At 56.7% G+C, this 140467-nt stretch overlaps 3 protein-coding genes and 1 pseudogene across 12 annotated transcripts in view; 2 read left to right on the top strand and 2 right to left on the bottom strand.

The window, feature by feature from the left end:
- MED9 (mediator complex subunit 9) overlaps positions 1–12820 on the top strand; it is a 16595-nt gene extending 3775 nt beyond the window's left edge. Inside the window, exons 2-3 of one of the 2 annotated variants that reach the window (XR_013815105.1) lie at positions 11118–12227; positions 12335–12820. Coding sequence is in view for 1 of the 2 variants with exons in the window: in XM_079798494.1 (XP_079654620.1) it covers positions 11118–11334 (217 nt within the window). In the remaining variant the exon portion in view is untranslated. Of the gene's footprint in view, positions 1–11117 lie in introns of both variants that reach the window. The other variant, XM_079798494.1, reaches the window with a different exon arrangement.
- A 148-nt stretch (positions 12821–12968) lies between these two features.
- RASD1 (ras related dexamethasone induced 1) lies at positions 12969–15919 on the bottom strand. 2 transcript variants are annotated; one of them, XM_079798492.1, is made up of 2 exons: positions 15504–15919; positions 12969–15251 (listed from the first exon to the last, which is right to left on the bottom strand). In XM_079798492.1, the coding sequence occupies exons 1-2, from the start codon at positions 15787–15789 to the stop codon at positions 14719–14721; spliced, it is 819 nt and encodes a 272-aa protein (XP_079654618.1). In that variant the 5' UTR covers positions 15790–15919; the 3' UTR covers positions 12969–14718. The 2 variants fall into 2 exon arrangements, with proteins under 2 accessions (XP_079654618.1, XP_079654619.1); XM_079798493.1 differs by having other exon boundaries at positions 12969–15177.
- A 3175-nt stretch (positions 15920–19094) lies between these two features.
- On the bottom strand, positions 19095–89483 carry PEMT (phosphatidylethanolamine N-methyltransferase). 7 transcript variants are annotated; one of them, XM_079797402.1, is made up of 8 exons: positions 88377–89483; positions 87752–87808; positions 71084–71191; positions 31783–31898; positions 23830–23975; positions 22203–22314; positions 21115–21189; positions 19095–20563 (listed from the first exon to the last, which is right to left on the bottom strand). In XM_079797402.1, the coding sequence occupies exons 3-8, from the start codon at positions 71174–71176 to the stop codon at positions 20506–20508; spliced, it is 600 nt and encodes a 199-aa protein (XP_079653528.1). In that variant the 5' UTR covers positions 71177–71191; positions 87752–87808; positions 88377–89483; the 3' UTR covers positions 19095–20505. The 7 variants fall into 7 exon arrangements, with proteins under 7 accessions (XP_079653528.1, XP_079653527.1, XP_079653530.1 ...); XM_079797401.1 differs by lacking the exon at positions 88377–89483 and adding an exon at positions 88206–88288; XM_079797404.1 differs by lacking the exon at positions 88377–89483 and adding an exon at positions 88073–88089.
- On the top strand, positions 45956–47744 carry LOC307114705 (cleavage and polyadenylation specificity factor subunit 5-like; annotated as a pseudogene). The gene has a single exon. The product of its transcript is annotated as a cleavage and polyadenylation specificity factor subunit 5-like (transcript).
- Positions 89484–140467: the final 50984 nt, after the last annotated feature.

Genomic DNA, 140467 nt, shown 5'->3' with positions numbered 1-140467 from the left:
GAGAAACATGTAAAATGAAAAAGGATCCCTTCCCCTAAGTTTCCTCACCACTGTTAACTGCTGTGTTAATGCAGTAATATCCTTCCAGGAAGTATATATGCACGTCTTTTTAGAAATGTTTGCAAAGTAAGATCATATTGTACTTGGCTTTTTTCACTTATTAGTCTGTTTTAGACACTTCTGTACTCATACATGAAAGTCTTCCTCAATAAGGTGGCCATATCATAAATTATGTAATGTCTTCTGTTTGTGGACTTTTTGTTGTTAATCCTCACCTGCGGATATTTTTCCCATTGACTTTTTAGAGAGAGAGAGATACATCAGTGTGAGAGAGACATCTATTAGTTGCCTCCCACATGTGCCCTGACCGGGAGGGGAGGGGGCAGGATCTAACCTGTAATCCAGGTTCATGCCCTTGACCAGGAATCGAACCCGCAATCCTTTGGTGGGAGGGCCATGCTCTGACCACTGAGCCACTGGCCAGGGCTATCACCATTAACTTTTATATATATTTTTTATTGATTTATTAAAAAAATATTTTATTGATTTTTTTTTTTTTACAGAGAGAAAGGGAGAGGGATAGAAGGTTAGAAACATCGATGATAGAGAAACATCGATCAGCTGCCTCCTGCACACCCCCTACTGGGGATGTCCCCGCAACCAAGGTACATGCCCTTGACCGGAATCGAACCCGGGACCCTTGAGTCCGCAGACCGATGCTCTATCCACTGAGCCAAATCGGTTAGGGCTATTTTTATTGATTTCAAAGAGGAAGGAAGAGGGAAAGAGAGAGATAGAAACATCAATGATGAGAGAGAATCATTGATCGGTTGCCTCCTGCACACCCCTCACCAGAGATCGAGCCTGCAACCCGGGCATGTACCCTGACCGGGAATTGAACCGTGACCTCCTGGTTCATAGGCCCATGCTCAACCACTGAGCCATGCCATTACATTTTAATCTTGGCTAATCTGATTGGTCAGAAATGATACATTATATCAATCTATGTCTTTTATGATATGAGGTAAAGCATCTTTTCATATGCAACTTTATATGTCATTTCTCATTTTTTCCCTATAAACTTCCCATTTTTCTATTAGGTCATTTCTCTTTTTATGGACTCTTTGTATATTAAGGAAAGTATGCCCTTTGTCAAGTAGTTTAAATCTTTTCTTCTGACTTGGGGTTTGCTTGTTGTTCGGAAGCTTCTCAATTTATATAGGGCAGGTTTGTTAAGAATTTCCTTTATGGCTTCTGAGTTTTGGTCTAGGTCTTCTAACCTTAGTTTCGGATCTATAATCACTTCTTAATTCGTCTCTTTGTCTTTATCCTCTCTTCTTTCCAGTTCATGCTGTGTGTGTTAACAGGAGGAACTAGGGCTCTTTCCAAATTGTTTTTGCCAACTTTTAGCCCTCCATCCAGAGATCTCTGCACACCATCTTCAAATCTTCTGCCTGATCTCTGCAACAGCCCAGATTTGGGTGGGTGGAGTCTTCCTGGCTTGTGTGTACTCCAGACCCTCTGCGGGCGTGCCTTCCTGTCCTCTGTTTGACCAGAGAAATGCCACATATTGTCAAGGACTGGCTCAGAGGCTACCTCTTCCTGCTGCATAAGCTCCTGGCTCCTCATGCTCCTGGCGGAGGTGCACCCTGCCTGGTGTTAGCAGTCCCACAGCCATAGCTTCCATCCTTTCTAGCATCTTCCCTAGTTAAATGAGCAGCTAAAACTATGCATTTGTGTTATTTTCAAAGATTGAGCAAAGGGAAAAGGAAAAATTTCATTTTTATGCCTGTAAGAAATTTTATAGGTCCCAGCTATTTGAGATTTTTCTGGTATGCATAGAAACCACATTACAGAAGTACATCCTAATATATCAAAACCCAGGGTCCATAACATCCAAAACAACTGAAGGTTCGACTGACGGGAAGTCAGTGCTGGGTTGCCCCGCCTCTCTGATCAGGCCCGTTGATAGGCCCAGAGATGATGACTGGCATAGAAACCGACCAGTCAGAACCAAATCTGGGTGAAGTGTGAGGAGCCAATGGCTGCCTAGAAGGCAGAGCTTTTGACGCTGACTTGACTGGCATAGAAACCAACCAATCAGAACCTAATCTGGCTAAACTGCGAAGGCAGAACCTAAGGTGGGGGCTGAGGAGGGGTTTTAAGGGCAACATCTGTTTGGTCTAAGGTGTAAGAAAGCGGTTCAATTTTTTAATGACCCGTGTGGCAGTATAGTGCATATGGCTGGCTATTAGTCCAAATATAGGGATTATGTATTTTTGTCTGCCAAGAGCATCTCCTCCTGATGAAAAAAGCTCCCCCCTCCCCGCCCATTTAAGCAATCCTATCCTATATAATCTATCTATACTACTAAAAGGGTAATATGCTAATTAGACCAGGTCAACTGGCCATCTTCCAGATGTCTGACTTCCTTCTGGACAAAGCAATGGTGGTGGGGGCTGAGGCAGAGGCCATTAGGGGCAATCAGGCCGGCAGGGGAAAGCAGTTGGGAGCAACCAGGCCAGCAGGGGAGGGCTGTTGGGGGCAAGATCAGGCTGGCAGGGGAGGGCAGTTAGGGGTGATCAGGCAGGTAGAGGCAGTTGAGGGCGAGATCAGGCTGGCAGGGGAGAGCAGTTGAGGGCAAGATCAGGCTGGCAGGGGAGGGCAGTTGGGGGCGATCAGGCAGGCAGGCAGAGGCAGTTAGGGGTGATCAGGCAGGCAGAGGGGTTAGGGGTGATCAGGCAGACAGGCAGAGGCAGGTAGGGGCGGTCAGGCAGGCAGGTGAGTGGTTAGGAGCCAGAGGTCCCAGATTGCAAGGGGTCCCCGATTGGAGAGGGTTCAGGCTGGGCTGAGGGAACGCTCTCCTCCCCCCCCCCCCCCCCGTGCACAAATTTCGTGCACTGGGCCACTAGTCTATATATATAAAAGCCTAAGTGACCAAGCGACCGAGCAACCGAATGACTAAACGACTGAACGACTGGTCGACCAGTCGCTATGATGAGCACTGACCACCAGGGGGCAGATTCTGAATGCAGGAGCTGCCCCCTGGTGGTCAGTGTGCTCCCCACAGCAGGAGCGCTGCTCAGCTGACCACCGGGCGCCAGATGCCGCTGGGCTCACAGCTGGTAAGCGCAGCTGCAGTGGCGCGAGCTTCTCCCGCCTCCACGGCGGTGCTACCAAGTGGTGGTGGCGGCGGCAGGTGCAGTGGGGCTGGGATGAGCAGGAGCGATGCAGTGCCTGGCCTGGGCCCGGGCTCCTTCCCGGCCGCCTGCCGCTTCACACTACTACATCCCCTGAGGGGTCCTGGTTTGCAAGAGGGCGCAGGCCAGGCTGAGAGACGCCACTGTGCATGAATCCATGCACCAGGCCTCTAGTATATAATAAAGGAGGAATGAAAGAGGCCTGTTGGACCAGGGAAAGTTATAACTTGTTTCCTTCAAACTTGCCAAATCTAATCTAGTCTGGAATGAAGTGTCCCTGCCTAGGAATTCTGAATTGCAGTTGTCACTGCCTTGCATGATGGTCTTGGTCACCTAGTAAATGTATTCTGTCAACACGGGTCCTTAAACATTTTTAATTTGAGTTTTTAGTTGTTGAATGTTTTTAGGTTGCTGTGGCCCGGTGAATGAATTCGTGCACATTGAAAGAAAATTAATTAGAAGAAATATTTTAATATCGCTACTTGCCCTTTCTCTATAATGGAAGTGTTAACCAAATTCATGATCGACAATGACAGATCAAAACATATGTGTGCAATTGACGCCAGCGAGAACTTTATATGTATCACGCATGCGCAAGTCAACTTAGCCTTTTATAGATATAGAACAAACTTGCTTCATTAGACCTGCTCTCTCTCTCTCTTTAAAAAAAAAATATTTTATTGATTTTATAGAGGAAGGGAGAGAGAGGTAGAAACATCAATGATGAGAGAGAATCATTGATCGGCTGCCTCCTACTGGGGATCGAACCTGCAACCCAGACATGTGCCCTTGGCCGGAATTGAACCTGGGACCCTTCAGTCCGCAGGCCGACGCTCTATTCATTGAGCCAAACCAGCTAGGGCTAGACATGCTTTCTGATTTAGCTAAACTTTTTCCAGCCCAGCGAAGCACCCCAACTTCTCTTTCAGGTAATTGTCAGCAACACAGCAGTAAATATCAACACGAAGCAGATTATAATTGTAGATCACGCATGGAGAACAAAGGGTAAAATATTTAACTGCAGCAGTGTTTGACTATATTCTGCGCAGTGAGAAAACCTGAAGTCATTTTCAAGGTCCACCATTTCTTACTCCTTTTCAGTCAGGTCAAGTTTCTAAGCTTTCTAAGTATCTGTTTTCCAGCTAATGAAAAGAAAATAGGATTCCACTTGAGTCTCCTATCTACCTATTCCAGGACTTCTGTGAGGATCAAATGAGATGAGGCATGGGAAAACGCTTCACAGACATTTGGTTAAAGTGTGAAATGTTTGTACCTGGCTATAAGGCAAGTCATGTTCCTGGGCTGAAGAAACTCCAAGGAGGCTAGTCGTCGCTAGGGAGAGGAAGCTGGGCATTGCTACATGACGTCATTACCCAGTGCCCACAGCCACCGTTTCTGGGCTGGGCTGGGCTGTGGGCTGCATTTTGCGCCATGGGGTCTTGGCAGCGTTGGTGGGGTGTCGCTCTGGAGTGGTGGCGAGGCCTGTGTCCCACTTGGGAGAAGCCGAGTGTTGCTTTGTGGGTGTCAGGTCACAGTGCAATTTCTCTGTAAATGGCCAGTGCGCATCACGGCAGCTTCTGGGTTGACTGTCTGCCCCTTGATGGTCAGTGCACATCATAGCGACTGGTTGGACAGTCAGATACTTAGCATATTAGCCTTTTATATATATACTAGAGGCCCGGTGCACGAAATTCGTGCATGGGGGGTGTGTCCCTTAGTCCAGCCTGCACCCTCTCCAATCTGGGACCCCTCGAGGGATGTCCGACTGCCCAGGATTGGGCCTAAATGGGCAGTCGGACATCCCTCTCACAATCCAGGACTGCTGGCTCCCAACTGCTCGCCTGTCTGCCTTCCTGATTGCCCCTAACTGCTTCTGCCTGCCAGCCTGATCACCCCCTAACCACTCTCCTGCCAGCCTGATTACCCCTAACTGCCCTCTCCTGCAGTCCCGGTCACCCCCAACTTCCCTCCTCTGCCGGCCCAGTCACCCCTAACTGCCCTCCCCTGCAGGCTTGATTGCCCCCAACTACCCTCCCTTGCAGGCCTGATCCCTCCCAACTGCCCTCCCCTGCTGGCCTGATTGCCCACAACTGCCCTCCCTTGCAGGCCTTGTCCCTCCCAACTGCCCTCCCCTGCTGGCCTGATCGCCCACAACTGCCCTCCCTTGTCGACCTGGTCCCTCCCAACTGCCCTCCCCTGCTGGCCATCTTGTGGTGGCCATCTTGTGTCCACATGGGGCAGCCATCTTTGACCACATGGGGGCAGCCATCTTGTGTGTTGGAGTGATGGTCAATTTGCATATTACTCTTTTATTAGATAGGATAGAGGCCTGGTGCACGGGTGGGGGCCAGCTGGTTTGCCCTGAAGGGTGTCCCGGATCAGGGTGGGGGTTCCCTTGGGGCGTGGGGCGGCCTAGGCGAGGGGCCTGTGGTGGTTTGCAGGCCGGTCACACTCCCTGGCGACCCAAGCGGAGGCCCTGGTATCTGGGATTTATTTATCTTCTGTAATTGAAACTTTGTAGCCTTGAGTGGAGGCCTGGGCTGGCCAGGGTGTGCAGAAAGCTTGGCTTCCTCCATTGCCGGGAAAACCCAAGCCTCCTGCTCACTCCATGGCTGCAGCCATGTTGGTTGGGTTAATTTGCATACTTGCTCCTGATTGGCTGGTGGGCGTGGCTGTGGGTGTAGTGGAGTGATGGTTGATTTGCATATTACTCTGTTATTAGATAGGATAGATGTTTTTAGGTTGCTGGGTAAGTAGAGGGGAGCCATCATCTTTGATGCCGCAGAGGTAGTTCAAGTGATGAGCACACTGCTTCGTCCTTTAACCTTAGGGTGGAGCCATGTTGCTTAAAACAAGTTCATTTGCTGTGGAGGCAGGTTAGCAGGAGGACCTCAGAGCCCTGGGAGACTTCTGTCTGGGAGTGGGGTATTACCAGCCTCTTCTTCCCACACAAGTGTCTGCTTTGATCTGACCAGCCTTCTGTGCCAGCGGAGCCCTGTCTGGGTTGCGCAGGAAGCAGCCTCCACATTGGCGAGTGAAGAGGTCTATGAAATGACCCACTGGCTCCCAGGGCTTGTCTCTGCTCGTTTTACTTCAGCCTCCCTCTCTGCCCTTCACTTTCTCCTCCTTCCACCGAGTCCCAGTGAAAAGAATGAGCACCGAAGAGGGGACATTCCTAGACTGTCTGGGGGATTCTTTCTGGGCCTGCTCATAAGCCTATGCTCTTCTCTGTCACCTCGCCAGCCCCTCCAGCCTGACCGAGCAGCACCTGCTGGAACACAGGCTCCCTGAGTTAGTCGCTAGTGCAGCGGCTGATGCCCTGGCAGACTGTTTACCCTGTGTCTTGGGAACAGGGGTGCTCCGAGGTGGAGGCTCCTTGTGGTGGGCCTGGGTAGCCCTCGTCGAGGTGAACCTGTCTGGCAGGTATTGTCTGGAAGGGGGAACCATCTGAAGTTGTTAGCGCAGACTTAAGTTTGTAAAGGTTGGTGGGGCAGAGGGTGTCAGGAGGAGGAGAAGACCTGAGTGACAGTACGAGGAGGAGGAGGCGGGGGGGAGGGTTAGGGGGCGGTAGGAGGTGGAGTTGGCAGGACTGGCGCTGGGTGAACATCGGGCACACGAAGCTTCACCATAGCGTGTGGAGGGGGCTCCCTTTGTCAGAGTTGGGGCGTGCTAAGGAGGCCCTGAGTACACTTTGGACCTTTGCAGGTCTCCAAGGAGAAAGACGTAACTGTGGGAACAAGGAAGCTGACCTTCAGGAAGGAGGGCGGGGCCAGCAGGCGGGAGGTGGGGGGTGGGGGTGGGAGCTCAGCAGCTGAGGGGGTGGGAGCAGATGGACACACTCTTCGCTGTTTTGTTTAGAGCAGTGTTTTTTCCAGACTTCTTTTAACAGCAGAGCCTCTTATTATTCCTCCTTAGAAGTATGTTTTTCACATGTAAGTCAGTGAGTAGATAAAAGCAAGGGTATGAGTGAGGTCCCCTTACGTGCTAGCAGAACTGGAGCTGAGAAATACAACTGGCCACGAGGAAGTGATAGCTGCTGTCCAGGAGTGCAGAGCCAGTGGTGCCCATGGACTCCAGGAGTGTGCCGTCTTTCTGGAGGGCATTTGGTAACCTGTCAAAATTTTTAATATATATAACCTTTGACCCAGAAATCACACTTCTGGGAACTTATCAAAGTACTTGCACAAGTACATACAGATAATAGGTATAAAATGGTCGTTGTCACTCTGCAAACATCCAAACACCCATCAACAGCCAAATCATTTAGCTGTCTAATTGTATATGTGTCCACATGAAAAGACATCCAGGATGCATTGTTCAGGGGGAAAAGCAAGAATAAGACCATGTGCCCTGCTGGTGTGGCTCAGAGGTTGAGTGTTGACCTATGAACCAGGAGGTCCTGGTTTGATTCCCGGTCAGGGCACCTGCCTGGGTTGCAGGCTCGATCCCCAGTAGAGGGCGTGCAGGAGGCAGCCAATCAGTGATTCTCTCTCATCATTGATGTTTCTATCTCTCCTCCCTTCCTCTCTGAAATCAATAAAAATATATTTTAAAAAAAGAATAAGACCATGTGTGTAGTATGGTCAAAACAAATAAAAAGTAAGTGTGTATTTGTGTGTGGCTGTATATTTTGAAGCAATCTGGAATAGCATATGCCACAACTAACAGAGGTGATCTCTGGGACATGGCATTAGAGGAACTTTTCTAAGCCTGGGTGTCTGTCGTTTTAACTTTCCCCTTCAAACACCTATTACTGTCATAAACAACAACAACAAAAGCAAACACTGGTTTAGAAAGATGCCAGCACTGAAGTTAGTGTGGGAGGAGGAGAGGATGAGAAGGCCTGGTCCCAGGATCGGGCAGCTAGGCCACTGGGCACGAGGCTGAGGGGATGAAGTTTTGAGGAGAAAGAAGTAGGAAGCAGTCAGATGTCACCTAGAGGTCACGAGGTGGTGCTAGGTTTGGGAGGAGGTTGCTTTAGTGATCTGGGTTCCTTGAACTTCTAAGCTACCAGTGGGCACACTTTTGCTCAGTTGCCAGTTTGTATTTTCAAGCCCCAAAGCACCTCGGCTAAAAACCAAAGCTGTGCCCTACTTACTAGCACCTGTACTAGCCATCCATCGTGCCCACCTCACCACCTGCTCCTGTGGTGCTTGCCCCACGTCTGGTGACACAAACACCGTGTCTGTGTCTACTGCTGGGATCATGCTAAGTATCACCCAGGTGTGCACAAAAGACTCAGGAAGTGGCCTGTCAGTCAAGGTATAGCAGTAATATTTTTGTCCATTTTAAAAATATTTTTAAGAGAGGGAGAAACATCGATCGGCTGCCTCCTGCACGTCCCCTACCGGGGATCGAGCCCGCCACCCAGGCATGTGCCCTGACTGGGAATTGAACCGTGACCTCTTGGTGCATGGGACGACACTCAACCAACTGAGCCACACCATCCAGGGCATTTGTCCACCTTAAAACTACAGTGGGTGGGACCAAAGTGCCTAACCTTGCTCTTCGTATGATTTTTGTGTTTCTCAGCCTGGCCTAGGCTCCTTTTCCTCCTAAAGTTAGATGATGACTAACGCTGAACACAAAGGCAGGCCGTTCGGGCTTTCTGCTCCTGTTCTCGCAGCGTGGGGCCCGATGCTTTTCTTTCGGCGTGAGTCTTTCACCGCCGCCCTGGCCTCGCAGGCTCCCTCCTGGTTTGAGCCAGTTCCTGAATAGAGTGTTTTTCTCCCGAGGGTTCCATGCTGTTTACCTCCACAACTAGGGCAGGCCCAGGAGCCCGCAGAGGGGAGGCCGTGCTGTGGGCGGCGTGGCCTCAGCTCTGCTCCCAGCTGGGCTTTGGTTGTTGACTTTAACAGCAGAAAGTCTCACAGTTGTGGAGGCCAGGAATCTGAAGTCGAGGTGTGGGTAGGGTGGTTCTTTCTTCTGAGGCCTCTGTGCTTGGCTTGCAGATGCTGTCTTCTCCCTGTCCTCACGTGGTCTTTCCTCTGTGTGTCCAGGTGGCTTTTCATGTGGCTCCTTTACTAGCTAAAGCAGCGGTCGCCAACCGCTGGTCCAGAGGTCCAAAAGGTTGGCGACAGCTGATCTAAAGGAAGTCTCCTGTACTGACAGTTCACCAAGTAAAGAATGGGGAGCCCTGGAGATTTTTTTTCAGAAATGAGCATCTTAAACATGGTCTACTTTTTATTTTCCGAATTGAAAATTCTTTGGGGCCAGGTAATGTTTGCTTCCAGAACTGGATTGTCATAACTTCCTTCCAGATTTTCATTTTATGTATTTTTGTTTGTTTTTACTATGTCCTTTCAGATTCATGTGAGGTTAATCAGTTTTCTTTCTTTTTTTTTTTTTTTTAATATATTTTATTGATTTTTTACAGAGAGGAAGGGAGAGGGATAGAGAGTTAGAAACATCGATGATAGAGAAACATCGATCAGCTGCCTCCTGCACACTCCCCACTGGGTATGTGCCCGCAACCAAGGTACATGCCCTTGACCAGAATCAAACCTGGGACCCTTGAGTCCGCAGGCCAACACTCTATCCACTGAGCCAAACCAGTTAGGGCTTGGCTCAGCTTTAAAAAAAAACACAACACACAAAAAGAACACAAAACTTTTTTTTTTTTTTTAAGATGTGCCTCAGTGGTTGAGCATCGACCTATGAACCGGGAGATCACGGTTCGATTCCTAACCAGGGCACATACCCAGGTTTCAGGCTCAATCCCCAATAGGGGATGTGTAGGCGGCAGCTGATTGATGTTTCTCTCTCTCTCTCCTTCCCCCCTCTCTCCCTCTCCCTTTCTCTCTCAAATCAATAATAATAATAATAATAATAATAATAATAATAATAAAAACACTAAGAAAATAATAATAAAGCCTGGCTGGCATGGCTCAGTGGTTGAGCACTGACCTATGAACCAGGAGGTCTTCCCATTCAGGGCACAGAGAGGGAGAGAGAGATAGAGACATCAGTGATGAGAGAGAATCATTGGTTGGCTGCCTCCTGCATGCCCCACACTGGGGATCGAGCCCACAACCTGGGCATGTGCCCTTGACCAGAATCGAAACCAGGACCCTTCAGTCTGCATGCTGACACTATCCACTGAGCCAAACTGGCTAGGGCAAAAAAAATATGTATATAATGTATAGGAGCAACTATTAGGCTGTTTCTTTGATCTTAGGTAAAGGTTTTGTTCTTGTTTTGTTTTTACGTTAGTGGAGACAGGGAGCCTGGATTTCTGGGCAGCTGCTAATAGCTGTGAGATGAAGTGGAGGCTCCTGCCTTTAAAATGAGCTTGACTTGAAGGCACAGAGTTTACATAACTGTGGTAGAGAGCTGTACCTCTGAAACATTTCCAATAGTTTCTAACTAATTTAAATGCTGTAAATAGCTCTGTGGGAATTAGTCTTTATGTTAATAGATTTAAGCTTCCAACCGTCAGCTAAAAGTGGCTGACAGTCTCCCGATTGGCCTGGAAATGGCTGAAATGAGAAGAAATGTCGTATTTCAGCAAATTTTGCTTGCAGTGCGTCACCTGATATTGGTAATGGTTTGTTCATTTGTTCAGCAGACACGTACAAACTTATGTGGCAAGCATTCGTTCTTTCAACAGATGCTACTTGAGTGCCCAAGTGCCCAGGGACTGGCCCTGGCACGGGGTGCAGCTGGGCATGAGGTGGACAGTCCGGCCCTCTTGGCGAACAGACATTCAGCCTCTAATTCTGCCCACGTGCTGTGGGAGGGCTTTTCCTGAGCAGCGTCACAGGCCCTGCCCTCTGGCCACAGCCAGTAAGGGGCCAGGCAGAAACCAGGCATTCCAAAAGGCGATGGAGGACAGCAGGCCTGTGGGGCGCAGGGGAGGGGAGCCGGGGTGTCTCAGCCTTAGCGGCGAGTGCTAATGCTTACCCTCTGACCCTGCAGCATGGACAAGGACAGCCCGGACATCCACCATGACCTCAACGCCCTCAAGACCAAGTTCCAGGAGACGCGCAAGGTCATCAGCACCATGCCCGGCATCCACCTGAGCCCTGAGCAGCAGCAGCAACAGCTGCACAGCCTCCGCGAGCAAGTCAGGACCAAGAACGAACTTCTGCAGAAGTACAAGAGCCTCTGCATGTTTGAGATCCCCAAGGAGTAGACGAGCCGGCTTTCAGGGTGCCCGAGAGAGCACGGAAGAGCACGTGGCCCGCGTGGTTCCTTGAGAAGAGTGGTTCCTTGGACCCCAGCTCTGAACTTTATAGCCGACTAGGGTGGAGGCTGTTGTGCTTCCTCAGCTGAACTTGACGTTGACTGTGGCGGGGCGGCGGGGCTGGGGCTTCCTTCTCTATGTCCATGTGTCGCGATGCACAGTGGCTGGAGTGCCTGCTGGTGGGAAGAAGAGTGCTCTGGGGAGGGGCCATCTCCGCTTTGCTGCCGGCCTCCCTCCCCTCCCCCCGACAGGAGCAGTGTGTGCCAGGGACACATCGCTCTGTTAGCAACAGGCTCTGAAGCCTTTGCACGAAGCTCACTGGGCAGGTGAGGCCGGGCTCGTGCGGCTTGGGCTTCACGTGGTGAAGGAAGGCTGGGAGAAAGCAGTTTTGAAGACATTTTCTCCTGAAACTGTTTCCTTTATGTTTGAGCCAGTGAGTGTAACTGTCCGTGGGGGGTCGGCCCCCTGCTGGGTGGCCCCCCCTGCTGGGTGGCCCCTTGTCCAGGTTCCCTGCCACCTCCATGCTCTTTTCACTTTCAGCTCTTGCTCCCCGTGTCTCCTGTCACCTGCAGGCATCTCGTTTAGCCATTTAGTGCCCAAGAGTGGCCAAGCCACCAGACCTGGGGCTGGGGGAGTGTCACTTCTGCACAGGCGCAGGTGGGCTTCTGGGCCACAGCCGGCCTCCCAGCATCTCAGGTTCCGTGGTCTTGGTGAAAGGTGTGTTTCTCTCTGGCCGCGCTAAAGAGCCAGCCACGAACACCACTGCTCTGCAGACAGGCTCGTGATGTCCTTTTGTTCAGGAGGGCGGCTCTAGGTGGCAGTTGTGACCGTGCCTTGGCCAGGTACAGTTCTGTAAGGGGAGGGGGGGCGGGTGCTCGAGCTACACCCAAAGTTAAGCAGCCAAGTTCTGGTTCATAAAATGTTTACAAACACCCCTAATTTCCTGCAGGTGGGATGTTTTATTTTCGTGCTTGTCCCTGGCCTCTGAAAGGATAAGGTGAGACTAGTAACCAAATATTTAAATCTGGAAATGAGTGCGTAACCTATGCTGACCCGTTCTGGGGCTTACCAGCTGCCTGCGGCTGACCTGGGTGGCGGGTGCTGACGGTGGAGATATTTTTAGCAGGGGTTCATTCAGTGGACCTGCAGCCACCTGTCACAGAGGGCGGGGTCCGGGAGCTCGGGTCTGTGGGTGGGTATCCGGTTTCTGTGGCTTTGGACAGAGGAGCAGGCTCTGCATTGTTAGACGTCTACCTCGGGACTGTTGTTTAACTGAATCAGTTATTTTCCCGAGCTTTCAGAGTAGTGGGGGGCCAGTTTTAAGGCTCTGACCAGATACCATGAAACATGAAGCACCTGGGAAGCAGGGCCCGGGCTTCCTGCCGGGCTGGGATGTCGTGGTCTTCAGGAGCGTCATTAAAAGGACTTGGCTCTGCTCTCGGGCGTCTTGGTTTTGTGCTGAGAAGTTCCGACAAGATGTCTCCTGGGAGCTGGGTATGTTCAGCCTCCACTCCGCACCCTCCCCGCACACACCTGGTTAACGATTGAGTGTGGCAGCAGCACCTCCTGGGAGCCCACGTCTGTCCAGGCTCCATTGGCCTGGAGGGTCATCCTGCCCGCCATGACGGGCCCCCGGCCATCCCTCATTCCATAAGTGGGTTCAGTCCTGGTAGGGAGCAGCCCTCACCAGAGCGAGGTTGCCGTCCCTCCCCCGGGACAATATTGAACGCCCCTCAGGCCTGAGCACCCCCTTGAAGCCAATTATTTGGATTATTGGGTGGCAGGCACTTTTTATTTCTTTAAAGATTTTTAAAAATTAGAGGGAGAAACATGGATGTTCCGCTCTCAGCCCTCACATGGATTGGCCTCCTGCATGTCCCCCCCCCCCCCTGGGATCAAGCCTGCAACCTGGGTATGTGCCCCGACTGCAGATTGAAGCAGGAACTTTTTGGTGCACAGGATGGGACGACACCCAACCAGCAGCCACAGCGGCTTAAACATCACACTTAATTCTCACAGCAGCTCCACGCAAAGGGCGCTGTCTGTATTTTCCTGGCAAAGAATTCGGGGCTTGGCAGGTGTCGCTGCCCCAGGCGCGCACAATTACGAGTGGTCCTGAGCTGGGAGTGGCCGCCCTCCACTCCCGAGAAAAGGCTTCTCTGCAGAGAAGCGCGCTAGACCTCTGCCCAGAGCAGAAAGTGCTTCCTGGAGCTGGAGGGCCCGGGGGCTGGGTGACCCAGCTGTCCCCAGACAGCCACCTGGGAGTGGGAGAGGAGCCACGGCCAGGCTCTGCTTCCTTACGGTGAAAGCCGGGCCAAGGGACACTTCCAGACCTCGGAGCGTTTCAGATGTGCTGACCTCTGTCACCCTGGGCCTGCACTGAGTATTGGACAGAACAGCTGGGCACAGTCCCAGGGGCCCTTTGTGGCTGGGTCGAGGGGAAGCTAAGCAGGTAAATGGCTGGAAAGATGCATCTCTAGAGGGGACTCTGAAATCCTTTCTTTTTGGCCTCGATTTCAAAGGACCCATTCCCCAAATAGAAGGGCTTCCGCCCAGCCATCGGAGCTTTCTTGGAGCCTCTTCCCCAGGAGAGCTGAAGCTGTGCTCGGAACGCTGGCGCATTTTCCAGGTCTGGGAAGGCGAGCCTAAGCCACGACGTAGAAACCCACCCTCCCTCCAACCCTGCCCCTCCGGCCATTTCTAAAAGCAAAGAAAGCACGGTTTTCATTTTAAATTATTTTATAGTAAAACAACCAGTACAATAACTGAGACGGTCTTACACAGTATAAACACTGGATAAGGTTTTGTTCATGTTCACCAAGTTTTTCCTTTGTGCAGTTTCACACACACATGTAAACAAGACACTTGGCTGATCTGACCCTTAGTTTCAGGAGGGCAAAAGCGTTTGCCAGCTGCCATGGCAACCCAGAATCACAGACAAGTTAATGCCGAGGTCCCCCTTTACCCTGTGGCGGGCAGGACGGGCTTCTGGGAGCCCAGCGGGGGCTGATTCACTTCCACACACACCCGTCCCAATTACTCCGTCTCTGAGAAACCGGCAAGTTCACCCTCTGCTGGGCCTGTGCCCACCAAGTCAGGGCGCGGGGGTTGGGGCGGTGGCAGGTGCCAGTGGGCACTCAGACGTGGGGGAGGGGGTCCACCTGTGACCCAGTTCGCTTTCCTTCCAAAGCAGATGACCAGCCCTCCTCCGTTTTCACCTCGCAGCTGGGCCCGGCTCTGGGGAGGGAAGACGCCAGGACACTTGAAGCGCAGGGCCGGCCCGGACGGAGGGTCTTCCTTAGGTACTGCGGTCGGCGCGGGGAGCAGGGAGCCCTAGCTGATCACGCAGCGCTCCCTGTCCTTGGCCTGGCCGCCCGCCTTCTCGCGCACGCACAGGAGGTCGCTGTGCACGCTGGGCCGGCGCGCGAAGGGCGCCACGACGCCCAGGGCACCCCCCGGGCCCCCGGGGCGCAGCTGCTTCCTGCCCCGCAGCGCCTGGTGCAGCGCCTCGCAGTGCTGCGCGGACACCCTGCGGTGCAGGCCCGGGCTCATCTCCCCGGGCAGCCCGGCCATGGCGAAGAGCGCCCGGAACATGGGGTCCAGGCTGCTGTTCTTTTTGGCGGAGACCTCGAAGTAGGCGCAGCGCTGGGGGCCGTCGCCCAGCAGCTGCCGGACCTCGGCCGGCTCCACCTCGCGGTGGAGGTCCCGGTCGCCCTTGTTGCCGCAGAGTACCAGGGGCACGTCGGCCCTCCCCTTGGGCTTGTTCTTGAGGCAGGACTTGGTGTCCAGGATCTGCTGCTTGAGCCGCTGCGCCTCCTCGAAGGATTCGCGGTTGTCCAGGCTGAACACGAGAATGAAAACGTCTCCTGGGGGGCAGAGCAGGAGAGGAGGTGACGGGGCTGCCGGGGGGGGGGGGGGGGGGGGGGGCACCTTAAAGTGGGCTTGGCTTTGGGGTCCCCGGCCGCCAGGCGCTCAGACCTCTCCACACGCAAACCCGCAAACTTGGCACCTGCGTCCTCGCCAGTGCTCTCGGGCCAGGGGTCTCCAATCCCCCCTCCCGGGGCACAGCTGCAACAACCCCCCTCAGCCCCGCGGCCCGGCCCGGCCCCCCCGCTCACCGGTGAGGATGGAGAGGCGCCGCATGGCGGGGAACGGGTGGTTGCCGGACGTGTCGAGGATGTCGAGCTGGTAGAGCTCGCCGCGGATGGAGTAGAACTTGCGGTGGAAGTCCTCGACGGTGGGCGTGTAGGCGTCCTCGAAGCGGCCCGTGAGGAATCGCGACACGATGGCCGTCTTGCCCACCTTGGACGAGCCGAGTATGACCAGGCGGGAGCAGTTCCTGGCCGGGATCCTCAGCTCCGAGCTGCTCGGGCACATCTTCTTGATCATCGCGGTCAGTTTCATTGGGCGGAGGGGCTGCGGGCGGGCCAGGGCCAGAGGAGCGCAGGGCTGGGGTTCTGCTTGGGCTGGGGTTCTGCTTGGGCTGCGGCTGAGTCCGGGCCGGGCTCCGCTGGCAGCGCCTGAGCCTCTGGGCGAGTCCCTCCGCTTCCCCGCCCGCCCCGCCTTTAAGTGCAGCCCGCCGGCGCCCGCCCCGCCTCCGTGCGTCACGCCCCGCGCCCCCTCCCTCCCGTGACCTCCCCGCCGCTGCCCGCTCCGCCCCGCTGGGGGCGCTCACCAGCAGAGCCCGGGACCTGCTCAGTTACCTGCGCTTTATCGGGTTTGCGCCGGCCGTGCCCTAACCCTGACTCCGGGAAGGGACCCTCCACCGCGCACACACACACGTTCTTTGGCCTCAGTCTTCCAGAGAACAACAGCGCCAGGGCAGGTTCTTCCCGGGCCCGGCTCTCAGACCTGAAAGCAGCCACAGGCCGGCCCCTTGCCGCCCCGGGCCGCTGCTTGTCCCGGGGCCCTCGCCTTGGCCACCAGAGGGCACCACACGGCCGGAGGGGGGACGGAGCTGCAAGATTGGGGTCTGGGGAGTTGGTCACCCCTGGGGAAGCCAGGCCGCACTCAGAAGAGCCGCCCCGCGCCGCGCCTGCTGCAGTCCTCGGCTGCTGCTTTCTTCCGACGAGAGATCTCTGGGCCTGGCGTTTTCAGCTGGGCTGCCCCCATCCCCGTCTGCACCCAGAAGGCCCAGGAACCTGCTGGTCCTTGGTCAGCACCCTCTCCCTCCTCTGCAGCATCTTGTGCCTTTCCAGTCCCCCGGGCGAACGTTTCCATTTTATAGTTGGGAGCGGGGTCTCCAAGCAACAGAGTGAGCCAAGGAGGGTCCTAGCTCCCAGCACAGCCTCTGGGCCTGGGGTTCCTCGTCTGGAAGATGGTCGTTCTGGTTGATTGTGGAAACAGCTTAGAAGACAGGACTGGTCATTACAGCAGTGCTAAGTGACCCATGAGGTGGCGGGGCGGGGCGGGGCGGGGTGAGGAGCAGATGAGGGGAAGCAGATTGGCCCGTAAGCAGGGAGGCTGATGCGTTCACAGGCTGAGAGCCGGGCACAGCCAGCACTCCTCTGGCGCCGGGGAGGCTGTGCTGTCTTGCTTTGACCTGGTCGGATTTGGAGGAGTCCAAGGAGGGAGCCATTAGCTGGTGCCACCCCACCCACGTGGGTGAGGGTGCCAGCCCACACCCCTCAGCTGTTTGCAAGCCTGGCGAACCTCAGCTGCCTGGGAAGGGGTGCTCAATGGTCATCCCTTCCAGACCTTTTGACATGGGTCCCGGCAAAATCCCACCCTCCACGGGGGTGCCGGTCCTGGGAGGGCCACTTCAGTGAGCCGAGGCCCAGGGTGGCGGGCCAGGGTTTGAGCCCAGCTCTCCCTCAGAGATGCAGCGGGCTGGGACCCAGCTGGACTTCTCAGAGGAGGACTCCTGGTCCCTTCTGGGCATGTCACCCTGCCCCACAGATGCCAGGCTGGAAGGCTTCTTCTCCCAAGGCTGCTGAGGTCATTAAGCCCCGTTAATGCCCAAAGCCCGTGAGCCTGACCACCCACGTGTCCGGCCGGGGCCCTCATGCCCGCAGGGAGCAAGCAGAGGGGACATTTGTTAGCTTGGGCGGCTTCATTCCTACCTGTCTCTCTTTTTAAAGACATCTCTTTATTAAAAAATACCTGCTCATGTCTTTAAAATACCTAGTTTCAGAAAGGAATGCAGTGAAAGGAATTGGAAGCAAGAGCCCTCCTGCCCCACCCCATCGGGAGGGAGGCGAACTCCCTGGAGGCTGCCCACCTCCCAGCTGCAAAGGGAAGCCCTGCCGTGGGCGGACGAGCCTCACTGAGCCCCACGGTCAGCCCAGCCCAGCCGGGGCCGCTGCCTGCCCACAGGGCTGCTGCCTGGCCGCTGCCCCACCCCGCCCCGCCCCACGTCCTGCGGCAGAGCACTGGGCTACGTTGTCAGGTTCGTCATGGTTACAGGTGGTTTTGTTTTCTGTGTGGCAACAAACAGCATTTGAGGCTGAACCTGCCTGTAAATGTAATTTACTTGCAGTCTAGCAATTTTCCTGCTAAGAGTGGAATGGGAACTTTTTAAAATATTTGATCAGCCCTAGCTGGTGTGGCTCAGTGGATAGAGCGTTGACCTGTGGACTGAAGGGTCCCGGGTTTGATTCCAGTCAAGGGCACATGCCCAGGTTGCGGGCTTGATCCCCAGTGGGGGCGTGCAGGAGGCAGCCAATTGGTGATTCTCTCTCATTGTTGATGTTTCTCTCTCTCTCTCTCTCTCCCTCTCTGAAATCAATAAAAATATATTTAAAAAAATAAAAATATTTGACCAAATGTTGGGGGGGAGGGACGCGGGGCACAGCTGGCCTCCAAGGCAGGCCATGTCTGCCACAGCCTGTGGGAGGCCTAGAGGTTGTAGAAGGTTCTTGAAAGCTGTGTGTAAGGAGCTGGTCAGGCAGGGCCCCGGGGGGAGGGGGCGGCGTGCGGGGACCTCTGGCGAGCACATGTCCACGCCCCGCCAGTGCTGGCCTGAGCCCGTTCTCAGCAGCCTCACCGAGGAATCTGAGCGGCCTGGAGAGGAAAAGGCCCGAACCACCAGCCCCGAGGGAAACACGCCGAGGACCTGAACTCTCCGGCGCCTGGCAGCGGGGCTGCAGGGCCTCCCAGGGACGCACCTCGGGGAAAGGCGGGCCTGGCTGCCGGCAGCACCGTGTTCCTGCCGCCACCCTTCGGCGGGCCGGGCGGCACCTTCCCTGATGGAAGCCGTGCAGCCTCATTTGCTTCTTTAGTGACCAACCAGACCAGCTCCATGGCAACCAACCGTAACAGTGCAATTTGGCCCCATCAGACTGTGACTTTGGATCTGCGATGAGGGAAAGCGCTGAGCTTCGGAGATGGCTTCAGTGGTTTGCGTGCCCTCAGACCCAGCAGCAGGAGGACGGGACTGCTGTGGTTCGCGTTTCTTTTGGCCCGTTTCACTCGAATAAAGCTTCTCCCTTCACCGCACCCCACACTGGGGACTCCGGTTAGCACTGGTTGGTCTCCCTGACCTTTTGTTGACAGAACAGGTCTGGCTTTCCCTCTGACGGGCTCCCTCTGCCAGCAGTCTCCTCCTCAGCCCCCAGCTCCTCCCTGCCCTGGCCCTTCCAGCAGAGCCAGCCGCCGCCCCCCCCCCGCCCCCCGCCGGAGGGTCAGGCTACCTGGAGCTGCTCCGGCCGGCAAAGGAAGGCCTCAGGCCCTCCTCACAGGCTGAGTGCAGCGCGGCTAGTGGGGGGTGAGCTCCCTGTTCGGAGGGTGCACACAGGCGGGGAGGGGAGCACTGGGGGTCAGACCAGATGCCTCTGTGGCTGGTGACCTTCCACGCCGAGGCTCCAACGGGAGGGGGCGAGACCGGCCTGGCCTTGGAGGGGCTGCCAATCTACGGGCTGTGCCAGGCTCCCTCCACAGGCCCCAGGTGATCACGCGGCCCACGCCTTGTGGCTACACAAGGTCCGAGGGGGCCTAGCAGTGTTAGCGGTAACTGGAGATGCCTACTCCTGCCGGAGGAGTCGGGGGCGAGAGGGCATCTGCCGGGAGTCCTCCCTGATAGCACCGGGAGCTCCCATTTCTCTCCAGCTCCTCACCTCAGAGGGAGAGGGAGGCCGGGGCTCAGGCTGGGACAGACCTGGGTTCTGGCCAGTTCACATGTGAACACTCATGTGTCCCCAGGGACAAGTCACCCAGCTCTCTGAGCCCCGTGTCCTCTGCTGCTAAAAGGGGTGACCCCCACCTGTGTGGGCCTCACCAGACAGCCGTGCAGGGCAGGCCGGAGCAGGCGCACCCTCCAGCACTGCCTGCACATTCGGGGGTCAGCCCGACAGGAGTTGGCCAGTGCCTTCCCCTGGCCTGCTACCTGCCACCTCCAGGCGCAGGCGCATTTCCATCCAGAGACAGTGGCTGCTGGGCCAGAGGGTTGCAGGCAGTCCTCCAGCGAGAGGGATCAGGCGCCCGCGGGTGGGGGAGGAGGCCACACATTTGAACTTTCCTAATAACCTTCAGATCACCCCACGAAGGTGATCTGTCTCTAGGGCCAGCTGGTCCGGCTGGGTCTGGCAGCCTGGGATAGAGAAAACCAGCATCACAGCCCAGCCAACCCCTGGCCTGACCCTAGAGACAGACCCTCACTAGCTGGTCCTTGGAGCCCGATGCTCAGGGCCCTGGCATCGCCACACCCACTGCTCACAGCTCCCTTCCTCCAATTCGCCCTCCACGCCAGCGCGCCCGAGGCCTGGCCCTGGCCACCACGGCTGACATGGGCTCCCACTTCCACCGGTGCTTTCTGGGCACTTTTTACTTCCGCGTGTTTTACTCTGATCATTTCCCCTGGATGGCAGCGCCCAGGGAGGTGGAGGGGGGGGTGTCGGGCGGCTGGCCAGTTTGATCACACCTCCCCCCCAAGGCTGGACTGGCTCCCTGAAGGGAAGGAGAAGAAGAGGGAGCCCTGGGGTCAGGGGCCTTTATTGGGGAGTTAAAACATGGTGGGCAGGAGGGAGGGCTTGGGGCCACATGGTAGCAGGTCCGAGGTCCCACGGCAGCGGTTTCCAAGGCACTGGAGGGGCCCCCACCGGCAGGCACGAGCATCAGCGGCATGTTCGCCGCCTTGACGTGGCCCCGGGGAGGCCGGCGGGAGGTGAGATGCCGGGCAGCCCGTCAGCGGCTCTTGCGGGACTGGGAGGCTTTCTGCCGGTAGATCTCCGCGGTGAAGGGCCTGCAGGGCAGGACAGCCTCTGGTCAGCTGGTCTTGGGGCTGATGCCAACACCCGGCCCTGCCCCCCGACAGCACGGACAGAGTGAAGGTGCCCCTGTGGGACCAGGAGGGCCAGCGGCTGCCTGTCACTGCTGGTCCGGGCCCTCAGCCCCACGGTGACTTCTCTGAGCTTCCCGCCTGCCGCTGTGTCAGTGCCGGCCACGGCCCAGCTGACCTGGCCGGTCCTGGGCACGGGAACGGTGGGCACGGGAACGGTGGGCACGGGAACGGTGGCCATGGGAACGGTGGGCACGGGAACGGTGGGCACGGGAACGGTGGCCATGGGAACGGTGGGCACGGGAACGGTGGCCATGGGAACGGTGGGCACGGGAACGGTGGGCACGGGAACGGTGGCCATGGGAACGGTGGGCACGGGAACGGTGGCCATGGGAACGGTGGCCATGGGAACGGTGGCCATGGGAACAGCTCTGAAGGGGAGGCAAGGCCACCTCGTCCCTCACAGTGATGGCAGACAGTAGCCCGTCCCACAGACCCTGGCAGCGCCTACTCACTCCTCGTACAGGGTGGCGGCCGCATAGACGAGGGCCACCACCCCAGTCAGCAGCAGGCCGGCGGGGCTGGCGTGCCTGTGGACAAGATGCAGGCAGTCAGTGGGCAGCCTGGCACTGGGTGCCCCTCCCTGCCAGGCTGGGTCCTGCAGCCAATGTGTGGAGCCGTGGCCTCTTTCCAGTGTCTGGCTTCCTCTCTTGGACCAGGGCGCCCGCCGTCCAGGTCCTGACCCGTTGGCCAGAGTGCTGCCGCCCAGGCTGGCTCAGGTCCAAGTCAGGCAAGAGGGGCCGGGGCTGTCTGGTCTGGGAGTAGAGCCGGGGTGTGCATGGGGGTCCCAGCCAGAAGCCCCCTAGCTCCTTGTCACTCAAAGCCCAGTGCTCGTGGGGTGGGGCATAGGAAGGAACATCTCAATCCTGACATTTCACCCTTCGTGTCTCTGGGAGCACAAGGCAAGCGGTCTTCAATGGGTAAATAAAAGCAGGCGCTTCCTACAGACAACGGACAGACAAGAACTACTCCGGGGGCGGGGCCTGAGCCCGGAGCCTGCAGCCGCCCCTGCGCAGCTCCGGCCTTGACCTTGGCTGGCTGAGGCAGGAGGCAGGGTCCTGGGGCACACTCCTCCCCTGGGATGGGCCTCCCTCCTGAGGGAAGAGCTCTGCGTGCTGGGCACAGGCACAGACCAGCGCCCAGAGCCAGAGGCCACTGCCCGTCTGTCCCGGCCACCCGGGGGGACCCGCACTGCACGGGGCTGGCGGGCTGTAGTCCACGGGCAAGACTGGCTTGTACATCGTTAAGTGGTTTAAAAAAGAATCAAAAGAATAATATTTCGTGACGCCTGGACAGTGTATGAAATTCAAACGTCAGCGTCCATGCTGACACGGTCACTGTTCCCTCACGGTCTCAGGGCTGCGCTCTACGGCAGACCCTCTCGCAGGCTTGGGGTCTGCAAGCCTCACTGCCACCCGGTTCGGGACGTGAGCCGGCCCTGTTCTAGGTGCTGTTTGTGTCACAGGGACAAGGCACACCATCTGCCTGCGCCTGGCCTTCCCGTGGAGACAGCCGGCAGGGCGGGCGGCAGGAACCCACTCACATGACGGCCCAGCCCAGGTAGTTGGCTGTGCTGCCCCAGTACATGGGGTTGTCCAGGATGTTAAACGGGAACTTGGTCACTCTGGCCTCCTTGAGGATCCCAAAGTAATCACCTGTGGACAAGGTGGGGCAGGACAAAGGGTCACCTCCTGGCCAGACAGACCATCACTAAGAGGGGCCGGGAGTCCCAGGCTGGCAGGGGCAGGCCCGACAGCACACCAGGCCGGCCACGCGACCCTCGAGGGCATGGGCACCGCCCCGGAGCCATGGCCTCCTCCCCACAGAATCCCTTGGCCCTTCATCCAGGCAGAAGCAGGACAGCCCCGGCGGGAGGAACCGGCGGGAGGAACCGGCAGGAGTGGGTCACCCGTTGTCGGGGACAAAGGAGCGGCAGGGAGGGCGGGGGCCTTTCTTCCCGGGAGCAGGAAGCGGGCCGGTGGCCTGAGGCGGTGGCACAGCACTGGTCTGGGGCTGACTCAGCGAGTGCGTGCCCCACTTCCCAAGCAATTCCAGGCCGTTCCCCCTGGGGTCCCCCTCCCACCCTGACGCCCCTCCAGCCAGTCTCACCATGTGGCCCTGAATCGGAGGGGCCACCCAGCCGCTTTCTGTCAGAGCCCACTCCCCGCAGCACCACGGAGGCTACTCACCCTGGTCTAGGGTGAGCCAGCCAGCACGGTGCCCTCCGCCCTCCTGCGGCCCCGCCCTGGCCCTGCCGGGGCCACACCTTGGTCGCCTTCTCCTTAGCCCTGGGTCTCGGCCCCACCAGTCCAACCTCCTCATTTCTGAGAGGACCTTCCCAGCCCCTCCCACAGGTCCTGCCCCCTGGGAGTGCAGCTCAGTGCCTGCGTGGCATTTGTGGACGGAGAGATGTGGCCCCGCCCAACCTCTACCCTGGCCCCACTGGCCCCTGCGTACGAGCCACCTGCCTTCCCACCCGCACCTGCCAGACCAGGCTCCTGACTCCCTTCCCCCAGGCTCCCTGCTGCACACGCTCTTCTAGTCCCAGGCTCCCTGCAGCTCCTGCCTGGGCAGGGGCACTGCCTGGCCACAGCTCCAGCCAGGCCTTGCCGCGGGCAGAAGGACGGCCACTCCACATGGGCCGAGAGCACACGCCCCTGAGCGCTGGGGCCCTGCTGCACCCCGCAGAGCCCAGGCCGAAGCACCGCACAGAGATGCCCAGACAGCGAGGCGCACCGGACCCACCCAGGCCCTGGACGACACAGGCCTAGTCCCAGCTGGCCAGGGGCTGGGGCGGGGGAGGGCCCAAGAACCTCTGACCCAGCCCATCAGGGTGCCAGGCACCTCTGGGTGCCACGTGCTTGCTGGGAGGGGCTCCCTCTGAGGGCAGCAGCTGCTTCTGCGTCTTTCCCTGACCCCAAGGTCACCCATGCCCTGGCGGCCCTCCCCTGTGGCTCTCCTTCCTGGGAGTCACTGACGTCAGGAGGCCTTCCTGCCCGAGTCCCCGTCCCCGGAGCCCCTCGCACTCCAGCCCGGCTCCTGGTCCAGCTCAGCAGGCCAACACCCTGCCTGGCCTGGCAGCCACGCAGCTGGACGAGACCTGAGGGCCCAGCTCCTGGAGGGGGAGGTGCCCGCCCCGGCTCCTCCCTGGGCCCTGGACGGGGCCTTACCCAGGAAGGTCCCGGTGAAGCCCAGGGCAGAGAAGCTGGAGAGCACCAGCACGCTGCCGGCGCCCAGCAGCACGAGGCCGGCCTGGTAGGCCGTGGGGGTGTCCAGGCTGTCCATCCGGGGCTGGTTCCGCATGGCCTGAGTGAACCTGCGAGGGGTGGGGGGGAGATAAGGGGACACTGCGTGAAGACGAGGCTGCCACTCCTTCCCACCCGGTCCCCCAAGTGGCCCCCAGAGTAGTCAGTCCAAGGGTCTCAGACTCAGTGCTGCTGGGGGCAGGCAGGTGCAGCGGCTGCTGGTGGGGTGCGGGCACCGGGGACAGGGCAGGGGGTGGGGGCCGTGCTGAAGCACCATCTCCCGGCTGCCTTGAGGGAAGCGGTGGGGGTGGGGCTCAGACCTGCGGGAGTTTTTGGTTTTTCGGGAGTCAGAAATCCTGACTGGATGGGAAGTATCCTCATTTTAAAAAATTACAAACAGGCAATTAATGAAAACTATTTTGGATTCTGTGCGTCTCAGCAGGCCAGATTCAGCCCGAAGACCAGCACTTTGCAAACTCTGATCTTGTCCAGCTGGCAACGGTGCTGTGGAGAGTGAGCCAGGAGGTTAACGATGCGCGCCCCAGGCTGTGTGCGGGCATCCACTGCCCTGTGGGCTCGGCCCCTGTGCACCTTCCTTCCACACCTGCAGGGCCCAGCAGGTTCCCTCTGGGGCCGAGCCGTGGGAGGCCTTGCAAACACGTGCCACACACATCCCCTTCCCACTGCCCCTCAGTCACAAGAAACAAGACCTCCACCTCACAGGAGGCAGCTGCTTGCACCCACTTTGTACCAGGTACTCGGGGCAGGGCAGTTCACTATCCACTCACCCATCCTCCCATCTGTGTATCCTCTATCACCACCCATTGGTCTACCCTCATCTACCCACCCATCCATGCATCCATCCATCTCTCCTCCATCAACCCATCCATCTATCCTCTATCCATCCATCTATCCTCTATCCATCCATCCACCCATCTATCCTCTATCCACCCATCCACCCATCTATCCTCTATCCATCCGTCCACCCATCTATCCTCCATCCATCCATCCATCCATCTATCCATCCACCCATCTATCCTCCATCCATCCATCCATCCATCCACCCATCTATCCATCCATCCACCCATCTATCCATCCATCCACCCATCTATCCATCCATCCACCCATCTATCCATCCATCCATCCACCCATCTATCCATCCATCCATCCATCTATCCATCCGTCCACCCATCTATCCTCCATCCATCCATCCACCCATCTATCCTCCATCCATCCATCCATCCATCGATCCATCCATCCACCCATCTATCCTCTATCCATCCATCCATCCACCCATCTATCCTCTATCCATCCATCCATCCACCCATCTATCCTCCATCCATCCATCCATCCATCGATCCATCCATCCACCCATCTATCCTCTATCCATCCATCCATCCACCCATCTATCCTCTATCCATCCGTCCACCCATCTATCCTCCATCCATCCATCCATCCATCCACCCATCTATCCTCTATCCATCCATCCATCCATCCATCCATCCATCCATCCATCCATCTATCCTCTATCCATCCGTCCACCCATCTATCCTCCATCCATCCATCCACCCATCTATCCTCTATCCATCCATCCATCCATCCATCCATCTATCCATCCATCACAAAGTCCCTCTGTTTGCCAGGCTTTTGCAAGCAGAACAAACTCATCATTTTCGTTCACCCCACTTGTAAGTTCTGCCATCCTTATGCTAAGCTAAAAACTGCCTTCCAGGGACTCTTCCCTCCAGCTTCTCCCAGCTTAGAGAGCAGAGGCTGCTTGTCCTTCCCCGAGCATCTCCTGGCACCTGGTACACTCCAGGCAGAGGGTTTAGGGCACCTGCCTGGACAGGAGGACAAGCAACACCCTCACCTTCTCCTCCCACTCCCCCAGAGCGGAGAAAGGTCTGTGAACAAACAGCAAACAGGACACCATGCGCAGAAGCCTGCATGATGACCTGTCAAACAGGCACACGTGTCAGGGCACTCCTGGCCACTGGTCACGCTGCCCACACCCCAGCTCTCCGCCCACCACTGCCCTCGCTCAGCTCCAGCTACCAGGGCTCAGGGTCACCCTGCAGTGACAGGTTGATACTCTGCGACTGCTCAGGGTCACACACACCCGTGTTGTACCAGGTCACCATGCCTGCCCTACCCCCCTGTGCCCTCACTTGGCTTTCTGGTAAACCTGCAGCCAAGCACACCTTCTCCCCTGCAGACAGCAGCTGAGGCCATGGAGCAGGCAGCTCGGGCACTAGCCTCAGCAACCTCCCTGCCTCTCCTGTCTGCACATGGTGGAGGGGGGGCGTGGAGAGGGTGTGGGCAAGGCTGATGCCCGACTCAGGGCTGGCTCATCTGCCCGCCCCTGGACCCTTGGCCAGCCCTGCACGAAGGACCGCGCCACAGAAAGAGTGAGAGCAAGAGAGAGAGAGAGAGAGAGAGAGAGAGAGAGAGGCAACGCTCGCCTCCAATATCTCAAGGGCCGGGGTTAACCCCTCTGCCGCCAGCCCCCACTGGCACCTACTCCTCCCTGCCTGGGCTGACTCCCAGGCTGCCAACCTAGGGCAATGAGGCCTGCTGGGTCAGCAGCCCGGCACAGCCACCAGCCTCGAGTCCTCGGGGCACCCACGGCCACCTGATACAGCTGAGGGCTCCTGGCACACGGCGGGATGGGGTTCCAGACAGAGCTGGGCACCCTGGGCCTCGGTGCTTGCCTCCGTATGACGGTGACAGTAACCCCGCCCTTGTCCCCATGCAAAGCTGCTGCCAGGCAGCTGCGCACCTGCTGGCGAGCACAGGGCTGTGGACAGTGGGTGAGCCAAGGTGACACAGTGGGATGGACCGGCACGGACAGGGTCCAGAGGCCACAGGGAGGCTTAGCTGAGACGTGACAGAAGAAATTCGCCACGGGGAGGGATGGGTGCAGAGAACATTCCAGAAAAAACCCAGCCAGGCCAGTGGGGAAGCCTCCTACGTGGCAGGGGAGAGTGGGAGGCCAGCTACAGTCCAGCATGGACCAGATCCGGAGCCCAGGGCACAGCCTGCCCCTGCTCCTGCCCCTCTACCAGGGCTCATCTGCACCACCAGGCAGCGGCACACTCCTGCCAGCGGGCAGCGGGCACACTCCAGCCAGTGCGGGCAGCGGGCACACTCCTGCCAGTGCGGGCAGCGGCACACTCCTGCCAGTGTGGGCAGCGGGCACACTCCTGTCAGTGCGGGCAGCGGCACACTCCTGCCAGTGCGGGCAGCGGCACACTCCTGCCAGTGCGGGCAGCGGGCACACTCCTGTCAGTGCGGGCAGCGGGCACACTCCTGCCAGTGTGGGCAGCGGGCACACTCCTGTCAGTGCGGGCAGCGGCACACTCCTGCCAGTGCGGGCAGCGGGCACACTCCTGTCAGTGCGGGCAGCGGGCACACTCCTGTCAGTGCGGGCAGCCGGCACACTCCTGCCAGTGCGAGCAGCCGGCACACTCCTGCCAGTGCGGGCAGCGGGCACACCCCTGTCAGTGCGGGCAGCGGGCACACCCCTGTCAGTGCGGGCAGCGGCACACTCCTGCCAGTGCGAGCAGCCGGCACACTCCTGCCAGTGCGGGCAGCGGGCACACCCCTGTCAGTGCGGGCAGCGGGCACACCCCTGTCAGTGCGGGCAGCGGCACACTCCTGCCAGTGCGGGCAGCGGGCACACTCCTGCCAGTGCGGGCAGCGGGCACACCCCTGTCAGTGCGGGCAGCGGGCACACCCCTGTCAGTGCGGGCAGCGGCACACTCCTGCCAGTGCGAGCAGCGGGCACATTCCTGCCAGTGCGAGCAGCCGGCACACTCCTGCCAGTGCGAGCAGCCGGCACACTCCTGCCAGTGCGGGCAACCTGCACACTCCTGCCAGTGCGGGAAGCGGGCACACTCCTGCCAGTGCGGGCAGAGGGCACACTCCCGCCAGTGCGGGCAGCGGCACACTCCCGTCAGTGCGGGCAGCGGGCACACTCCCGCCAGTGCGGGCAGCGGGCACACTCCCGTCAGTGCGGGCAGCGGGCACACTCCCGCCAGTGCGGGCAGCGGCACACTCCCGTCAGTGCGGGCAGCGGGCACACTCCCGTCAGTGCGGGCAGCGGGCACACTCCCGTCAGTGCGGGCAGCGGCACACTCCCGTCAGTGCGGGCAGCGGCACACTCCCGTCAGTGCGGGCAGCGGGCACACTCCCGCCAGTGCGGGCAGCGGGCACACTGGCACACTCCCATCAGTGCGGGCAGCGGGCACACTCCTGTCAGTGCGGGCAGCGGGCACACTCCTGTCAGTGCGGGCAGCGGGCACACTCCCGTCAGTGCGGGCAGCGGGCACACTCCTGCCAGTGCGGGCAGCGGGCACACTCCCGTCAGTGCGGGCAGCGGGCACACTCCTGTCAGTGCGGGCAGCGGGCACACTCCTGTCAGTGCGGGCAGCGGGCACACTCCTGTCAGTGCGGGCAGCGGGCACACTCCCGCCAGTGCGGGCAGCGGGCACACTCCCGTCAGTGCGGGCAGCGGGCACACTCCCGCCAGTGCGGGCAGCGGGCACACTCCCGCCAGTGCGGGCAGCGGGCACACTCCTGTCAGTGCGGGCAGCGGGCACACTCCTGCCAGTGCGGGCAGCGGGCACACTCCCGTCAGTGCGGGCAGCGGGCACACTCCTGTCAGTGCGGGCAGCGGGCACACTCCTGTCAGTGCGGGCAGCGGCACACTCCCGTCAGTGCGGGCAGCGGGCACACTCCCGCCAGTGCGGGCAGCGGGCACACTCCTGTCAGTGCGGGCAGCGGGTCGGCAGGGGGCCTCTCAGGGGCCCAGCCCGGGGAAAGCCGCCGCTGGGCCGTAGGCGGAGGGGCCTGACCCAGGGCAGGTCCGGCCGCCGTGAGGGGCAGGTGGTGCCAAAGCAGCCGCAGGGCTGCCCCAGGCGTGGCCCGGGGCCTCGGACCGCCTGCGCGCCGCTCCATCCATGGCCAGCGCCCTCTCACTGGGCTCTCGGAGGAGCGGGGCCAGGCTGGGCGCCGCAGGACAGGGACTCACACGGGCGGGCGGCGCTTTCCTGAATGTCCCCCAGGGCGCGCGCAGTCTCATTCATTGTCTCGGGTTCCATTCTCCAAACGGAAATGGGGCTGTGGTCACCAACGTGACTTCGGGCTGTCTGCGCTCTGCGCCCCTGGGACCCCGGAACCAGGGTGGAGGCAGGAGGAGGGGCGCTGCCTGCTGAGTCCTGGCGGCGCCAGCCTCCCTCTCAGCGCCTCCCTTCCCGCTGCCCACCGCCCTCCAGACCCCACCGGCCGGCCTCTCGCATGCAAACTCCCAAGGGCCCCGCCTGCGGGCTGACTGCGCCCACCCCGGCCTCCTGCGCCCTCGGCCAGAGCTCCTTCCACGCAGGCCCGAGGCCTAAGCTCCCCTGGCTCAGGCCGCCCCGACCCCGTGCCATCTGCGAGAGCGTGGGCGGAGCGGGCAGGGCGCGGGCGGTTCCGACGCCGTGAGGTTCCGTCAGCGGACCCGAGTGCATTGAAAAGGACAATACGGGGGGAGGGGCCGCTCTCGGGGCGTCTGCAGGTCAGAGAGGGAAGCCCAATGTCCCCGCGGGCATCGGGGAGCGCAGGCAGACGGAGGGAGGCGGGGGGCTTAGCCACGAGGACAGCCCCACAGCCCATGCTCCCGGGCACGCTCACGCCTGCGGGGACCTCCGCTGCTGGCTCCCCGGCGACCACCTCCCGGGAGTGGGTCAGCCCGGCCTCCTGAGGCAGTGACTGCACCCAGACCCCGGGAGCCGGCCCTCCTGAGGCAGTGACTGCTCTCAGACCCCGGGAGCCGGGCCTCCTGAGGCAGTGACTGCACCCAGACCCCGGGAGCCGGGCCTCCTGAGGCAGTGACTGCACCCAGACCCCGGGAGCCGGGCCTCCTGAGGCAGTGACTGCACCCAGACCCCGGGAGCTGGGCCTCCTGAGGCAGTGACTGCTCTCAGACCCCGGGAGCCGGCCCTCCTGAGGCAGTGACTGCTCTCAGACCCCGGGAGCTGGGCCTCCTGAGGCAGTGACTGCACCCAGACCCCGGGAGCCGGCCCTCCTGAGGCAGTGACTGCTCTCAGACCCCGGGAGCCGGGCCTCCTGAGGCAGTGACTGCACCCAGACCCCGGGAGCCGGGCCTCCTGAGGCAGTGACTGCACCCAGACCCCGGGAGCTGGGCCTCCTGAGGCAGTGACTGCACCCAGACCCCGGGAGCCGGGCCTCCTGAGGCAGTGACTGCACCCAGACCCCGGGAGCCGGGCCTCCTGAGGCAGTGACTGCACCCAGACCCCGGGAGCCGGGCCTCCTGAGGCAGTGACTGCTCTCAGACCCCGGGAGCCGGGCCTCCTGAGGCAGTGACTGCACCCAGACCCCGGGAGCCGGGCCTCCTGAGGCAGTGACTGCTCTCAGACCCCGGGAGCCGGGCCTCCTGAGGCAGTGACTGCACCCAGACCCCGGGAGCCGGGCCTCCTGAGGCAGTGACTGCTCTCAGACCCCGGGAGCCGGGCCTCCTGAGGCAGTGACTGCTCTCAGACCCCGGGAGCCGGGCCTCCTGAGGCAGTGACTGCACCCAGACCCCGGGAGCCGGCCCTCCTGAGGCAGTGACTGCTCTCAGACCCCGGGAGCGGGTCAGCCCGGCCTCCTGAGGCAGTGACTGCACCCAGACCCCGGGAGCCGGCCTTCCTGAGGCAGTGACTGCTCTCAGACCCCGGGAGCCGGCCTTCCTGAGGCAGTGACTGCTCTCAGACCCCGGGAGCCGGGCCTCCTGAGGCAGTGACTGCTCTCAGACCCCGGGAGCTGGGCCTCCTGAGGCAGTGACTGCTCTCAGACCCCGGGAGCCGGCCAGCCTCGGCACAGGCACGTGCTCCCAAGCCCCTGCACACAGAGGGGTGCAGGGCTGCCCCAACCCCCATCCCCGCTCCTCCTGAATGGTGCTTGCAGCCCACAGCACGGGAGCTGCCTGCCCTGGCCCCCCGTCCCCCCATACTGCAGACCCATTTCCACAGCAACAACAGGAACTGCGGGTGCAGAGGTGAGGGCGCCCCTCACCGCAGCCCCCACCTCGCTCACAGCAGCAGGACGCAATCAGCCGGAGCTGGCAGCAGCCCGGGGCCCACACAGGCGGCCGGACAGACAGCGCTGGCTCCCCACACAGTGGGATCTTGTTCGGCCTTAAAAAGGAGGCAAGTTCTATTTGCAATACTTTCCCAGTGCTCTTCTTTATTTCCCCGGCTGTGCCGAGCTGTCACTGCCCTGCCACTGAGGGTGGGTGCACGGGACGGGTGGTCTGATACACGTGTGTCCTGTGAAATGACCGCCCTCACGCTACCCTTCTGCCGCTCGCACGTGCGCACCGCTCCATGCCCGCTCCGTGCCCGCAGGCCGCCGGCCCGCACAGTCTGGCCCCAGGTGGGGCTGGAGCTCTCAGTGCCAATTCTCACCCTTAGAGCATCGCCCGCACCACGTTCACTCCATCGCAAACCCAGGAAGTGAGGACAGGCTCCCGGGCAGGCCTGCTGGCCGGGGCCGCATCTGACGCCTCGCTCCCGGGCTGGCCCTCCACGGCCCGCCCCCAGGCGCCGCCTGCACCCGGCAGCAGCGTCCACTCCCACATCCCGGCGCCTCATCGCGTGGAGCAAGCTCACCCGCCCTGGCCTCTTCCCGCCGGAGGGAACATCCGGTCCCTGCAGCAGCTCTGTGCAGAGGCCAGGGGTGCGAGCCTGAGCCCCGGGCAGATCACCAGGACCCCCAGCTGACAGGAGTCCAATGGCCCAGATGGGGGTGGCTGCTGGGTGCCAGGCTGAGAGGGCAGCGTCCCTCTGCGCTCAGACACAGCCCCGCCCCCCCCCCCGCCCGCCCAGCCGGGCTTACCAGTGCGAGCGCAGGGCGTTCAGGACCAGGATGACCCCGCCCAGCACGTAGCAGGCCACGTAGGGGGAGCCCAGGGCTCCGCTCAGCTTCCGGGTTCTCTGTTCCCATCTCGCCACCTGAATGGGGAAAGAGAAGCGAGTGAGAGGTGCTGGGAGGGCCCCGGGTGCGGGAGGAGGCAGCAGCCTCTGCTCCGGGCCAGGGGTGCCCGCACGTCCCCAGTCCTGTCTGGGGGACCACACAGTCGGCCCCAGCAGCCTCTGCCACCAACACGCCGGCTCCTCCAGAAGCAGAGGGACCTCCAGGCCAGCGCCGGGCCCAGCTCCCGACGCTGCGTGGGCGAGGGGGCAGGAGAGGAGCCGCTGAGAACAGATGAGGGTCCCCCAAAGGAAGCAGGCCCAGCCCCCGCAGGCCCCCCTCCCACGCAGGGCTAAGGGGCGACCCAGACCCTCACCCCTGCTTCCCCAGCACCTCCAGGCACAGACTTTTATTTATTTATTTATTTTTGTTAATTCTCAACCAAGGGTATTTTTTCCATTGATTTTGTTTTAGAGAGAGTGGAAGGGATGGGAGGAGGAGAAAGAGAAACATCGATGTGAGAGAGACACATCCATTGTTACCTCCCAAACTTGCCCGACTGTAGCTGGGGATCGAACCTGCAACCCAAGTACATGCCCTTGACAAGAAATCGAACCCAAGACCCTTTGGTGCATGACTGGCCCTCTAACCACTGAGCGACCATTTTTAAACCAATCACATCTACAGTCAACCTTCAACAGCAGGCAGGGAAGCAGAGGGAGCGGGCAGCTCTGCAGGCCCCGCGCCCGCGTCCAGCACCGCCGCGCCCAGAGGCACACTGGGCTCCAGCAGGGAGCGGCGGGCAGTCCAGTGGGAAGTGCAGGAGGAGCGGCTGAGAGAGGACTGGGAGACAAGGCCGCACTCTGATTATGGGCCGGGGGCGGGGGGGACAGCCGCCTGGAGCTTCCGTAAACATGGTCACACACAGAGTCTCGAAGGCCGCCAGGGCTCCTGGTTCTGGGACGCTGTAGGAGGACCGGACCCCGGGCTCGCTCTCCACGGAGGCCTCAGCACCGATGCTGCCTGCTGCCTGCTCGGGGCTGGGCTGCCCGTGTGGACCGACCCTTCGGGGCAACTGATCAGCGGGGAGAGTGACTGGCAGCTCCAGGCCGCAGGGAGTTGGCCCGGAGGCGGCTCCCAGGCCTGTCCTCAGACCTCCTGAGGAGTAGCAAGCGCAGAGGGGCCTGCAGGCTGCGGTTTCCAGGGAGAAGTGGGTGAGGGGCTCCTGGCTTCCCCTCGGCATGCCTCTGCTGTGGACACGGCTGCCCAGTTCCCCTGCGGACAGCCTCTGCTCCGGCCCAGGCAGGGCCCTGCCGCCCGAGAGCCCCGGCCCTGCACGTGGAGCACGGGTCCCGGACCACAGACTTCATATTACGGCCTTTACAAGTTTTTTGAAATAACATTTCAAAGTGGTGTTTAGTTGTGCAAGCATCACTGCGGTCTAGTTCCAGACCGTTCCATCAGCCCACAGACAGGCCGTTAGCACCTCTGCACCTCCCGCCTCTCTTCTCCTTCTGCCTATTCTGGAAGTTTCATATAAACAGAATCACACAAGATGTAACATTCGACTCTGGTTTCTTTTACGAGCCATTCTGGTTTAGGTTCATCCACGCTGCAGCATGCGTCAGCACGCCATTCCTTTTGATGACGGAGTCCTACTCCATCGTGTAAATGCTGCCTTCCGGTCTGACCCGCTCGGCAGGGCACAGGCATTGGGTGTGTCCTCCTTTCGGCTGAGACAACGGTGCGCCATCAACACCCAGGTGCAACGTTTTGTGCCGATGTGTTTCCATTTCTCTTGGGTGCACATCTCGGAGTGGATTGCTGGTGACATGGTAAATCTATTTCTAACTTATTGCAGAACTGCCAAGCCGGTTCCCACCTCAGACGCACCATTTTACACTCCCATCAGCAGTGTGTAAGCATTCCAATTTCCCCATGTCCTTGTCAACACTTGTTACTTCCATTTTTAATTGGAACCATTCTAGTGGGTGTAAAGTGGCAATCACGGTGGCTTTGCTTTGCATTTCCCTGCTAAGATGACATTGAACATCTTTTCATACACCTATTGGCCATTTATAGATCTTTGAAGAAAAGTCTATTCAGGTCCTTTGCCCGTTTTTTAAATTGGGTTGATTGTCTTTTTGTTCTTGAGCTGTTCAAGTTACTGAAACAGATAGTAGATCTTTATCAGATTCACGCATCGTTCACAAATATTCCCCCTATTCTGCGGGAGTCTTTGCCTTTTTTTTTTATTTTGATGGGCCTCCAGGCCTGCTGGTGTGTGCTTGGCACTGTGGCTAAGAACGTTCCCATCAGCCTGCACAGAAACTCCATGCCCACTGCCACCATTCTCCACCCCTCCCACCTCTAGTCTACCCAGGCTCCACAATGAGTACCCTGCCAGGTCTGCCTTCAGGGACCAGAGTCCACCAGGATAGCACGTGGCGCGGAGTTTCCACCTGTGTGCCTGTCGCTGTGGCACACGGGCCGGCCGAGCGGATCTGCATTCGATCAGGAGGTATCTGGGGTGGTCAAATGCAAGACAGTTTGTGCGGCCTCTGCAGGTCCCTGGAAGACAGCCACCCCCAGGGCGCTGGCCCAAGAAGAGGAGGCCCTTTCAGAGCGACTGCCCATCAGAAAAGACAAGCAAGTACACCAATGGGTCAAAGAAGAAATAAAATAGTACCTTGAGACAAAGGACAATGGGAATAAAACATACCAAAATTTATGGGACGCAGCAAAAGCAGTTATAAGAGGGAAGTGCAGCCCTGGCCAGTGTGGCTCAGGCCCGCACACCGAAGGGTCTCGGATTTGATTCCCAGTCAAGGCACATGCTTGGGTTGCAGGTTCATTTCCCGCCCTGGTTGGGGTGTATGCTGGAGGCAACCAATGCATGTGTCTCTCTCACACGGATGTTTCTCTCTCTCTCCCTTTCCTTCCCTTTCATGTTCTCTAAAAATCAATGGAAAAAATATCCTCAGGTGAGGATTAACAAAAAGAAAAGAAAAAAAGAGGGAAGTTCATAGCAATATAGACCTACCTTAAGAAAGAAGAAAAATCTGAAATAACCTAACTTTTACCTCAAGGAACTAGAAAAAGAAGAACAAATAAAGTCCAAAGTTAGTAGAAGGAAGGAAATAACAAGGTCAGAGCAAAAATAAATTTAATATTGTTTCATAATGATATATAATCTTTTGGGACAAGTATGTTTGACAACTTTAAAAAAACTTTTTTTAAACATGGGAATGGCTTTGGGTTGTTCCAATGGGCCCCTGGAATACGTCAGAGGACTTGTTCCCTCACCATACAAAGGAGAAATTTTAAACGAATTAGACCTATTTGATATGCTTAGTTACACAGGGCCCAGCAAGTGTGGCTCAGCAGGTGAGCGCAGGCCTGTGCACCAGGGGATCCCCAGCTCTATTCCTGGTCGAGGCACATTCACCCATCCAGCCCTCAGCCCTCAGCCATCCATCCATCCACCCATCCACCCACCCATCCACCCATGCTTATACCCACCCACCCATCCATCCTTTCACCCACCCACCCATCCATCCTTTCACCCACCCACCCACCCACCCACCCACCCACCCATCCTCCCATCCATCCATCCATCCATCCATCCATCCTCACACCCACCCACCCATCCATCCTTTCACCCACCCACCCATCCATCCTCCCATCCATCCATCCATCCTCACACCCACCCACCCATCCTCACACCCACCTATCTATCCATCCATCCTCACACCCACCCATCCATCCTCACATCCATCCATCCATCCTCACACCCATCCATCCATCCATCCACCCATCCATCCTCACACCCACCCATCCATCCTCCCATCCATCCATCATCCTCACATCCATCCACCCATCCACCCATCCACCCATCCATCCATCCATACACCCATCCATCCTCCCATCCATCCATCCATCCATCCATCCATCTTCACACCCATCCATCCATCCATTCATCCATCCATCCTCACACCCACCCACCCACCCATCCATCCATCCTTACACCCACCCATCCAGCCCCGCCACTGCACGACCTGTGACCCCACGTCGTCCCCGAGGGGATGGAACAAATGATAACAGGACACATCAGTCGCTAACCAGTGCTGAGGCGGCACGGCCATCGCTGCACACGCACTGTGTTAGGGAGGAGGAAGGTCTCAGATCTGCCTCAGCCCCACCGTAGACTGAAGAAGAGAAATAGAACCCATGTAAGTACAACCAAGTTGGGAGTGGAATCAATGAAGCAGAAAATACAAAACAATAGGGCAAAAATCAATGAAACCAAGAGCTGTTTCTCTGAGAAGATGAATAAAATCTCTGAAAATACTGATCAAGAAAAAGACACAAATTCTCAGTACAAGAATGACAGATGCCACTACAAGGTCTGTAGGCCTGAGCGTAACCAGGGCACATGCGTGAGCCCGGCACGCGGTCCGGCCGGAGCTCGCTGGCCCTCACTCAGCACATCAGGGAGAAACAATACCAATTGGGGACCACTTCGCCCAAAAGCTGAGTCAAGGGAACACTACCAACACACCCAATGAAGCCAGATTAACTGATACCAAAACCAAAGGCCTCACATGAAAACTAAAGATAACTATTCCTTCTGAACATAAACGCCAAAATTCTAGACAAAACATTAGCAAGATAGGTAATGGAATCCAACAACCCTATATAATAAAAGGCTAATATGCAAATTGTCCCCTTGACAGGGAGTTCAACCAGGAGTTCGACCAGGGGGCGGGGCCTGCCGGCCAACCACCTGCGTCCCCTCCCCCTGGCTGGCCCAGCCCAATTGGCCACAATTGGGGTGGGCCAGCTGGACCCCACCCGTGCATGAATCTGTGCACCGGGCCTCCAGTATATTAAAAAGGTGACCTGGTATATCACGACCAAGTGTGTTTTATCCCGGGAGTGAAAAGGTGGTAACATTTAAAAACCAATCAAGGTAATTCACCATATAAATAAACTAAAGAAAAACATTGCCATCACCTGAATAGACACAAAAGAACAATTGACAAAATCCAACATACATTCCTGAAAAAAACACAGCACATCAGGAATACAAGGGACCCTCCCCCTTACAGGAAACCCTCCCCCTACGGGGAAACCCTCCCCGAGGCGCCTCCATGCCACACCTCCCCTGCTCCTGGCACTGAGGCCCCGGCGAGCTCAGTAAGTGAGGAACAGAGGGGGAGAGGTCACAGGGAAGAAGTAAAATGTCTCTGAGCACAGACGCATGTTCTCCCATGTAGAAAACCTGATGCCATCTACAAGCGCACGTGAGGCTGGTCCGCGGGAGCCGGGCGTTGCTGAGACAATGTGGTCCCTAATGAAGGCCCGGATGTGTGCCACGGCTCTGAAGGCTCCATGCAGACAGTCCTCAACTAGCAATGGTGCAGCTTCCGAGTTTCCGACTGCACGATGGCGAGAAGGTGGCTGCATTCAGTCGAAACCGCTTGGAATTTTGCATTTTGGTCTGTTTCTGGGCTGGCGCTGTGCTTCGATATCTCGATGCCACGTGGCGCTGGGCCGCAGCTCCGTCAACACGCAAACCCTGCAGTGCAGTATCACATTCATCTCCAACTCAGGGTACTTTCAGCCTGTGGTGGGGCACGGAGATGTAACCCAATCATAGGTCAAGGAGCATCTGTTTTACGAAGATGTCAAGTCTCCCTGGTCGCCTACAGATCTAATACAATCCAACGAAATCCCAACGGGCTTTTGGTTGCAAATGACAACCTGATTCTAAAATCCATGTGGAAACGCGAAGAACTTAGAATAAAAGCTCCCTGAGAACGAAAACTGGGCTCACACAACCAGACTCCGCTGTGCTCGGAGGCAGCAGTCGGCCAGGCGGTGCAGAGCTGGTGCGGGACGACAGACGGGCATTGGAACAGAGCCGGCCCAGGGGCACACCCGGGTCATAAGTCAACTGATTCGTGACAAACTACAAAGGCAATCAGTGGAGAAAAGAGAGTTTTTAAACAAGTGTCACTGGATATCATATGCAAAAAAAGTGAATTTCAATCCATAACTCAGACCATCTACAAAAATGAACTCAAATGGATTATAAATTTAAATATAAAACCTAAAGCTATAAAACTCTTAGAGGGGAACATACTAGAAAACCTTTATAACCTTAAGTTATACAATGATTTCGTAGATGCAGCACAAAAAGCACGATTCACACCAGGAAACAACTGAAAAGTTGCACCCTGAGAGTCGGGGTGCTTGCGCGAGGCTCATGTTTGCACACACCCCCCCCCCCCCCTCCATAGGTCCTGGCTGGTCACGCCCCATGGGTCCTTGCAGGATCGCTGGAGTGGCTGTGGGCCCTGCAATTCCCTCCGGCAGATGCCTGCGGCCTCTGGACACAGGCTCCTCACCGGAGGGCGGGCTCCTGTTCCCGTCCCTGCCATTGAGTCAGCACGCTCTGGGGAGAGCAGTGTGTGCCCGCGGCACAGAAGACTTGCAGGGGACACAGTGAGTAAGCGGGCGTCTCCCCCCGCGGAGGCGACACCGACCCCCCCACCTGACCCAGGAGCGCCTTCTCGACCTCTCTGCGCCCACAGACTCCCCAACAAGGGCCTGGCGGTGGGCAGCCCATATCAGCCACACCTTGCCACGGCTTCGCTGGCCAGTGGGGGTCCATCTCAGGAGCTGGGAGGCTGAGCGAGGATGGCAAACCCGACTCACCTTCCCACACCCTCTCCCCTACCCAGACCCCGTCCTTGGCTCCACCCAACCCCCTAAGCCAAGTCCAAAGGCCTCCTCCACCCGCCTGGGGTGGCTGGAGAGGATCCATGTCTCCAGTGCCAAAGCCACCAGGCAGACCCGGACCTTCCCCCACCCCCACCCCCGACCTTCCCCGCCGGACCTTCCCCCCCCCCCCGACCTTCCCCCCCACTTCCCCTCCGGACCTCCCCGCCGGGGGCAGGAGCCTGGGGCGTGCACTCTGCTGGCACCCCGCTCAAGGTGGGAAGTGGGGGGTGGGGAGGCGGGGTACAGGCTGGGAAGGAGTCTACCGCAGCGTGGCTCCTGCAGGCTTAGGCAGCGCCTGGCCTGGAGCAGCCCTGCCCGGACAAGGGCCCCTCAGGCCCACCCCAACCCGTGGGGCATCTGCCCACAGCTAGACCAGGGGCCCGCAGGCCAGGGCAGACCAGAGTGGACTGGAAGAGGTTCAGGCTGGACAACGGCCACACCTTTGACTCCTTTCTCTATATCCACCTCAGATTCAAACCTCGCTCAAGTACTACGTACGAAGACGGCCATGTCTGCGTGCTGGGCCAACTCTGCCTGGGGAAGAAGGAAGGAACAACAACAAAACTAACAACCGACTCAAATGGGCAAGGAGTGGCTCCAGGTCCTTGCCCATTTGAGTCGATGACCAGCCAGATACAGAACAGACCAGAGCGGATACAGAACAGACCAGAGCGGATACAGAACAGACCAGAGCGGATACAGAACAGACCGGAGCAGATACAGAACAGACCGGAGCAGGTACAGATACAGACCAGAGCAGATACAGATGAGACCAGAGCAGATACAGATATAGACCAGAGCAGGTACAGATACAGACCAGAGCAGAGCTGCGGGCACTGTCAGATACAGACCAGAGCAGATACAGATACAGGACCAGAGCAGGTACAGATACAGACCAGAGCAGATACAGATACAGGACCAGAGCAGGTACAGATACAGACCAGAGCAGGTACAGATGAGACCAGATCAGATACAGATACAGAACCAGAGCAGGTACAGATACAGACCAGAGCAGATACAGATGAGACCAGAGCAGATACAGATGAGACTAGAGCAGATACAGATGAGACCAGAGCAGATACAGATATAGGACCAGAGCAGATACAGATACAGGATCAGAACAGATACAGATACAGGACCAGAGCAGATACAGATGAGACCAGAGCAGATACAGATACAGAACAGAACCAGAGCAGATACAGATGAGACCAGAGCAGATACAGATCAGAACCAGAGAAGATACAGATACAGAACAGAACCAGAGCAGATACAGATACAGAGCAGAGCAAATACAGAACAGACCAGAGCAGATACAGATCAGAACCAGAGCAGATACAGATACAGGACCAGAGCAGATACAGATCAGACCAGAGCAGATACAGATCAGAACCAGAGCAGATACAGATACAGAACCAGAGCAGATACAGATACAGGACCAGAGCAGATACAGATGAGACCAGAGCAGATACAGATCAGAACCAGAGCAGATACAGATACAGACCAGAGCAGATACAGATACAGAGCAGAGCAAATACAGAACAGACCAGAGCAGATACAGATCAGAACCAGAGCAGATACAGATACAGGACCAGAGCAGATACAGATCAGACCAGAGCAGATACAGATCAGAACCAGAGCAGATACAGATACAGAACCAGAGCAGATACAGATACAGGACCAGAGCAGATACAGATGAGACCAGAGCAGATACAGATCAGAACCAGAGCAGATACAGATACAGACCAGAGCAGATACAGATACAGAACCAGAGCAGATACAGATACAGAACCAGAGCAGATACAGATCAGAACCAGAGAAGATACAGATCAGACCAGAGCAGATACAGATCAGAACCAGAGCAGATACAGATACAGACCAGAGCGGATACAGATACAGAGCAAATACAGAACAGACCAGAGCAGATACAGATCAGAACCAGAGCAGATACAGATGAGACCAGAGCAGATACAGATCAGAACCAGAGCAGATACAGATACAGGACCAGAGCAGATACAGATACAGACCAGAGCAGATACAGATACAGACCAGAGAGGATACAGAACAGCAGCGTGGACCTGAAAGGTGTTAGCATCACTAATCATTAGGGAAACGTAAGTCAAACCACAACAGGATTCCGCCTCACACCCATTCGGATGGTAATTGTTAAAAACTCCAGGAAGAAACAAGTGCTGGAGGATGTGGAGAAACAGGAGCTGTACCCTGTTGGTGGGACGGTAAAGCGGTGCAGCCACTGTGGAAACAAAAGTAAAAACTGGCCCGGCTGGTGTGGCTCAGTAGTTGAGCGTCGGCCCATGAACCAGTTTGTTCGCTGGGCCTATGAGTGTTTCTGTTTGTTTATTTTGTTCTTTAGATTCCAGATATAAGTGAAACCCTATGGTATCTGCCTTTCTCTGTCTTACTTCACTTAGCAAATGGGAAGATTTCATTTTTATGGCCGAGCAATATTCCATTGTATATACGTACCACTTGAGGGTGGGGAGACAGGAAACCCTGGTGCACTGCTGGTGGGAATGGAGACTGGTGCAGCCACTGTGGAGAACAGTATGGAGCTTCCTCAAAAAATTAAAAATAGAACTACCCTTCCGAGTGATGCAAATCAAAACAACAGGGCAGTACTATCTCACACCTGAGAGAATGGCTATCATCAACAAATCAACAAACGACAAGTGCTGGCGAGGCTGCGGAGAAAAAGGAACCCTCGTGCACTGCTGGTGGGAATGCAGACTGGTGCAGCCACTGTGGAGAACAGTATGGAGTTTCCTCAAAAAACTGAAAATGGAACTCCCATTTGACCCAGTAATCCCACTTCTAGGAATATATCCCAAGAAACTAGAAACACCAATCAGAAAGGATATATGCACCCCTATGTTCATAGCAGCACAATTCACCATAGCTAAGATTTGGAAACAGCCTAAGTACCTATCAGTAGATGAGTGGATTATAAAACTGTGGTACATCTACACCATGGAATACTACGCTGTGGTAAAAAAGAAGGAATTCTTACCATTTGCAGCAACCTGGATGGAATTGGAGAACATTATGCTGAGTGAAATAAGCCAGTCAGAGAAAGATAAATATCACATGATCTCACTCATTTATGGAATATAATAAACAACATAAACTGATGAACAAAAACAGATCCAGAGACAGAGAAGCATCAATCAGACCGTCAAACCTCAGAGGGGAGGTAGGGGAGGGTGGGGGTAAGGGGGAGAGATCAACCAAAGGACTTGTATGCATGCATATAAGCCTAACCAATGGACACAGACAACAGGGGGGTGAGTGGGGGTGGGGGTGGGGGGCAATAGGGGGATAAAGACATATATGTAATACCTTAATCAATAAAGATAAAAAAAATAAGAACTACCTTATGACCCAGAGATTCCACATCTGGATGTTTATCCAAGGAAACCCAAAACACTAATGCAAGAAGGTTTATGCACCCCTATGTTCAATGCAGGACTATTTACAACAGCCACGATTTGGAAGCAGCCCAGGTGCCCACCAGTAGACGGGTGGATGCAGAAGATGTGGTGCATCTACTTTTAAATTTTACTTAATACACCGACTGGCACGGGGAGGCGCGCTTCAGGGGAAGCGCTGAGCCGCACGGAGCACTGTGCGCGGCTCCTGCTGCTCTTTGGCTGTCTGGCCTCGCACAGCTTTCCCAGAGCTTCTTCTTTATTTATTATTATTATTATTATTATTATTATTATTATTATTATTTTGTTTTTCCAGCATAATTTTTTTCTTTTATTTATTTTATTTTTATTTTTCTATTAAGGTATTATATGTGTACATATCTTACCATTGCACCCCCCACCCCACTCGCATACATGCCCTCAACCCCCAATGTTTTGCATCCGTTGGTTATTCTTATATGCATGCATATAAGTCCTTCGGCTGATCTCTTATCTCCCCCACCTCTCCCTAACCTTCCCACTGTAATTTGACAGTCTGTTTGATGCTTCTCTGCCTCTGTATCTATCTTTTTGTTCATCAGTTTATAATGTTTTTTATTATCCACAAATGAGTGAGATCATGTGGTATTTTTCTTTCTCTGACTGGCTTATTTCACTTAGCATGATGTTCTCCAATTCCATCCATGCTGCTGCAAATGGTAAGAATTCCTTCTTTTTATAGCAGCATAGTATTCCATTGTGTAGATGTACCATAGTTTTCTGATCCAGTCATCTGCTGATGGGCACCTAGGCTGTTTCCAGATCTTAGCTATTGTAAATTGTGCTGCTATGAACATAGGGGTTCATATATCCTTTCTGATTGGTGTTTCTAGTTTCTTAGGATATATTCCTAGGAGTGGGATTACTGGGTCAAATGGGAGTTTCATTTTCAGTTTTTTGGGAAAACTCCATACTGTTCTCCACAGTGGCTGCACCAGTCTGCATTCCCACCAGCAGTGCACGAGGGTTCCTTTTTCTCCGCAGCCTCGCCAACTCTTGTTGTTTGTTGATTTGTTGATGATAGCCATTCTGACAGGTGTGAGATGGTACCGCATTGTCGTTTTGATTTGCATCTCTCGGATAATTAGTGACTTTGAGCATGTTTTCATGTGTCTCTTGGCCTTCCTTCTGTCTTCTTTTGAAAAGATTCTATTTAGGTCCTTTGCCCATTTTTTTATTGAATCATTTATCTTCCTTTTATTAAGTTGTATAAGCTGCCTGTAGATGTTGGAGATTAAACCTTTATCAGTGATAACATTTGCAAATATGTTCTCCCATACAATGGGCTTTCTTGTTTTGTTGATGGTTTCTTTTGCTGTAAAAAAGCTTTTTATTTTGATGTAGTCCCATTTGTTAATTTTCTCTTTAGCTTCCATTGCCCTAGGAGCAGTGTCAGTGAAGAATTTCTTTTGGCATATGTCTGCGATTTTGCTGCCTGTGGATTCCTTTAGTATTTTTATGGTTTCCCATCTTATGTTTAAGTCCTGTGTCCATTTTGAGTTTATTTTTGTGTATGGTATAAGTTGGTGATCTAGTTTCATTTTTTTGCATGTATCTGTCCAACTTTCCCAACACCATTTATTGAAGAGACTGTCTTGACTCCATTGTATGTTCATGCCTCCTTTGTCAAATATTAATTGAGCATAGTGGTTTGGGTCGATATCTGGATTCTCTATTCTATTCCATTGGTCTATATGTCTGTTCTTGTGCCAGTACCATGCTGTTTTGAGAACAGTGGCTTTGTAATACAGCTTGAAATCTGGTAGCGAGATCCCACCTACTTTATTCTTCTTTCTCAGGATTGCTGTGGCTATTCGGGGTCTTTTTTTATTCCAGATGAATTTCTGGAGAGTTCTTTCTAGGTCTGTGAAATATGCCGTTGGTATTTTACTGGGGAGTGCATTGAATCTATAGATTGCTTTGGGTAGTATGGATATTTTAATGCTGTTGATTCTACCAATCCATGAACATGGTATGTTCTTCCATCTGTTTACGTCTTCCTCTATCTCTTTTTTCAGTGTCCTGTAGTTTTCCGCGTATAGGTCTTTTACCTCCTTAGTTAAGTTTATTCCTAGGTATCTTAATATTTTTGGTGCGATGGTAAATGGGGTTGCTTTTTTAGTCTCTCTTTCTGTAAGTTCACTATTGGTGTATAGAAATGCCATAGATTTTCTGGCGTTAATTTTGTATCCTGCAACGTTGACGAATTCATTTATTAAGTCTATTAGTTTTTTGATGGAGTCTTTCGGGATTTTTATGTACAATATCATGTCATCTGCAAATAAGGACAGCTTTACTTTTTCTTTTCCAATTTGGATGCCTTTTATTTCTTCTTCTTGTCTAATTGCAATGGCTAATACTTCCAGTACTATGTCAAACATTAGTGGTGAGAGTGGGCATCCCTGTCTTGTTCTGTTATTAGGGGAAATGGTTTTAGTTTTTGCCCATTGAGTATGATGTTAGCTGTGGGTTTATCATACATAGCTTTTATTATGTTGAGGTATGATCCTTCTATTCCAACCTTGTTGAGAGTTTTTATCAAAAAAGGGTGTTGGATTTTGTCAAATGCTTTTTCTGCATCAATTGATATGACTATGTGATTTTTATCTCTCAATTTGTTTATGTGATGTATCACATTTATTGATTTGCGGATATTGTACCATCCTTGCATTCCTGGGATAAATCCTACTTGGTCATGGTGTATGATCTTTCTGATGTACTGCTGGAGCCGATTTGCTAGAATTTTGTTGAGGATTTTGGCATCTATGTTCATGAGGGATATTGGCCTGTAATTCTCTTTCATTTTGTTGTCTTTATCTGGGTTTGGTATTAGAGTGATGCTGGCTTCATAGAAGGAGCTTGGAAGTGTTACTTCCTCTTGAATTTTTTGGAATAGTCTGAGGATAGGTTTTAGTTCTTCCTTGAATGTTTGGTAAAACTCCCCTGTGAAGCCATCTGGCCCTGGGCTTTTGTTTGCCGGAAGCTTTCTGATGACTGCTTCAATTTCTTCCATAGTTACTGGCTTATTGAGCTGTTTAGATTCTTCCTAATTGAGTTTTGGAAGGTTACATTTTTCTAGGAATATGTCTATTTCCTCCAGGTTGTCCAGTTTGTTGGAATAGAGATGTTCGTAGTATTTTTTAACAATCCTTTGTATTTAGGTGGAGTCTGTTGTTATTTCACCTCTTTCATTTCTGATTTTGTTTATTTGGGTCCTCTCTCTTTGCTTCTTGGTGAGCCTGGCTAGAGGTTCATCAATCTTGTTTATCCTTTCAAAGAACCAACTCTTGGTTTTGTTGATCTTTTGTATTGTTTCTTTGGTCTCTATGTTGTTTATCTCTGCTCTGATTTTTATTATTTCCTTCCTTCTGCTTACACTGGGCTTTTCTTGTTGCTCTCTTTCTTACTCTTTGAGTTGTAGGGTTAGGTAATTTACTACCATTGTTTTCTTGTTTTTTTGCAGTAGGCTTGTAGAGCTATGAACTTCCCTCTCAAGACTGCTTTCACTGTGTCCCATAGATTTTGGATTGTTGTGTTTTCATTGTCATTTGTTGCCATGATGTTTTTTACTTCTTCCTTGATCTCTCTGGTAACCCAGTCATTGTTTAATAGCATGCTGTTTAGTCTCCATGTGTTTGATTTCTTTGGATTGTTTTTATTGTAGTTGATTTCCAGTTTTATGCCACTGTGATCTTGAGAAGATGCTTGATATGATTTCTATCTTCTTGAATTTGTAGAGACTTTGCCTGTGACCCAATATATGGTCTATCTTTGAAAATGACCCATGTGCACTTGAGAAGAATGTATATTCTGTGGCTTTGGGGTGAAATGTTCTGAAGATGTCAATTAATTCCATCTGGTCTAGTGAGTCATTTAGGATTGATGTTTCTTTGCTGATTTTTTGTTTAGAGGATTTGTCCAATGGTGATAGTGGGGTATTAAAGTCTCGTACTATGATTGTATTGCTGTTAATCTCTCCCTTGATATCCTCCAGGAGTTTTTTTTATGTATTTAGGTGCTCCTGTATTGGGTGTGTATATGTTTACCAGAGTTATTTCTTCTTGTTGGATTGCTCCCTTTAGTATTATGAAGTGGCCTTCCTTGTCTCTTGTTATGTCCTTCACTTTGAGATCTAATTTGTCGGATATAAGTATTGCTACCCCAGCTTTTTTTTTTTTTTTTTCCATTCGCCTGGAAAACCTTTTTCAATCCCTTCGCCCTCAGTCTGTGTGCGTCTTTTTTTCTGAGGTTGGTTTCTTGTAGACAGCAGATATATGGGTCTTGTTTTCTTATCCAATCCGTTACCCTATGTCTTTTGATTGGGGCATTTAATCCATTTACATTTAAAGTTATTATTGCTCCTCTAGCGCTCTCATGTTAATGGCGGGCGGCGGCTGCTGAGTGGGACCGCAGATAACCGCTGCCCGCACCGGGAAAGTCTCTCTGCCTCTCCTCTCCCCCTTTCCACTCGCTGCCAATACTCACCAGCATGTCCGTGGTGCCGCCCAATCGCTCTCAAACCGGCTGGCCGTGGGGGGTTAACCAGTTCGGCAACACGTACATCCAGCAGACCAAGCCCCTCACCTTGGAGCGCACCATCAACCTGTACCCTCTTACCAATTATACTTTTGGTACAAAAGAGCAGCCAGATTTCAATGCATGAGGGAGGAATTTGATAAAATTGGAATGAGGAGGACTGTAGAAGGGGTTCTGATTGTACATGAGCACCCACTACCCCATGTGCTACTGCTACAGCTGGGAACAACTTTCTTCAAACTACCTGGTGGTGAACTTAACCCAGGAGAAGACAAAGTTGAAGGACTAAAACGCTTAATGACAGAGAGATACTAGGTCGTCAAGATGGAGTCCTGCAGGACTGGGTCATTGATGACTGCATTGGTAACTGGTGGAGACCAAATTTTGAACCTCCTCAGTATCCATATATTCCTGCACATATTACAAAACCGAAGGAACATAAGAAGTTGTTTTTGGTTCAACTTCAAGAGAAAGCCTTGTTTGCAGTCCCTAAAAATTATAAGCTGGTAGCCGCACCATTGTTTGAATTGTATGACAACACACCAGGATATGGACCCATCATTTCTAGTCTCCCTCAGCTGTTGAGCAGGTTCAATTTTATATACAACTGAATTCCTGCACAGTGGAGAAGTAAAAGAAGCCGTCTCTGTGAGCACAGCTCTGCACAGTCTAGAAAAAACATGGTAGAAAAGGTTTTTTGTTTTATCTCTTTCCCACCCCCTAAATTGCCACCTGCTTTCTATTGTTTGAATAGTAATGAAGAACCGAGATAGTGGTGTAAACATATGTGATAATGTTTAATTTGCTTTTGTTTCTACTCATACATTTTTGTACATTAAAGAAAGTGGACTTCAAAAAAAACCCCAAAACAAAAAAATAAATAAAGTTATTATTGATAGGTACTTATTTGTCGCCATTTTTATTCTTTACCCCTGTGTTCCTTGTTCGCTTCCTATTTCTTTTTCTTTTTTCTTTTTTTTTTTTACAGCAGACCCTTTAGCATTTCTTGCATTGCTGGTTTGGTGGCAATAAATTCCCTTAGTCCTTTTTTGTCTGTGAAGCTCCTGATTTCACCTTCAATTTTGATTGATAGCCTTGCTGGGTACAGTATTCTTGGATTCAGACCCTTCCTTTGCATGACTTTGTATATTTCATTCCATTCCCTTCTGGCCTGATGAGTTTCTGTTGAGAAATCAGTTGCTAGTCTGATGGGGGTTCCTTTGTATGTAACTTTCTGTCTCTCTCTGGCTGCTTTTAAGATTCTTACTTTGTCGTTGTTGTTTGCCAATTTAATTATAATGTGCCTTGGTGTCGGTCTTTTGGGGTTCATTTTGCTTGGGACTCTGTGAGCTTCTTGGATTTGTGTGGGTTTTTTCTTCCCTATGTCAGGGAAGTTTTCTGTCATTATTTCTTCAAACAGGTTTTCTATTCCTTGCTCAGTTTCCTCTCCTTCTGGAACCCCTGTTATGCGGATGTTGTTTTGTTTCGTGTTGCCCCAAAGTTCCCTTAGGCTCTCCTCCTGCTTTTTAATTTTTTTTTTTTCTAGAAGCTGCTCTAATTGGGTATTTTTTCCCACCTTGTCTTCTAGCTCACTGATGCGGTCCTCTGCTTCTTCTAGTCTACTGTTGATGCTTTCTATTGAGTTCTTTACAGCAGCGATGTCATTTTTCATTTCTTCTTGGTTCTTCTGCATTTCCTCTTGGTTCTTACTCATATTGTCGAATTTGTCTTCCATTCTTTTCAGCCACCTTATGACCATTTCTCTGAATTCCTTCTCTGATAGGTTGCTTGCCTCTATTTAGTTTACTTCCTTTTCTGGTGATGCCTGCTTTTCTTTCATATGCGGGCTATTTCTTTGTCTCCCCCATGGTCTCTCTTCTCTGGATGTCTGGTTATGTAGTTCTCTCTCCTTATCCCAGGCGAAATCTGACCTTTCTGTGGTGGAGTGAAGGGCTCCTTTGAATCCGTGTGTTTGCACCAAGTGGGGTCCGGTGTTCTGGGGCTCACAGCTGTTCGGTGGCTGCCGCAGTTGTGGATTTTCAGTCTTCCAATAAGACCCACTTTCCCCTTCAAGATGGCGCGGTCTCCGCATCTGAGCCCGTAGCTCCGGGAGGAGACCCAGCAGCAGTGGGGGCTGCCAGGTCAGGGGAACCCTGTCAAGCAGTCCCCCACCTTCTCCTGGAGTTTAGCTGTCCCTTAACTTGCGAACAAACACTCCCCGTGCGACCCTCAGCTGTTCTTTCTTTCTGCTCCGGGAAAAGGCTCGGAACACGTCTGTCTATTCCGCTGCCATTTTCTGCTCTCTCCCAGAGCTTCTTTAATGAAGAGGGCCCTCCTGGCCAAGCCACTGGGGGAGCAGCAGAGTGCTGGCTCTGCGACTCCTAACCAAAAACAGTGCGAACCCAGGTTCCTGCTCAGCCGAGGTTTACAAACCTGCAGGGCCTCTCGGCGGGGTGGCTGTCTGGATACACAGGCCTGGCTCCTAAGCAACTGTGCATCAGCGCAGCAAGGTGCCAGGTGCAGCGCCAACATCAGCACGTCGCAGAATCAGCCTGCGGCCACCCAGCTCTTTCCCTTTTCTCTGAGAAAGGTTTGTTTTAGAAGGGGACACTTACAATACCTTCTGGATCAGATTTACCCAGATGGAAGACATCTCCATTTCCCTGAAAAGCACCATGCCCTTGGCAGCCAGGCCCCGCCCCGCCACGCCCCACTCCGCCCCACCGCCCCTGACCCGTGTCCTGCCTGTGGCGAGCTCTCCCAGCATGCCTGGGGTGGAAGTGTGGTCTGCAGCCTCCCTCGCCCGGGGCCTGTGCAACCTCTCCAGGCCGTGGGCACCAGGAATGCGGGTTGCCCCTTCCTGTGGCCGAGGGAAGAGTCTGGGGCGTGGGTGGATGACCATGGACTATCCTCTCCCAGTCAAGGGCCCTTGGCTGTCCCAAGACCACATTGTGAGTGCGGCCACTGTGGACAGCTGCCCGCAGTCTGTGCCACTGAATCAGAGGCCTCAGGCCTACACACTGGCCTACTGGCTCCCAAGAATCCTCTGGCGACACTTCCGACCAGAGCTCCCTGCCCCTGCCCCACTGTGTGAGTCCCAGACGGGGGGCAGGAAAGACTGACCAGGCAGCCGGGGCCATGGGCCCGGGGCAGGGAGGGCGCGCCTTGTGCTGGGCCACCAGCTAAGGAGTACAGGTAGCTGGGGTGAAGGCAGATACACCCCTTCCTGGGAAAGGGAATCTGAGCCGAGGCTGGAAAGCACACAGAGGCGTCCAGTGCAGGGGCCAGGGCAGCAGAGGGCAGTGAGGATGCCGAGGGGCCCGGGGGGGGGGGAGGTGGGGAGGGCCCCGGGGAAGGGAGGACAGGGGTGGGCCTTAGCCCCCCCAAGATGCCTTTCCACCCCCAGTGCCACGCCCCACCCTGGCCAGGCTGCCCGCTGCCTGGAAGCAGGGACAGCACAGAGCTCAGGGCGTGGGGCCGCGCTCCCTCCCCCGGGCAGGGAGGGGCCTGGTTGCGGCTGTGGCATCTGCCAGGAAGCAGTCGGGAGCCTTCAGAGGCAGAAGCGAGCCCCATTTCCGAAGGGTCCAGAAGCAAATACTTTCATGCTGGGTTCCCAGGCTCAGGCTCAGAGGGGACCTGACCTGCCCCAGAGCACACCGTGCAGGGCTGGGGCTGTGCCAGGGCCTCCAGCTCCGTCTTCAACTGTGGAGACGTTTCCTCTGAGCCCTGCCCGGAGAGAACGGCTGCCGGCTGGGCGCAGCACTCGCCCTCCACTCTGCCCCGCCCCAGCAGGAGTTCCAGGGCCAGTGCGCCCCGAGGGAGAGGGAGAGAGAGCGAGAAACATCCATGATGAGAGAGAATCATTGATCGACTGCCTCCTACACTCCCCACACTGGGGATCGAGGCCACAACCCAGGCAGGTGCCCTGACCGGGAATCAAACCCTGACCTCCTGGTTCATAAGTCGACGTTTAACCATTGAGCCACGCCAGCCGGGCCAGGCTTGTTCTTTAAGGCGCGGGTTGTGCTGAGGACCTGAGCTCCCTGAGCTAATCCAGGAAAGGAGGACGGTCTCCGTGGACGGGTGTGACCCAGCCAGTGGGATCCTGGCTGGAGCCAGAGACCTGCTCAGGTTTCCCCAGATGAGCACTCACCTCACCTGATCCCTCAGGGCCTCAGCCTCCCCCGGCGCCCCTCCCCCAGCCCTGGCTGGCCTGCGGAGCCAGCGGGCGGCAGGGTCCAGCTCAGAGGGCTGTGTCCTGAAAAAGAGAGCCTTCTGACCTCTGAGCCAGGGCAGCGCCCCTTTCGGCATTCGCATCATCCCTTGCGTTTCTGAGGCTCTTTCGCATCCACATCCGTGCCAGCCCCTGTCCGCCCTGTGAGGTGGCCAGGGGTGGCAGGGCCAGAGCTGAGCCAGGGCCAGGCCTGCGTGGAGTCGATGGGGTGCAGGGCGCAGGGCTCCCGGCCACTGGAGCCCTCTGTAGGACAACAGGGGCCACACTTCCACCCTCAGAGAGCGCCCTGTCTGGACAGCCTGCTGCCAGAGGGGCTTGGGGCACAATTCTGCTCCTCTCCCCAGCGTGGCCCAGGGTCCCCGGTGTGGGGAGGGCAGGCTCAGCCTGCGCAGACCTGACAAGGCAGTCCCGGGGCTGACAAGCCTCACCCTGCTCCGTCACCAACGCAACCCCCGCAGGAAGCTCCCCGAGCGGCACCGGACGGCTTTCCCGTGTGTCCCGCATCCCCCACCATTACTCTCCCTTCCTAGCTTTCCCGGGCGTGCCAGGGCTGGGATCATCACTGCCGCTGTACACGCGAGTCACGTGGGTCAGGGCCAGGACCGCCCGTGGCCCGTGGCCCCACCAGGCCGTGGCTCTGCAGACTCTGCCGCCCTTGAAACAGTCACGGAGGGCAGCCCCCTCTCGGTCGCCCGGGCCCTGCTCAGAAGAAGCTGCAGGAGGCAGACCCAGCCATGCCTTCTCCAAAATGGTGTGACCCTGCAGTTGTTCGCTAGACGTGACCCTTGACTGTCGGTTACTTATAACACGAAGCTTTGTCACCAGGAGGAGAGAGCTGGGTGCTAGAGCCCTGCCCTGGGGCATCTCAGTGCCAGCCGCCAGGAGAAGGCCCCGCCCGGCCCAGCCAGAGGCGAGTGTGGCAGGTGGGGAGACCTGTACCGGCGGGGACTGTCGAGTCCTCACTCCCACCCAGGAGAGAGGTACTTTGTTTCACACACGAGGGCACAGAGAGGTTGAGTGGTTTGCCCAAAGCCACACAGCTGAGAAGTAGGAAAGTCAGCCTGTTTCTAACCACTCAGCGCCGGGCCCACCCTCCCCCTGGCTGATTGGCTGGGACAGACACAGGGCGCAGAGGGAATGCTCTCAAACACCCCCCCTCCAGCATCCTGCAGTGCCAGGACAGCAGCAAATGGCACCTGTCCCCACGCCCTGCCCAGACCTGGGCCTAGGGCCCTTTCTCACCAGACTCGGACTTTCCCAGGTGACCCCAGGCAGAAGCACAGGCAGTCTGCGCCGCCACCGCAGCCCCAGGCTCCCACCAGGCGTCTAGACCTGAGCTTTGGGGGAAGCAGAGGCCGACCCAGGCGACGGCGGACGCCCCGCGCTTGCTCTCGAGTGCACTGCCTGGGCGAGGCCCTCGCCAGCGTCACAGGGCACATCCCATTCCCAGGCCACCCGGCATCCTCGACCCCCACGGAGCGCCACAGCGGGACCATCTGCCTGTGCGACCCGTTCCTCGCCAGGACACACCCCTTTAAAGCCCAACCTCTCTGGGGGAGGGGGCGGGTTGGCGGGACCCTCCAAGAGCCGTCCTGTGATGTCGCAGTGCAGGCCACAGAGCTGCCACCTTTCTGTGGCGCTCTGAGGGCTCACCCACAGCAGTGACCCCGAGAGGGCCAGCACACGCAGGCCACCACCACCAAGCCGCACCTCACCCGTCTGCCCAGGCATCACCCCGAGAGGCACGGCCCCTCCCACCCCCAGCACATTTGTTCCTCGACTCTACACCGTGCCTGCCACCTGGGGAAGCTGCCCGCCTTCCGCCTGCCGGCATCACCTGTGCCGCCGGCCGCCTGCGGCCCCTCCTGTGGGCGCCCACTCCCCCCGGGCCCGGCCCCGAGCCACGTCCACGGGCCGAAGAGCAGCCTCATTCGTCCTGCGTCCTAGGTCTTGGCCTCACCTCTCCGACCGCACCCCTGACAACAGGACACGGACCGTCTGCCTGCCGTCCCTCCCAGGCTGCGCACCTCCGATGACTCATTCGCTCCATCTCAGAACAAGCCCTGCTCTCCTGCTTCCCAACTTTTGCTCAAAATGTTCCTCTTGTAACCATGAAGTTGTGCTGAGGCAGGCAGTGTCCTTAGTGCTGGAACTGCTACGTGAAGGGTTGAAGGGGTACATGTCATGGCATTTGTGACTCCAGCAAATATGGCAAGATGTTCCGGAACCTATTTGACAGTGTGGAGGTTCATCCTCTGCTTTTCTGAATGCTTGAAATTTGTCAATTAAAACAAGTTCCTCTGCCTGAGAAACCCATTCCTCTCCGGCCAGTCTCCTGCTAAAGCCGGTCTCCTCTGGGGGTGCGTGCCTCAAGCCTCCTCTGCCCCGTCCCCTCTCTAAGCCCGGCCACCTTGCCCAGGCCGTGCTCACAGCAAGGCCAGCTCTGTACCCACCGTCCTCCTCACGCAGCCTCTGACCTCCCGGGGCCCTGCACTCGGGCACGCTGGCTCAACCACGAGCATGCTAAGTGAGCATGCCCAGTGTCACTTCTGCGTTCGCCGTGGCCCAGGCAAAGCCACGGGGAGGAAAGGAAATACAGCATCAGGGAGAACAGCATGTGCCACCGTGTAGGCCAGAGCCTGCTGGGCCTACGGCCGCCCTGCCTGGCCACCCCACACTGTGCCTGGTCCAGGGCCGGCCTGGGCTCCCCCCCAGGAAGCAGCTAGGCGTCGTGTCTGGGACATGGGCAGGAGCAGGCTGGGGGCCAGGATGGGGGGGGCATGATGGGGTATAAACAACCGGGAGCATTTCTGACATTTGCTAAATCTGCTAAGAGCACAGAAAGACGAGGAGAGGTGTCTGCAGGGCTGTGAGCAGCATGAGGAGGCCTCGTGCACCACCCCCACCCCCCCGCCAGGCCTCTCCTTCCCAAAGGGCAACACGGAGATGCTCCAGCCCCAGGAGGAGGAGCAGGAGGAGCAGGATCAGGAGGAGGAGGAGGTGGAGGAGGAGGAGGAGCAGGAGCAGGGGGAGGTGGAGGAGGAGCTGTGGCACAGTTGCAGAGGCCGAGTGAATGAGTGAATATTTACAAACATGCTCAAACTCAATGGAAACAAAGGCTAGCTTAGCTTCCGAGGCTGCAGGTCTGTCTCTGAGCAGCTATGGGGCATCTGTCGAATGCCGGGCACTGGACGCTGAGAACAGGAGGCCGCCTGGATGGGGCAGACATGCCAGAGATGTGATGGAAAGAACCAGAGCTTGGAGAAAGAATAACTTGGGGTGGGGTGTGAGGGAGACCTCTCTAAGGCCTGAGGGAAGAAGAGGGGACACCACAGCACGGAAAGAAGGGTCCTCTGGCGGAACACCAGGGCCTGCCAGTCAGTCTCCTGCCAGCCCGGCCCGCTGCCCACGTGGCCCCACCTGCTGGTGTGCCTGTGCGGGGCGGGGCTCCACCTCTCACCAGATCCCGGGCAGCACGGGGGCCTGGGTCCCCGCGACCCCAATGCCCGGGGTTTGGAAAGGAAGGGGACTGAGCAGGCCTGAAGGTTATTCTTCATCCCAGATTCGGTGGTCAGCAGGGTAGGGTGCTTTCCCAGGACGGAAGCCAGAGGCACCAGGGACACGGAGAACCTAAACCACAGGGCAGGTGGCAGTGAGCTCTGAGGGGAATAATCCCAAACCCCACGACAAGGGAAACGGGAGGTGGGGATGGAGAAGCGGAACCAGAGAGCTAAGAGCACTAAGGGAATCTGAAACTCCCAGCTGTCAGATCAGAAGCACCAGCCCGGGCCTAACCCAAGGAAGCCCAGTGGGAGCAGGCACACCGTCATGGGCCCCGAGCCCGGGCGCCGCCCTCCCCAGGGCAGGGAGCCACCCCACCCTCACGAGACCCCTGAGGCAGCTCAGGACCTGCAGGCCCAGGCAGCGGCTCAGGACCCTGCGCTGCACACCAGACACCTGAGGGTGCCGGCAGGAAGGCAGGAGCAGGGCGGAGGGGCGCCCACAGGCCGGGGTGGTGAGGAAGGGAGCTGATGTCAGCACTGAGCAGGACTGGGGATTATCTCGCCGAGCCCTCAAGGGACCCAGAGGATCTACAGTCGGTGGTCAAATCTGCCGCAGAGACCAGGAGGCCTCCTTGGACACAGGCCGTGAAGGTGGGAAGGAGGCCCACCAGGCAGGGGTGCAGGGGTGGCACGGGCCATACACACGCCTAACTCAGTGGCATTTCTGGACAGACTCACTGAGTGACAAGCAGCCGTGGCCGTTTAAAAATAAGCCTTGATTGTGGCTTTTAGGGCGCCAGGAAAGTCGCAAAGACAACACAGGAGTCCTCATGTGCCTCCGGCCACCTCCCCTGAGGGTGACGCCCCCGGACCTGCAGTCCTTTTGCTGCAAAAGCAGGTGAATGTTCGTCCAATCCTTGGGCAAAAGCAGTGCTTTTCTGCTGGTCTGAGGACTCGTCAGCTCCAGCCCAGCCGACGGAGGGAGGCATGTGCCCGCACAGCCACACGGTGCCCCACACGGTGCCCCACGCGGCCACATGGTGCCCCACACGGTGCCCCACGCGGCCACATGGTGCCCCACACGGTGCCCCACGCGGCCACATGGTGCCCCACACGGTGCCCCACGCGGCCACACGGTGCCCCACACGGTGCCCCACACGGCCACACGGTACCCCACACGGCCACACGGTGCCCCACACGGCCACACGGTGCCCCACACAGCCACACGGCCACACGGTGCCCCACACGGTGCCCCACACGGCCACACGGTGCCCCACACGGTGCCCCACACGGCCACACGGTGCCCCACACGGCCACACGGTGCCTGTGCAGAGAGCAGCAGGGCAGAGCCAGTGCGGGGAGGCAGGGACCTGCCCAGCAGCAGGAAGAGACAAGGCGGTGTCCTGGCTGAAACCCAGCCCTTCGCAGAGCAGTGCGACTGTCCTGAGGCTCCGACAGAGGAGACAGCGCCTGGCACGGGGACTCTCCTCCCTGGTACAGCCTGGGTTCGATACTGTGCTGTGCTAATCCCCGCCGCCGGAACACCCTCATGGCCTCCAGGACAGGACACTTGCGGTCCTCTGCCCCCAGGAACAGACAAAGCAGAACAGCACAGCCCCTGCCTGCCCGGGGCTCCTGGGAGGAGCCTGCACAGCCTCCCGGTCTCTCGCCGGGTCTGACAGGAGCCCCTGCTGGCTTTGCAGGCTGGGACAGGGTTAGGGTTCCCTGTGGCACTCGGGGACCGAGTCTCATGCACAAGCCACACGGGCAGTTCCATTCAGGACATGGGGTCTTGGGCCTCCCTGCCCCCATCAGTCCCGCCCACCGGTTCTCTGACCGGGCAGGCCCCGGTCCGGGCAGACCTGAGTATTCGCACGTGTGCACCTAAGCAGTACAGGACGTTCACTGTAGCTGTTCACGGAGTAAAAGTCTGAAATAACCTAGACAGGCATCCGTGGGAGGACGGTGGGTTAGGGACAGGCCCACGGGTGGGACGCAGCGGCTGAAGGAATGAAGGGGACCTCTGCCTGCGGCAGCAAAAGACCTCCCAGCCACTGGCACTACCGACGGGTCAATTAGAACGGGGCAGTGTTCTCGCTCGCAGCTCAGCAGGGCCGAGGCAGGCTGCCGCCCTCCTCCCCTCTTGCTACTCACCCTGCTGCTGCTGGACACGGACACCCGAGCTCTGCAATCAGGCCAGGTGGCACTGGGCGTGCGGGGGACACTGTGTGAAGGACATGACTGTCTAACACTATGCGGTGCACCTGAAACCAACACAAAACGATACTGAATGTCAACTGTAATTGAAAAAATTTCTGGAAAAAGGAAAACCTGCCATCTGTCCTTGGTACCTAAATCTATAAAAATAAAGAATAAATAAGATATATCTTTAAAAATAAAATTAGGCCACTGGATCTCACACCTGACTTTCCAAACTCCCAGGGAGGATGTCTCAGCCCCGACCGTGGAAGGTGTCAAGTCCATGTCCAGGGAACAAGGGCTTCCGAACACGCTGCTCCGGCCACTGGAGCACCTGTCCTGCCTGCGGGGCTGGGGCTCCAAGGCTCGCACCTGGAGGCCGGGCCCAGCCCCCTCACCACTTCCAGAAACCACCGTCTTAGCCTGTTCTCGCAGAAACCGGTGCAGGCTCTGCTCAGGTGTGAGGACACTTGGGGCCTGAGGTGAGAAAGGCTGTGTTCTGGGGATCGAGCTCTCAGGGTCCCAGTAGCCACCTCCATGCAAGCCACAGGTCACACCGGGGCCAACAAGGGGTCAGGCTGCCAACAGCCCCCCGAGAAGCGTGCCCTGGAACTCCCTCTGCTCAGCCCTGGGCGTTGGTGGGAGACCCCCCTCGCTGTGGGAGCCAGAGCGCTGCCCAGGCTGAGCTCTGACCTCCCGATGTCTGCTCTAACTAACTGTCCTTGCTTCCAGGGAGGCTGCTGGGAGACCCCAGAGGGAGAGGAGGGCCATGTGCCCCAGACGCTGGAGCGGCTCTCCCGCCTGCCGCCAGGCTCTGCTTCAGGCCCGCTGGAGCCCTGCTCCCGGCTTCCTCGCCCTGCGGAGCGCCCGACCCTGCGTCCTGGGAGCCCAGGAAAGCCTCCTGCCTTCTCACCCTCACGGGCCTCCTCCTGGAAGTGCCGCCTCGGCCCCCCTAGCGCCCTTCTCAGCCAGCAGCCAGCGCAGCCAGGCTCGCGGCGCCTTCCAGCTCTGCACCTCCATCGGGAGTCTAGCAAAACCTAGAAACTTCTCGTATGGCTCCCTTTATTTTCTTTGCCTGTCTTGAGAGGTGCCATATTCCAGCCACGGCAGGAGATGGGCTGCATTGGGGAGAGCTGATTCTTCCTCTCTCCAGAGGCCCGACAGGCCCTGCCAGGGGTCGGCTGCTCCAGCCTGGGAGTCGGAGTCTCCTGCGGGGCTGAGAGGCAGGCTGAGGCCCAGAGCAGCCGCAGGCACCTGCCCACCTCCTCCTGTCACTGCTCTTGCAAACACAGCTCGTGCAGACGGCACAGGAGACCTGCACCCTCCGCCTCCACCAGCAGCCACGGTCACCGGCGCCTCTGCCCCAGGGACTGGCGACGTGCCTCGGCCAGTAAAGAGGCTGGAAGGTGCAAGCACCCCGCTCTGTCCCAGGACGGGCTGGCCCTGGAGCTGGCTGCCGCGCAGGCACACGCCGGCTGGTGCGGCCTCTGCGCAGGTGAGGGCGCTGGGCCCCAGCAAACGGCCCCTCCAGGGCAGCCGCTCATCAGCACCGTCAGGACCATTTCAGCCGATTTTTAAAGATGAGCTCGCAGCACAGAAGTGAAAGAAGGGGCATAATATCTACTCACTCATTTATTCAAACGTTTGGCGTGTGCACGCCCGTGCGTGGGGTGGGACTCAGGCGTGGCCACGGCAGCATGTGCACGCGCGCTGACGGGCACTGCACCAATCCCATCCGGGGACCAAGCCGCAGAATCCTCCTGAGGACCCGGTGCCCTCACAGGCCCTGCCAGCCCAGCAGCAGTTACAAACTCCTCAGAAGACCCACAGAGCACTCTCCCACTCCCCACCTCCGGGAACCACCCGGACTAACTGGCCACTCCTGGGCCAGGACTCCTGGGTCCAGGGGGCACATGCCAGGGACCCAGAGGCCAATGTGAAGGTCAGAACATGGGGGCGCCCTCCCCCATCTCTTCCCTTTCTCTACAACCTTCCCTGCCCCTTCCTCCAACCACAAGGTCAAATCATATGATCAGCAGGGCCAGCAGGCAGCCTGGGCCCTGACCAGGCAGGACCAGGGAGAGAAGGCTCTCTGAGCAGGCTCAGCCGTGCGCATGCGCGTTTTCTCATCACCCTCGCCACCCCCTGGGATGGACCCCACAGTATCTCACAGATGAGGGAATGAGGCATGGAGCTGAGGTGGAGCTTGGTCAGTAGCTACCCACAACGTGGGCCCAGGTGGTCAGCCCCAAGCTGGGAGGCCAGGCCCTGCCCACACCCACAGGAAGGAGTACAGCCACAGGACAGGTCCTAGCAGAAGCCCCAAGGCAGCCAGGCCTCAGGAGCTGCGGGCAGAAGCTGACTGCGCTGGGGGAGGCGGAGGGAGCGTGCCCACTGACCAGCTGGCTCCGGTGGCTCCACTCTGGCCCCATCCAACCTGCGCACCGCAGGCCCGACTGCTGCACGGAGGTTGCAGCTGAGAAAGTGGCTCAGAAAAGTCACTGAGCTCCCCCAGGGGCCTCGGCTGGGAGGCATCCTGGCAGGACCGCTCGCAGGCTCAGGGCCTGTGCCCATCCCCTGGCTGAGCGAGTTGGACAGGGAGGATTGGGGGGCAGGGCAGCCCAACTACGCTGGGCTCCTGGGGCTGAAGAGGCCAAGGACAGAGCTGAGGACACCTGCACCTGCTCTGTCCCAGGAGAGGCATCCCTGCTGGTGGCAGCCCTGGTGGCAGCACCCCGTGAGGCCTGCCCACAGAAAGTCCAAGTGCAGTCATAATATTGACACAGGAGGGCAAACACAGCCAGGAAGCCCGGCTGTCAGAAGTCAGTGCCGGGCACACGTGCGCGCCCCAGGTGCCGGGGGCGGGGCCACAGGCCGGATCCCCAACAGGTGCTCCAAGGGCCTCTCCTGCCGGCAGGCCCTGCATCCTGGCCGGGCCACGCTGCCAGTTAGGGCTGTGTTTGCACCAGGCCAGCCCTCGGGGGGGGGGGGGGGTAATGCACAAGTGGGAGCCCCAGTGCCAGGCCCACCTGTGAGCTCCGAGCTGTGAACTGGGTCGAGCAGCCTCTCTGGTCCGCAGCTGCTACTTCTGAAAAATCTGGGGTTGACCCCGCAGGGCTTCCAGATGGAGTCCATCCAGTGGTGGTGACATCACGCTCACTCCACGGCAGGCTCTGCTCCTGCCAGGGCCCTCCTGGCCTTCCCTACGGGCTGAAACCCTCAGTGCACCCTCAAAGGCTGGTGGGGAGGCAGGCTGAGAACAGAGCAATGCCCCCACCACCCCCCCACCCCCGCCGCCTGAGACCTGCTGGACCAGGGACAGAGTCTACAGACAGAACACGGGAGTCTGCAGAGGGCAACGCTCAGAGCAGCCTCTCCGAGCCCAGCGCAGAGGGAGGGAGGCCGGTGAGGACAGCGGTCTGTCAGAGCCACAGGGGAGTGGGCGGGCACGGAGGACAGGCCAGTCAGCAGTGAGGCCGACCCAGCCCCTCCGGCCGGCGCCCCACAGGGAGCGCAGCCCTCTCCCTGCAGGTGGGCAGGTTTCAGAGGAGCAGGGGGTGCACGTGGGGAGAGTTCAGGCCCAGCCCTCTGCAGTGCCTCCCGCAGCACCTCCTTGGGCCCTGGAGCAGCCCTCACAGATCCGCCCAGACACCACCGAGGCCGGACCACGCCCCCAGCCTCGGGCAACCACCAGGATTCTGTCTCTGAGGGCGGGGGGTGCAGGGGTGAGCAGGGACTCTCTGGACAGGAGGCTTGGGGCAGACACCGTAGCCCCGTGGGCGTTGCTGCTGGTATAGTCAGGCGGCACCACCAGAACTGGATGAGAAAAAGTTCTGGAGGGCGAGGCACAGGGCACCCACCCCTCAGAAAAAGGGGAAGTTTAGGCCCAGACAGAGGCCTGGCCCAAAAGGCCATTAAAAGTTCATGAGCAAATAAAATTAAGAGTCATAGTATTTCCCAGTGTGTGTTTTTCCAACACCACCACGCAGTTAACGTAACCCTGACACCATCTACCTAGTGACTGCACTGGGTCCCCCAGGTTAATGCTCAGTCCCTCAAAACTGCTCCCCCCACTCCCACCTCAGGTGCCAGTCAGTCCAGGCAGTCACCTTGTTCTAAGCCACAGGCATGCGCTGGAGGTGCCCCCACCCTCCGCAGGCTCAATTAACTTGCTGGAGCGCCTCACAGCAGCCGAAGGAACGCGGCGCTCACGAGCTCTGGGTTATGATGGAGGGTGTGACTCAGGAGCAGCCCCTGGAGGTGACGCGCAGGGCAGGAGGGGGAGGCAGGCAGCCTCCACGCACGGCCTTCCAGCCCAGGGGCTCTCCCCCTCCACCTCCTGGACGTCAGCGCGGCTTCCTTACAGCAGCTGACGGACTCCCTTTCCAGGGCCACACAGCCAGCGCTCCGCCGTGATGGGAGCCCCAGATGGGACGCAAGTCCAGCCCGCGCACCTCACAGCTGGCTGCACTACATACAGCCCACCCCCGGCTTTCCGAGGCATTCAGTCGCCTGGCTGCCTTACCGAAGACACTGCCCCTCTCAGCACTTAGGAACTTGAAGGGTCTTTGGAGCTCTGCGCCAGGAGCAGGAGGAAGACCACACGCACCTCCATTGTACACCCAGGCGGCGGGCGCTGGGACACTCAGTGAGCTCTGTGCTCACAAGCCCCTCCACGCCCTTGTTCCTCTGCTGCCCGGGCAGCTCCACCTGCTGTGCCGGCCGATGGACGGGCGAGGAGCCGATGCCGCCCACTTCCCCTCTGCGCTCCTTTTCTCGGCCGAGGGGAGCCCTGAGGAAGGACAACCGTCCAGTCTGGGCAGCGGTGCCAGGTCTCACGTCCTTGCGGGCCACCCCACCCACACCTGCTGTTTGTGCCCCTCGCGGCTAGCCAGGGTCCGTCCCAGTGTCACGCTGCCCTCCTCCCTCCCCCGCGCCCCAAGGGGGCTGCCTCCCTGCTGCACAAGTGGGCCCACCTCAGAGGTTTTCGGGGTGGGGGGGCGTGCAGGGACCAAGCAAGAAAGCGCACAGGCGAGCGAGTAGCAGGGGACACTGTGCACGGGCACAGCCTTGTCCGGGTGCAGGCTCCAGCCTCGAGGCGCCTGGCTAGTTAACTATGGCTGGGAATCTTGCAGGCTCGGCCTGTCGTCCTCACCCAATCCCCACTGTCCTTCAGGTTCCCCATCGCTCTGTGCTGGGTCATCTTGGCTGGGCTGCTCAGCTCTGGGTCTAGTCCCCCTTCGTGGCCTCTGCTCCTACCCAGTGCACACCTCAGCACCCCAGCTGAGCTCCCGGCCCCACCGGCACCCCTCTTCTGTAGACACTCCTAGAATGGTAGTCTCAGGCCTGCACGGCACGAGCACCGAGCCAGCCCCGCGCTGGGACTCGGGACAGAGGTGGAAGGACGGGCTGCCTCTTGGGCGACCGGCAGACTGGACCTCCGAGGCCTGACTCCCCGGCACGCAGGCCGGGCTCCCAGCCATGTGCGGCCCAGCGCTGGCCAGCAGTGCACACGGCAGCCATCCCCTGAGACTCGTGGTCTCGCCCCAGCGAATCCCTACCCCTGGCTAAGGAAGGGGTCGCAGCCTCAGAAATACTCTTCAAGATGCGTTGCTATGGCCACAGACATCTCCTGTGTGAGATTCTGGGAGAAGGGAAGGCCCTGGGCCCAGAGCTGGGGCAGTCACTAGGGCAGAAGTTCCCACTGACACAAGCCCTGTCCGGTGCTGCTCCTTCGAGCCAGATAGGACATGGGGCACTGCACGCTCCAAGCCCTTTCGCACAGCCCCCTTCCCTACCCGCCCCGCCGCGGCCTGGCTTCTGGGCAGCAGACCTGAGATGGGGCAATAGAGGCCCAGGGGAGGTCACGGAGCAAGTTTGAAACCGAAACCCGAGCCTTGGAAATGGTCCACAGACTCTCCTGGACCCAAGACGTAAGCTGCCAGCTCCCAGGGCCCCTTAACTCCTGGGACCCCGAGAACAGGTGAGGGAATGGGACTCTGCCCTGCCCCTCCATGGGGGAAGGATCCTGAGACCACCCACAGCACACCATGCCCCCAGGAGCCACCCCGCTGCGCTCAGCCACGTGGACCCCAGCCCAGGGCAGCGGGCCTCAGCGCTGCGGCAGGACCGGGGCTCAGCCCCTGCGGGAAGCTGTGCGCGGCCCCACCCCACAGCGCGGCCTTCCAAGGGAGCTCACATCCCGGCTCCAGAGCATAAACCGGGCCCTGCTCCCAGCTGGGTGACAGCAGGGGCGTGAGGGGGTGGCTGAGGCAGGGCCGCCTGGGCAGGGCGTGGATGGGAGAGCTTCCCTCCCTTCTGTCCACAACTGTGTCAGCCCAAGCTGACCCGATGGAGGTGCCACGGGCACTGAGCACCACGCGCTCGGACACCGAGACTCCGAGGTGAGTCCTGGCCAATGGCACCAGGCTCCCGCCAGGCACTGCCAGCAGCCCCACAACGCCAAGCTGCTGTCGGTGGCTCTCCACTCAGAGGCGGACAGACCGACGGGGCAGCCAGGCTGCTTCCAGCTCAGACACTCATCCGCACCCTGGCTCAGAAAGAACACACGTACAGAGCCAACATCAAGGCCACGGTCCCTAATGACAAGCAGCAGACTGTCCCAGCCAGGAAGCCAAGGCCAGACACACCACTGGTTCTGTAGGCACCCAGCCCGAGCAGAGCTGGGGCGGGGAGACCCTGGGAGGCCAGTGTCCTGGGCGATAGCAGGGAAGGGAAAGTGCCGACCGGTGGGAAGGGGCCTGTGTCTCAGGGCCAAGGCCTCCGTCACTGCCCTGCTTCCAGGTTAGACCGGCAGCCCGCGCGGCAGCCCGCCAACGGAGCCTCGCCGACAGAGCAGCTCCTTCCTGACCAGAACCGCGGCCCGGGGCCCAGTGGTGTGTGGCCAGCCCTGGGAGCCTGGCTTCGAGCCAGATGGGAGCAAGGGCCTCAGACCGCCAGGTCCACACCCCGATCCAGTTCTCTGCCTGTCTGCATGGGACACACACGCACACTCACCGTGCACGCCCACACACTCACACGCACTGGCACCCACACGCACTGGCAAACTCTAGCAGAGTCAGGGATGCAGGCCAGCATTTGGGATCCTCCCTCAGGGGACCTGGGCCTGCTGTCCCCCTCCTGTGGTCTTCTGGACTCCTGCCCCCACCTCCCACCCCTCCACCCCTCTGTAGAGCCCAGCAGTTCCCTCAGGACACCGTGCAGCCCCCAAGCTCGTGCCCCTCAATGCCTGTGCTCTGCACATGTCCTCTAATTGAGAGCCTTATTATTCATCAAGTCCCAACTTACAGCCTGCACTTCCCATAGCTCTCACCTGCTGGCCCAAGTGCCAGCACAGGGCACCCGAGTGGGACCTGGAGAGCGAGGGGGTCCCAGGGCTCCAGGGCGTGGCGGGACCTCAGCTGACGCCCTCACTCGTGGATGGAGTAACCCGGGCCAGAGGGCACGCGCACCCAGGGGTTGGGTGGACCTCCCTCCCGGTACCTGGCTGGTTCCCTCGCTTCAGCTTGAAGCATCTGCAGGGCCAGTTTCCCTGCACCTGTGGGGATCCCCCAGTACTCCCCTAAACGAGCCCATGGATTGCTGGCTGGGCACCTGAAAACGGAAACTGAGGCAGCACGGCCAGTGCAGGTGTGGGCAGGGCAGGCTGGGCCCTGGGAGTGGAGGGGAAGGCCTCGCCTCGCCCACAGCGCCACCTACTGTCCTGCTGCCTGGCTCCTTGCAAAGCCTGCACCAGGAACTCAGACCACAGCCTGGGCCACAAGTGTCTGCAAGATCATGCTCACTCTGACTCAGACACCTGCCCCCGCCAGGCACGTCCTGGAGAGAAAGAGCTGCCTCCTCCCAATCTCACCCTCGGGGGCCTCATCGCCCTGGTCATCCCCCAGGGGAACGAGCCAGGCCGGAGGGCCTCCGGGCTGCTGCAGGACCCGCGAGGGCACTGGCTGAGGTTGGTTGGGGAGGCCAACTCATTAGCCACATGCCCTCGGGGAGCACATTGGGGGCTGCCGGCTGTGGACCCCCCTCAGAGAGGGGCCTGAGGGTGGCTGCAGGGGGGTCATGGGGCTGCACCCTGCCCCTGGGTCTCAGGGAGAAGAGTGAGCAGAGGCATGGGCTCAAGCAAGCAGGCGCGCTGGGGGCGAGGACAGCGTCGGCCAGGCTGGGCCCAGAGAACAGCCTCAGAAGCACCCTTAACGCCAAGGAACCCCACTTACACTGTCCTGGGGGTTTGCTAGAACCCCTGCACTCTCCCCGGGTCCCATGTGGAAGAGAAACAATAGGGTCACTGTCCGTAAACCCCAAATGTAGCCGAACGCCGCAACCAGCCTGGATGCCACGACAAGCAATTTGCCTGCGATGATAGTTAAGACACCAAACACTGGGGCTGGCTCGCATGTGACAGAGGGAGCTTCAGGGCACCACCAGGGCGCGGGGGGGAGGGGGGGTCAACGCCAGGGCACGGGGCCGCCACTCATCTCTGCTGAAGGCGTGAGGAGCGCCGGGTGCTTCAGCCCACGGCCCCCTCCCTCGGCATCAGGTGTGAGAGCGACCGCTACAGGGGAGCCTCATAAAGCAGTGATGGCGAACCTGTGACACGTGCGTCAGCACTGACACGCGTAGCCATTCTGATGACATGAGGCCACTGAGGCGGCCGCATGCCGAGGATGAAACATTTGCTGCTCCTGAGGATGAAACATTTGTGAAATAATGTTTTTTCCTCAAAGTGACACACTACCCGAGTTATGCTCAGTTTTTTGGCGAAGTTTGACACACCAAGCTCAAAAGGTTGCCCATCACTGTCATAAACACTGCCCACAGGCCCGCCAGGTGCTGTGTGTGAGCCCACGGGAAGCAGGGCCTGGCCCTCCAGCACAGAGCTGCGCACGCGGCTGGGGTCGGAGGGCCAGGAGTGGAGGGCACACGCTGCCTCACACACCACCAGGGCGACTGCGCCCCTCAGGACCTGGTAATGTCTGGAGCCCAACCTGTCAACGCCGGCGTGGCAGCCCTGACAGAGGTCGGGCTGGAGGGGTGGGAGCAGGATGGCAGCCTGGAAGAAGCAGCGCAGGAGTTCGGGGAGCCCTGGGGGAGAGGGTGGGTCACCCAGGGGTGCCGCAGAGGGGCCTCTCAGGCAGGCCAGAGCGTACACTTCCCCTAGACAAGGCGGCCTCTGAGCGGCACCGGGCGGGGACCGATGCCGCCCGTGTTCACGATGTGTGCCTGGGCGAGAGGGTGACGGTGGTGGCCCAGGTGCAGGCGGACCTGTGAGGGCCGATGTGGGGGGCGGACGAGGAGCGAACTGAGCCTGGAGCTCCGCACCTCTGCTGGAGGCTGAATGGCAGCAGCCAGGGAGCAGGAAAGCAGGGGGTGCAGGGAGGGCAGGGCAGCGATGCTGACGTTTCCCCGGAGAACGAAAGAAGGGAGAAAGCCTCCGTGGCCGAGCCACCCAGGGCTGAGGCCTTGGGAACAGGTGCTAACGTGGAGATGCTAACAGACTGGCTGCTGGGCGTGGGGGTGGGAGGAGGAGAGAGATGGGCTGGGTGCTGGCGGGCGGGTGGCAACACGTGGGCAGACAGCCCAGCTTCCATCCTGGGAACATCTCCACGAGCTGAGTCCCAGGGAAGCAGACTGTGGCCCTGAGCAGCAGAGGTCAGGGTCCAAGGTCAGACTCAGCCCTGGGCGGGCTTCGGCATCACTTCCAGCCGCACAGCCCGAGTCCCAGGCTCCCGCGGCCCCTCCACTGGAGTCCCCAGACGCATGCCTCCTTCAAGCCCTCGCCTCTCACTGCCCCGCGCAGCACACACCACACCCTCTACACCCAGTTTTTGTGGGGGTTTTTTACCCTCGCCTGAGAATATGATTTGAGAGAGAGAGGTGAAAGAAAATCATTGATCGGCTGCCTCCTGTCATCTAGGAATGGACCCTGACCATGAATCAAAACTGCAACCTTTTGGTGCACAGGACGGCGCTCCAATCTACTGAGCCACCCGGCCCGGGCTGCACCCACTCTTACCCCTCACCCTCGAGCAGTTCTGTGTCACCAGCTGGTATTCTACAGTTCAACTCAATCCTGACACCACCTACCCAGCTCACAGAACTCAGGAGACCAGATTATTCACTAGGTTGTCAGTTTATCACAAAGGATATTACAGAACATGAATCACAGCCAGACGGGAGACACACACAGGCCCAGGCCCAGGGAGGGCCAGAGCTTCCGCACTCTCTAGGGCGCCCCTCCCCGCTCTGCGCTCTCTGGGGGCGCCCCTCCCCCCTCTGCGCTCTCTGGGGGCGCCCCCGCCCCCCTCTGTGCTCTCTGGGGGCGCCTCCACCCCCCTCTGCGCTCTCTGGGTGCGCCCCCCACTCCACGCTCACCTACCCAGACACTCTCCAAAGACAGTCCTTTTGGGTTTGATTGAACTCCACACTTAGGAGACCCCGTGTATACTTCTTACTAATAAGTCACTCAGGTCCCCAAACCATGGTAAATCCAAGTGACCCTTCCTCAAATTGTGCCCAGAATCTAACTGCTTCTCCCAACGCCGCTGGTGCCACTCTGGTTCGCACCTCAGTTGCTGCAACAGCCTCCCTGCTCCACCTGCCCCTCATCTGCTCTCCCTGAAGCTCCCACATAAGCCTTGAAGACCCGAGTCGGGCCAGCTGCTCATCCCGCGGCTGCCAGCTCAGACCCACGCCGCCCCTGGTCTGCTGCCGCTGTCCCCCGCTGTCCCCCATTGTCCCCCTGCTGGGATAATGCGGCTGTTCAGGACTCTCCCACTTGCTGATTCCTCTTCCCCAGATACCCGAGGGCTCCCTCCCTCAGAGGGTAGGTTCCTGCTCCAAGGTCACCCCTGCCAGTCCTCCCATCTCCCCCCTTTGCTGCTGTGAACCAGGCCTCAGGGCCAGGCCATGCGCTCCTGGGCTCAGGACAAAGCCTGAACGAGATGATGGAGGTCTCCGTGGCCTTTACTGTGACACTTACCTGAAACACGACATGACCCGCACTCAGCACAGGCACACCGTCCGCCAGGTGCTGGGCTGGGCAGAGTCCCTGCCACCCAGGGGTTCACAGTGCCCTCTCTGTGCTCAGGGTTGGGATTCCGTGCCCCCACCCCCAGAGCTGGTCCGCCCACCCAGACCCGTGGCTCCTGCCCGCCCACCCAGACCTCTCGCACCGTGACACACGGCACCGTGTGGCTTCAGAATGACCTCCCAGCACGCGCTGTGGGAAGGGCCGGCAGGAAAGACCTGGAGGGGCCTGTGCGTGACGCCGTGTCCTCAGAGCGCTGGGGACTGGGCAGGCCAAGCCCCGAGTGCTGGGAGAACCAGCATGACTACTGGTCAAAGACAGGCTTGCGGGAAAGGCTGGCGGCAGAAAGACCACGATGTCCACGCCCGGGAGCCACAGCCGTTGCGCACCCGGCTAGCTTCCTGTGCTGCTAACATACCCACAGGCGGGTGGCTCATGGCACAGGAACTCTCTCCCGGATCTGACGCCAGAGCCCGCAGTCGGCGGCAGGCCCAGGGAGAGCCCACCCCTTGCCTCCCCCAGCGCTGAGGGCGCTGGCCGCACCCCTGCTCTTCAAGGCCAGCACTGCACTGCCCTGTCTCCGCTCACCGGCTACACCTCACTGCAGGTAGGACCACCCCAAAGTCCAGGACTCTGCCATCTCAAGAACCTCCACTCAGTCACACCCACAGAGCACCCCACCTTTCTGACACACAGAACCATCCCAGGGTCCCAGGTGAGGCTGGACAGCTGGGGGCCTCGGTCAGCGCGCACCCCGCCCACCCTCCCTATCTGCTGCCACAGAGCTGGAGAGTGAGGTGGGGAGGCGAGGGAGCGCAGGGAGCAGAGGGAGGGGCCTGGGGCGCCGCAGGCACTGCCCACTGGCGACAGCTCCAGTGGGGGAGCCCAGCAGGTCAGGGCCAGGGCAGGCCGATGGGGAGGCGCCCCCAGGAGGCCTACAGCAAGCTCTGGCCCTCTGGCCCTCAGAGCTCCCTCCCCTCAACTGCCCACCCCCTGGGGCAGCGACCCTCAGGCAGGCCCAGCGTGTGCAGGACAGAGGAACAGGGCATTCCCCACGCAGCCTCTTCAAGGTGAGCAGCCGCGCCCCACCCCGGTGTCCCCGATGACAAAGGACTGACTCATAAACCAGAGGAGGAACATGTCCTGCTCTGCCCCTGCGACCGGGTGGCCACCTGAAATGAAAACAGTCGGGAACAGGGTGTCGCTAACACTGAGCTACACTCGAGGGAGACACAGCGGCTTGGGCTCTGCGTCAGCAAACCCAGCCCCAGCCCCGGGACCCCGCAGCCCAGGGACCCCGCAGCCCAGGGACCCCGCAACCCAGGGACCCCGCAGCCCCGGGAGCCCGCAGCCCAGGGACCCCGCAGCCCCGGGACCCGCAGCCCCGGGACCCCGCAGCCCAGGGACCCCGCAACCCAGGGACCCCGCAACCCAGGGACCCCGCAGCCCAGGGACCCCGCAGCCCCGGGACCCCGCAGCCCCGGGAGCCCGCAGCCCCGGGAGCCCGCAGCCCAGGGACCCCGCAGCCCAGGGACCCCGCAGCCCAGGGACCCCGCAGCCCAGGGACCCCGCAGCCCCGGGAGCCCGCAGCCCAGGGACCCCGCAACCCAGGGACCCCGCAGCCCAGGGACCCCGCAGCCCAGGGACCCCGCAGCCCAGGGACCCCGCGGCCCCAGGAGCCCGCAGCCCCGGGACCCCGCAGCCCAGGGACCCCGCAGCCCCGGGACCCCGCAGCCCCGGGACCCCGCAACCCAGGGACCCCGCAGCCCAGGGACCCCGCAACCCAGGGACCCCGCAGCCCCGGGACCCCGCAGCCCAGGGACCCCTCAGCCCAGGGACCCCGCAGCCCAGGGACCCCTCAGCCCAGGGACCCCGCAGCCCAGGGACCCCGCAGCCCCGGGACCCCGCAGCCCCGGGAGCCCGCAGCCCCGGGACCCCGCAGCCCCGGGAGCCCGCAGCCCAGGGACCCTGCAGCCCTGGGAGCCCGCAGCCCAGGGACCCCGCAGCCCAGGGACCCCGCAGCCCAGGGACCCCGCAGCCCAGGGACCCCGCAGCCCCGGGAGCCCGCAGCCCAGGGACCCCGCAACCCAGGGACCCCGCAGCCCAGGGACCCCGCAGCCCAGGGACCCCGCAGCCCAGGGACCCCGCGGCCCCGGGAGCCCGCAGCCCCGGGACCCCGCAGCCCAGGGACCCCGCAGCCCCGGGACCCCGCAGCCCCGGGACCCCGCAGCCCAGGGACCCCGCAGCCCAGGGACCCCGCAACCCAGGGACCCCGCAGCCCCGGGACCCCGCAGCCCAGGGACCCCGCAGCCCAGGGACCCCGCAGCCCAGGGACCCCTCAGCCCAGGGACCCCGCAGCCCAGGGACCCCGCAGCCCAGGGACCCCGCAGCCCCGGGACCCCGCAGCCCCGGGAGCCCGCAGCCCCGGGACCCCGCAGCCCCGGGAGCCCGCAGCCCAGGGACCCTGCAGCCCTGGGAGCCCGCAGCCCAGGGACCCCGCAGCCCAGGGACCCCGCAGCCCAGGGACCCCGCAGCCCAGGGACCCCGCAGCCCAGGGACCCCGCAGCCCCAGGACCCCGCAGCCCAGGGACCCTGCAGCCCTGGGAGCCCGCAGCCCAGGGACCCCGCAGCCCAGGGACCCCGCAGCCCAGGGACCCTGCAGCCCTGGGAGCCCGCAGCCCAGGGATCCCGCAGCCCAGTGACCCCGCAGCCCAGGGACCCCTCAGCCCAGGGACCCCGCAGCCCAGGGACCCCGCAGCCCAGGGACCCCGCAGCCCAGGGACCCCGCAGCCCAGGGACCCCGCAGCCCAGGGACCCCAGCGCAGCTCCCAGCCCCAAACGCTGCCCTTTTCCATCTCTCCGGGAATGGTGCCCTGGGAGAGCCTGACCCCAAGCTCCAAGCGCTGCCCCCACACCTTGGTCCAGGGAAAGGCTCTGGCAGGAGGGCTTCCCTCCAAGGCTGGGGCCACCTCCCACGCCACTGCCCAGCCCTCGCCCACCCTCCCCGTGACCCTGCCCCTCAGACGAGTGGCGCTGTCTCCCTCCTCACTCCTCAGAGGCTCATTCTTGCTACCCGGCTACCTCCAGCCAGTGGTATGCGAACCACTTTGCAGGAGCCTCATTTAGGAAAGCTAACCATGCGTGCGGAGCGCGTGTGAGATGCGGAGAGGGAAGAAACACAAAACCGAGTCGGTCCACTCCACCCACTGGAGGACCTCGTGACGCCACCAGGCAGAGTGGGCAGCGCCACGGGCAGCCTGCTGCCCAGCCTTTCCCAGCAGCCGCCCGGGGCCATCTGGCAATGCCAAGGCATGGTGGGATGCCCAAGGCGAGGGGCTTCCCTGGTCCACGCCCCCTAACTGGATGCCACCTCAATGGGAAGCGGGAAGACCGATTCCCACGGGCCCAGACCCAGGGCGGGCAGAGCGGTGCTTACCACATTCCAGAAGAGCGGGTTGAAAACGATGGCAAGGACGGCAGCCACAAAGCAGGGCTCCCAGGGGTCCACGTAGCCCAGCAGCCGGGTCATCACGCAGAGGTCTGCCTGCAGGGACAGAGCCGGCGTCAGCTGAGGCCCCCCGCCCGCCGCCCGCCGCCCCCACACAGGAGAAGCCACCCTCGGGGAACACACTGGGAGGCTCGGCACACCGAGTCCCACAGGTTGCTACAGGGCGATCTCATAAAACGAGATAAAGAGCCGAAACCCAGTCAGCTGTGCCGGACGTCGGGCTCCGGAGAGCCACAGGGGAGTGTGTGCAGGGTGCTGGGCCAGGGGGGGGAGTGACCCGCTGGGGCTGGGGCTGGGCCTGCAGAGGCCCAGAGCACCCGAGGGACCGAGGGGCCGCCATGGGCAGAGACAGATGCAGAGCCTCGCCGGCAGGCAGGTAAACGCACTCCACAACCCGATGTGCCTCTTCTCAACAGACTGAGTGACAGACAGTCCTGCGTGTCGATGAGGCCGAGCTGCAAAGGTGGGCTCCCACGTGGCCACAGAGACACTCGCACGCGCGAGCCCGTGCGTGCAAAGACCTTCCGGTCGCACACTTGCAGTGAAAATGTGTCCATCTACTGAAGAATGGGTAACACAATGTGGCCCATTCCCAACACAGCTCAGCTACAGAATTCAGCATAAACTAGACAGACATGTGTGTCAACGTGTGATATTCTGAAAGCATGTCCACTGGCCACGGCGAGCTGCACATTCCAGAGCAAACGCACCGCCTTCAGAACACAGCAGCCAGCCCGCGAGCGCCTGTGTGCTGCCTGCGGCCTGGCATGCCGCGGGGCCCAGCGGCCACGGAGCCCAGCGGCGGCGGCACCTGCAGCGGCAGCTCGGCCTCCACACGCCCTGCCGCTCGGTCACTCGGGGAGGGCCATCCCTGACAGTGGTGTCAGCAGCACCCCTGGCCCCCACCCCTAAATGCGGGTAGCTCTCCCCAGTGTGACAACCTAAAATGCCTCCAGACATGCCCAAATGCCGCCCAGGGACAGAACTGCCCACGGCTGAGATCCCCGTCTCTAGGCACAAGCTGGACACTTTCAACATGGTGTGTTTTTTAAAAATATTTTTTATTGATTTAAGAGAGGAAGGAAGAGGGAGAGGAAGCCTCAGAAACACCAATGATGAGAGAGAATCACTGATCAGCTGCCTCCTGCACTGCGCCTACTGGGGATTGAGTCCGCAACCTGGGCATGTGCCCTGACCAGGATCAAATTGTGATCTCCTGGTTCATGGGTCGAAGCTCAACCTCTGAGCCACACCTGTCAGGCAACATTGATTTCTTTCTAAAAAAAATGAGACACTGCCCTCGCCGGTTTGGCTCAGTGGATAGAGCGTCGGCCTGAGGACTGATGGGTTCCAGGTTCGATTCCGGTCAAGGGCATGTACCTTGGTTGTGGGCACATCCCCAGTAGGGGGTGTGCAGGAGGCAGCTGATCGATGATTCTCTCTCATCACTGATGTTTCTCTCTCTCCCTCTCCCTTCCTCTCTGAAATCAATAAAATATATTTAAAAATAAAAAAAGATGAGACACCTCCGACATTCTGAGTGTGAGTGTTCACCGAGCCCCGCGTCACTCGGTGCCTCCTTTTCCGTTTAGAAGGGGCGCTGGAGGCCCAGGGCACTGCACGTTCTGTGACTCACCACGTGCAATTCGAAACAAAAATACGAAACAAAAATACGTCTAAACTGTAAAAGAAGTCAACTGTAAAAGAAGTCGAAGTCCATCAGAGCTCTGATCTTTCCCATAATGTCTGTTTTCATGGTGCTTTTGTTTTGTTTTGTTGCTTGAGGATAGAGAACATTCTTTTAACTATTTGTCTCCAGAGTCTGGGGCCGGGGAGGAGAGGATGCCCACAGGCGGACCTGAAGGCAGCAGACTCTGCCCCGATTTTGTTTTCTTAGTCCTCAGCCAGGACTGCTTATTGCGTCTAGAGAGGGGGAGGGAGACAGAGAGGCCTGGGTGTGAGAGTGAAGCATACATCGGTTGCCTTCCCCTACACGCCCCGAGCGGGGGTCGAACCCATAACCTAGGTAGAGGCCTGACAGGAATTGAACCTGCGACCCGCTGTGTGCGGGCCTGAGGGGAGCCGGGCTGAGGGACATATACTTGCTCTGGGATCCGAAGCACCACACCCGGCCAGCCCGTGTGCCCAGCTCTGTGCCCGGCCGAGGAGAGAGGCTCCAGGGCCAGCCCGTGTGCCCAGCTCTGTGCCCGGCGGAGAGAGGCTCTAGGGCCAGCCGGTGTGCCCAGCTCTGCGCCCGGCCGAGGAGAGAGGCTCCAGGGCCAGCCGGTGTGCCCAGCTCTGTGCCCCGCCAAGGAGAGAGGCTCCAGGGCCAGCCGGTGTGCCCAGCTCTGCGCCCGGCCAAGGAGAGAGGCTCCAGGGCCAGCCGGTGTGCCCAGCTCTGCGCCCGGCCAAGGAGAGAGGCTCCAGGGCCAGCCGGTGTGCCCAGCTCTGTGCCCGGCGGAGAGAGGCTCCAGGGCCAGCCGGTGTGCCCAGCTCTGCGCCCGGCGGAGAGAGGCTCCAGGGCCAGCCGGTGTGCCCAGCTCTGCGCCCGGCCAAGGAGAGAGGCTCCAGGGCCAGCCGGTGTGCCCAGCTCTGTGCCCGGCGGAGAGAGGCTCCAGGGCCAGCCGGTGTGCCCAGCTCTGCGCCCGGCGGAGAGAGGCTCCAGGGCCAGCCGGTGTGCCCAGCTCTGTGCCCGGCGGAGAGAGGCTCCAGGGCCAGCCGGTGTGCCCAGCTCTGCGCCCGGCGGAGGAGAGAGGCTCCAGGGCCAGCCGGTGTGCCCAGCTCTGCGCCCGGCGGAGAGAGGCTGCAGGGCCAGCCGGTGTGCCCAGCTCTGTGCCCGGCGGAGAGAGGCTCCAGGGCCAGCCGGTGTGCCCAGCTCTGCGCCCGGCCGAGGAGAGAGGCTCCAGGGCCAGCCGGTGTGCCCAGCTCTGTGCCCGGCGGAGAGAGGCTCCAGGGCCAGCCGGTGTGCCCAGCTCTGCGCGCGGCCGAGGAGAGAGGCTCCAGGGCCAGCCGGTGTGCCCAGCTCTGTGCCCGGCGGAGAGAGGCTCCAGGGCCAGCCGGTGTGCCCAGCTCTGCGCCCGGCGGAGAGAGGCTCCAGGGCCAGCCGGTGTGCCCAGCTCTGTGCCCGGCGGAGAGAGGCTCCAGGGCCAGCCGGTGTGCCCAGCTCTGCGCCCGGCGGAGGAGAGAGGCTGCAGGGCCAGCCGGTGTGCCCAGCTCTGTGCCCGGCGGAGAGAGGCTCCAGGGCCAGCCGGTGTGCCCAGCTCTGCGCCCGGCCGAGGAGAGAGGCTCCAGGGCCAGCCGGTGTGCCCAGCTCTGTGCCCGGCGGAGAGAGGCTCCAGGGCCAGCCGGTGTGCCCAGCTCTGCGCGCGGCCGAGGAGAGAGGATCCAGGGCCAGCCGGTGTGCCCAGCTCTGTGCCCGGCGGAGAGAGGCTCCAGGGCCAGCCGGTGTGCCCAGCTCTGCGCCCGGCGGAGAGAGGCTCCAGGGCCAGCCGGTGTGCCCAGCTCTGTGCCCGGCGGAGAGAGGCTCCAGGGCCAGCCGGTGTGCCCAGCTCTGTGCCCGGCGGCGGAGAGAGGCTCCAGGGCCAGCCGGTGTGCCCAGCTCTGTGCCCGGCGGCGGAGAGAGGCTCCAGGGCCAGCCGGTGAGCCCAGCTCTGTGCCCGGCGGCGGAGAGAGGCTCCAGGGCCAGCCGGTGTGCCCAGCTCTGTGCCCGGCGGCGGAGAGAGGCTCCAGGGCCAGCCGGTGTGCCCAGCTCTGTGCCCGGCGGCGGAGAGAGGCTCCAGGGCCAGCCTGTGTGCCCAGCTCTGTGCCCGGCGGAGAGAGGCTCCAGGGCCAGCCGGTGTGCCCAGCTCTGCGCGCGGCCGAGGAGAGAGGCTCCAGGGCCAGCCGGTGTGCCCAGCTCTGTGCCCGGCGGAGAGAGGCTCCAGGGCCAGCCGGTGTGCCCAGCTCTGCGCCTGGCGGAGAGAGGCTCCAGGGCCAGCCGGTGTGCCCAGCTCTGTGCCCGGCGGAGAGAGGCTCCAGGGCCAGCCGGTGTGCCCAGCTCTGTGCCCGGCGGAGAGAGGCTCCAGGGCCAGCCGGTGTGCCCAGCTCTGCGCCCGGCGGAGGAGAGAGGCTCCAGGGCCAGCCGGTGTGCCCAGCTCTGCGCCCGGCCGAGGAGAGAGGCTCCAGGGCCAGCCGGTGTGCCCAGCTCTGCGCCCGGCCGAGGAGAGAGGCTCCAGGGCCAGCCGGTGTGCCCAGCTCTGTGCCCGGCGGAGAGAGGCTCCAGGGCCAGCCGGTGTGCCCAGCTCTGGGCGCGGCCGAGGAGAGAGGCTCCAGGGCCAGCCGGTGTGCCCAGCTCTGCGCGCGGCCGAGGAGAGAGGCTCCAGGGCCAGCCGGTGTGCCCAGCTCTGCGCCCGGCGGAGGAGAGAGGCTCCAGGGCCAGCCGGTGTGCCCAGCTCTGCGCCCGGCGGAGAGAGGCTGCAGGGCCAGCCGGTGTGCCCAGCTCTGTGCCCGGCGGAGAGAGGCTCCAGGGCCAGCCGGTGTGCCCAGCTCTGCGCGCGGCCGAGGAGAGAGGCTCCAGGGCCCGCCGGTGTGGCCAGCTCTGTGCCCGGCGGCGGAGAGAGGCTCCAGGGCCCGCCGGTGTGGCCAGCTCTGTGCCCGGCGGCGGAGAGAGGCTCCAGGGCCAGCCGGTGTGCCCAGCTCTGTGCCCGGCGGCGGAGAGAGGCTCCAGGGCCAGCCGGTGTGCCCAGCTCTGTGCCCGGCGGCGGAGAGAGGCTCCAGGGCCAGCCGGTGTGCCCAGCTCTGTGCCCGGCGGAGAGAGGCTCCAGGGCCAGCCGGTGTGCCCAGCTCTGCGCGCGGCCGAGGAGAGAGGCTCCAGGGCCAGCCGGTGTGCCCAGCTCTGTGCCCGGCCGAGGAGAGAGGCTGCAGGGCCAGCCGGTGTGCCCAGCTCTGTGCCCGGCCGAGGAGAGAGGCTGCAGGGCCAGCCGGTGTGCCCAGCTCTGTGCCCGGCCGAGGAGAGAGGCTCCAGGGCCAGCCGGTGTGCCCAGCTCTGTGCCCGGCCGAGGAGAGAGGCTCCAGGGCCAGCCGGTGTGCCCAGCTCTGTGCCCGGCGGAGAGAGGCTCCAGGGCCAGCCGGTGTGCCCAGCTCTGTGCCCGGCGGAGAGAGGCTCCAGGGCCAGCCGGTGTGCCCAGCTCTGCGTGCGGCCGAGGAGAGAGGCTCCAGGGCCAGCCGGTGTGCCCAGCTCTGTGCCCGGCGGAGAGAGGCTCCAGGGCCAGCCGGTGTGCCCAGCTCTGCGCGCGGCCGAGGAGAGAGGCTCCAGGGCCAGCCGGTGTGCCCAGCTCTGCGCCCGGTGGAGAGAGGCTCCAGGGCCAGGCAGCGGCCCCGCCCAGCTGGGAGAGTGCAGATGGAGCCCAGCCCTGGGGACGGAAGCGGAAGGAGGGAGCTGGGCCCACAGTGCAGGCGTCTAAGGGGGCGCCTATTCCGAGGGCATAGGGGACGCCCGGGTGATGGAGCTGGTGGTGGGAGCGTCACGTGCCGCCTCACCGGTGTGAACACACCACCGGGAAAGGAACGCAGCACTGGGACCTGGGAATGTCCCTATTTGCCGCCGGGGCCATTGGGGTAAATGTCCTCCCAAATGCTAGAGAAAGTTCTAAGGATTCAGTCCGTGTCGCTCACCAGACGCTAAGAAGGCCTGCTGGGGGGAGCGGGGAACCGGGACAAGCAGCCTGAGGCTGAGGCCAGGCCCCAGGTCCGTGAGCACGCGGCCACATCCCGCCCTGGGCGCCCGCAGCCCGCTCACCCACAGAGGCACCATGTGCCACCCGCTCTGCAGGCAAGGAAGCCAGAGGCCGGGAGAGCCTGCCTTCGCCCCCAGCCCCAGCCCCAGCCCCAGCGCCCCCCCACCCCCCGGCACAGCTGTGTCAGGGGGCTGCAGGGGCCGGTCTGGAAGGAAGAAGGAGCTGCTTTCATCGTCTGTGAGCGGAGGGAGGGCAGCTGCGGCACTGAGGCTGAAGCGGAGCAGCTGGCAGCCAGGCCTCCCGGGCAGGGATGGATTGCTCAAAGCGGACACTCGACCCCCTCTGCGTCCCTGTGCCCTGGGTCAGCCTGTCTCGGCGGGAGGAACGTGTCAGGTCCCGGCACCTCGGAGAGGGACAGGGGATTTGTGTTGCCTGGAGAAGGGCCTGCTCAGCGGGAAGGAATGAACAGCGGCTCCCAGTGGCCTTCCCAGCCACAGAGGGGCGCCCTGCGGGGTCCCCACTCCAGAATAACCCACCTGAGAGGACGGACCTCCCTACTCTGACTGGATGGACAGAAAGTAACCAAAAACAGGGTCAGACATGAGCAGAGTAGAAGTCCGTCAGCTACGCCTGCACCCGCATGAGCTGCCTTGACTAAGGGAAGTGCCCCCCTCACTCCTCCCAACCCAACCTTATCAGCCACAGAAGCCCTGGCTTCTAAGAAGGGACGCCCTGCAGTCACGGGCTGCAGAGTCCACGAGGATGCGGTGACGCACGTAGGAGCACTGCCTACCGCAGCCAGGATGCTCCCCTGGGCCAGCGAGCGGGCTCGGCTCCTGCACCCCCCGGGTCTGGCAAGGAAGGGCCCCCAGCCGGCCGGTGGCTCTGCCAAGGGGGTGAGAACACTGCAGGGAACGGCCCGCCACAGGCCACAGCAGGGTCACATTGTGACATCCAAACAAACAGCGGGGCCCAGAGAGTCAGTCACACGATCACAGTGAGATCCACGGCCACACAGCAAGGGCGGGCGGCACGGGTGGGCGGGGGCAGGGGTCGGGCCCCAGAAGGGCCCTCCCTCCCTGCAGAACGCATCCTTGGAGCCACAGCCGCTCCCAGGGGAACCCACATGTCCCTGGCATTCTCAGTGGATTCGGGCAACAGGTACTGGCCAACTTTTGGAGAGAAGCCCTCTGCCTGGCGCACTCAGAGCAGGTGTTTTACACCCTTGCACCTGGCAGAAGTTTCATACTAAGGCGGCATCGCGGCCTCACTCCCTGCTCTCTACCCGGCTCAGACGGTCTCTCTGCTCAGCCCACATACAGGCTAGAATCAGGGTGCTTCCACCCCCCCGCCCGGCCCCCGCCACACACACACACAGATAAAAAGCAGGGCTCCGAGACCAGTCTCAGCCTGGGGTTCCCTTTGGTGAAATGGTGATGAGACTGTCCCCCAAGGTCACAGTCTGCACAGAGGGGGCAGAGGGGTGGACGTACAGGTTCGAGGGCGCTTCCAGGGCCCAGGCGCTCTGCCGCGCCCTCTCTGCTTGATGCTGACACAGACCCCTCGCCTGTCTCTCCGGAGGGCCCCGGCACACCTGCAACCCCAGGGAAAGCAGCCGGGAGCCTGGCCGAGGAAGGGGCCCCGCCAGCTGGCGGCCAGGCAAGCCCTGGAGACCCTCCGAAGGCGGCGGCCCGTTGGAATGTCACTGGACAGTGGTCAGCTGCGGACAGTTTCTGGAAAAACACTGCTTTCAACTGTCCCTAAACCCCATGACAAAAGGAGGCAGCCGGCAGCTGCCCCAGTGCCCTGAATCCGTAACTCCCTCAGGACAGGGCAGGTCTCCCCCTCCGTCTGCCTTCAGCAGCCGTGTCGCGGGCTCTGGGCACAGGGCTCTGATGGCCCCGTGCCCCCTGTCAGCTGGGCCAAAGGGAGCCCTTCCTGGGAGTGGAGTCTGCGGAGGGGCCTGTGTTTCCCACAATCCCCATCTCCTTCCCTGGGCTCCCTCTCCCTTCTCCCCACGTGACTGAACTGCTGACCCCTGGCCTTGACAGGCACCAAGGGCCCAGCAGAGCCCACGAGGTCGGCGCTGCTGCGTGCACGTGTTCAGATACACACACTGTGTTCAAGGCAATAACGACAACAAGCCAGCTGACCCTCCGGCCAGTGACGGTGCCAGGCGCTGCCCAAAGGCGTTAATGAGGCAGGGCAGAGAACGGACCTGAGACAAGGTTTGCCCCAGACTGGCCGAGCTGGACACTCTTTGTAAGCGTAGGCAGCCTCGTGCCCTCCGTAGACCCTGGCCCACGCGGCTCCTCCTTCATGGGCCGTCAGGAGGTGGTGCGAGGAAAGGCTCAGCAGCATCTGGCACTAGCGAAGCTTGGCAGGCGTTAGCTGTTATGAAGACGCCATTCAGTCCATGCAACAACCCTGGGAGGCACGCCCATTTTTCAGATTAAAAACTGAGGCTAGCCCTAGTTGGTTTAGCTCAGTGGATAGAGCATCAGCCTGCGGCCTGAAGGGTCCCAGGTTCAATTCCAGTGAAGGGCACATGCCCAAGTTGCGGGCTTGATCCCCAGTAGAGGGCGTGTAGGAGGCAGCCAATCAGTGATACTCTCTATCATTGGTGTTTCTATCTCTTTCTCCCTCTCCCTTCCTCTCTGAAATCAATAAAAATATATTTTTAAAAACCTGAGGCTAACACATGAAGCACAAACTGACAGAACTGAAAGGTGAAAGACAAACCCGCATCACAGTCGGAGACCTCACCTCTCCTCCCAGCGACAGAGCGAAGAGGCACAGAGCAGGGTTGCCACGAGACCACCACCAGCACCCGGACCACGGTGCCCACAGAACCCCACGTGACAGGAGCAGCACATTCCCTCAGGGGCACACGGAACACGTACCGAGCACACATTCTGGGCCATACAACAGATATTAAACTTAAAAGAATTAGAAAGCATAAAAGTATGTTATCAAACTATAACAGAATTACACTAGAAATCAATAACAGAAAGATACTAGTTGAAGTATAATAATCCATGGGTTAAGGGGAAATTTAAAGTGTTTTGAACTGAACAAAAATACAACATATCAGAAATTGTGGGATACAGGGCTAAGATGGAAATTTATAACTTACTAGAGGCCCAGTGCACAAAATTTGTGCACTCGGAGGGGGGTCCCTTAGCCCAGCCTGCACCCTCTCGCAATCTGGGAGCCCTCGGGAGATGTCCGTCTGACAGCTTAGGGAGCAGGCCTAAGCTGGCAGTCAGACATCCTTAGCGCTGCTGTGGAGGCAGGAGAGGCTCCCACCACCACCGCTGCGCTCACCAGCTGTGAGCCCAGCTCAGGGCTTCTGGCTGAGTGGTGCTCCCCCTGTGGGAGCACACTGACCACCAGGGGGCAGCTCCTGCGTTGAGCATCTGCCCCCTGGTGGTCAGTGCGTGTCATAGCAACTGGTCGTTTGGCCATTCAGTCAATTTGCATATTAGCCTTTTATTATATAGGATATTAATAAAAAAGTCTCAAGTCAGTAACATAAGCTTTATCCTTAAAAAGTTAGAGGTAGAGGAACCAAGATGGCGGCATAGTTAAACAACTAATCTGCTGCCTCACACAACAATTTCAAAAATACAACTAAAAGACAAAACATCTACCACCCAGAACCACGGGAAAGCTGGCTGAGTGGAAGATTTACAACTAAGAAGGAAAGAGAAAGGAGAACAAACGCTGAAAAGCTGAGGTACGGAGGCGCGTGAATCAGGCTGGCGGCGGGCGACTGGGTGCGCGGCTTTTCTTCAACCCAAAGGGAGACAAGCTCCCGATCACTCTGAAATCCAGTTTCTGGGGACACGCGGGGGACCCAGACACCTACAGGGAGAAGCTGGACTCTCGGCCATTGGGTCGGAAAGTGAGAGTGACTTTTTTGCAGAAGTGTGCCCAGCAATCATTGTTTTACTGCGCTGGAGCGCGGGGCACAGGGACTTGGAAACGTGGAAAGGCAGAGACGGCTGACGGCAGCCATCGCTGTTGGCCACGCCCTAACCTAGTGACGCCCTGAGACCCCGCCCAGCCCTGAGACCCCGCCCCGCACATTCTACAAACCCGCCCAGGCTCCACACAGCAGCTTTTGCATATAAATGGCCTGTTCTGTGGCAGCTCAACCAAATTAACTGCAGCTCCAGTCAGACTGCTCCAAAACTGCCCAAGCAAAGGAAGAGAAAACTAGTTCTTGCTGTAGCTCCTGCTGGGGGACACACAGTACACAAGGGTACACCAAGAGTGTCCACCTCAAGTAACTGGGAGGCTGACCCATTGAACCAATAGGACTTCTAGTACACAAAACTACCCTACCAATTCAGGGAAGCAGAGAAAATGAGGAGGCAAGGAAACAGATCACAAACCAAAGAAATGGAGGAGAACAAGCGACTGGACATAGAGTTCAAAACCACGGTTATAAGGTTTTTCAAGAATTTCATGGAAAAGGCCGATAAATTCAATGAGACCCTCGAGGATATGAAAAAGGACCAACTAGAAATTAAACATACACTGACTGAGATAAAAAATATTATACAGAGACCCAACAGCAGACTAGAGGATCGCAAGAATCAACTCAAAGATTTGGAATACAAAGAGGCCAAGGACACTCCTCCAGAGAAGCATGAAGAGAAGAGAATTCAAAAAGTTGAAGATAGTGTAAGAAGCCTCTGGGACAACTTCAAGTGAACCAACATCAGAATTATGGGGGTACCAGAAGAAGAGAGAGAGCAAGATGCTGAAAACCTATTTGAAGAAATAATGAATGAAAACTTCCCCCACCTGATGAAAGAAATAGACTTACAAGTCCAGGAAGCGCACAGAACCCCAAACAAAAGGAATCCAAAGAGGACCACACCAAGACACATCATAATTAAAATGCCAAGGGCAAAAGACAAAGAGAGAATCTTACAAGCAGCAAGAGAAAAACAGTTAGTTACCTACAAGGGAGCTCCCATACGATTATCAGCTAATTTCTCAACAGAAACCATGCAGGCCAGACGGGAGTGGCAAGAAATATTCAAAGTGATGAATAGCAGGAACCTACAACCAAGACTACTCTACCCAGCAAAGTTATCATTCAGAATTGAAGGTCAGATAAAGAGCTTCACAGATAAGAAAAAGCTAAAGGAGTTCATCACCACCAAACCAGTATTATATGAAATGCTGAAAGGTATTCTTTAAAAAGAGGAAAAAGAAGAAGAAAGATAAAAATTATGAACAACAAATACATATCTATCAACAAGTGAATCTAAAAGTCAAGTGAATTAAAAATCTGAGGAACAGAATAAACTGGTGAACTTAATAGAATCAGAGGCATAGAATGGGAGTGGATTGATAATTCTCAGGGGGAAAGGGGTGTCTGTGTGGGGAGTATGGGAAGAGACTGGACAAAAATCATACACCTATGGATAAGGACAGCGGGGGGGAGGTAAAGGCAGAGGGGGGGTGGGAACTGGGTGGTGGGGAGATATGGGGGGAAAAAGGAGAAACAATTGTAATCTGAACAATAAAGATTCATTAAAATAAAATAAAAAAGTTAGAGGTAGAGGAGTAAATTAAACTCAAAGGAAGCAGAAAGAAAAGTAAAAGACCCAAAATCAATAAAATTGAAAACAGAAAAATAGAGGTGGAGGGAATCAAACCCAAAAGTTGTTCTTTGGGAAAAATAAAATCAGTACACCTCTAGCCATACTGACCAAGGGAAAAAGGCCCAATGACCAACACCAGGAACGGAAGTGGAGCCTCCCACAGACCTCGAACATCACAGGGTCACGGACACCGAGCACACGCTCACACCACAATCCAGCAGCTCGGTGAAACGGCCAATCCTGGCAGACACAGCCACCGACATCCACTGCAGAAGACACAGTCCCTCCTCTATTAAAGGAACTGAACGCAGTTTGAAACCTTCCAAAAAAGAAAGCTCCAGACCCTGAAGGTTTCATTGGACGAACCCTACCTAACACTTAAGGAAGGACTAACACCACGTCCACAGACTCTCCCAGAATACAGAATGGAGCCACTGCCCACTGACATGAAGTCAGACAAAGACACTACAAGAAAACTACAAACCATATTCCTCATGAAGTTCTCGACACCATGACGGTAAACCAAAGCCAGCAGTCCACACACAGGACAGCGTGTCAGGACCACGCGGGAGTCACCCCGGGAATGCAGAGCTGGTCTGACCATCGAAACATCGATGTAATTCACCGTCTCAGCAGAAGAACAAGGAAAAGCCGGTCGACTCCATAGAGGCAGAAGAAACAGGCCCCCTAAGTGTAAGTGACTCCCCAAGATCAGGCCGAGGAGCCCAGGCCGGCTGCTTTGACTCTGATCCAAAGAATACTGACCACACAAACGATGTCCTGAGAACCTCGCAAATTAAGTCTTCCAATAAAAGGCCTGGCATTTATTCTACTAGTAGAGTGATGGCACCTAAGATTTTTAAAAACACTTTTGTATTGCCCTAGCTCAGTGGTCGGCAAACTCATTAGTCAACAGAGCCAAATATCAACAGTACAACGATTGAAATTTCTTTTGAGAGCCAAATTTTTTAAACTTAAACTATATAGGTAGGTACATTGTTAGTAACTTAATTAGGGTACTCCTAAGCTGGCCTTTGCTAAAAACTCAAGGGGCCAAAGAGCCGCATGTGGCTCGCGAGCCGCATTTTGCCGACCACGGGCCTAGCTGATTTGGCTCAATGGATAGAGCGTCGGCCTGCAGACTGAAGGGTCCCGGGTTTGATTCCGGCCAAGGGTACATGCCTGGGTTTCGGGCTTGATCCCCAGTAGGGGGTGTGCAGGAAGCAGCTGATCCATGATTCTCTCTCATCATTGATGTTTCTATCTCTCTCTCCCTCTCCCTTCCTCTCTAAAATCAATAAAATATATTAAAAAACAAAACAAAGCAAAAAAAAAAAAAACACTTTTGTATCGCAGGCAAGTATCTGGCACCAAAAGACAATCAACATATTCCAATCCGCCACAGCGCTTTCCTCGGCTTCCCAATCACAAGCAGCCTCAACGCTCCCTGAATCCAGGGGCTCTGCCTTCGGAAGACTGCCTGTGGGGGTGGGGGTGGGGAGCACACTGTATAAAGCTCCTCTGCATCCTGGTCCCACTTTGGTCCTCGCCAGAGCCCCATTACCACCCCATTTTACAGATCAAGACCCTGAAGGGCACCTCGGACACCTACACTGAGTGGCACCACCCATCTGCTCTCGGGGGCAGGGGAGTCCCAGGGAAAAGGGACCTGATGTGCATAAAGGGTCCCCCCGCCTGGGCCCTCCAAGAAGCCAGCAGCCCTAGACCCCCTGGAGCCATCTTCTGAGTCCTGGGGGTGCTCTACCCTAAGGACTGCAGGTTGGCAGTCCCTGCTTCCATCCACCCACCAGTCAGCTTGCTGCCAAGCGGAGGAGCAAGGCTCTGCAATCCCGGGGGGGGGGGGGGGAGGGAAAGGAAGCCTTGGTCCATGAAGCTACAGCAGGTACACGCCACGCCCCAGCAGGTGCCAAGACTGTGCACCCACTGGAACAAGCCCAGCGAGAGCGGGTTACGGGAACTGTACCCACCAGCCGCGCTGTCCAGCACTGGCCACATGTGGTTACTGAGCACTTAGTGCTACATGGTAGTCCTACTTTTACATCCCGGGTCAAATGCAATGTAATCTCATCGAGAGAATCATTGATTGGCTGCCTCCTGCACACCCCTCACTGGGGATCGGGCCCAGACCAGGCATGTGACCTGATTGGGAATCCAACTGTGACCTCCTGGTTCATAGGTCGATGCTCAACCACTGAGCCACACTGGCTAGGTGGATGTACCATATTTTTGTTTGATAACTCATGGAAGGACATTTTGGTTGTTCCCAGTTTGGGGCTATTATGAATAAAGCTGCTGTGATATTCGTGTATTTTTTTAAAAAGGAATCTCATCACTTTCTTTTTACTTGTTAAAATGTGGCTACTAGAGAAGTTTAAATTAGAAATATGGCACGTATTCCTTCTAGACAGCCCGCCAGTGCTCCGGACCCTGCAGCCAGCAGCCCTGGGTGAGGAGGGGCCTTGGAGCTCCCTCGGGCCAGGGACCGGCCGCTTTTAAAACCAGAGATTTTGATTTGAGGAGGGAGGAGAGCTACCACACAAAATACATGTCATGTGTTGTTGGTTTATTTTTTGAAGGACAATCTCTTGGCAACAGGAAGCTTAACTGTACCAAAAGGGAGGAAAAAACTGAACATCAGTCAACTAGGGTCACGGTGGCTGGCCCCAGTTCCGGCCAGCTCACAGAGCCACCAGGCGCTGGGAGAAGGCCCCCCCAGGGCTGATCCTCACCTCCTGATCTTTTTTAAATGTACGTGTGTGTGTGTGTGTGTGTGTGTATGCATTTTGCTAATCCTCACCGAAGGATATTTTTCCATTGATTTTTAGAGAGTGGGAGAGACGGAGGTGGAAGGGAGGCAGGAGTGGAGGAGAGACACATCAGTTAGTTGCCTCCCACACGTACCCCAACCAGGCCCCCAACCAGGCCGGGATCCAATCTGCACCCCAGGTATACACCCTGGACTGGGAATTGAACTCATGACCCTTCGACGTGCAGGGCGGTGCTCTACCCACTGCGCCCACTTAGGGCCGGCCACCTCCTGCTTCTCAGTCTAGACTGTAGGCCTTGCTCAGACACCTGAGGGCAGGCCCCTGGCCCGCCCCCTGCATTCCGCCTGTGGCGCGAAGGCTTCCCCGCCGCAGTGGGTGTGAGCCACCATCCTGGCATTCCAAGCGCCCCTCCATCTGCAATGTGCTGTGGTAGGAAACATGGCTCCCAGGCCACCTCTGACCATGTGTGTCCGGAGACGCTCAAAGGCCATTGACAAAGCACGATTCTAAGAATTCCATCTGTGGGCTCGTCCTCCGCGGCGGCTCCCTGGGCTGATGCCCTTGATCTGGGACAGTGCCTGAGCTGTACCCACATGCTCTGTCGTCCATGCAACTGCATGTTACTCCTTTCTTTAAAAAATATATTTTATTGATTTCTGAGAGGAAGGGAGAGGGAGACAGAGATAAACAGCAATGTTGAGAGAGAATCATTGACTGGCTGCCTCCTGCAGGCCCAACACTGAGAATCCAGCCCACAACCCGGGCATGTGCCCTGACCGGGGATCGAACTGTGACCTCCTCGAGCTGCATGTTATTCTTAAGGAAGAGTTTACAAAAAAAATAGGCATCATCCTCTCTCCTGCTCCCACCACCCACTGCAGAGCCCGACTCCCACAGGCCAGCCCTGTCTGTGCCTGGGCCAGCTCCCTCCCCAGCCTCCGCCTGTCCCTCCACCAACAGCACCTGCCAGGCTCACAGGCAGGACGCCACCTCCTGGGGTTCCTCCCCTAAGGCCCTGACCCGTTGTATCTCCTTCAGAAAACTTTGTTTCCAGGTTTACTGTCTCTAGAACGAAAGCTCGGTGAGAGCAGGCGCTTAACTGTCCCCCACCACCAGGCTCTCAACGAAGATCAGCTGTGTCCATGCTGCGTGAAGGGCGTGACTGAACTAGATTGAAGGCTGCTGCAGGCAGAGATGGAGCTGGCGGCTCCATGGAGACTGGCTGATTGGGATGAAAAGGGTAAGGGACAAATCTCAGAGGCAGCTTTGATGGAAGGGAGGACGCAGGAGAGGAAAAGCCATTGGAACCGGGGGCCTAGAGACGCCAGGGAAGGCGCGCTCTCGCCCCCGGCTGCACAGGACGCCGCCCAGCGAGCAGTCAGACCCCGGCCGCCGCCCCAGGGGCAAGCGCGGCCCCGCGGCGCCCGGGCGCCCGCATTAGCGCCCACCCCCGCCCCGCACAGGCCTCCTTCACGCTCACGCTGAGACTCAACTCAGAGGCTCCCAACCCCATCCCAGATCACAGACCCCGCCACGCAGCCCGGAGGCTCGCGAGCAGGCACGCGCCACCCCAGGAGCCCCTCCTCCCCCACGCACACGCTCCCGCCCAGCCGCTCGCCTCGCCCCGCCCCCGTTGCCTGGTGACGGTGGGCCCGCCCACCAGGCGTTGGAGGCGGCGCCCGCGGGCCGCAGGCTCGGCGGGCCGTCTCGGTCCGTCTGCCGGTTCCCCGCTGGCCTTCCCGGACAGTACCTGCCTGAAGTCGATGTTGCCCAGGCCTCCGCAGCAGTCGGGCCCCGCCACCGACCTGCTCATAGGCTCTGCTCCCGGCCCCCGATCCTCTCCCCTGGGGACCGCCTCTGGAGGGACCGCGCGGGGGCCTCGCAACCACCTGCCCCAGACCGGCCCCATTGCGCCCGGGAAGCGCCGCCTGCCGGGGCGCTTTCCCGGTGACCCCAACCTCTGCGGGGTTCCTGGGAAATGTAGTTTCTCGTCCCCGCGACGCACCACTTTCCTGGAGCTCGCGAGCCGGCCTCTCGGGGAACCGAGAACTACAAGTCCCAGGATTGTACGCTGCAGGGACCGCCGGTTCCGAGGCGGAATCGCGGCAGTGTCCGCTGGGGTTCGGTCTCCCGCCTCGCCCCTTTGGTGCCCGGCTCCCGCTCCCGGCCGCCAGCCTACCTGGGTCCCTGTCCTTGCTGGCGGCGGCGAGGCCAGAGGCCAGCGGCTGCGGGTCGCAGGTATAAGTAGCTTCCCGCGCAGCCCCCGCGGCCTTGGCCTTGGCCCAGGCTCGGCCCCCCGCCCCCTTCTGAGAACTGCGTTTGCCCAGAGGCGGCGCACCCCCTGTAGCCTGCGGCCAAGGCTACTGCTCCGGCCCACGGGCCTCCGCCCCCGAGGCCTCCACGATCTTTGTCCCCGCCAGAGACCTCCTCCACTCCTTCGTTCCTTCACTCATTCTCTCATCCACTCACCAGGTATTTGCTGCAATACAGTAGCCAACAACGCAAGGTTCAGGCCCACGCTGACTCCTAACGGAAATAAGAGACAAAACATGAACAAAGGATTATGACTTGGATAAGTACTAATGAAAAAACGGGGCTAAGAGTACCAAGGGATAGATGCCAGGCATGCGAAGTGTGGTGTAGGGCAGACTAGCAAGAGGGAATTGGGGGGACTTCAGGAATCCAGAAACGGCTGGTGGCTGCAGAAGAGGGACAGTGAGAGGGAAGCGGAGAAAAGGGGATTTTAGATGACTGGGTCCCAGGAGAGCCTCTTTTGTAGCCGGGCATTACATATGTATACGAGGAAAGAGACTCCCATATTTTGCCCAGTCACCCAGTCCCTGGGGGATTGGGACTTAAGGAACGCCAGGTGCTTCCTGATGGAGGCTGCTCCCCGCTCTCCCTGCTGACCCTAGGCACCTACCGGTCCTGAGCAAGTCCCTCCCCCTGTGCTGACTGCTTTGCAGAAGGCCCACCTTCGCCACCGAGGCTGGCAGGCTTGAGAGCGTGCACAAACTAGCTCAGTGACTTTCAGTTTTTCCTAAAGTAAAAGGACAATACAGATGGTAAAATTCAACACAAGGCCTGAACTCACCACACAGCTATGTAACCACTGGCCTTAACAGGGCTGGTTTGCCTACTGACCTTTGTTACAAGGGTCAGGAGCGGCCCCTAGGGTGGCCTGCTGGAACCAGAGCCAATTCTGAGGAGCCCACCAAGGAGGAGGGCTCTTATGGAGCTTGCCCCCCTCCCCCCATCTCCATGTCTACTTCACAGAAGCCCCAGTTTCCCCTGGCCGACCTGGCCGCCCCTGTTGTTTTTTTAAGCCAGGAAATGAGTTTTTGTGTGTTTTGTTTATCTGAGAACAAAGAAGGTAAACATCAGAGGTCAGACCAGAGCTGATGCAACTAGAGGAACCCACTCCACCTCAGCCTGTCCCCGGCCTCTGTCTGCGAAAAGGAAACACCCAGACCTGTGGAAGCCAGACTACAGCTTCAAGTGTGACAGGTTGTTCAGATCAAAAGCCTCCTGCTGAAGAGAGTTCCGGGCAGAAGCCTTTGCCTGGCCTGCAAGTCCCCTGGTCTGAGAGCTTGTGGGGAAGCCATCCAGGCCAGCATCTCACCAGACTGTTTTGTTCGGGGCATCCCTGGCAAATAGGGAAGTCACTTGTGCTCACACACCTCCAGTGGCGGAAGGCTCACCCCCTCTAAGGCAGCCTGCTCCACTGTTTATTCAGGCACAGACCCTGAGACTTAACAAACAGGCTTCCCACCCTGTGGACGAAAGGGCCACATGCTGACCTGACCAGCTCAGGGAAGGCCTGCGTGGCAGTCTTGCAAAGGATGTCCGAAATTAAACTTTAACTAAAAGCAGCTACAGTGGGTAGTCATGTCCTAGGCCTGTATCTCCCCTGACAAGGTCAACCTTTAGCTTAACTGAGCTTGTCTTTTTGCATCTATGATAACATATCACTGAAATGTCAGGGTAACTTGTAACCTCCCTTTTTTCCAGACCCCTCAGGGCACAACCAAATGCCCTGGGTGCCAGGACAGAGACCACAAATTCCTTCATTGTTAAAAAAAGTATGTGTCTATCATTTTACTTTTTATCCAACCTAGAGGTTCCCCTCCCTGCCCCCCACGCTCCCCTTTGCTTTCTCCCGCCTCCCTAATCTGTCATCAATGGATTTCATGTGATCCACCCACATCTCCTCCTCGGCTTGTCCTGTGTAAGAGAAGGTGAGAAACCGCCATTCTCCAGGGCTCTGTTTCAATATGTTGACATTCTGCTTCCCGGCAACTGTCGACAGTTTGGCTCAAATAAACACAAAAATTCTTTACAGGTTTGAATTTTTTTTTTTTTACATTAACACCCTCAAAGTTATCTCTCTTTGCCCCTTGATAAATCTTCAGATATGGGAGGCCGTTTATCATAAATCACAGTCAGTCCAAGGCAGACATCTGCAGGTGGCTCTCTGGCCAGGAGTTTGACCCTTGCTCTGAGGGGATCCAAGCTGACCGCCATTTCTTCATTGCTTTCCTCCCCCCTCCTTGGCACTGGATCTGGCTGCATGGCTCCCGCAATCACTAAAATGGGCTTTTATTACTAAAATTAGCTTTGAGTAAAACCTAAACCTTTCCTGACTCTGAATCTCTTTTCTGTTCATAAAATCGGTATAATAATATCTTGAGCACAGCCGTGGTGAGTAGAGGCAATAACATGCGCTTCTGTGCACTTGGAGTAGGCAGTGAGTTCTCCACGTCTGTCTTCCTTCTGTGTAACTGCGTTTGCATGCATGACACTCCTGGACACACTGGGGTGTAGGATCAGCCCAGCATGGGGCCCAGGAGAGCTGGGTGACAGTGACACTGTTGCAATTAGCTACTTAATAACAGCAAAGGAGCAAAGGGGGAAGGAGACAGAGGCATGCCATCTTGTGGCAGAATGCACAGGAGAATGCTCAGCCAGCGCTCTGAGGGAGGAAAGTGTAACCTTTATTTCACAGATCCGCTAATCAAGGGGATTCCGGATCCAAAGCCTGAACTGAACTCCTGGGGAGACTCTGACCTACATATCTCCTCCTGTGGCGGCCCCTCAGGGTCCCCGCAGCTCCGCCCAAGTCAGCTGTGGCGGGCCCTGGGGTCAGGCTCTGCAGCTCCGCCCGAGTCAGTGAGAGTGGGGAAGTGAGACCACAGTTATAAACAGACACTGAGCTAGGCCGCAAGCGCCCCCCACCCCCCGCCCCCTTTTCCTTTTCATTCCCCCCTCTTGTTCCACAAGCTATTCTTAGCCTTGGGGATTACAAAAGACTCAGGAATTAAGGATAAGGTCGATGACCACTCTAGCTACTTCCTGCTGAAGGGGGACGACAAAAAAGGGGGTTCAGTATCCTGAGTCTTCCCCATCTTCCCCAAGGGGGTCGTCGGAGTAGCAAAGGCAGAGAAGTTCTTCTCCCGGTACCAGTCTGGGGTTCTGGCGACACTTGTATGAAGACAGAATAAAATGGTTAGAAAAAAACAAAAACAATAATTATCTAGATAGGAGGGGATAAGGAGATTCAGGCCCCTCAGCCGGATCCCCTGTCTTCTTGAAGATGATCCACGGGGGTGGGGGTGGGGGTGGGGGGGTGTAGTTCAGGTCAGAGGTCACCTTCCACTCTGGATGCTAATTGTCCAGCTGGTGAGCTGCTTTTACATGGGAGTGGTGGATCCAGGGGTTCAGTCCTGCAACTTTGAGAGCTGAGGGGGTGGTTAGTATGACTGGATAAGGTCCCTTGCAGGTTGGCTTATGGGGTTCTTTTTTCCAATCTTTGACCCATACCTGGTCCCCAGGCTTGTGAGGGTGCACAGCTGTTCCTGCCATATAAAATTTCAAATGAGAGGTCCAAAGCCTGAACTGAACTCGTGGGGAGGCTCTGACCTATACATCTCCTCCTGTGGCGGCCCCTGAGGGTCCCTGCAGCTCTGCCCAGGTCCGTCTTAGCGGGGCCTTGGGGGCATGCCCTGCAGCTCCACCCAAATCAGTCAGAGTGGGAAAGTTAGACTACAGTTTTAACCAGATACTGAACTAGGTTGCAAACTCCCCCCCCCACCCCCCCAGCCACAACCACCATTTTCCTTTTCAATCTGGGCAGCTTCCCCAGAAAGCTGCCACTTCACACTCCTCAGGGAACCACGGGCCCATTCCCTGCAGATCGCTGGGGGAAGGAACCCACAAAAGGGGAGATGGGCAGTGAAGTTGGGGTGGCTAGGGAAGGTGCCTGTCAGTCACACCTGGGAACAGAGGTCTTTGGCTAGAACAGGCGTAGCCACGGCAAGCCCACAAAACGTGGGAATCCGTAACCCCCTGAACAAGGGTTCCCTCTCTGTTGCTCTTGCTGCTCTTGGCTCTCTTGCATTTGCCTGTGTGGCCCATGGCCATGTGACCCACACACAGTGGACTAATGGACTACAACTGGGAACGCGTCGGCCACGTTAGCTGGACTGGACCCAGCTCCCGTGTGGACGGAAACCCTGGGCGCCGGCTCTGGCGCCAGCTCTGCTGCAGGCCCAGCCACACTGCTTCCTTGGCGGGCTGAGGGCAATGAGACCTGGGAGCGGTTTCATTCCAGAAACAACGCTTCCCGCAGGACCTCGTCCTCCGTGGGAGCCAGAAGATTCCTCTCCCCGGACGTTGCAAGTGTGGACGGAAGGGGCCACGTGCTGACCTGACAGCTCAGGGGCGGCCTGCATGGCGGTCTTGCAGACTCAGACCTAAAGTCACCAAAGGATGGTCTGAAATGACACTTTAACTAAAAGCAGGGATGGTGGGCAGTCACCTCCTAGGCCGGTATCTTCCCTGACAAGGTCAACCTTTACCTGAACTGAGCCTATGTGTCTTTTTGCATCTAAGATAACATACCCTTGAAGTGTCTGGGTAACTTGTAACCTCCCTTTTTCTGGACCCCTTGGGGCACAACCTAACGTGCTGGGCGCCAGGCCAGAGACCACAAATTCCTTCATTGTTATGTTAATTGTTCCTGCACCCACCCAAGTATGTGTCCATCATTTTGCTTTTTGTCCATTCCTAGGGGTCCCTCCCCGCCCCACTTTGCTTTCTCCCGCCTCTCTAGTCTATCACCAATGGATTTCATGTAACCCGCCTCTGTCCCTTCCTTTGATGGCAATGTGTAAATACAGATGTAACCGCCATTCTCCGGAGCATTATCTCAGTTCATTGAGGTTCTGCTTCCCGGCATATGTGGACAGTTTGGCTCAAATAAACTCACAAAAATTCTTTACAGGTTTCCATGGTTTTTTACGTTAACACAAGAAATCCACTCCCCCCACAGGTGTGGGTGCGGGCCCTCCCCAAGACATCTGTGACAGCACAAATGTCTTTGTAGGAGTTGAGATGTTAATCTTGGTAACAAAGGCAGGGAGCAGCAGCTCAGGGGTCCTGCCAAGTTCCAGAAGGACGTGGGGTGAGGAGCCAGGATGGGAGTCAGAGCTGCTCTCCGACAGCCTCCCTGAGTCACCAGAAGCCACGTCATCAGGAGGGTCAGTAATCAGTGGTTCTCTCTCATTGATGTTTCTCTCTCTCCCTCTCCCTTCCTCTCTGAAATCAATAAAAATATATTGGACAAAAAGAATTAGAAGCAAAGCCTGGCTGGTGTGGCTCAGTGATTGAGCGTCAACCTATGAACCAGGAGGTCACAGTTTGATTCCTGGTCAGGGAGAATGCAGGAGGCAGCTGATCGATGACTCTCTCTCTCATCACTGATGTTTCCATTTTTCTCTCTCTCCCTTACTCTCTCTGAAATCAATAAAAATCTATATTTTTGAAAAGAATCACCTTTCCATTGTGCTGAGATGCCGGATCCCCCTACACTCCATCCGCTGCCTCACTTGACTTCTCTCTACAGCCTTTGGTGCCAGCTAACAGATTTATTTAGCTCACGAGCAGTGTCTGTATCCCCGTAGAATAGAGCTTCATGAGGGCAGGGACTTTATCTGTTTATACACAACTCTCTCCCTGGCACCTGGATCGTGCCTGGCTGCCTGGTACAAAGCAGGTGCTCAAGAATGAATGAATGAATGAATGAATGGTTCCATCATTCCCAGATTTGGGGATTTCATGGGCAAAACACTTCTCTGGCCTCAGTGACCCTGTCTATGAAATGGGGAGGATGATCGAATCTGTGGATAGGAAATCAAGCCAACCAGTGAGACTTAAAGTCTCCCCCCACTTCTTGGCTGTGTGACCTAAGACAAGGGACTTACCCTCTCTGACTCTCATTAGAAGAGGAAACCCTAACCATAGAAACGAGAGCCAGGATGTGCGAGCTCTTACAAACCTGCAGCCTCAGCGCTCAGCGGTTCCCTCAGGCCTCCTACAGCCTGTGAGGGAAGGCCTGCTCGGCTGACTTCTCAGTGGCAGGGAGCGCCCCCCTGCAGCCCCACGGCTGCCAGCCCCCAGCCGAGCCGCCTTTCCCCACCGCCCAGCCCTGCCTCCGAGGTCTGAGGACCTGGCCCCAGTGCAGGCCCAGCACTCGCTCAGAAACCAGTTCTCAAAACCTGCCTTCTCCGCGGCCTTCTCTGCTTCTCCATCACATTCCCCTTCAGACTCCAGTGCACTTCATCCCTGGGCAGCCTGGTCCTCACCATAGCAAGCCGCCCGCTGCGGCTGCCTCTCCCGCCTGCCTCTGGGCCCCGCCACGCAGTCCCTTCTGGGGGGGGGGGGGGGCAGCCACAGGGCTGCAGCTCCTGTCCCGCGTCCAGGCCCCTCCTCTCCCCGCGGGGAGCCAGGCCCTCTCCTGCTCTGGCCCTCGGCACCGCAGGCGCTCCCAGCATACCTTCCCAAAGGAATACGGGGGCCAACGCAGGCCAGCTGGGCCTAGGCCCGTGGAGTTATCCCTCAGAAACGGAGACAAAGTAAAGATATGTCCGACGAAGGCCAGGAGAACCCCAGCCAAAGCCCACCACAGGGAGCACGAAGGGCGAGGAAACGGGTGAGTAAATGAACGTTAGATTCTGCGACAATCCAGGTGCCTTGGAGGAGTTAAAATATCCGCATGGGAACTGAGAGGAAGGCAGGAAGCCCGCTCAGGCTGCCGATCTGAGCAGCACGCCGAGCCTCCACCCTCCCCGCACTGTCCTCCCAGCTGCAGGACCAGCTCTTTCCCAGGTCGCACCCACTCCCGGGTCGGATCGGGTGCTGAGGCGGGAAGCAGGTCTCGGCAGTTTTCAAGGGCTGGAGGCCCGGTAGTTCATGCTGGAGTGAAGCGAGGACACAGCCTGACAAGACGGTTCTGTTCGCACCCCAGAGCCAGCCGGCTGGTTCCACCTTGAACCAAGAAGGACAGCTGAGGGCGTGGGTGCAGGCCTGCCGCAGTGGGTCAGGTGATCAATCCTAGTCAAGCAACAGTGCAGGGAGGGGCAGACGCTAGGAGAAGATGGCATTTCCCACCTAACTGTTCAAGGAGAGGAGTGGGGCGGGGGGACGGATGGAGCGTTGAGAGCGCCTGAGAGCTGCGGGGGCTGACAGTGCAAAGGTGCAATAGCACGCTGGCCTGCCCCGACAGCCACAGGTGCGGGAGGATACGCACGTGGTGTGGAAAACGATGGGGAAGTGCCCAGCGGGTCATGCGCAGGACGGGCGGGAGGCAATCGTGATTAGAGTTAAGGGTTGGGCCTCAGCAAAGACATTGCCTCTGTGGCAGATGGTCAGCTTAGTGGTGGAACCCCACGGGGGCCACCTGCAGAGCTGGTCTTCCAGCCCCGCCCTTTCCCAAAGCGTCCCCTGTCCAGCAGCAGTGACACCCTTGCTCAGCACGGCCATGGCTCCCTACTGCCCAGACCGAAATCCAACGCTCAAGCATGGGAGACCGCCATGAGTCAGGCCCTTCACGTACGGATTCACCCATTCAGTTTTCTGGGTGCTTCTATGTGCCAGGGCCTGGGATACAGGAGGACAAAAGGCAGGGATTTGAGGGGAAGCAAGCCATACAGGGTGCCCAGTGGTCCAATGGTCCAATAGGGGAGCAGAGAGGAAGGGACCAAACCCAGCCTGAGGGGGGCTCCTGGAAGAGGCGACGCGTTACCCACGCACACTGCAGCCACATCAAACGTCTCGGCAAACCCGCTGAAGACCCTCCTCCTCCCTCAGGCCCACTCTCCAGCCTCGTGACCCGGTTGCAGGGTCTCCTCTGTGCGAAGCACCCCTCCCTTGTAGAGCTGACCCCTTGGTCCTGCCTTTGAGATACCCCCAGACCCACAGAAACCTCATTACAATGTTGAGCTCATCCAATTGTTTCTTTAACTGTGATTTTCTGAGAAATGAATTGCCATCTTGTTTTCCTTTTCTTCTGCGATAGACACACCAGGACACCATGAGTGCCTCCCGCCCCCCACCTCAGACCTGCACCAGGAAGGCAGCCTTTCCTACATAAAGTCCTGGCATCTGCTAATCCAGAGGGGCCTTTGCCACAGGCAGGCCCTCCGGGAACCTTGGGCCATGTCTGTTAGCATGTTTGGAATTCCCCAGCCCCTCATGCAACAGTGCTGAGGCTGAAAGAGCTTGTCTAACCGCGGGGGGAAATACGGGGGGGGGGGGGGGGGGGGGCGGGGTTTCAGGGCAGCAGGGCACTGCCTGAGGGATGTGGGCTTCATGGATGTGACCCGAGTCCAGGTTTCTATGCTGTGAGGCCATTGGCTAGCTGGTCTAGGAGGAGGGGCAGCTGGACATAGGGTCTTGAAGAGACAAGGAAGGGAGCCTGCAGGCAACACCTCTGCGGGCCACCTGGTGTCCACAAATCTATGCTCTCTTCTCTCTGGTACACAGCGAGACCCCTTGAAGTGAGGTGTGGCCATGTGCGAGGAAGTGATGTCACCACATTCAAGGCTGGCCCACAAGACCCTCCCTCCTCTTCCCCGTCTCCCCACTGAGTAAGAGGACCCTGAAGACCTGAAGGAAGGCAGAGACACAAGATGGAAGGGGCCTAGGTCCTGAATGACCGCACAAAGCAGACCCCAGCTACTGGCCACCACGACCCACAGCAGACTGTGACATGAACAAGATATGAATTTTTGTTGGACTGGCCGGGCTCAGTGGTTGAGTGTTGACCTATGAACCAGGAAGTCACTGTTCAATTCCCAGTCAGAGCACATGCCCAGGTTGTGGGCTTAATCCCCAGTGTGGGGCCTATAGGAGGCAGCTGATCAATGATTCTTTCTCATCATTGATGTTTCTATCTCTCTCCCCCTCTCCCTTCCTCTCTGAAATCAATAATATGTATATATATATATATATATATATATATATATATATATATATATTAAAAAGATGGCTACTACAATTTAAAAAAAAGAAAGAATTTTCATTGTGTTGCACCCTGAGATTTTGGGGTTTACTCCTTATAGCAGTTAATCGTATTTAACTAAAACCAGACGGGTCAGCAGAAATGTCAAAGGTGGGAGATAAGGCCCTTCCGTTTCTCAGACTGACCGAGCCCTGAGGCCCCGCTGACCCTGAGCATCCCACCCCTGCCCGTTACACTCTTCTGTAGGTCTTGCCGACCTTGGCAAATGGGCCCTCAGTTAGGGTTCCCTTTCTAAAAGCAGCGGGGATTTTGCACCCTGAGAGCTGTGCTACAGTTCTTACCGTTACACAATCCGTGTCCTCTTTTCTGAGGGACTGTGACCCCTGAGGGGCGGGCCTGGGCCTGACTTGCCGGGTGTCGCCGAGGTCCAGCAGAGGCCCCGGCGCACCGCGTCCTGAGGGACGTGCGTGGATGTCTCTGAGGGCGCAGCGTCCCTCCCGGATGGCCCAGCCACCCTCTGCCTCACGTCTCCTGTGAGAGACAAAATCCAACCGACAGAGCTTAGGCAGGTAGACAGGAGGCTCTGCTTTCACACAACACAACTCGGGGCAGGCAGCTGCCCACACAGAGACCCCAAGGCTACCACCCCTGAAACAACTGGCCTTTAGCCTCACGCTGTGGCCTCATGCTCACAAGGTGGCTGTTGCAGCTCTAGTCATCACACTTGGGTTCAAGAAAGGCCAAAGATGAGGGAAAGGTCAAGGGCCACACTAGCATCACATGTCTCAGGTCTCCTTTTCTATATAATAGAGGCCTGGTGCACGAAATTTGTGCAAGGCGCTTGGCCCTTGAAGACCTGGCAGCTTGCCTCGGCCCTCGCAGCCCCAGCTTCATCCAGAAGGTCATCCAGAAGGACATCCGGAAAGTCGTTCGGCTGTCCGGTCTAATTAGCATATTATGCTTTTATTATTATAGATATTTTTTATTGATTTCAGAGAGGAAGAAAGAGGGAGAGAGAGATGGGAGAGAGAATCACTGATCAGCTGCCTCCTATATATCCCCTAGTGGGAATCAAGCCCGAAACCCAGGCATGTGTCCTGACCAGGAATTGAACCATGACCTCCTGGTTCATAGGTTGAGGCTCAACTGCTGAGCCACATGGGCCAGGCAGGTCTCTTTTCATCAGGAGAGTAAAAGCTTTCCCAGAAATGCCCCCAGCAGACTTCCACTTTAGCACTGATTGGCCAGAACTGGGTCACATGACAGGCATCAGAAGCTGCAAAATTTGGTAACAAAATGGTCATGACTGCCTTAGAACAAGCACTTCAAACTCACGGCCCACAGGCCACAGGCGGCCCACAATGAATATTTCTGTGGCCCAGCCAATATAACAGTATGTAAGAAACATTTTAGTAAACAATTCATAACTTAATTTGTACAATATCCTGTTATACATAATCTATATTAATAAAAGCCTAGGTGGTCCTCACACCCTCGTGTGTGACATCGCCACAAGATGGCCACCACAAAAATGGCCACGCACACAGCAGAGGCAGGGCCTGGCAGCCACTCCGCACGGTGAGGCCTGGGGGTCTCGTGGCTCCATGTGGCGCAGAGGAGGCGGCCCCCGGAAAGTGGTTAGGAGCCAGCAGTCCCGGATTGTGAGAGGGATGTCCAACTGCCGGTTTAGGTCCGATCCCTGCGGGGTCCCAGATTGGAGAAGGTGCAGGCTGGGCTCCTATATGTCCCAGGAGCCCCCGTGTACAAATTTCGTGCACCGGGCCTTTAGTTATTAATAATGAATTACAACGTTTGCTAATGACTGATGACTATAATCGTGTTACATTCATTTCCCTTACACGCCTTATATGCAGGCGCACCATTTCTCTCCGCTAATACTAGCAGTGAGTATTTTAGCAGCCGATGGCCACATCATTAGTCTTGGACTGACTTGTTTGATGTGCAAAGCAGGAAATATTTTGCTTTCAGAGAACAAGAAAAATAGTGGTTTTTTTGCGTTACGCTTATTAATTTGTGCAGTTATCAGTGTCTGGTAAGTTCGGTAAGTTCATATTCAAGAAAAATATTAATTTTAATTAAAATGTTCTATTATTTTATGTTAATGATTACTCATTTATTTCAGCCCTTTGTACTCAGCATGTCTCTATCGAAATATACGTTTCTATGAAAGCTGAAGCTTTTGTTTTTTGCAGCCCACATAAACTTAAACCTTGTTTATTTGGCCCGTGTTAGCCTTTGAGTCTGACATGCTTGCCTTAGAACATTGATTCGAAAACTAACCTATGTTTTTGTTAGCACAAAGCAAATAGGTATTAGGAAATAGGGCTATGGTGTCTGTCTCAACTTTCTGTCCTCATTCCTGGGGCTGTTGCCAGGAAGTCCCTCCTCCTAGGACCAAGAGGCCCATCAGGCCTGGTCTTCCTCGGTCACCTGGCAACGCTGAGCTCTGTCCCCAGGGAGTGGAAGCAGCGTCACTCTCCCGGCTAAGGTCCGGCTCGGTGGGTTCTGAAGAGTAAGCGCAGCGTTCACAGGCCTCCCCCTGAGAAGCTATCACCTCTCCCCAAGCCGGGTCATCTCAGGTGAGCAGCAAACACCACGCAGGCTCCCGTACAGAGCCCAGAATTCTAAGGAACTGGGACTGAAATTAGCCAGAAGGAGGATGTACTCCCAGGCAGACAACATTTAGCCAAATATGGCAAACAACGGGAGAAGCCCAGGGACTGGGGACAGGGCAATAATCGCCAACACATGCCAAGCCCGTCACAGGCATCGTGTCTTCCTGGATCCTCAAGTCAGCCTGAGGAAGTACTGCAAGCACGCCCATTTACAGGTAGTAAAACTGAGGCTCACAAAGGTCATACCTAGAGTAGTGTGCAGAATGTGCTCTGTGGTCAGATCAGGCTTGTTCCCCAGCATGGTCATCCCCCAGCTGTACTTAAACTCCTTGTGCCTCAGTTTCTTCACCTATAAAACACGGATGATGGTAGTACCTTCCTCTAAGATGCATTGGGAAAACTCCATCTAGTAATATGTGTAAAGTACTCAGAGCAGGACCGGCACAAGATCAGCCCTTAATGCATGTGAGCAGGTATTATGATGCCCATTTTATTGATGAGGGGACAGGAATTTACAAATAATTTTGCATTTGCCCATGGTCATCAGCCAGTGAAAGGGGGAGCCAGGGCTCAAAGCCAGATGTCTCCAACCCCAGCCCCATCGTTTAAGCCACTCATCAGTCAGCCTGGTGCCAATGAGCACAAGCCACTGGCATAACAGACAGGAGGACAGGTTATAAACACACCGGCAACCCAGGGGGCCTCTTAGGAGACCACAGGCAGAGCCAACGCGGGGTGGCGGGACCATAAGGACTCGTTCTGTGGCACGTGTCCCACAGCATGGCTCTCTGAGCCTGTGGTCCCACAAAGCAATCCAGAAGAGAGTGGCCCAGTGACTAACTCAGGTCACTCCCACCGGTGGCCCTGTGACACGTCCTCCTCGTCCTCCCCCGCGGAGCAACACGCACAACTAAAAGGGGTCGCGTTTCTCGGCCTCCTGTACGGGGCGGCCCAGGATCTGGAAGTTGGGAGTCTTTGAGTCGGACTAACGAAGACCTTCTGTGAAGGGGCAGCTCAACTGGGAGTCACGTCTTTGCTCCTTCTTCTTCTTTTTGCCGTAAAGCAGATAAGAGCGCAGTTCCAGCGCCATCTGCCCAGGAGGGCGCGAGGATGGCAGCCTGCGCTGAGGATGATTCTGTGGAGCGGCCAGCCTCAGTCCCCACCGCTCGCCGTCTTTCATGTGAAAATAAATCCCTGATTTGTTTAAGCCAGTGGTCGGCAAACTCATTCGTCAACAGAGCCAAATATCAACAGTACAACGATTGAAATTTCTTTTGAGAGACAATTTTTAAAAAAAATATATTTTTATTGGTTTCAGAGTGGAAGGGAGAGAGAGATAGAAACATCAATGATGAGAGAGAATCTTGCACGCCCGCTATTGGGGATCGAGCCCGCAACCCATGCATATGGCCTTGACTGGAATTGAACCCGGGACCCTTCAGTCCGTAGGCCAACCCTCTATCCACTGAGCCAAACCAGCCAGGGCGAGAGCCAGATTTTTTAAACTTAAACTTCTTCTAAAGCCACTTCTTCAAAATAGACTCGCCCAGGACGTGGTATTTTGTGGAAGAGCCACACTCAAGGGGCCAAAGAGCCGCATGTGGCTCGCGAGCCGCAGTTTGCCGACCACGGGTTTAAGGAACTACAGTCAAATCTCTCACTGATTGCCAGTTACAATTTCTATTTTATGAGGACCACCTTTAGCATCACCCAGAACTGGGTCTGAGTTATGTCGCGAACACGTGCGAGCCACGTGACTGGAGCAATCACCCGATCCATCACTCTGAGCCCCGGTTTCCTCACGTGGCCAGTGGTTGTGCTGAGACAGGCCGCGGAAGTCGCTGCTGCCTGAGCCCTGACTGCTGGCTCCCGCCCACTCTGTGCCTTGGCTTAGGCTGGCACCCACTCCCGGTGGCCTTCCTCTTCCCTCTGACCCTCCAAACCTTCCCCATAATGTTAGTGCCACGTCTAGGCTGACTCCTCTATTTCTGGCCCCAATGCCCACGGATCTTGTATCACACAGGGCACAGCTGGCACTGGGCACCCAGCAGGCACACACAGGGCACAGCTGGCGCTGGGCACCCAGCAGGCACACACAGGGCACAGCTGGGCACTGGGCACCCAGCAGGCACACACAGGGCACAGCTGGCACTGGGCACCCAGCAGGCACACACAGGGCACAGCTGGCACTGGGCACCCAGCAGGCACACACAGGGCACAGCTGGGCACTGGGCACCCAGCAGGCACACACAGGGCACAGCTGGGCACTGGGCACCCAGCAGGCACACACAGGGCACAGCTGGGCACTGGGCACCCAGCAGGCACACACAGGGCACAGCTGGGCACTGGGCACCCAGCAGGCACACACAGGGCACAGCTGGGCACTGGGCACCCAGCAGGCACACACAGGGCACAGCTGGGCACTGGGCACCCAGCAGGCACACACAGGGCACAGCTGGGCACTGGGCACCCAGCAGGCACACACAGGGCACAGCTGGGCACTGGGCACCCAGCAGGCACACACAGGGCACAGCTGGGCACTGGGCACCCAGCAGGCACACACAGGGCACAGCTGGCACTGGGCACCCAGCAGGCACACACAGGGCACAGCTGGGCACTGGGCACCCAGCAGGCACACACAGGGCACAGCTGGGCACTGGGCACCCAGCAGGCACACACAGGGCACAGCTGGGCACTGGGCACCCAGCAGGCACACACAGGGCACAGCTGGGCACTGGGCACCCAGCAGGCACACACAGGGCACAGCTGGGCACTGGGCACCCAGCAGGCACACACAGGGCACAGCTGGGCACTGGGCACCCAGCAGGCACACACAGGGCACAGCTGGGCACTGGGCACCCAGCAGGCACACACAGGGCACAGCTGGGCACTGGGCACCCAGCAGGCACACACAGGGCACAGCTGGGCACTGGGCACCCAGCAGGCACACACAGGGCACAGCTGGGCACTGGGCACCCAGCAGGCACACACAGGGCACAGCTGGGCACTGGGCACCCAGCAGGCACACACAGGGCACAGCTGGACACTGGTCACCCAGCAGGCACACACAGGGCACAGATGGCACTGGGCACCCAGCAGGCACACACAGGGCACAGCTGGGCACTGGGCACCCAGCAGGCACACACAGGGCACAGCTGGGCACTGGGCACCCGGCAGGCACACACAGGGCACAGCTGGCACTGGGCACCCAGCAGGCACACACAGGGCACAGCTGGGCACTGGGCACCCGGCAGGCACATCCGCACAGACTTGGACATGCCTGGCACCCTCCCTGGAGTTGGAGAGAGCCTCCGGGCTGCCATGCCGGGCCAGGCAGGCTGTGTCCTGCAGGTCAGGGATCTGAGGTGGGCGCAGCTCCTCCTGGAATCCGTGCGAACACAGCCTGCCCTCCAGCAGCGTCACGGTGCAGTCAGCAGAGCCCGGACTTGGGTTCAAATCCCAGCGGCACTGTGGCTGGCTGTGGGAGCTTCGGCCAATCATGTCACCGCTCTGAGCCTGCAGAGTGAGACTAAGGGACTGCCCTGGTGGAGCTGCTGGAGGGGACCGGGTGTTGGCGAGGCCTGCCTGGCTGGGCTGGGCTGTGACAGCCTCTCAGGACCCTGCTCCCATCCTGGGAGAGGAGATTGCGCTGCATCCACTCTCTCTCACACACACACACACACACGCACACACGCACACACACACACTCAAGCACGCGCGCACGCACACACACATATGCGCATGCACACACGCGCACACACACACACTCAAGCACACGCACACATGCGCATGCACACACGCACACACACACTCAAGCACATGCACACACGCGCGCACACACTCAAGCACGCGCGCACACACTCAAGCACGCGCACACACACGCATGCACACACACGCCAACCTCGCTGGCTCTCAGCCCTCCTCTCAGCACCCATCCTAAGCCAGCAAGTCTTGCCAACTCCTTTTGTTACTCCTTGTAAGAAAAAGACCTCAAATACAGAGAAATGGAGAGAAGAGCGAACAGCGGTATTTCCATCACCAGAGGAGCCAGCTGTCAGGGGCAGCCGTGGAGATGGAGGCGACATGCCTGCCCGCCCGCTGCTCTCTCCAGCTCCTGTGGGTGCCTCTGGCCCGAGCGAGGTCTGTGGGTGGCCGGAGGCGGAAGGAGGAGTGACCTCGGACAGGATGGGAGCACAGGCTCCCAGGGGTGCCCAGGGGGGTGCCCTGAGTCCTCACACCACCACCCCCTTTCACCAAGTGCCCGCTGCCATGATTGGAAGGCTGCCCACCGACCGGCCTACAGGTGGCCTTGACCTGGGCCTGAACGCCCCCTGGAGTCCGGCATCTTCCCTGGGCCAGCGAGAAGCACGCCCGCTGCGGCCGGGCGTGGCAGCGCCTGGGGTCTGCACTCTCCTCTGGGCGTGGGGAGGGCACGCGGGAGCTAGCCAACACGCTGCACTCCTGGGGTGGGCTGTGGTGTGGGACTGGGCACCCGGGGACCCTGGAGCTGGGATATCTGTGGGTATCCTATATAATAAAAGCCTAGTATGCAAATTGTCCCCTCAGGTGGTCGTTGGACTGGGAGTTCGATTGCTCACTATGATGTGAGCTGACCACCAGGGGGCAGCAGTGGAGGTGCTGCCTAGCTGATGGGCCCTGAGGAGAGTGGGACCATGGTGGGATGGTGGAGCAGGTGAGCGGGCAGCACCAGCTCAAGGTGGGTGTGAGCGGGGGCCCGATTGCCCTGCTGATCGCCCCGCACAGCAATTAGTAGTGGCAGTGGGGGGTGGGGGAGCTGAGGGAGCTGAGCAGGGGGCCCAGCCCCGACTGATCACCCTGGTGGAGCAGGTGAGGGGGTGGCGCCAGGCCAAGGCGGGGTGCCAGGTGGGGCTGCGGGGCTGCGAGACTGGGGGCGTGAGCTGAGGCCCGATCTGCGCAGGCCACCCCAAGGGACCCCACCTGTGCATGAATTCGTGCACTGAGCCTCTAGTTTGGGTATAAAGGGCCAAATGAGACCATGGCATTGACCCTCACACCCTGGTTTCCCATCTGGGCCTTGGTCTCCCCATCTGTAAAATGGGCCAGTTGTTCCAGGCAGCCTCTGGGGAGTCTTCTCTGGCACCAACTACACAGGGTCTTTGTGGTCAGTCTGAGGTCTGGACCTGGGTTGGCATCAGGGAGCCAGGAGGGTGGGGGAAGTTCTGGGGCCAGTGCCACTCAAGAGGACAGAATCCTACTGTTTCTGCTCCCCTCTGTCGGCAGGAAGAGCAAAGGGTGTGGGAACTGCCTACAGGGGGCCAGGACACCCCAATGCTGGTCAATCTTTAAGAATCTGGCCCTGACCGGTGTGGCTCAGTGGATAGAGCGTCGGCCTGAGGACTCAAGGGTCCCGGGTTCGATTCCGGTCAAGGGCATGTGCCTTGGTTGCGGGCGCATCCCCAGTGGGGCGCGTGCAGGAGGCAGCTGATCGATGTTTCTCTCTCATCGATGTTTCTATCTCTATCCCTTTCCTTTCCTCTCTGTAAAAAAAAAATCAATAAAATATATATATTTAAAAAAAAAAGAATCTGTAGCTCATTCAGCTGACAGAGTTGAAATGTTTGAGGTAGCAAGCTGATGTGGTTATTTCACAGTAAATTGGGAAGTCCTCTACCTCATAGGGCCCTATTTAAAAGTAATTACTCTCAATCACTATCTCGCCCTCATTTCTTTTGGTCAAAAAAAGGGGTTTCAAAAACTCTATGGAGTTAGAAGTATTTGTTTTATTTTTAGTAAAATATACATTGAGTGGCCAGATTATTATGATCTCTGAATGCATAATAATATGGCCACTCAATGTATATCCTATCTAATAAATGAGTAATACGCAAATTGACCATACATCTACTACACCCACAAGCCACACCCACCAGCCAATCAGGAGGAAGTATGCAAATTAACCCAACCAAGGTGGCTGCGACCACGGAGTGAACAGGAGGCTTGGGTTTCCCCGGGCAATGGAGGAAGCCAAGCTTCCCGCACACCCTGGCTGGCCCTGGACTCCACTCAAGGCTACAAAGTTTTAATGATAGAAGATAAATAAATCCCAACAAAAATGGCGGCAGCCACAGAGCTGGAGAGAGCAGGAGGCTTGGGTTTCCCCGGCAATGGAGGAAGCCAAGCTTTCCGCCCACCCTGGCCTGCCCTGGCCTCTGTTCAAGGCTACAAAGTTTCAATTATAGAAGACAAATAAATCCCAGATACCAGGGCCTCCGCTTGGGTTGCTGGGGAGCATGGCCAGCCTGCAAACCACCACAAGCCCCTCGCCCAGGCCACCCCATGCCCCAAGGGAACCCCCCACCCTGATCCGGGACACCCTTCAGGGCAAACCAGCTGGCCCCCACCCGTGCACCAGGGCTCTATCCTATCTAATAAAAGAGTAATATGCAAATTGACTGTCACTCCAACACACAAGATTGCTTCCCCCATGTGGACACAAGATGGCCACCGCAAGATGGCCAGCAGGGGAGGGCAGTTGGGAGGAACCAGGCCTGCAAGGGAGGGCAGTTGTGGGTGATCAGGGGAGGGCAGTTAGGGGTGACCAAGCCAGCAGAGGAGGGAAGTTGGGGGTGACTGGGCCTGCAGGGGAGAGCAGTTGGGGGGGGGGGGACCAGGCCTTTAGGGGAGGGCAGTTAAGGGTGACCAGGCCTGCAGGGGAGGGCAGTTAGGGGTGACCAGGCCTGCAGGGGAGGGCTGTTAGGGGCAATCAGGCTGGCAGGGGAGCAGTTAGGTATCAATCAGGCTGGCAGGGGAGTGGGTTTGGAGGTGATCAGGCTGGCAGGCAGAAGCGATTAGGGGCAACCAGGAAGGCAGGCAGGCGAGCAGTTGGGAGCCAGCAGTCCTGGATTGTGAGAGGGATGTCCGACTGCCCGTTTAGGCCCAATCTTACTGGGATCGGGCCTAAACGGGCAGTCAGACATCTCTCGAGGGGTCCCAGATTGGAGAGGGTGCAGGCTGGGCTGAGGGACACACACCCCATGCACAAATTTTATGCACCGGGCCTCTAGTCCTATATAATAAAAGGCTAATATGCAAATTGTCCCCTCAACCAGGAGTTTGACCAGCAGGCAGGCCAGCCAACTGCCCATGTCCCCTCCCCCTGGCCAGGCTAGCCGGGCCCCACCCATGCATGAATTCATGCACTGGGCCTCTAATCTACACTAATAAAAGAGAAACATGCAAATTGACTATCATTCCGCTGTACCCACAGCCAATCAGGAGTGAGTATGCAAATTAGGTGGCAGAATTGGAGCTGGAGTGAGCAGGAGGCTTGGGTTGCCCCTGGCAATAGAGGAAGCCAAGCTTCCCACCCGCCCTGGCCGGCCCTGGCCTCTGCTCAAGGCTATAAAGTTTCAATTATAGAAGATCAATAAATCCCAGATACCTGCTTCCAGCCGGCCCTGGCCTTTTCTCAAGGAGGCGCTGAAAAAAAAAGAAAGAAAAGAAAAAAAGGAGGGGCTGGGAGCCTGGATCACCAGGGGGCATGGCCAGCCTGAAAACAGCCATCAGCTCCTCACTCAGGCTGGCCAGGCACCCCAGTGGGGACCCCCACCCTGAAGGGGGGTGTGGCCAACCTGAAAACAGCCCTCAGCCTTCACCCCGTCAGTGGGGGTCAGTTGGAGGTGATCAGGATGGCGGGGGGGGGGGGCAGTTTGGAGTGAGCAGGCCAGCAGGGGGGCAATTGGGGGTGAGCAGGCCAGTGAGGAGGGAAGGTGAGGGCGAGCAGGCCAGCAGGGGGGGAAGTTGGGGGCAAGCACACTGGCACGGGGGACAGTTGGGGGTGATCAGGCTGGCAGGGGGGGCATTTGGGGGAGAGCAGGCAGGCAGAGTGGTTAGGGGTAATCAGGCAGGCAGGTGAGTGGTTAGGAGCCAGCGGTCCCGGATTGTGAGAGGGATGTCTGACTGCCGGTTTAGGCCCGATCCCTGTAAACCGGCAGTAGGACATCCTTCAAGGGGTCCCAGATTGGAGAGGGTGCAGGCTGGGCTGAGGGACACTTCCCCCCCATGCATGAATTTCATGCACCGGGCCTCTAATATATATATATATATATATATATATATATATATATATATATATATATATATATACACACACACACACACACACACACACACACACACACACACACAAATACTGAGTGGCCAGATTATTATGTGTTCAGAGATCATAATAATCTGGCCACTCAGTGTATATTCAGTATGTAAATGTTAAAAAGCCACCAGAAATAGACATGTGCTTTAACTTCAATTAAAATCCAAATTTTTCTTACATTCTGATAATTGTAAAATAAAAGGATAAATGTGTCATATATGATTAAACATATTATACTCATTTATATTAAATACATATTAAAATTAGCACAGTAGAAAATTTACTTTTAACTATATAACTTGATAAATATTTACATGGCAAGTTTTATGCATAATTTCATATATTGGAAAAACTCAAAACTGTTTTTTGGAATTTTTCTATCTGAAGTGGAGGACTGGGGCTGATGGGGCTGATGTAATAGAAAAGGTTTTGACTTGAACATTAAATTCATTGTTTTTTCATTTAGAGGCCTTAATATTTCATAAATAAATGGCAGTTTTTATTTTATTTTTTATCTACTCTATTGACTTTGAGGAAAGTATCCCTTAATTTGATGGCATATTCATTCATATTGTTTTTATCCCAAGTTGGAATTAATGAAAATAAGCTACAGAGTTGAGATTAAGCCTGAGGCAGTTCATTGAGGCAACTCTATTATAAAACATTACTTAAAAATAATTATTTTATAAACAAATGAGTTGAGTTAATTTATTCATAGTCTTTTCACTTGGATATAATTTGGAGGTCTTGGTGCATTTAAAGGCATTTACTTTGTTAAATCGCAAGTTTCCCATCCCATACTTTTTTTTAAAAAAGTTTTATTGCACAGAGGGAGGGAAAGGGAGGGAGAGATAGAAACATTAATGATGAGAAAAAATCATTGATTGGCTGCCTCCTGCACATCCCACACTGGGGATCGGGAGTCGAACTATGACCTCCTGGTTCATAGGTCAGTGCTCAACCACTGAGCCGTGCCAGTCGGGCTCCCATACTTCTTTAAAAGAAGAACCTTACATTTATGTGGAAGGTATATACTGCATGGGAGTCTATTTTATCAATGAAGATGATGATTACAACTTTTTTTTCCAAGACAGTACCAGCTCCTGATTTATGAGGGGAGGAGGCTAGGAGGAGGCAGGGCAGAGATGGCCTTGGGGTCGCTGAGACCTTCTCACGAGGCCACGCGAGGATTTCCCAGACCCGGTGACACGTCCCCTGGCCGTTTTGGTTGTCACCGGTGCTTTATAAAAATGTGGAAAGGCCTTCAAACCTGCCCCAACGCTGGGTGAACAGTGCCACCTGGTGTACGCTACAGGCACTACCGGCAACAGCGGAAATGGTCCCAGGTGCCTTGAGGTTCCAGGCCAAAGGCAGAGCTGTTCTCTGTAACGAGGACCGGAGAAGAGGACCTGGTCAGCACAGCTGCGTGTCACACGGCTGGCCCCACCTGGTGCTTCTAACAGTGAACCCGACTTTGGGGGTTCAAGCATCTGTTCCAGTCCAGACAGGCCTGTGGGCCCCGTGGTACCTCTGACCAGTCACTCTCATGGCGGCCTCTGTGCCACCTCAGGACTGACGACCAGTCACAGATGCCACCTACAGAGGCAGAAGCCAGGGTGCCCCGAGCAGCGACATTCCTGGTCTTTTCTGGGACAGCCCAGCTTAGGCTCAATAGCTCGACCCCCTTGCACTTCAGCGTGTCCATTCTATCAGAGGTCAGCATGCTGCTGCAAAGGGTCAGAGGGCAATCATTTCCGGCCCCACGGAGCCTGCTGTGCCTGCTGGGCCCACCACAAGGCACGAAGGCCCCCAGAGCTGGCACATACTGAATGGGTATAGCTCAGTGATGGCAACCTTTTGAGCTTGGTGTGCCAAACTTCGCCAAAAAACTGAGCATAACTCGGGTAGTGTGTCACTTTGAGGAAAAAACATTATTTCACAAATGTTTCATCTTCAGGAGCAGCAAATGTTTCATCCTCGGCATGCGGCCGCCTCAGCAGCCGCGTGTCATCAGAAATGGCTACGCGTGTCAGTGCTGACACGCGTGTCATAGGTTCGCCATCACTGGTATAGCTGGTGCCAATACAACTGTTCGCAAAAACAGGTGGCAGGGTGAACCAGGATACTGAACCCCAGTGTGAGGACCCCTGCATTCAACGGTCACCTGACTGAGCCCTCAGGGACGGGGAAGGAAACATTCTGCTCCCTTACTTTCCCAGGCCTGGGCAGCCAGGGCTCTGGATGGCTTCCTCAGTTTCCCCTAATTCTCATAAGCTGGCAGGTGGTGCCTGCTCACCTGGGTCCCTGACCCCGTTGTGTCCCCAACCCTTCCCCATGATGGGGACCACAGCCCCTCGCCCTGTTACACACTCAAAACCTGTGCAGCCTTATCTTCCCAGTGCCTGCTGGAGCCCGGGGAGGCATGACTTGCCCATAGTCACACAGCCAGGTGGGAAATGCTGACAGGCGCTGAGAGGTAGAAGCCAGAGGAGGCAGAGGCTGGAGGCCTGGAGGTAGCCCTGCTCCCTTCCAGCTGGCCCCCTGCCACCAGCAGCAGGATGACCCAGCCTCACACGCAAACCCCACCCCATCGCCCAGGGTCCAAGACCCCTGGCCCTGTCAGGGCTCTGCCCCGAGGCTGACGGGACATTCTTGGGCTCTGATGAGCCCCACAACCTCCCCTGGGGTGTCCTTCACATCCTCTTCCCCTCCAGGCCGCCCAGGTCTGCTCCAGCGTGCCCTCCCTCTATGCCAGTCTCTGGGCCAGTGTATTCACTTTCTGTGTTGCTGTAACAAGCTACCACAGATCGGCCGGCTTCAAACAAACGACATGCACTCTCCCAGGATTCTGGAGGCCAGAAGTCTGAAATGAAGATGCCGTAGGGCCCGCCCTGCCGAGACTCCCGGGCAGGAGGCCCCTGGCATCGCTTGGCCTGGGCACAATCAATCCCTTCACTGTGTTCCCCTGACGTTGCACGGCCGTTTTCCATGTCTCTGTGTCCTCTCCTCTTCTCACAAAGACACCAGGCTCAGGGAGCTTTACCAAACCTTCGAAGAAGAACGGACACCCCTCCTCCTCAGACTATCCCAGCAACTCCAAGAGGAAAGCACACTTCCAAGCTCTTTCTATGAGGCCAGCATTACCCTGATCCCAAAACCAGATAAAGACACCACAAAGAGAGAGAATTACAGGCCAATCTCCCTGATGGACATAGATGCTAGAATCCTCAACAAAATATTAGCAAATTGCATCCAGCAACATATTAAAAAGATCATACACCATGACCAAGTGGGATTTATTCCAGGGATGCAAGGCTGGTACAATATTCACAAATCAACTCTCAGCAAAGTGGGAATAGAGGGAGCATATTTCAACATGATAAAGGCCATATATGACAAACCTATAGCCAACATCATATTCAAGAGGCAAAAACTAAAACCATTTTCCCTAAGAACAAGAACAAGACAGGGATGTCTGCTTTCACCACTCTTATTCAACACTAGAGGCCCGGTGCACAAAATCCGTACACAGGGATGGGGGGGTGTCCCTCAGCTCGGCCTGTGCCCTCTCGCAATCCGGGACCCCTCGAGTAGGGTCCCTAGGCCTGGCCTGTGATCAGAGCCTATCGGGGCTTTCCCTTCCCCGGCTGCCAGCAGCTGGCCCCAACCCTGCCTCTACCACTGCTTGCCATCTGTGCGGCACTGCCACCCCTCCCCTGCCACCGCTTGCCTCTCTCTGTAGGTGACAGGCGTGGGGTGCGATCGCTTGGCTGGCCTGGGCCTTCTTCTGTGGGGTGATTGATCACAGGGCTCCACGATTGATGGCCCAGCAGAGGGAGGCCCCGCCCACCTGGCCAGGGCTCAGCGATCGATTGCCACGCAGAGGATGACCTGGGCCTCCCTCTTTGGGGTGATTGTGGAGCCTCCTCTGCCCCCCATCAATCACCCCACCAGCTGGTGGCCAGGGCCTCCCTCTGCAAGGCAATCCTGGGGCGATGGCGGGTCCCCCAACCAATTGCATCGCACCCGCCTTAGCTGGCCTGGCGCCAGTGCATGTCATAGCGTGGTCGTCCGGAAGGTCATCCGAACAGTCATTCTGCTGTTCGGTAGTTCAGTCGATTTGCATATTATGCTTTTATTATTATAGATCAGTGGTTCTCAACCTTTCTAATGCCGCGACCCTTTAATATAGTTCCACATGTTGTGGTGACCCCCAACCATAAAATTATTTTCGTTGCTACTTCATAATTGTAATTTTGCTACTGTTAATGAATCGTAATGTAAATATCTGTGTTTTCTGATGGTCTCAGGCTCTACAGCAGCGGTTCTCAACCTGTGGGTGCGACCCACAGGTTGAGAACCGCTAGCAGGGTTGCCTAAGACCACTAGCAGGGTCGCCTATTTACATTATGATTCATTAACAGTAGCAAAATTACAGTTATGAAGTAGCAACGAAAATAATTTTATGGTTGGGGGTCACCACAACATGTGGAACTATATTAAAGGGTCGCGGCATTAGAAAGGTTGAGAACCACTATTATAGATAGTACTGGAAGTCCTAGCCATAGAGATCAGACAAGAAGAAGAAATAGGAGAAACCAAGATGGCGGCATAGGTTAAACACCTAACCTACAGCCGGGCACAACAATTTCAAAAACACAACTAAAAATCAAAACGGACATCATCCAGAACCACAGGAAAGCTGGCTGACTGAAATGCCCACAATTAGAAGGAAAGAGAGGACCACAAGGAAAATCAGGGAAGCCGTAAAAGCTTGAGGTATGGAGACACGGGCGGAGACACGAGCCCGCGCGCGTGCGGGGAAGACGGAGCCAGAGAGGAAGGGGCGGCTGACGGCCGGGCTGGCGTTCTCTGGCGGGAAGGAGATAAAAGCGCCAGATTGTGCTGAACCCCAGCTCCGACTGCACTGAACCCCAGTTCCGGGCGAAACCCTGGGAAGCCGGGCTCAGGCTGGGGGAGTCTGGGCTGTGGGGCGGAAGCACAGAGGAGTTGCGCCGGAGCCGCGCACGGGAATGTGCGCAGAGGAGGGACTGTTGCCTGTGCCCCTGGATTGCCCTAGCGGGAGGGAGACAAGGGCTCTGGTCTGTGCTGAACCCCCAGTTCCAACTGCACTGAACCCCAGTTCCGGGAAAGACCCGGGGAAGCCAGGCTCATACTGGGGAAAGCTGGGCTGTGGGGCAGAGGTGCAGAGAGGCGGCGAAGAGCAGAGCACCGGAGGCGAGCACGGGATTGTGCGCGGAGGATGGGCTGCTGACTGTGCCGCTGAGTCGCCCTGGAGGGAAGGAGACAAAAGCGCCAGACTGAGGTGAGCCCCAATTCTGACTACACCGAAACCCAGTGCCGGGCGAGAATCTGGGAATCCAGATTCATTGGGGGAGAGACTGGACTGTTTGGCAGCGCGCGAAACTCCAGGGCGCTTTTCTCTCAGAGGTGTTTGCTGGGAGTACGGAGGAACACAGGAACCTCATAGGGCGGGGCTGACGGGAAGCCAAGGCGGTAGGCTCCGCCCTGTAACTCCGCCCCATCCAAGCTGAACACAGAGGCTTTTACAATTTTGCAAGTCTAGTTGAATGGGGCTGTCTCCCGGCATAGACACAGCTGATCCTCACAGCCAATTGGACTGGAGGTCACATCCTCCCAGTGTACCAACAGCAATCAAGGCTTAACAACACCAAGACTTTGCACTCAGCCCACAAAGCGGGGTATCAAGAGCGACCACCTAGGGAGATTGGGGAAGCTGAGCGATAGGGAGGCAGCCAAAAGGGGAAGACACCGAAACAGGTCACGAATATAAGGGATGCTGTAATTCATGCTGAGGGGCCACAGGCAGTAGCTGACCTACACTCCATTGGAGACCCAGAAACGAGGGCATCTAGTGGTCGGTGTGAGATGACACCAGATTTCAACCACTCGCATAAGGGACACATTCAAGAGGCAGACGCAGTGAGCGCCAAAGCCTTGCTGCACCAAGACCCGGCAAATAAACGTGTCTCCCGCACAGCAACTCTTCCTTTATAGACACAGAGGGTCCGCACAGCCAAGTGGCCTGGAGGACAATTCCTCCCAGTGACACCAACAACAATCAAGACTTAACTATACAAAGAAGGATCAAGATGGAGGCATAGGGCAGAAGCCTGATTGTTGCCTACCACAACAATTTTGAGACTACGACGGGAGAGCAGAGCAGACACCATCCAGAACCACCGGAGGGCTGACTGAGCAGATGCTCTACAACTAGAATAAAAGAGAGGGGGACGCGGGATGAAGCTGATGCCGGTGACCCAAAGACCACACTTTAAAAACTACGGCTCAGGCGACACAATGGCGGCCTGGATCGTGCTCGGTGCAGTTCCCCCAGCGGTCTCCGGCTGAGGGGAAGGCTTCACTCGCTGCCGAGCACGGACAGACGAGCCCCTGGGAGACATGGGGTGGGAGACTACGTGCTTGCTGACCTCCGAGTCCTTCAAGAATCTCAACGCCCCGGAAGAGGCCAGGTGCGCACGCTCGGCGACCGGCCACCGCTGCAGACCCAAGGGCCGACGCAGCCACCCCGGACCAGCCCGCCGCCGCGCACCGGGCACACCGGAGCTTCGCCGAGCCCGCCGCCCAACGAGTTCTGCGGTGGCTGCCCTGGAACTCTGAGAAAATGGCCGAAGGAATTGCTGAGAGGGAATTGACCAACAGGAATTGGGATCAAGAAGATGAAACCCCGCTGGGTCCTGGATCCGGGTGAAGCCGCGGGCCCCTGGGTCTGGGTGAGGCTGGGAACTGGGTCAGGGTGAGGCTGGGCCCCGGGTCCGGGTGAGGCCGCGCGCCACTGGGTCCGGACAAGGCCATGCGCCCCTGGGTCCGGGTGGGGCTGGGTCCTGGGTCTGGGCGAGGCAGTGTGCCCCTGGGTCCGGGTGGGGCTGGGTCCCGGGTCCGGGTGAGGCCGTGGGCCCCTGGATCCGGGTGAGCCTGGCCCCGGGTCCGGGTGAGGCCGTGGGCCCCTGGATCCGGGTGAGCCTGGCCCCGGGTCCGAGTGAGGCCGTGGGCCCCTGGATCCGGGTGAGCCTGGCCCCGGGTCCGGGTGAGGCCGTGGGCCCCTGGATCCGGGTGAGCCTGGCCCCGGGTCCGGGTGAGGCCGTGGGCCCCTGGATCCGGGTGAGGCCACGCGACCCTGGGTCTGGGAGAGGCCACGCGCCCCTGGGTCCGGGTGAGGCTGGATCCCGGGTCCGGGTGAGGCCGTGTGCCCCTAGATCCGGGTGAGGCTGGATCCCGGGTCCGGGTGAGGCCGTGTGCCCCTAGATCCGGGTGAGGCTGGATCCCGGGTCCGGGTGAGGCCGTGGGCCCCTGGATCCGGGTGAAGCCGTGCCCCTGGATCCGGCCGAGACCAAACCAGAGGGAGTCGGACCTGCATTACCACCATTTGTCCACCATCAAGAGCTGAGGGGTCAGTGCCGACATGTACTCATAAGGAACTGGTGGACATTGATATTGGGTCTCAAAAGAACTGTTGGACCAGAAAGAAACTCACTACAGACTGATTCATTTGCCTGTCAGCATAACTATTATTGCTCGTCGCACATTCAATTCTTATAAGTATATCTCTAGTGACACATGATTTCGCTCATCTAGGGGAAATGATGAACAACATAGACTGATGAACAAGAACAGAACCAGAAACAAGGAGGCATCGATCGGACTATCGGGCCTCAGAGGGAGGGTAGGGGAGGGTGGGGGGAGGGGGGAGAGATCAACCAAAGGTCTGTGTGCATGCATATGAGCCTAACCAATGCTTAAGTTCAACAGAGGGTTGAGGCATCCATGGGGAGGGGTGTGGGATGGGAATGGGGGGATGAGGACAAATATGTGACACCTTAATCAATAAAGAAATTAAAAAAATAAAATAAAATAAAATAAAAATAAAAAGAAGAAGAAATAAAAGGCATCCAAATTGGAAAGGGAGAAGTAAAACTCTCATTATTCACAGATGACATGATATTGCACATAGAAACCCCTTAAGACTCCACCAAAAACTACTAGATTTAATACATGAATTCAGCAATGTAGCAGGATACAAAATCAACACCCAAAAATCAATGGCTCCTTTATACACCAATAATGAATTCTCAGAAAGAGAAACTAAAAAAATAATCCCACTTACCACTGCAACAAAAAAATTAAGATACTTAATAATAAACTTAACCAAGGAGGCAAAAGACTTGTACTTGGAAAACTAAAGGACATTGAAAAAAGAGAGAGAGAAAGACATAAACAAGTGGAAGAATATGCTGTGTTCATGGATTGATAGAATCAACGTCATTAAAATATCCATACTACCCAAGACAACCTACAGATTCATTGCAATCCCTGTTAAGCTACCAAGAGCATATTTCACAGACCTAGAACAAATACTCCAAAAATGTATATGGAACCAAAAAAAGAGCCCGAATAGCTGCAGCAATCTTGAGAAAAAAGAACAAAGTTGGAGGAATCATAATACCAGATCTCAAGTTATACTACAAAGCCACGGTAATCAAAACAGCCTGGTACTGGCACAAGAACAGGCATATAGATCAAAGGAACAGAACAGAGACCCCAGAAATCAACCCAAGTCATCACGCTCAATTAATATTTGACAAAGGAGGCAAGAGCATACAATGGAGTCAAGACAGTCTCTTCAATCAGTGGTGCTGGGAAAATTGAACAGACACGTGAAAAAAATTAAACTAGACCACCAACTTACACCATACACAGGAATAAATTCAAAGTGGATAAAAGACTTAAATGTAAGTTGTGAAACCATAAAAATCCTAGAAGAAATCATAGGCAGCAAAATCTCAGACATCTCTTGTAGCAATATGTTTACAGATATATCTCCTAGGGCAAAGGAAACTAAGGAGAAAATAAACACATGGGAGTATATCAAAATAAAAACTTCTGCACAGCAAATGAAACCATCAATAAAATGAAAGGGAGCCCACTGTATGGGAGAACATATTTGACAATGAACCTATATAATCAAAGCCTAATATGCTAAGTGTCCAACCGTTCGACCGGTCGCTATGATGCACACTGACCACCTGGGGGCAGACGCTCCTACCGGTAGGTTAGCTTGCTGCTGGGGTCCTGCTGATGGGGACTGGGAGAGACAGGATGGACATGCCCTGGACAAATCTGTGCACCAGGCAGGTTTCAGCCTGATCTCCGCAGTCCAGGCCAAGGGACCCCACCAGTGCACGAATGCAGGTCTCTAGCATAGTAAATAATCCTATATAATAAAAGGGTAATATGAAAATTGTTCCCTCAACTGGGAGTTCGACCAGAGTTCAATCAGGGGGCGGGGCTGGCCAGCCAACATCCTGTGTCCCCTCCCCCCAGCCGGCCCAGCCCTATCAGGGCTGGCCGGCCAGACCCCACCCATGCACGAATTCATGTACAAGGCCTCTAGTACATCAGATAAAGGGTTAATATCCAAAATATATAAGAAATTCATGCAACTTAACAAAAGGAAGACAAACAATCCAATTAAAAAATGGACAAAGGACCTAAATAGACACTTCTCCAAAGTGGACATACAGATGGCCAAGGGCCATATGAAAAAATGCTCAAAGTCACTGATCATCAGAGAGATGCAAATTAAAATGACAATGAGATATCACCTCACACCTGTCAGAATGGCTACCATAAAAAAATCAACAAATGACAAGTGCTGGTGAGGATGTGGAGAAAAGGGAACCCTAGTGTACTGCTGGTGGGAATGCAGACTGATGCAGACAAATTGTAAAACACTGTGGAGTTTTGTCAAAAAATTAAATATGGAACTTCCATTGGACTAAGTGATCCCACCTCTAGAAATACTATATCCTAAGAAACCAAAACACAATCAGAAAGAATGTATGCACCCCTATGTTCATAGCAGCACAATTTACAGTAGCTAAGATCTGGAAACAGCTCAAGTGCCCATCAGCAGATGAGTGGATAAAAAGGCTGTGGTACATTTACACCATGGAATACTGTGCAGCAGTAAAAAAAGAAGGATCTCTTACCCTTTGAGACAGCATGGAGGGACCTGGAGAGTATCATGCTAAGTGAAATAAGTCAGTCAGAGTAAGACAAGTATCACATGGTCTTACTCATATGTGGAATCTAATTAACAAAGTAAACTGATGAGTGGAGTGGATCCAGAGACATGGAAGCATGGAACAGAGTGCAAATCTCAAAGGGAAGGTGGGGAAGGGTGGGGGAGGGGAGGTGATCAACCAAAGACTTTATATGCATATATACATAACCCATTGACAGGGACAATAGGGTGCTGAAGGTCTGGGGCGAGGGGTGGGAGCAGGCTGGAAGGAGTCAATGGTGGGGGGAGGGACATATGTAATACTTTCAACAATAAAGAGTTTTTTAAAAAGACATCAGGCATTGGAATTAGGACTCACCCTAAATCAAAAATGATTTCACCTTCAGATCCTTAACTAACTACATCTGCAAAGACCCTATTTCTAAATAAGGTCACTTTCTGAGGTGCCAGGTTGTGAGAATAAACAAATAATCTTTTCTGTCAAAGAACAGTTTAGACAGCCACCATTTTGGACTGTGTGATTTAGCAGCCACCATGTTGGCCACATGGCTTGCAGCTCCCCTGGGGGCCACCATCTTGAAACAGCAAAGGCCAACCCTTCCCTTTGAATTAGCCAGTAGTGAAAGACTGTGTGCCTGAGCTCCAATCAAGAGCAAGGGACAGGTCACATGCATCAGGAATTATAAACCCGAGCAGACCGCCTGCTCCATGTGCGTGCGCTTCCAGACCATGTGTGCGCACCCTTCTATGTAGATGTAAAGATGTTTGCCTGCTGCCTGGCTCCTGAGTATGTTTTGTGTTCTACCAGGACCCCTGAATTTAGGGGCTTGCCTTATTTCTAACAATTTGGGGGCTCGTCCGGGATACCATCTGTCACCACAGGGAAATTGGACTCCTCTCCTGAGGAGGTGCACTCCACTGCCAAATTGCAGCAGCCTCGGTGAGGAGGGACAGCCATTACCCCTGGGCCAACTACGAGCTTGGGATAGAGAGTCAGCCAGCAATGCAGGAAGGGCCCAAGCAAGACCCACGGCAATCTGGTAACCTCATGCATGAGCCAAGGTGGGAAATGGACTGAGTACTGCTTTGGTGATTGGGTGTCCTTGGAGGTCGGGCATATGTGACTGGGATGTGTCTCAGACATAAAGTGAGTGCGGAGTTCTGATCTGTGGTTCCATTCTCTTGAGAGGGAAGCGGCCAGAGAGGGATGAAGTAGATCTCGGGGAGTACAAGAAACCTCCAACATGGGGGGTTGAGAACATAGTCACAGGGACCTGCCAAGGATGGAAAGCAGAAATTCTAGGCCTAGGGAATACATTCCCCCGAAATAGTCCATTGGGAGAATGCTGAGGTTCTGGGGAGGCAAGTTCCCGAACCAGGGACAGAGACATTGCTCTGGGTGCAAACTTTTAGTGTTGTGCGCACGCCTATGAGAGTGTGTGTTGATGTTTTATGTCTGTTTGTTTTTGTTTGTTTGTTTAATTTGTTTAAAGATGGGGCAAGTCCCGCCTTGAGGGAAGCCCAGTTGTTTGTGGTAAGGCTGAACCTGTGACAGAGACTGCAGGAAAATCCCAGCAGCTGCCAAGAATCCTTATTCTTTTTAAAAAATATATATTTTTTTGATTTTTTACAGAGAGGAAGCGGGAAGGATAGAGAGTTAGAAACATCAATGAGAGAGAAACATCGATCAGCTGCCTCCTGTACACCCCCTACTGGGGATGTCCCGCAACCAAGGTACGTGCTCTTGACCGGAATCGAACCTGGGACTCTTCAGTCTGCAGGCCGATGCTCTATCCACTGAGCCAAACCAGTTAGGGCAAGAATCCTTATTCTTGGGGATTCATCCTGCTCTCCCTGCCCACCAGAAACTATTAGCTAGTTAAGATTTCTGTCTTTATGTCTAGAAAGTAGAAACTTTAATTTGCTCTTCCCTGATTTATGATTTTCTGTGCTGGGTTAAAAATGTTAAGATTCTAAGATTAATTTAAAAGTGTAAAATTTGTAAAGGTTGCAACCCAGGGAAGTTTAAAACAAAGGCCAGCTAATTCCAAGCCTAACAAACCATTATCTTCCCCACCTGAGGCAAAGCAGGAGGGGAAGGAAAAAAGCCCGAGTTTTCCAAGCAGCAGAATGGAGGCGGTACTTGCCGATCTCAGCAGGGTGGAGAAATTTCCAAAACCTCACCCAGCATCATGTCCATTAAACACCCAGTTTGTCAGCATTGGTATTAACCGGGATGGGACCGAAACGGGAACGAGACCAGACAGAAACGGGTGGCCCATGCCTACTTGTGACATCACAAGCCCACGAAGGCCAGCCGAGGTGGAACTAAGGCTGACTTTAGAGGCATGGCAGCAAGAGAATGGGTGGTTCTTAAATGAGGATGGACCGCATTCCAACGGTGGTCCTGGAGGCAGATGACTCCCAGTCAGATTAGTGTGTCCTTTCTTTGAACAGAAAGGGCAATCATAGTTAACAGCATAATTAAAATAAAATGGTACTTTCACATTGAGTTATCCCTGTTACAAAATTAGTCAAGAAAATGCTTTCAGTAATAATTGGCTTTAAAAATCTCAAAGTTGTTAAGATATAATAAATAGATCAGTGATGGCGAACCTATGACACGCGTGTCAGCACTGACACGCGTAGCCATTTCTGATGTCACACGGCCACTGAGGCGGCCACATGCCGAGGATGAAACATTTGCTGCTCCTGAGGATGAAACATTTGCGAAATAATGATTTTTCCTCAAAGTGACACGCTACCCGAGTTATGCTCAGTTTTTTGGCGAAGTTTGGCACACCAAGCTCAAAAGGTTGCCCATCACTGAAATAGATGTAACTAAAATTAGGAATTTAGATAAAGCTTTTCAGTAATAATTATAAATATGTTAATAATGAAAGTCCAGTCACTCAAGAAGAGACTGGTTGTGCTTTCTGTTGGAGTAAGGGACCAGTCGTCCTTTTCCTCCTAAAGGCAGAGAAGCCTAAAAGAGAACAAGGGCAATGAAACACTTGTCCTGCCCTCCCATCCCTATGAGACCCAGGGACGATCTGAGGGAACAACCAAGATGGCAATTTACAATCCCAGCCTCCCCCTCGGGAGAGCTGTCCTGATAAGGCTCCAACCACCATGAGGCCACTGCGCCATCAGAAACCAGCTTTTCTAGACTGCAAAAGGAGTTGGAGCAGTAAAAATAAATAAATAAATAAATAAATAAATAAATAAATAAATAAATAAATAAAGAGTTAAACACTCTGCTGGAAGACCCACTGACTAGCTAGACTGAAAGAAGGGGGAGTGATTTGAAAGTCGGCCATGGCTGTCTGGGGAAGGGAGCACCTGGCTGGCCCTGGTGTGCTTCCAGCAGATGTAAGAATTCCAAACCCGGGGGCCCCAGTGAGACCTTACCAACAAGGCCCATAGGGGACACACGAGAGATCTCAGGGAACGAATCATTAAAGGGATTAGGGGAGCAGTTCCCCGGTCTCAGAACCTAAATAAAGCCTTCAATATTCAGCAGGGCAAAGAAAAAGAGCCTTCTGAATTTTACCAAAGACTAAAAGATCAAATGAGAAAGTACTCTGGGCCAGACTCTGAGGACTTGTTGGGCCAAGAAATATTAAAAATTACATTTTGTCACCAATAGTTGGCCTGGCTTCTCAAGAAAACTGCAAAGGTAGAGAACTGGAAGGATAGAAGTGCAGAAAAGCTGTTAAAAGAGGCTCAGAATGTCTATGTACATAAAAATAAGAAAAGCAAAAACAGAAAACTAACATAATGTTACAGGTTTTAATTTGCCTGCTCTAAGTTTTTATCACAGAAGGTCTCTTGTACTTTGATGAAGGTATATTTTCTTGAAAGTAAAAGTGCACTTAAAGTGTGTTCAAAAATGTTAATCTAAGAAATGCTGACTTTACTTTTTGGTAATTATTGAAAAATTAAGATTTCTAAAAGTGAAGACTTCTAATACATTAAAAAAGAAAGAGATAAAGAAAAGACCAGCCTTAGCCAGTTTGGCTCAGTGGATAGAGCAATGGCCTGCGGACTCAAGGGTCCCAGGTTCGATTCCAGTAAAGGGCATGTACCTTGGTTGTGGGCACATACCCAGTAGGGAGTGTGCAGGAGGCAGCTGATCGATGTTTCTAACTTTCTATCCCTCTCCCTTCCTCTCTGTAAAAAATCAATAAAACATATTATTTTTTTAAAAAAGAAAAGGCCAGTACAAGTTGCTGAAGGTGTGACAGAAAGAAATAATATTAGAGTAGAAATACTTAATGGAAGGTCTGAGGCATGGTTATGCATTTTTGAAAGACATAGAAGGAAGGTTTGAAAGCTAATTTGGAAGTGTGAAATTTGTGAAGGTTGTATATGTGATAAAAAGGAAAAGAGAAATGTTAAAAGGAAATTGATTAAATGATACAGGCCAGTAAGCCAGGACAAGCAGAACAAGGAAACTGAAATATTAAAACAGCAGTTTGCAACCATCTAGAAAATTCTGTCTTTCCTAAACCATGGACACTTAAAAGTCAATGATTTGTATTTTGCCTCCCTAGAAAAAGAGGGTAAATAGTTTATGTCAAAGTACTCAGGGAGGCTGATGTGAGAAATCCAAGTAGTGTCATTAGCTGTCCACACCCAAGGACAAATGAAGTTAGAAAATAAGCCTTATTTTGGTCAGTTCTTTTCTAGTAAAATAATTATGTTATACTAGAGGCCGGTTGCATGAAGATTTGTGCAATAGGCCTTCCTTCCCCTGGCTGCCGGGACTGGTTTTCCTCTGGCACCCGGGACCCAGGCCTTCGCTCTGGCTGCTGCCTTCAGTCTTTGCTCCAGCCAGAGCACCGCTCCTGTAGCTCCCTACAATCCCCGCCCTCCCCCTCATAACAAGCGTCCCGCCCTGCCCAGCCACTCTGCATCATGGCCCGGAGCGGCTGGGGGGTGGGGCCGCCTCCATCTTTGTCAGGTTAATTTGCATACTCACTCCTGATTGGCTGGTGAGTGTCACAAAGTGATGGTCAATTTGCATATTGCTCTTTTATTAGTGTAGATTAATCAGGTATTTAATTAAAAAAACCCATCTTTTAATCATAGGAACCGAAGTTTGCTGGCCTATGTTCCTGTCTAATACACTTTAATATATAATCTTATTGGTAAAATCAAGTTTGACAACCTTCCTAGAGTTTGAATTTTAGGAAAAGTTTTTTTTTACCTAGAGCTGGCTGTAGGTGATTCCAATAGGCCCTGGGATGCCTCAAGATCTTCCTACAATGGAAACTAGGGACCAATCTTACCTTATAATAGACAAATATGCAAATTGACCGCACCTTCGCTACGCCCAAGCCACGCCCACCAACCACGCCCACCAGGAAACCGTTGCAGGGACATTGGGGTGTGGCGGAGCCCAAGGCCGGGAAAGCCTCGGGGCGGAGGCTTTCCCGGCCTTGGGCACCAGTGGGGAGCCTGCACCGATCGCAGGAAACCACTGGGGGTCGGCTCCTGCGATCGGTAGCAGGGACGCTGGGTGCGGCGAGCCCAAGGCCAGGAAAGCCTGGGGCGGAGGCTTTCCGGGCCTTGGGCACCAGTGGGCAGCCTGCAAGGATCGCAGGAAACCACTGGGGGTCGGCTCCTGCGATCCTTAGCAAGGATGTTGGGTGCCGCCGAGCCCAAGGCCACCGCCCGGGGCCAAGCCCCCACCCTGAAAAAGGCAGAAGGCGGTGGCCACAGCCAAGGCCTGGGTCCCTGGTGCCGGCAGAAAACTGGTGCAGGCAGCCAGGTGAATGAAGGTCTATTGCATGAATCTTTGTGCAAACGGGCTACTAGTTTCTTAAGAACTGAGTACTGGGTATCTCTTCTACTTTAATCTCTCTCAGGTTAGAAGGCCTCCTGACCCAAGGCTCTCTTGAGTTTCCGGTTCATTGCCATCGACCGGAAGACTGTTTGTTCTAATCAAGACTTGGAAGGGAAGCAAGTTGGAACCCTCCTGGCAAGGACCTTACCTGTCTTGCTTACTACAGAGACTGCTGTTCGAACTGCAGAGCGAGGTTGGACCCATCACACATGTGTTAAGGGCAGACACACCTCAACTTGAACAGCCATACCAGGACATGTCCCCTTGAAATTGATACTAAAAACTGTGAGCTGTCTTAATAACCATCATGTGCTGAATTCTATTTGCTTTATGGCTCTGGCAAATTGCAGGGGCTTACAATGTGGGCTAGGGAAATGTGTACAATCTGGATCATGCTTACCCAGTTAAGTTATTGATTATAGATAACTTGAATAACTTGGATATTTCAGCCTTTAGGTCAAAAGATTGGCTAGGACTAGATTTAGGAGTAGATGTCACAGGACAAGATCCCCTAGGCCACTGCCACCACCATGCAAATAGTGGATATAAGGGAATGAATGCCTGGGTGGAATGGATTAAATATTCTGTACACGCCCTGAATAAAAGCGACTGCTACGCTTGTGTGGCAGGAAGGCTATAGAGGCCCAAGTGGTCCCGTTCCCATTCGGATGGACCTCAGACAGTAACAGGATGGAATGTGTGCTTGCCTTGTACCAGGATGAAACCACCTGGGGAAACGCTTCCTGTAAGACTCTTGCCCTGTTGTTCCCATCCAACAGAGGTAAAGAGCTAGGACCCCCCACCACCCACCCCCAAACGATCCAGCCTGTCCTCTGATGTAAACTATACCTCCTGCCTTTCAAGGCGGGGAACAGTGCTTGGAGTTTATGAGAAATTTATCCGGATGTGTAAATGGTTGAGTATCCTCAGAAGCCCATCGTGCTGCACTGTCGGTATCCCATGCTGATGTCTGGTGGTGTCATGGGGGACCCTGTGGCCTTGCCCAGCAAATGGAGTGGACCCTGCGCTCTGATACAATTGGCTATCCCTTTCATGTTGGCACATCGTAAACCTTTTTCAATGGGCAGACAGACTAAGAAGAGGAGAGAGGGTCCGGGGGCTCCTTTGATCCCCATATACACACAGATCCCATTGGGGTTCCAGGAGGGGTGCCAAGGAGTTTAAGGCTGGAAATCAGATTGCTGCAGGGTTTGAGTCTGTCCTGTGCTGGTGGCCACTGTGAACAAGAATGTGGTGGATTAGTTATATTTTCTAGAACCAGCAAAGGCTCGTTAACTATGCTCGAGACGCAGCTAAAGGGATAGTGAACAGCTAGATGCCAGCAGCAGGGTGCCCTGGGAGAGTAGGTTGGCCTTGGATAGGATTCTGGCAGAAAAGGAGGAAGATGTGTAATGTTGAGGCCAGTGCGGCACATTCATCCCTGACAACACAGCACAGGGACCGTCACTGAGCCTAAGGCATCGGCAGCTTTAGTGACGCGTGAGCTGGAGCGTGTGACCGAGGGTCCTTTCTTTAATGCACTAGAGCAATGGTGTCCATTTCACCCCTTTGAGTAGGAGCTACAGTGATAGGATGTCATATCGTCCCATGTCTTGTCCAAGGGCTAACTGAAACCGCATTGACCAAACAGCAAGTTAGTCTTCTAGACACTGCAGAGCAGAAAAGTCAAGGGGTGTCAGCCGAGTTTGAAGAAAAGAGTTTAAATATAAAGAAAAGCGGGGAATTGTGAGAATAAACAAGTCATCTTTTCTGTCAAAGAACAGTTTAGACAGCCACCATGTTGGACTGTGTGACTTGGCAGCTGCCATGTTGGCCACATGGCTTGCAGCTCCCCTGGGGGCCACCATCTTGAAACAGCAAAAGCCAACCCTTCCCTTTGAATTAGCCAATTGCAAAAGACTGTGCGCCTGAGCTCCAATCAAGAGCAAGGGACAGGTCACGTCCGTCAGGGGTTATAAACCCTAGCAGACCGCCTGCTCCATGTGTGTGCGCTTCCAGACCATGTGTGCGCACCCTCCTATGTAGAAGTAAAGATATTTGCCTGCTGCCTGGCTCCCGAGTATGTTTTGTGTTCTACCAGGACCCCTGAATTGGGGGGCTCACCTTATTTCTAATAAGGTGGAGATGCATTTTGAGAAACACTATTGAACGCACTATAGCAAGACCAAACTATAATCCATTTCCCTTCCTTCTCTCATCCCATTCCCAGCTTTGCTCCCTCTCCAGTGCCAACATTTGCCCTGACTTTCCCCTCAGCATCGTTTCCTTTGGCCTCTCTGCCGCTCTGAGCCTCCTCTTCCCCTTTGCTCATCTCTGCCAGCCTCATTCTCTGCCTCTTCTGGTTCTGCAGTCAGCCCTTCCTTCCCAACCCACTGCATTGGCCGTGGCCGAGCATCCTCAGCATCCACTCCCAACTCCTCCTCCCATGTCTCCCTGGATGGTGAGGCTGGAAAGCTGCAACCATTTCCCGGGTCCCTTGCAGGTAGGTTCTCAGTGGGAAACGGACTCTGGACATTGGCTGCACTGACTAACGAGACCAGGAAGGAGGACGTGAGGGAGGGGCTTCTCCACGGGGGAGGCCCTGGCTGCAGCCTCTACCCAAGCTCCAAAGACCTGTTTCGTGAATGTTGAGCTGTTGCTATGGTGGCAAAGGTATCCCGGTCCAGCTACCAGGGAGTTCCTGATCTTCACTGTCCTGATTGTGACAGAGTAAAAGCTTTTCAGACAGTCAGTCCTGAAGTCTGATCCTGCAGGCCAAGCAACATTTCTGTTGTTAATGGCTGTATTGGTCAGGACGGGCGAGGTTATGCTGTGGTAACAAGCAGCTCCCAAGTCTCAGTGGCTTTTAAGCCTTAAAAGAACAAAGGTTGATTGATCACTTTTTAGATACAGCACCAAAGGCACAACCCATCAAAGAAAGAATAGATAAGCTGGACTTCATTAAAACTCCTGCTCTACAAAGGATACTATCAACAGAATGAGAAGACAAGCCGATTAGGAGAAAATGTTGGCAACAGAAATATCTGGAAAAGGACTATAATACAACAACTCCTAAAACTCAACAATAAGAAAATGACCCAATTTTAAAAATGGACAAAAGAGCCCTAACCAGTTTGGCTCAGTGGATAGAGCGTCGGCCTGCGGACTGAAGGGTCCCAGGTTCAACTCCGGTCAAGGGCATGTACCTTGGTTGCGGGCACATCCCCAGTAGGGGATGTGCAGGAGGCAGCTGATAGATATTTCTTTCTCTTCGATGTTTCTAACTCTCTATCCATCTCCCTTCCTCTATGTAAAAAAATCAATAAAATATATTTTTTAAAATGGACAAAAGATCTGAACAGACACCTCACCAAAGATTTACAGGTGGAAAATAAGCACATGGAAAGACGCTCAATCGTGCACCATGAGGGGACTGCGGGTTAACACAGCGGCGAGAGCCCACTACACACCCATTGGAATAGCTGAAACCAGGCACAGGAACAGCAAATGGTGGGAGAATGGGCACGGAACCTCACTCTGCTGCTGGCAATGCAGGACAGCCACTCTGAAGGCAGTTTGGCAAAGTTGTGGGTTGAATGCTCATGTTCCCCTAAAATTCACATGTTGAAGCCTCAACCCCAATGCGACTCTACTGGTATTTGGAGACAGGGACTTTGTGGAGGGAATTAAGGCTAAACAAGGTCTTCAGGGTGGGGCCCTGACTGGATAGACTCATAGTCTCCTAAAACAAGACACCAGCGAACACACACTCTCTTTCTCTCCTATTCCTGTCTCTACTCTTCCCCTCTGTCTCTCCTCTCTCTCCACCCCCGTGAAGCCACAGCGAGACGTGTGCTCCAGACTGTGAAGAAGGAACTGCTAATTCCAGTGCCCAACCTGGGGTCTTTGTTTAAGGCAGCCACACCTCCCTAAAGCAGGCAGTTTCTCACCAAGCTAAACGCAATCTTACCATACAACCCAGCAGCCACACTGCTTGGTATTTCCCCAAATGAGTTGAAAACGTATGTCCACACAAAAACCTGCACATGGATGTGCATAGCAGCTTTATTCATAATCGCCACAACATGGAAGCAGCCTGGCCAGCCTGGCTCAGTGGTCAAGCATCGACCCATGAACCTGTTAACGTAAAAAAAAAACATTCAAACCTGTAAAGAATTTTTGTGAGTTTATTTGAGCCAAACTGTCGACATATGCCAGGAAGCAGAACCTCAACGAATTGAGATAATGCTCTGGAGAATGGCTAGTTACATTTGTATTTATACATTGCCATCAAAAGAGGGACATAGGTGGGTTACATGAAATTCATTGGTGATAGATTAAGGAGGTGGGATAAAGCAAAGCAGTGGGAAACCCCTGGGATTGGATAAAAAGTAAAATGATGGACACATACTTAGATGGGTGCAGGAACAATTAACATGATAATGAAGGAATTTGTGGTCTCTGTCCTGGCACCCACCACATTTGGTTGTGCCCCAGGGGCTCCAGATAAAGGGAAGTTACAAGTTACCCAGACATTTCAAGTGTATGTTATCTTAGATGCAAAAAGACACATAGGCTCAGGTAAGGTAAAGGTTGACCTTGTCAGGGAACATACAGGCTTAGGAGGTGACTGCCCACCATCACTGCTTTTAGTTAAAGTTTCATTTCAGACCATCCTTTGTGGTTACTTTAGGTCTCTGAGTTTGCAAGTTGGCCATGCAGGCCGCCCCTGAGCTTGTCAGGTCAGCATGTGGCCCCTTTTGTCCACAAACCAGGCAGCCACCGTTGGATTCCCGTCAGGGAACAGGCCCTGGTTGTGGGCTCGATCCCCAGTGGGGGGCGTGCAGGAGGCAGCCGATCAATGATTCTCTCTCATCATTGATGTTTCTATCTCTCCCTCTCCCTCTCCCTTCCTCTCTGAAACCAATAAAAATACATTAAAACAAAACAAACCATGGAAGCAATTAAGATGTCCTTCAGCAGGTAAATGGATAAATAAACTGGTACCTCCAGACAATGGAATGTTACTCAGCACTACAAACGGATGAGCTGCCAAGCCCTGAAGAGACAGGAGGGACCTTTGCTGCAGATCCCTGAGGGAAGCAGCCAGTGAAAGGCTGTTCCTGTGCGAGTCCAACCAGAGGCCGAGACGGCCAAGCTGTGGGAGTGAGGTCAGTGGCTGACCAATCAAAGGGACTCTATTTTGACCAACCAGGAGAGTGCCTTTTGGGCCAATCAAACTTTGAAGATTCAGAGCCCTTATTTGCATGAGGAGGGACCAATCAGGGGCAGGGGCTTCTGTCTTTATAAGCCAGCTCCACTTGGGCTCTGGGAAGGCACTTTCCTTTTCCACCAGAGACTGAAGGCTGCATCTCCCTGGCTGAGGAGACACTGCAGAGTAGAGCAGACCAGTTCAGTGCAGACCAGCAGGAGAGGCAGCGCTGAAGAGCCGGAGGGGCCTGGCCCAGGCTGCCTCATGGCCCTGAATTGGTGCCAACGACCATCAGTTGATATTCCTTATAAGTTATTGGCATGAAGGTAGGTAAGAAAGAGATTAAAAAAAAAAAAGACACCAGGCCCAGCTGGTGTGGCTCAGTGATTGAGTGTTGACCCATGGACCAAGAAGTCACCAGTGTCAGGGCACATGCCCAAATTATGGGCTCAGTCCCCTTGGGGTGGGGGTGGGGGCATGCGGGAGGCAGCTGATCAATTATTCTCATCATTGATTATTTTGTTTAATCCTCACCGGAAGGTATTTTCCCAATGATTTTCAGGGAGAATGGAAGAGAGAGGGAGAGACAGAGAAATAGCGATAAGAGAAACACATCGATTGGTTGCCTCCTGCACTGCCAGGACAAGGGCCTGGTGTCCGGGGAGGAGCCTGCAACCGAGGTACATGCCCCTGACTAGAATCGAACCCAGGAACCTTCAGTCTGCAGGCTGATGCTCTATCCACTCAGCCAAACCGGCCAGGGCCGTCACTGATGTTTCTATCTCTCTCCTCCCTTCCTCTCTGAAATCAATAAAAACATTTTTTAAAAAGAAGAAAATACAAGAATCAGGCTAATGGCTAACTCCACTTAGTGTCTTAATTATTCTCCATACTAATATCATCAGAAGGATCTCTAAGAAATGGGCAACAATGACCGCTACATCTAAAGCTTCAGTCCCAAGTTTCCTCTCACGTGGGTCTTTTCAGAGTAGAGAGAGGGTGCAGTATCTAATAACTTGTAGCATCCTTTGCAGCCTTTCTTCCCAAGCAGTTGCCAATGTCCACATTTCATGTCTCCTGTAGAGTATGCCTTGACCCAGCCCCAGTCCAAGCCCCTGGAAGTTCTTTACTCTGTCCTGTGTTGGGGTGAACCTCCTGGTAGAAGGGAAGGGAATTTGGCACTAGGGTTGAAAGTTACCAAGGTTCTTTGCTAGTACTTCTGAGACAATTTGAGAATCAGCTGAATCTTCTTTTTTTTAAAATCCTACCTCGCCGAAACCGGTTTGGCTCAGTGGATAGAGCGTCAGCCTGCGGACTGAAAGGTCCCAGGTTTGATTCCGGTCAAGGGCATGTACCTTGGTTGTGGGCACATCCCCAGTAGGGCGTGTGCAGGAGGCAGCTGATCGATGTCTCTCTCTCATCGATGTTTCTAACTCTCTCTCTCTCTCCCTTCCTCTCTGTAAAAAAATCAATAAAATATATTTTAAAAAAATCCTACCTCAAGGATATGTTTTTTATTTTATTTATATTTATATTTTTTTGGGGGGGTATGTTTTTTATTTACTTTATTTTTTTAATCCTCACCAAAGGAGTCAGGATATTTTTCCCCCATGTTCCCTGATGTTCCACATGCGCCCCCTGTTGGTCAGCGCATGTCATAGTGACTGATTGTTCAGTTCAGTCTATTTGCATATTAGGGTTTTATATAGATAGACTAGAGGCCCGGTGCACGAAATTCGTGCACGGGAAGGGGGAGGAGTGTCCCTCAGCCCAGCCTGCACCCTCTCCAATCTGGGACCCCTCAAGGGATGTCCGACTGCCTGTTTAGGCCCAATCCCGCAACAGGCAGTCGGACATCCCTCTCACAATCCAGGACTGCTGGCTCCCAACTGCTCGCCTGCCTGCCTTCCTGATTGCCCCTAACCACTTCTGCCTGCCAGCCTGATCACCCCCTAACCACTCCCCTGCCAGCCTGATTGATACCTAACTGCTCCCCTGCCAGCCTGTTTGCCCCTAACTCCCCTCCCCTGCAGGCCTGGTCACCCCTAACTGCCCTCCCCTGCAGGCCTGGTCCCCCGCAACTGCTCTCCCCTGCAGGCCTGGGTCTCCAGCAACTACCCTTCCCTGCAGGCTTGATTGCCCCCAACTGCCCTCCTTTGCAGGCCTGGTCCCTCCCAACTGCCCTCCCCTGCTGGCCTGATCGCCCCCAACTGCCCTCCCTTGAAGGCCTGGTCCCTCCCAACTGCCCTCCCTTGCTGGCCATCTTGTGGTGGCCATCTTGTGTCCACATGGGGGCAGCCATCTTTGACCACATGGGGGCAGCCATCTTTTGTGTTGGAGTGATGGTCGATTTGCATATTACTCTTTTATTAGATAGGCTAGAGGCCTGGTGCATGGGTGGGGGGTCAGCTGGTTTGCCCTGAAGGGTGTCCCGGATCAGGGTGGGGGTTCCCTTGGGGCATGAGGCAGCCTGAGCGAGGGGCCTGTGGTGGTTTTCAGGCCGGCCACGCCCCCTGGCGACCCAAGCGGAGGCCCTGGTATCTGGGATTAATTTATCTTCTATAATTGAAACTTTGTAGCCTTGCCGAAACTGGTTTGGCTCAGTGGATAGAGCGTCGGCCTGCGGACTCAAGGGTCCCGGGTTCGATTCCGGTCAAGGGCATGTACCTTGGTTGCGGGCACATCCCCAGTAGGGGGTGTGCAGGAGGCAGCTGATCAATGTTTCTCTCTCATCGATGTTTCTGAAAAAATCAATAAAAATATATTAAAAAAAAGAAAAGAAAAGAAACTTTGTAGCCTTGAGTGGAGGCCTGGGCTGGCCAGGGTGTGAGGAAAGCTTGGCTTCCTCCATTGCTGGGGGCAACCCAAGCCTCCTGTTCGCTCCGTGGCTACAGCCATGTTGGTTGGGTTAATTTGCATACTCGCTCCTGATTGGCTGGTGGGCGTAGCTTGTTTAGTGTAGCAAAGTAATAGTTAATTTGCATATTACTCTTTTATTAGATAGGATTGCCAGACTGTTTTCCAAAGTGCCGGTGCCATTTTCATCCTCACAGCAAAGCATGAGGGTGCCTGCTGTTCATTCTTCACAGTGCTTGGGGTACCCACTTTCCGCACTGTGGGGTGCAGTGGTATTCCATGATCTCCCTAGTGACTAATGATGTGGGCCTCTTTCCCAGGCTTGCTGACCCTCTCCCCATTTTGATTGGGGTTTGGCTGCTTATCATCCAGTGGTAAGAGTCCTGGGTTTGTTTTACTATCACAGTGTGCAGGGGGCACAGAGCAGAATCACTCAGGACACGAGGGGAGAGGCGCTGGCTGCCACCATCACCATTTGTCACCCACCTCTCAGGCCCTCGGCACATTGGACCTTTTTAACGTAAAAAGTTGTTCAGGCTTTCTTGGTCTTAAGTAACATTCAAGGCCACTCGCCTGCTTGGCAACTGTGCACAGCTCGTCTCTCTTCTCCCCTCCTTCTCCCTCCCCGCGCCCTCCCTCCCCCCCCCCCCCCCCCCCCCGGCCGCAGCCTCCTCTTCGCCTTCAAAGGGGCATCTGCAAGTTCCCGGTCAGGACACGTTGCCCGGGAGTCACCTGGGTCTGACTGGAGTCCCCATCACTGCAGCCAGCACTGGAGCCCACACTGCCGCAGCACAGCTGAACCTCGGCCCCACCTTGGGACCTTTGAGCATGCTGTTCCCTCTGCTCCCAATGCTCTTCCCATCACTGTGTCCCTCCTTCCCTCAGGCCTGCTGAAAGGCCCCTCCCCACCACCCTGCCTCAGCTTGCTCTTCCCCCCAGCACACACCTGGCGTCGCTGTGATTGCCATTGCTCACCTGTGCGTTGTCCACCTCCCCCGGAAGGAAGGTGCCTGAGGAGGGGCTAGCTCACGCTGTCTCCCCAGGGCCTGCGCACACCCAGCCCTCGGAGATGTGTGCTGAGTGGAGGGCTTTGCTGCCACAGGCCTCACAGGAGGACATGAAGTGGCGAGTGGGGGTGCCTTTGTAGCCTGCTGTTTACAGAGAGGGAATGGAGGCTCAGAGAAGGCAGTGACCACCCGGGCCACAGTCAGAGGGGAGGGAATGGAGGCTCAGAGAAGGCAGTGACCACCCGGGCCACAGTCAGAGGGGTGGGAATGGAGGCTCAGAGAAGGCAGTGACCACCCGGGCCACAGTCAGAGGGGTGGGAATGGAGGCTCAGAGAAGGCAGTGACCACCCGGGCCACAGTCAGAGGGGAGGGAATGGAGGCTCAGAGAAGGCAGTGACCACCCGGGCCACAGTCAGAGGGGTGGCACCTGAGCACACCCTCCTCCCCAGGCACCTCCTCCACACCTGCCTGGGGCAGCGTCCACAGAGCCACCCACAACATGGGCACACCCAGCCTCATGCATGCGAGAACTCTATTCCCATGCCCACACACAGGCCACAGCCTTGCACGCTCAGGGATTCCACATGCACACGGGCGCATGGCCGTGCACATTCAGGAATTTCATGCTCAAACCACACACACGCCAGTGCACCCCCGGCAGCAGGCCTAGGTGACTGATGCTCCCAGGACCCCAATGGACTGTCGCCACGACAACAGACAGCTCCTCCATCTCGGGCCGTGCCCAGCAGCCAGGGGAAGGGTTTGAACTGGGGTGTATATCACAGCTGCGGAAGCTGCTTCCTGGCAGAGAGCCTGGGCCTCCTCACAGCCCCCCAGTGCCATCCCCTCATGGGCACAAGCAGACGTTTCTAGACATGAGGACATGCCTGTCATCACCCACAGGGAGGTAGCTCCCACTCTTGCCAGGCACCGGCGTGCACCCAGCACGGGCGCACATGCTTTCTCCCCTGATCCTTACGATGTCCTCACCAGATGAGGGCTGCCAGGGAACCCATTTTGCAGTTGGTGAAACTGAGGCTCAGAGAGAGTAAGTCTGTTGCTCGGAGTCACACAGCGAGTCATCAGCAGGGATGAAATGTGAACCCAGGTCTGCGGGACATGCAGGGTTTTCTTCCCACTGCCCTGCACAGCGTTGGGCAAGGAGGACTTCTTTAGGAACAGCCTGGCCACCCACTCACCTTGTCTTTCTGCCAACCCTCTCCAGACAGGGGCAATCAATTATCAGCTCTCGCTCATGCCCGCGTTGGTTCTGCCCTTGTGGAGTTCCTGTATGGGGTAGTGAGATCCCCATCGTGAGTGGCATTCAAGCAGAGACTATCAGCTGCTATGGAGAAAGCTCATAAGGGTGTTAGGGGGCAAGGGGTTGGATGAGATGGTCTCACATTAGTCTCTGAGTTGCAACTGACCAAAAAGTTATTGGTGAACATAACTGGGAAATAACCAGCTTCGGGAGCAGCCGGTTCAGCTCTCAGCACCATCCAGAACCTTCCTCAGGGCCTCCCTTTCCTCTGTGTTCACATTATTCTCAGATCAGCTTCACCTGACCTGGGGTCGCTCCCACAGCCCAGAGTAACTTAGAGAAATCATGCAGTAGCCTCTGAGGCTGTTACAATCTCCACCTCATGAGTGGGGAAACTGAGTCACAAAGAAGCGAGGTGTCGGGTCCGAGGCAGGGGTGGAGTCCCACAGCCCCTGGACAAGCCGAGCTCGGGAGGCTTCGCCTCTTCTCCCAAAGCTGTTTCCCCTGAGGATGCTGACGAGGGCACAGGTGATCACTCAGCCACCACCACTGGCCAGTACCTGCTCTGCCTAGCAGCCCTGGGGTTACTATGGCAACTGAGCCAGACGCAGCCACTACCTTGTGGAGTTCGAAGGTTCTGGCTGCCCCAAGTGGCCTTCAGCAAGTCACTCCCTGTGTCTGGTCCTAGCATTCCCATCTGTAAAATGGGCAGCTCCTCCGTTCAGAAGTGTAGTACTCATGTAGCACTTCTGTGGTGTCCCACACATGGCTATTGAAAACTTGAAACGTGGTTATTGTGACTAAGGAACTACATAAAAACATTTTTATTTCATTCAATTTGAAATTCAAATAGCCACACGTGGCTAATGATACCTGTATTGAGCAGCGCAACTCTAGGGTCTAAATGAATAGCAGAGATTCATTTGGGTTTTGTTCTGTTTTTGACTCACCCCTGCTGCACCTCAAATTCCACACAGGCCGACCCTGGCTTTCCTTATGAAGGGAGTTTTCCTGGTATTTCCCTGAGGTGGTCACCTGTCCTGACCTGCTGTCCGGCCAGGGGTGGTGGGTGGCCAGTCTCAAATGGGCCCCAGGACCTTTGCATCACTTTGGACAGAAAAGGGGGGCCCAGTAATGGCTGAGATCCAATGTCCAGCCAGCAAGATGGGGCTTAGAATAGCATTTCAGTGCTTTAAAGAAGATAAGGAAGCACCCTGGGTTTCCAGCGGGTCTGTGCCAGGGGCATGCATACGTGCTCCTGCCAGAGTGGAAGGCCTGCACACCGGTGACCCCCATGTCCATGCACCAGCCCGCCCCACACAGGCACACGTGTGTGCGGACGCCAGGCAGTTGGCTCTGCCCTGGGGCCTCTCCTCCAAGCTGCCAGCATGCCTCAGCGGGCGGCGCCCTCTGTGCGCTCGGGCCTGAGGTCTGCAGCAAACCTGCGGCCTCCTGGACGACCTCAGCTCCTCGGTGCCGCGTAGGGGCCCTGGGACACCGGGCAGAGCGGGCGGGCAGTCCAGCCCGTCGCCACTCCTGGTGCCCGGGAGCCTGGCCCGCGTAGAAGCTCCAGCGGCACACAGACCCCCACTCCCGGACCCCCTCCCCTCCCTGCCCCATCTCCCACATCCCTGGGCCCTGGCCGACCACCCCAACCCCACCCACGGGGCGAGTGTGGGAGGGAGGCCCAGGGAGGGCCGAGGCTCGACGGGAGGAGGGGGGGCTGGGGGGGTAGGGGAGCCCCGCCCCTGCGGCCGCTGTAGCAGATGTGGGGCTCCGAGCAGCAGACATGGCTCTGGCAGCTCTGGAGGTGAGCAGCCCCAAGTCAGCCTCCGGTGCAGGTCAGGCTCAGTGAGAGGCCTGGGGGCCTGCCACCTCTTCCAGGTCTGGTGGCTGCCCCCCCCACACTGCCCCCCCACGCTGCCCCCTCACGCTGCCTCCTCCCACACTGCCCCCCATGCTGCCCCCACACACACTGCCCCCACACACTGCCCCCCCACTGCCCCCCCCACGCTGCCCCCCCACACACTGCCCCACACACACTGCCCCCCCACTACCTCCCCCACGCTGCCCCCCCACGCTGCCCCCTCACGCTGCCCCCACACACACTGCCCCACACACACTGCCCCCCCACTACCTCCCCCACACTGCCCCCCCACTGCCCCCCCACGCTGCCCCCACACACACTGCCCCACACACACTGCCCCCCCACTACCTCCCCCACGCTGCCCCCCCACACTGCCTCCCCCCATGCCCCGCCGCCGGGTCACAGGCCCCGTGTGAGGCCGGTCACTGAGGCGGTGGCGGGGGGGGGGGGGGGGGGCAGTCCCCAGCTCAGATCCCTCAGGCACCTGAAAGCCTCCTCTTCGCCCTCGAAGGGGCATCTGCAAGTTCCCGGTTAGGACAGGTTGCCCGGGAGTCACCTGGGTCTGACTGGAGGCCCCATCACTGCAGCCAGCACCGGAGCCAGCCTGCTCCCAGGGCGGGCCTGGTGAACCAGCGGCCGGAACTGGTGAGCGCGCCTGGAAGGGAGGCTGGGGGGGGGGGGGGGGGAGCACCGGGAGGAGCACCCGGGGAGCACCGGGAGGAGCAAGGAGTGAGCGTGGCGAGGTGCACGGCCGCGGGGCGCCTGGTTTCCTCTTCCCGTAGCGCCCGGACAGGCTCGGACACGGCTCACAGAGGTGACAGCTGGGCAGCCGCAGAGCAGGTGCTCCGGCTCCAGGACACGGCGGGGGGGGGGGGGGGCTCCGAGGGGATACGTCTTGCCCCCGACCGCACAGCAGCCAGGGCAGAAGCGGCCTCGGCTGACTCAGGTGCTCAGCTGCGGTCTCATCAGACCCCCCGGAGCCAGGTGTGGATGGGAGGGTTTGGGGAGCGGAGAAGCTGAGCTGAATGGACCAGTGGGGTTCTCTCTGACTTCCAGAAGGAGGTGACATGGGGTGGGGTCAGTGTCTGCTGCTGGGCAGGTCCCTCCTCTTGGGGCTCCAGGATGTACCCCAACAACAGGCAGTCCCCAGGGAGGTGTTAGTCCTGAAGTGCTCACGTTCACCCATCAGGTTTCCTGAGGGCCTGTCACAGCCCCTCCTCCTGTTTCCTCAGGGGCAGCAGGGGTGGCACAAGCGGGGCTCTGCTGGGCGAGGGTGCCTCGTGCCTGGCACCGAGGACAGCAGGAGGGCGCCAGGAACACATGGCTGGGGTCCGGCCTGGAGGGCAGGTAGGGCACCAGCCACCCTGCGTGCCTAGTGAGCCTGCGGGCCTGGAACTGGCCTGGCCCTCTGAGGGCACACAGGGATGCACGTGCCGCACCCATGTGTGCAGACCTGCGTCCCTGCCCAGCAGCAGAGACACTGGCCCGGAGCCTGCACTGGAGCCTCCCAGCAGCATGCAGACCCCACAGAGAGCCGCGGCTCCTGGCTCAGGCAAGCATGTTGCCGGTCCCCCAGGCCCAAAGCTCTGGACTGTCCTGGGCTCCCCTCTTTCTCACCCCAGGCTGGCAAGTCCTGTCCATTCTACCTTCAGAATTTATTTGGGATTGGGAACTTTACATGCCCCATCTGGCCGCATGCAGTGGTCGCCTCGCTGGCCTTCCTGTTCCTGCCCTGAGCTACGTTTGCTCTCTTCACAGCAGCCAGGGATGCTGGGCGGCCTCGGGGAGAGCCCCTCCTCATGCTCCCCCACTCAGGATCAAAGCCAGAGTCTAGCTGCGGCCGCCAAGCCCCTCCTCCGCCCACAGGCCTCCTCCCTGCCCTGCGCGCCGCTGCCTCAGGGCCTGTGCGCCTCTGTCCCCAGGCCACGCACCTCTGCTCCAGCTCTCCATAGCCCCCCACCCCCCCCCCCCCCGCATGACTGAGCAGCACGTGCCCACGCCCGCCCTTCCTGGCGCCCGGGCCGGCCCTTTCTGCAGCCGACACGCTTACTGGCTGATTCTCTGTCCACCCCCACGTGCTGACCCGGCAAGGATGTGGTTGTGCTGCTTTGGTCGCCACCGTGGCGCCGGTGGCCAGCCCAGCACCCGGTGCACCGCAGGCCCTGACCCCGTGGATGAAGGAGGCACATGGACACACACGCAGGTGGACGCTCACGGAGACCGCAGGGACCGGTGACCTGTGCACGCCTGTACGCACGGGACTGCAAGGCCTCAGCCCGCCTGCGTCGCTGCACATGGCACAGAGGCACGCAGGTGGCCTGAGCCGAAGCTGCCCTGGGCCCGTGAGGCCCTGGACAGAGGGCCGGGCCTGCCTGCGTTGGCAGTCTCTGTCCCCACCCAAGACCCCCAGGCCCTCTCTCAGCCGGGGCTGCCCAGGCCCCGGTGGGCTCCTGGCTAATCCCACCAGTTCCCTGGGAGAGAAAAGACAAGCTTTCTGCAGCCGACCCTCCCCTCCAGGTGCAGAGAAGAGCGTCCCACTCTCCCGCACCCCAGCTGGACCCCAGCCCCTCCCTTCCCCCTCCACCCCACGCAGCACAGCTCCAGAGGCGGGGGCAGCAGCTCAGGGGCACTGCCCACTGAGCAGAGGGTAGACTGAGGCAAAGCAGGCAGATGCGGCCCACTGCCCCGCCCACCCCATCTGACCCTGTCTTGCGTGCGCACTCCCTCCCGCCACACCCCCAGCTTGTTTGGGCTGGAGGAGCTTATCACCAATGACTTTATCTTTTATCTCCCCCCACCCCGCCCCCCTCCCACAGCTCAACCTCAGAGCAGAGCAGGCTCCTGTTGCTATGGCGACTGTCCTGGCCCTCCCTGACTCCTTCTCCCTCCCTCCCTCCCTCTTGTCCCCATACTGCCTCTCCCCCTCCCTCTGTCCCTTGCTCCCTATAGCCCTTCCCTCCCCTTCTTTCCCCATCCCCCCATTCCCCCCCTCCCTGCAGCCCAGCACCAGCACCCCCAACCAGCCTCCCCGCTTCCTGGTGCTGGACAGAGGCCTGTGCCTCCACCTCCACTTCAGACTGCAGCCCGGCAGACACAGGCCTGCCCAGGGCACGGCCTCAGGTCCCGTGACTTCACTGTATGTAAGTCGTTTCCCCTGGACAGAGATACCAGTACCTGCCTTACAGGGCTGGGAGCACCATGGGAGTGTGGGCGCGGAGTGAGGAGCACAGGCTGGGAGCACTCGGGAACCCCAGCACGAGATAAGCCTCTCTCTGCACCCACAGAGCGCGCCTGTGAGCAGCTGTGGATGGAGAGGCTAGAGGAGCAGGGCCAGCTTAGCCCACTGTCTGGCACGTCCTAAACTGCATCTCCAGGAAGACCATTGCCCAGCCCTGACCCTGGGTGGGGGTGGGGAGGAGTCGGGGGGACAGTGTGCCTGCCCCTGTGGAGACCCCCTGGCCACTGCTCCAGCGCACGGGCCGTGGACAGCGGTGCCTCATCGGGGTCCAGGTAACGGGGGCCCTCCCTCCCCCACAGAGCCGTGGACTTCCCTCCCACGCCGCCTCTGCCTCCTGCCCACATGCCACCCCATCTCCCTTCCGCCTGGAGCGCGTTGCTCCATGCAGTCGGCCAGTCAGCGACCTCCTGAGCAGGAGACTCCATGGACTGACATAGGGGCCAGACCTCCTGGGCTGGAGTCTCAGCTCTCCCACTCGGGGGGGCCCCAAAGATCCCCTTCCCTGCCCCAGAACCTGAGCATGCGACCTGAGCTGGCAAAGGGAGGTGCAGGTGTGACTGAGGTGAGGATCTGGAGATGGGAGGTCAGCCTGGCCGAGCGGGGAGGCCCTCCCTGGAACACAAGCGTCCTCACGAGAGAGGCAAGGGAGAGCCGACACCGAAGGGAAGGAGAGGCACGGGTTCTCCCGGAGCCTCTGAGGAGCCGGCCCTGCCCTGCCGGCCCTGGGCTTGGCCTCACCCGGAGACGGGTTCTGCACGCCTTCCTCCAGACCAGCGGTCAGCAGCCCGTGGTCCGCGAACTCCTGGTGGTCCGTGAGGTCTGGAAGACTGGCGACTGCGCTCCAGGCGGTCCGAGAACAACCCCGTGCTGCTTCCCGCCTCCGGGGTGGTAGTTTGCTAAGGCAGCCACAGGGGGGCGTGGACACACTCCTAGTGCCTCGCCTCCTCATCTGTAAAATGGGCTGGTTGAACACTTCCCTTCCTGGGCTCTGTGAGGGTTAAATGAGTAGGTAGGTGCAAAGAGCTTAGAAAAGCAAATTGGGCTGTTCTTAAAAATTGTGCAAAAACTATCTGCCAAACTCTAAAGAAGACAGCACTCCTGGCCTCAGGAACTCACCTGCAGCAAGACAGACTCACAGAGTGACGGCCCAGAAGGCGGCAGGCCGGCGGTGCCTGGGTGCACAGCTGGGAGGGCACTGGGACGGCATCCTGGGGGAGCCCCCTGGAGCTGAGCCTAGAGGGTGGAGGGAGCAGTCAGATAGAGCTTCCGGGGAAAGGGGCCTCAAGCAGAGGGAACAGCATGTGGGGATGCTCAGAGGGATGGGACGATTGAGGGGCCTGCAAGTCATTCCGCAGGGACGGAGCAGAGAAGGATGTGTGGGGCTGGGCCAGCCGTGGAGGTGTGGGGGCTAGCCAGGGCGTGACCTTTGGGAAGTGCGTGAGTCACTGCGGGGGATGAGGACCTGAAGGCAAGGAGACCAGTCACCCAGGTGTGATCAGAGAAGACCAAAGGGTAAAACGACCGATTTCATGGACGATGGGGGTGAGCAGGGAGAGACCTGGAGTGGGGCAGTTCCCCGAGGTAACAAGAATCGTCCCAGCCATGCAATAACAGAGCACTTGGTGCATGCCGCGCTCAGGCGGCGCTCGGCCTCGCTCTGACACTGCGGCTCTCCGCGCCACGCAGAGGGGCCCAGCTCAGACGCTGCGCAGGGTGGCCAGAGCACTGGGGTGAGGGGAT

The sequence above is a fragment of the Cnephaeus nilssonii genome (genome assembly GCF_951640355.1).
Source record: "Cnephaeus nilssonii genome assembly, chromosome: 19".
NCBI classification, from domain to species: Eukaryota; Metazoa; Chordata; class Mammalia; order Chiroptera; family Vespertilionidae; genus Cnephaeus; species Cnephaeus nilssonii.
The sequence above is the reverse complement of the archived record's forward strand: the minus strand, read 5'-3'. Positions and strand labels throughout refer to the sequence as shown.

Excerpts from the sequence above, each read along its gene's own strand:
- PEMT (XM_079797399.1), bottom strand. The coding sequence starts at position 59,735 with ATGGACTCCATCTGGAAGCCCTGCGGGGTCAACCCCAGATTTTTCAGA. Across the intron at positions 31,899-56,555 it reads CCGTGTCCAGCAGCAGCAGG|GTGGCGAGATGGGAACAGAG; the intron begins GTGAGTAGCAAG and ends TTCCCCATTCAG. Across the intron at positions 20,564-21,114 it reads GCCGCCACCCTGTACGAGGA|GCCCTTCACCGCGGAGATCT; the intron begins GTGAGTAGGCGC and ends CCTGCCCTGCAG.
- RASD1 (XM_079798492.1), bottom strand. The coding sequence starts at position 15,789 with ATGAAACTGACCGCGATGATCAAGAAGATGTGCCCGAGCAGCTCGGAG. Across the intron at positions 15,252-15,503 it reads GCGCCTCTCCATCCTCACCG|GAGACGTTTTCATTCTCGTG; the intron begins GTGAGCGGGGGG and ends TCTGCCCCCCAG.